General features: G+C 38.0%; 13 protein-coding genes across 26 annotated transcripts; 7 read left to right on the top strand and 6 right to left on the bottom strand.

Annotated features, from left to right (window-relative positions):
* Positions 1–4,267: 4,267 nt before the first annotated feature.
* LOC103709144 (TBC1 domain family member 8B-like) lies at positions 4,268–21,105 on the bottom strand. 5 transcript variants are annotated; one of them, XM_039124249.1, is made up of 19 exons: positions 20,592–21,103; positions 20,242–20,459; positions 20,034–20,103; positions 19,376–19,939; positions 19,112–19,291; positions 18,873–18,986; positions 15,447–15,505; positions 15,221–15,287; positions 15,003–15,054; positions 14,800–14,892; positions 14,531–14,614; positions 13,979–14,403; positions 11,895–11,956; positions 9,808–9,877; positions 7,198–7,278; positions 6,987–7,088; positions 5,712–5,842; positions 5,406–5,499; positions 4,268–4,696 (listed from the first exon to the last, which is right to left on the bottom strand). In XM_039124249.1, the coding sequence occupies exons 2-19, from the start codon at positions 20,256–20,258 to the stop codon at positions 4,586–4,588; spliced, it is 2,376 nt and encodes a 791-aa protein (XP_038980177.1). In that variant the 5' UTR covers positions 20,259–20,459; positions 20,592–21,103; the 3' UTR covers positions 4,268–4,585. The 5 variants fall into 5 exon arrangements, 4 of the variants coding, with proteins under 4 accessions (XP_038980177.1, XP_008792592.2, XP_038980176.1 ...); XM_008794370.4 differs by having other exon boundaries at positions 20,673–21,103; XM_039124248.1 differs by having other exon boundaries at positions 20,242–21,103.
* A 2,550-nt stretch (positions 21,106–23,655) lies between these two features.
* On the bottom strand, positions 23,656–26,896 carry LOC120110158. 3 transcript variants are annotated; one of them, XM_039124245.1, is made up of 7 exons: positions 26,685–26,896; positions 26,258–26,477; positions 25,856–26,016; positions 25,582–25,647; positions 24,836–25,012; positions 24,482–24,580; positions 23,656–23,938 (listed from the first exon to the last, which is right to left on the bottom strand). In XM_039124245.1, exons 2-7 carry the CDS (start codon positions 26,274–26,276, stop codon positions 23,675–23,677), a joined length of 786 nt encoding a protein of 261 aa, XP_038980173.1. In that variant the 5' UTR covers positions 26,277–26,477; positions 26,685–26,896; the 3' UTR covers positions 23,656–23,674. The 3 variants fall into 3 exon arrangements, with proteins under 3 accessions (XP_038980173.1, XP_038980174.1, XP_038980175.1); XM_039124246.1 differs by lacking the exons at positions 26,258–26,477; positions 26,685–26,896 and adding an exon at positions 25,296–25,332; XM_039124247.1 differs by lacking the exons at positions 25,856–26,016; positions 26,258–26,477; positions 26,685–26,896 and adding an exon at positions 25,296–25,332 and having other exon boundaries at positions 25,582–25,742.
* A 2,672-nt stretch (positions 26,897–29,568) lies between these two features.
* LOC103711075 (cardiolipin synthase (CMP-forming), mitochondrial-like) lies at positions 29,569–35,719 on the top strand. The gene is made up of 4 exons (XM_039124244.1): positions 29,569–32,319; positions 34,585–34,641; positions 34,734–34,819; positions 34,927–35,719. The coding sequence occupies exons 1-4, from the start codon at positions 32,287–32,289 to the stop codon at positions 35,045–35,047; spliced, it is 297 nt and encodes a 98-aa protein (XP_038980172.1). The 5' UTR covers positions 29,569–32,286; the 3' UTR covers positions 35,048–35,719.
* Positions 35,720–37,316: 1,597 nt separating this feature from the next.
* On the top strand, positions 37,317–42,124 carry LOC103709157. The gene is made up of 3 exons (XM_008794385.4): positions 37,317–37,751; positions 37,842–38,248; positions 41,662–42,124. Exons 1-3 carry the CDS (start codon positions 37,632–37,634, stop codon positions 41,894–41,896), a joined length of 762 nt encoding a protein of 253 aa, XP_008792607.2. The 5' UTR covers positions 37,317–37,631; the 3' UTR covers positions 41,897–42,124.
* Positions 42,125–43,493: 1,369 nt separating this feature from the next.
* On the bottom strand, positions 43,494–54,032 carry LOC103709165 (deaminated glutathione amidase, chloroplastic/cytosolic). Of its 2 annotated transcripts, XM_008794396.4 has the most exons (9): positions 53,784–54,026; positions 52,168–52,304; positions 51,708–51,836; positions 49,744–49,802; positions 48,463–48,575; positions 48,243–48,335; positions 44,532–44,634; positions 43,963–44,045; positions 43,494–43,844 (listed from the first exon to the last, which is right to left on the bottom strand). In XM_008794396.4, the coding sequence occupies exons 1-9, from the start codon at positions 53,961–53,963 to the stop codon at positions 43,803–43,805; spliced, it is 939 nt and encodes a 312-aa protein (XP_008792618.2). In that variant the 5' UTR covers positions 53,964–54,026; the 3' UTR covers positions 43,494–43,802. The 2 variants fall into 2 exon arrangements, with proteins under 2 accessions (XP_008792618.2, XP_026661725.2); XM_026805924.2 differs by lacking the exons at positions 43,494–43,844; positions 43,963–44,045 and adding an exon at positions 44,065–44,197 and having other exon boundaries at positions 53,784–54,032.
* A 1,302-nt stretch (positions 54,033–55,334) lies between these two features.
* Positions 55,335–61,484, top strand: LOC103709179 (probable protein phosphatase 2C 38). Its single transcript, XM_008794410.4, has 4 exons — positions 55,335–55,954; positions 56,477–56,844; positions 59,513–59,749; positions 60,603–61,484. The coding sequence occupies exons 1-4, from the start codon at positions 55,621–55,623 to the stop codon at positions 60,816–60,818; spliced, it is 1,155 nt and encodes a 384-aa protein (XP_008792632.1). The 5' UTR covers positions 55,335–55,620; the 3' UTR covers positions 60,819–61,484.
* A 1,168-nt stretch (positions 61,485–62,652) lies between these two features.
* Positions 62,653–68,459, bottom strand: LOC120110157 (protein MODIFIER OF SNC1 11-like). 2 transcript variants are annotated; one of them, XM_039124243.1, is made up of 5 exons: positions 67,890–68,456; positions 63,571–63,651; positions 63,320–63,445; positions 63,150–63,207; positions 62,653–63,047 (listed from the first exon to the last, which is right to left on the bottom strand). In XM_039124243.1, exons 1-5 carry the CDS (start codon positions 68,309–68,311, stop codon positions 63,018–63,020), a joined length of 717 nt encoding a protein of 238 aa, XP_038980171.1. In that variant the 5' UTR covers positions 68,312–68,456; the 3' UTR covers positions 62,653–63,017. The 2 variants fall into 2 exon arrangements, 1 of the variants encoding a protein (XP_038980171.1); XR_005510909.1 differs by lacking the exon at positions 63,150–63,207 and having other exon boundaries at positions 63,026–63,130; positions 63,237–63,445; positions 67,890–68,459.
* A 3,180-nt stretch (positions 68,460–71,639) lies between these two features.
* Positions 71,640–81,724, top strand: LOC103709910 (thylakoid membrane protein TERC, chloroplastic). The gene is made up of 14 exons (XM_008795444.4): positions 71,640–71,885; positions 71,985–72,065; positions 72,964–73,100; positions 73,235–73,311; positions 73,608–73,695; positions 73,795–73,875; positions 73,967–74,023; positions 75,780–75,861; positions 76,811–76,860; positions 77,074–77,130; positions 77,227–77,305; positions 78,428–78,486; positions 81,132–81,189; positions 81,332–81,724. Exons 1-14 carry the CDS (start codon positions 71,732–71,734, stop codon positions 81,421–81,423), a joined length of 1,152 nt encoding a protein of 383 aa, XP_008793666.2. The 5' UTR covers positions 71,640–71,731; the 3' UTR covers positions 81,424–81,724.
* Positions 81,725–84,330: 2,606 nt separating this feature from the next.
* LOC103709917 (protein IN2-1 homolog B-like) lies at positions 84,331–91,685 on the top strand. Its single transcript, XM_008795456.4, has 11 exons — positions 84,331–84,469; positions 84,716–84,790; positions 84,972–85,032; positions 85,315–85,401; positions 85,858–85,956; positions 86,040–86,148; positions 86,250–86,326; positions 88,118–88,225; positions 90,776–90,856; positions 90,972–91,001; positions 91,401–91,685. Exons 1-10 carry the CDS (start codon positions 84,462–84,464, stop codon positions 90,978–90,980), a joined length of 714 nt encoding a protein of 237 aa, XP_008793678.2. The 5' UTR covers positions 84,331–84,461; the 3' UTR covers positions 90,981–91,001; positions 91,401–91,685.
* Positions 91,686–93,025: 1,340 nt separating this feature from the next.
* LOC103709926 (protein IN2-1 homolog B-like) lies at positions 93,026–97,666 on the top strand. Of its 4 annotated transcripts, none has more exons than XM_008795488.4 (11): positions 93,026–93,183; positions 93,356–93,430; positions 93,565–93,625; positions 93,801–93,887; positions 94,217–94,315; positions 94,394–94,502; positions 94,602–94,678; positions 95,627–95,734; positions 96,812–96,892; positions 96,998–97,024; positions 97,428–97,666. In XM_008795488.4, the coding sequence occupies exons 1-10, from the start codon at positions 93,167–93,169 to the stop codon at positions 97,004–97,006; spliced, it is 723 nt and encodes a 240-aa protein (XP_008793710.2). In that variant the 5' UTR covers positions 93,026–93,166; the 3' UTR covers positions 97,007–97,024; positions 97,428–97,666. The 4 variants fall into 4 exon arrangements, with proteins under 4 accessions (XP_008793710.2, XP_008793700.2, XP_008793694.2 ...); XM_008795478.4 differs by having other exon boundaries at positions 96,995–97,024; XM_008795472.4 differs by having other exon boundaries at positions 94,593–94,678.
* A 1,950-nt stretch (positions 97,667–99,616) lies between these two features.
* On the bottom strand, positions 99,617–103,087 carry LOC103709946. The gene is made up of 4 exons (XM_008795499.4): positions 102,876–103,087; positions 101,843–101,975; positions 100,849–101,063; positions 99,617–100,167 (listed from the first exon to the last, which is right to left on the bottom strand). Exons 2-4 carry the CDS (start codon positions 101,933–101,935, stop codon positions 99,867–99,869), a joined length of 609 nt encoding a protein of 202 aa, XP_008793721.2. The 5' UTR covers positions 101,936–101,975; positions 102,876–103,087; the 3' UTR covers positions 99,617–99,866.
* An 8,224-nt stretch (positions 103,088–111,311) lies between these two features.
* LOC103709956 (kinesin-like protein KIN-5A) lies at positions 111,312–119,688 on the top strand. Of its 2 annotated transcripts, none has more exons than XM_008795510.4 (23): positions 111,312–111,548; positions 111,923–112,138; positions 112,243–112,372; positions 112,481–112,639; positions 112,723–113,196; positions 113,385–113,482; positions 113,569–113,725; positions 113,817–113,886; positions 115,064–115,140; positions 115,278–115,331; positions 115,417–115,497; positions 115,588–115,699; positions 116,178–116,264; positions 116,407–116,582; positions 116,725–116,886; positions 116,969–117,076; positions 117,176–117,334; positions 117,432–117,515; positions 118,195–118,400; positions 118,521–118,622; positions 118,738–118,847; positions 118,964–119,115; positions 119,210–119,688. In XM_008795510.4, the coding sequence occupies exons 2-23, from the start codon at positions 111,969–111,971 to the stop codon at positions 119,438–119,440; spliced, it is 3,159 nt and encodes a 1,052-aa protein (XP_008793732.2). In that variant the 5' UTR covers positions 111,312–111,548; positions 111,923–111,968; the 3' UTR covers positions 119,441–119,688. The 2 variants fall into 2 exon arrangements, with proteins under 2 accessions (XP_008793732.2, XP_008793740.2); XM_008795518.4 differs by having other exon boundaries at positions 111,313–111,544.
* A 1,423-nt stretch (positions 119,689–121,111) lies between these two features.
* On the bottom strand, positions 121,112–133,297 carry LOC103709973. Of its 2 annotated transcripts, none has more exons than XM_008795530.3 (3): positions 132,998–133,295; positions 128,656–132,899; positions 121,112–121,714 (listed from the first exon to the last, which is right to left on the bottom strand). In XM_008795530.3, exon 2 carries the CDS (start codon positions 132,822–132,824, stop codon positions 128,709–128,711), a length of 4,116 nt encoding a protein of 1,371 aa, XP_008793752.2. In that variant the 5' UTR covers positions 132,825–132,899; positions 132,998–133,295; the 3' UTR covers positions 121,112–121,714; positions 128,656–128,708. The 2 variants fall into 2 exon arrangements, with proteins under 2 accessions (XP_008793752.2, XP_038980170.1); XM_039124242.1 differs by lacking the exon at positions 121,112–121,714 and adding an exon at positions 121,721–122,282 and having other exon boundaries at positions 132,998–133,297.
* Positions 133,298–137,628: the final 4,331 nt, after the last annotated feature.

The raw sequence follows: 137,628 nt of genomic DNA, 5'->3' as shown, positions 1-137,628 counted from the left end.
TATCGTATGTCATTATTGATAGCCATCCATTTTTTTATGGCAGCCATCAAGTATTGCATAGCACTTTATGGTACAAACTGCACGCCATTGAAAATCTTGTCATACAAATAAATCTCAAGCTGCATAAATCGGGCTGCCAAACAACCATAAAAAACTTGACATAAGTGGAGAGTAGTTGTACCATTCAAAGGTGCATATAACTATTCCAAGAGAACCGGTCTAGACTATTGCTATTATGGATACTCCAATTTATGTGCAGGATTAGCTTTTCTTTGGCAAGATTGGTTGTCTATTATAGTTGTAACGTCGCTATTCTTCTTTTGTTTTGAGTTGTTGCATTTGGCTTCTAGTTAGACCACCGTTAGTTATCTGGGACTGTAGAAGATAATTGTGCTTCCTGGTTGGAGCATAAGCAATGATACTTTTCCTTGCAACAAAGTTACTTACCCATGTTATTTTTGAGAAAAAATGACTAATTTTATTTGGAATATAGTAAGGAAATCATCATTTCTTGGAATAAAATGCCTACAAAAATAAATAGGCTAGTGATTAATGATAAGGGTAAACATGTTGCACATCCATTTTATGCCAAAAAGCAACCTTATCCCAGAAATTACAACCAAACAACACAAGAAGCATAACTTTTACCAGGCTATTAGGTATAAGAATTTGTAGCAATAAAAAAAGGCAAAACTTGTAGGGTAATTATGCCAACAAGCATAATTTCTACTATTCTTATTTTTCTTATTCCGAAACCAAACACAAATCTAAGACAGGATAAGGTTTTCTACATAAAAATTGCAATAGCAGATATTTATGGAGATCATATGGCGCTTCTCCTGAGAGATTAGCTAATCAGATGATGAACATTGAGTATGCCATGATTGGATCTTTTATCTTTGCTTTCTTTGAAATTTTACTTAGAGCGTACTATATCTATAACTACAAATCATGTTGTGGATGATACAATAGAAAGGATAAAATAAGCCTTACGTGCAGCAACAAGCTTCTCATGGATTACATCCATATCCACAATATCAAAAACTTTGGATCACATTAACCTTTTCTTCTTCATTTAAATATTGGCCTGCAAGCAGGAAATAGGATACAGGTGCCACTTGCCAGATCTCATGGACTTCAAAAAGCATTTGATCCCTAACTATTTGAGTACCCCATAAAACAAACGTCTTTTCCGGAATAAACCAAAGGAGTTCACGTCCGATTGGCCATTCAGCTCGTGAGATTATGTGCAGGTTCCCTTACCTATTCTTTGAACCTCTTAAACAACCTCCATCCACGAAAGGGGCATTTGATTTGACTCTTGATTTGAAATGTGAGAGAGCGCCGTTTCACGACAGGGATTTGTATGACCGCAAGTTGCCGAGTCGTTTTTTCTTTTTTGGTACAAATCATTGTTCTTTTCAAAATGCATGATTCAGCTGGCTAGAGTTAAATAACGGGTACAAGCATCTTACCAACTGTCAATTATCAAAATTATTTATTAGACGAAACAGGGTAATGCTACTTCGCTGATGAAATTTATACTAGTATCGTTTTGTTACAGTAACAGAACATGCTTGTTATAAAATCAGTTCTACTGATCAAATATCCATATCCCTCTATATCATATACATAACATGATATATTCTATATTATTCTATTCGGTATGATATAGTGTATCTAGAATAAAAAGAAAGTTGGATGGGTATTAAAGTTTTTTTTTCTTTTTTTTCTGAAACGCGGCATTACAAGACCGGTTTTCTGCTGCTAATTATGAGGATCTTTGCTCTAATATCATGCTGAAATTATCACTTATTTTAAAAATTTAAGCTGATAAGATGAGATAGATTTATTTATTTTTATTTCTTTCATCTCGTAGGTGGTAGGACACCACTTGGAATCCCCCCAGACTTCTGGATGAGGCAGTGGCCCGTAAAAATAGCACCCCACTGCCATTTGTGGATGGAAATGTTCCAAGTTTTGTATTTGGCGATGGCTCCTGCCTGTTTGCATGGAGCAGAGCACTCGACCCCTAACTCTCGGATGGCCAAAATCTTGTGACCACCCTTCTTCAGCCAGCCAGCACAAGGAGGCCATCATTATGTAGATCTTTATACATTTAATAATTGTTCTTCGGGCCAAGAAGGGTGAAGTCTAACGCTCGCCAAAGAAAATCGTCGGCAGGGAAAAGCCTACCTCCATCCTGGCTGCGCAGGTGATGGTCCTTGTCGCGTGCCCGCACGACCCGCGGCACGCGGCAATATGGTCAAGCTACGGACATGGAAGAGACCGATCAATACGGAAACAACGCAAAATAATGGCTTCCATCTCGCTGACGTCCAGGCGTCTAGGAATCGGAGAGTAATAAAATAGGGGACACTCGATGAGAAGGTCGAGTTCATCAACGGAGAAAACTAAAGTCAGTCAAAATACGATTGATGCATGATTTTTTTATGTAGTATTTATGTCAGCATCTGACACGCTGAGACGCCAGAGCGCTGGAAAAAGAAGAGAAGTCTGGAAGGATGATTCAATCAACATTGGAGCAATCATATATTTGTCCCTCGAAGTTGGTGGAAAGGTGGGCCCTGCGAGGCACTGGTAGGTCATCTTGCGGTTGCAAAGAAGCATCCTACCATTCCAGTTGGGTGGAAAGGCGTCATGGGTCGCAGTGATCTTGCCGTCAGCCGAACAAGAAATCTAGAGTGGCAGGCTCCGCATAGCCAAGTAGATCCTTGTATGCGGTAGCAATGGCGACGACCCGGGTCTGCCGAGTCGGTTTCGTTGAATCGGCCTCTCTGATCAGGGTTGGGCAGTCAAAAATTTCCACCCTGAGAAGAAGTCCGGGCATATTTGGCATCCTTCGTATTTTTGTGTTTTGTTTTTTATATATTAGCAGAATATCTCACAAAAATTGGTATCGAAAATGGCATCTATTCGAAACTTATGCTGCTCCTCGATCGTCTTTATTTTTCACTCCTTTTCGAAAGCAATAGTTTACCAACTCCAAATGCTTTAAAAATTTTCCTTGACAATTTCAAAGAACTAAAGGGTTTCATTTTTTATTCCACATAAGTCATTTATCTTCTTGGGTTTTTAAAAATAAAAATAAAAAATAAAGGCAATACCAAACAAACTCTTGATCATTAGGTTTTCAGCTAATGTATCGCTTGATCATAACATGACTGTATTTTTATTTGTACAATAGTGACAGCAGTATAATTTTTGAAGCATGCGACTGAGTATAAGATTGACATTAATTTAGGTCTTGTGAAGCAAAGCAAGGATAGTTTGTATAACAAAACAAAATTTGATGATCCCTGTGATAATTCCAAACTTGTCCCACTCTGCATCAGGCTGGATTCTTGTTGTAAGAGTGCGGACTACAAGGGAAAATTCTCTGCTATTCTGGCATGCACTTTAATTATTTCTTCTAGCAGTTATGTTATCAAACTTATATCTGTTTATTTACCAAAGAAAACTATATTCAGCATATATTTTGTGTCTCTTGGATGAAAATGGTTTGGCCAGGCCACTCCGGTCGACCGGCCCCGATTATAAAACTCGACAGGTCAGCCTAAGGACCAACTGTTAAGTGTTACCATGGGATCAGGCTCGGCCCTGAACTTTCTTTTTTTCTTTTTCTTTTGTAGAAAAGGTGGTTTTATTACTATAAGCTTTCACGTACAGGACCACGAAATAGCTGCATAAAGTAGCTATATACTTAGCAGTAAAGCGCTCGACAGAAGAATAAACGCTAATATAACCATAAGGGACCGAGTCGGTACGAACAGAGACACGGAGAGAGGTTTACGTAAGCCTAGAAAACACCCAAAGCCATATTCATGCACGACGAGCGCATAGAGCACATGCACGTACTCCGCTTGGAGAGGGGAAACAGAAGGGCCACCGCAACGACAAGTGCTCCGCTCCGTCGAGGAAGAAGATGTTGGAGTTTTTAACTTGTTAAAAAAAGATTAAATTTCAAAAAATATATATATAACTAATCCTATTTCTTATTTGTTAAGTGTTTCAAAAATTTTTAAACTCAATTCTTTTTTAATCCTACATCGGATATATAGAAGCAATTTTTTTTACTTAAATAATAGATTTTTTTTCTACAAAGTCCAAATCTAGCATCTGCTCTGTTTTACCGTTTCCTCTCTCACTTGGATCCCTGGTCCCTCTCTCTCGGTTACTCTTGCAAGAAGCTTATTTCAGAGTGATCTCATGAAATATAGAACATTCTAAGATCAAACCGTGCTGATTGTGAGAAAATGCACTTGCTCCTGTAATAAACAATAATTTATTCTCTCTGTCTCTTGTGTCCGTACCAACTAATTACACTCCTGAAACAATGGCCGACCAACTTGAAGCCAGCATCTAAAAAATTACAGGGAAAATTGCCGAATTTACTGACACTCTCAATTGGATATTTTATACAATGGGGAAAGGAACTGATCATATCGAATGCTATTCTTATAATTTTATCGATCTTCTCTAATAGAAATACAATCATAGGGCATGACAACACAACCCGAAATTTGGAGGCATGCTGATGTGCTAGTCCCTTCCATCAGACATTCTAGTTATCCGAATCCTGGTGTCCTTTCAGATCTTTGTTCGGTGTTCTGGGGCTCTGTCCCATGCTAGAAGTTTTGCCTTCAAGGGACTCTTCAGTATTGCTTGGCTTACCCTGAAATTTGATGAATCGAAATAAGAATCAGTAGAATCAATACGTAGTAACATGCCTTATGGAGCAACAATATAGCCCAAGATAAAGGATGGGATTTATGATTTTTTTCTGACCTGAATATTACCTTTGCTGTTACAGAATGCATTATTTACATTATTTAACACAAAGTAAAAGCAAAGGATCAAAAAGAATGCATTTTCAATTACAGAAATGGCATGCAAAATAACGCCTTGTGTTATTATATGGCATGCAATATTTTACTCAACAATATCTTTTGGCAAATATGACCGGAGATGCGCACTGCTTTACTTACTCGGCCACACGTCATTTATTTGTCATAACAAATGAAAAGAACATCAAGAAATCCTCAGGAAACAAACAATGAAACTATGGTTTATTAAAAAAAATACTTCCAAATACATCATTTTAAGACCTCAAAACTACATATTGGTTGTCACATTCAACATTATTACAACTGCCAAAGACTTTTCCAGTGTGACTCAAATTTTACAGAGATTGTTTTGGTCATCATGTCGGTCAAGATCAAGAACAAACAGTTCAGCACTAATTAAACGTGGAAAACCTTTATCAACTACTTGTCAAGAAAAACACCATTTGCTGGACAAACATACGACTGATGTGGATAAGCATAGGAGGCAATTCAGGATTGCAAACATTGAAATTTTAATGCTGACTTTGAAATAACTACCTTGTTTTTGTCAAGCCAGCCAAAAGGTCTGGAGAGCAGGCCTATTTTCCTAGTGGGTGCATGCTGAGACAACTCTTGAATGGCCCGTGGAGTTCTGCAAATAAATCACCCAACACAAGTTCTGATATTTGACTAAAGAGGATGCATGCTATGCCTATATCCATATACTGAAAATGAGGATTTGGTGCAGTGAGAGAGTGAACCAGCATCAATTCAAGAGTACAGTTCATTTTATAGCAGTTACTTTACAATAACCATCTGCAAGATTAGATCTAATAGAATCAAATAAGATAAAGATGGAGATACCTTGGAGAATGAGGTTGTTGGGCTTTAACCTGGCCAGACTGGTACTGTAATGTAGCCTCCAGCATCGTTTCTGCCATCACAGCCCTTTTCTCCATTTGTGCAAGTGCAGACATAGCTTCTTCATATTTTTCCTGCATGTGTCAGGTAAGAGCAGGTAAAGACTTACAGCTCGTGAAGAATAACCCAAAAGGAGTACATACATATATTTTGATTCAGAACATGCCTAAGTTAAAAATATTGAGGGTGCAATCAGTCTCGTTAGCCTCCTAGGAAGTAGAAAAAATATATGCCAAGAAAGGAACATCATGATTTCACAATTTGGGAGCAGATATCACTTCAAGCACATTCTTAATTGAAAACAGAAGATTCACAGCTCTTCTGCAATTAACATTACAAACTGCAACTTTTCAGCAGAGCAAGAAATTACTGAATGTGATTTGAAAAGAACTTGGAATGAGCAAAAATAACAAATAGAAATTTTCAGTAGCTTCCCCACAGACATAAATAAAACACACTGCTCAAACACAGTAAATGATGCCTAGTCTCTGATCTTTAGTTTAACAGAATTATGGATCCCAACAAAGTTACTTCTCAAAAAAGAAAAAAAAAATCAACTAGAGGAGAAAACTCCTGAGATTGAACCATCAAGAGGAACAACCTTACATGTAATTCTGTGACAACAGACAGCTTGACCAGATAACAACATGCCAAAACTCAAAAGTGAAGTTAGTAAGAGGGTACAGATTTTCAGTTTACACATTCTCAATTCACTTATAGGCCTAATGCACATCCGTTTCCACGAAAGCAGGAAATCTGAAGGACATACAAGACACTGGGCCATCCATGTTTCTAGAACCATCTCTTACTACCAGAAGTAAATTGGTAATGTCACAGGTCAACAGTTTAAGAGAAAACTGGAACAAAATCTTTCTTGCTGTGGCTTCACTAAAGGTCAAAAGAAAAAAAAAATGAGCAGCATGCTTGTATAACATTCTGCCAAAGCAACCCCAGCTTAATGAAACAGTCTTAAAACCATTACAACTCCTGTGTACAGCAAATATGATTGTGAAGTACCTTGTAGTGATTGTAACACCTCAAACCCTAAGCTGAAGCACAAGTACATTTAATCACATGATTCAACTAGAATGAACCTTCTCCATCCAGGACTTCAGTTCGGGGTGGGGGGGGGGGGGGGGGGGGGTGTTATTTCTTAAGAAAAATGTAGAAAACCCACAATCACTAAAATGCACCACAAATTCATCAGTGGGAAAGCACCTGGAGCACATGAGCTGCGCATTTCTGAGCAGCAGCATCTTGCTCGGCAGATACGCGAGCTTCTTCTGTCACCTTCTGTTCCTGTTCCATCCTCATCAAGACCTACACTACATATAAAAGAGCTTCAATCATGTATTAAGACAGTCGTACTGCATATGAGATCAAGTGACCAGACCAGAGAAATGGAAAAGATATAAGAAGAAAGCAGCACCTGAAGAATGGCGCGCTCTTGTTCTTGCTTATCTGCAAGAGCCTGCCGAAGTTCAGATACCTCTTTCTCCAACTGCTCAACCTGTCAGACGAATCCCTTTTGTCGAAATAGGAATACAAAGCGTGGCAGAGAGAAATGCAAAATAATATTCATAGATTAAATAGAAGTTCAGATACAATCCAAGTATCAGCAACACCATTCCCCAGATTTTTGGTAAATTCACCACTAACTCATGCAAAAGAGGAAAAACTAGAAAAAATTTGAAGATTTTCAATGTGAAACAAAATTACGATATCATTCTCAAAAGTTATGGTCCAACCATTGGCAATATGGTGCACTCATTTCTCCCATGTTTCTGAAATGATTACAACATAAGGCCCTGGTCTTCTTTGCAGCTTTGAGGCAATTATAGGATAGGTTCTGAGGTAATTACACAGCAAAGAAAAATCAAGGAGTTTGCTAAAGTTACATTTCATGCTCAATCCACTCCCTGGTGTCTACTAGAATGTGCTCCCAGAGGCATCTTTGCAATGGATCTCGTTTTCGAGGATGGGGGAATGGGTAATAAGTTTTAAAGAGATTTTTGCATCAGCAGTAAGTATACCCATTATCAAGTTGACAAATGCAAATCAAACGGAATACTACAGACACAGATCTAAAACTTAAAAAAAATGTGAATATAGCAAAAGGTGATATGATATGTGCCGCTGGTTGTCAAACAGAAGAGATTTATCAATAATCCTTGGTGTGAGGATAATAGACATAAAAAGGAAATTGATGTTAGTTGACCTATATTTTATATTCCAGTTTTTACTGTTGTCAATAACAAAACATGTGATGCCACCAAGAAAAGGACGAACATTATAACCAATAGCAGCAGGGAGAATGTCTCAACTGAAGAAATGCCATGTAGAGGAGATGTTCTGTAAAGCAGTATCAAGATGAGATAAAATAGATGAAAATAAACTAAATAAGCGAACATAAAGCCTCTGCAAGATTGAGGTTAAAAAGATGCATGTGCAATGAAAAACCACCACACTAACATCTCATCAGTGGATGGGATTACCATAGGCTGGGACGGATGCAGAGTCAAACCACAAGCTCATAATCAAAAGCAGAGGGAAATGATGCAAACGACATAAGTAAAATGCCAAATAGCCCACTTTGGTCGCAGTGTTTTGTTTTTTTTTTTTTTGAGGGGGGGTGTTGGGGGGGTGGGGTGGCGGGGCACTTGAGGGTGTGGGGAGGGGGTGTTCCCATCCCTCAACATAAGATAGAGTTCAAGCTCCCTCTTCTCTGCATGGCATCCTCTCTCTTAATATAGATATAATTGGATAATTATCTCTTAGAAAACAAATTTCAACAATGCAATCAAGCCTAAGAAAAAGCTTGCAATCTTCCCTGACCAGTGTTCTTCTATGTTAACTCTGTTTTTTCCCTCTCTTGTACCTTCTCTTACAATCTCATATCCATTTTTTCTATGTACCATCCATTCCCCCTCTCCTTCTACCATCCCCCATCCTCGTGGATGCTCTTTTGCATGGACAATTGCACATGCAAGTGAGAAAAAGAAAACAGAAACTCAAATATCTTGGACTCTTTCTCCAGCCATAAAATTATCCATAAGGTCAAGTTGATAGCTCTTAAGTGCACACACACATAGAGAGAGATAGAGATCTAAATAGATAGATTGAGAGAGAGAGAGAAAGTGAGAGAGAGAGATTTCTGAAAGGGTTTAAGCCAAGAATTTAAGGACTGCTGGTCAGTTATAGGTTTAGAGGAAACAACTAATAAGACAACTACTACATGAATTTTAGATGGAGTAAAATCTTTGCATGCATTATTAAATTAGATCATCAATTACAGAGGCCTACAGGCTTTTGTGTTTTGATGAGAAAATGAAATGAAGAATAGTTCATGAAAAGAAACTAAAAGGAAAGAAAAGAAAGCTGTTGAGAATGTGGTTAGGATACAGTGTTATCCTGATCCACTTGCCTTTTGTTGTCTTCTTTTAATACCACCATGCAAATTGGAAGAAAAATTTTTAAGTATCTTAGAGAAAACCTCATTTCTTAATTTTCTGCTTGCATCTCTCCCTAAAATTAATTTTCTCCTTACATTTCTCTCCCTAAATTTATCTTTCATTACCCAACATTGGAAAAGAATACCATCCCCCTCCCCCCACCAAAAAAAAGGAAAAAAAAAGAACTTCTCTCACTCATTTTCTCAGCAACCAAGCAGAACATTAGTGTCATAGCTCAAACACATAGAATCCTTTGTTGATTATAATTAGAACTCTGCTGTTTCTAACACTCTTTTCTTCTACCAAACTACTAATAGTTTCATTCAGCATGCTTAACTGTAGACATGAACTCCAACACAGCCCATGAACCCAGCATAGATGGCATACATAAATTCAGAGAAGAAGACTCCAGAACTAAGCAAGTGTCATTTCAATTGGAGTAAAAAAATGCAATCTACTACAGATTAAATGCAGATAATAGTCAGAGTCATACAGGGAAAAGAATTTTTATTTATAGATGGCTAGAAATTTGAGCTGTATTGCTACTTAGCAACAGAAACTGTCCAATAAGCATCACAATAATCTACCTTGGCACTTAAAAGGCGTCTATTATCCTGCTTGACCATCTCCATGAATGCTGTCTCCAACTCCTCAGCTCTAGCATATAATAGGAACAGCAAATAAAATTTAAAATTTACTATGAGATTATTTGAAATTTGCTTTTGGGAAGATAAACCATTATAGTTGCAAAACTGTATGTTTTAGAATTGCAGAAACAAGAGATAAATGACCACACAATTGGATATCAGAACAAACAACAACTCAGAATGGCAAAAAAAATAAAAGTCTCCATGCATTTGGCAATGCCTAGCAGTTAAAAAAGTCATTGGTAATGCATATAGTTTAAAAAAAAATCAAAGTAAAATTGCACAAACTACATGTTCCATGCAAGCCAAACAAGTAGCGCAAAGAACCTCTCATTTTCCCTCTAAGCAAATGAGGAACATTCACTGAAACATGATCTTGCCCACAATATTCAGTGTCGTCGTCCCCTTTTAAAGAAGATATTTAAGCTAGCACATAAAATTGAGTGAACTTTGCATTCAATGAGAGCATAAATATCAGCCAAGTCCTAAGGAGATTTTGGTATTATATAATATATATAGAAATGTAAATAAGAATGCTTTTTTATTCCACTGTTACGTGGTTGGCTTTACAACTTCAACTTGGGTCACTCGAGTCAATTGGAAGAACAGGAACAGCAAGATCTTCAACAAGCAGAAAGATACTCCAAAATGACCCACTAAGCTTGTGGTTGCATTTGCAGTCGAGTATTTCAAATCAAAGGAAATCATATCAGGTTAATCAAGTTTGGAAACTGATCATCTGGAGTCTCGAATCCAGGACCCAGCAGATTTGAATTCAGTTAAGTGAATAGACCTAAGGGACAACTAAGTAAAAGAATCAATAAAGCAATAGCTAGAACGTTGGTTATAAATGAAGAAGGGAGCATGGTCAAACATCACATAGGGGTAGTGAAGGTTCCGGGCATGTTATACCTCAAAGCAAATTCAAGCAGATGGCTGAGTTAAGGGCCTTATGAGAGGGTCCCAGTGATCACTCACAGGCTTTGCAACATGACAAACATTTGCATGGAGGTGGCCTCTAGTAATCATTTCTTGGATTAAATGAAATTGTCAAGAACAAGATAAGAACCTAGCTGTTAGCAGTAGGAACTAGGAATTATTTGGGCCAAAGTAGGGACAAGTACATCTCACATACTTACAAGAGGGCTGCTTTTAACAGATTGGCTTGCTAGGTCCACCAAGCTCGGTAAGTTAGAGCAGAATTTGCCTAGAGATTTTGTTAAACCACAAAGTTACACCAAGTAAAGATCTCCGACTCTGAAGAAGTTGATGCAAATGTAAGGAATTATAGCATATAAAGTAGGTGAATGAAAAGTATATCATAGTATTTACCAATATATATATATATATATATATATATATAATAGTGATATAAGGACTCCATGAAAGAATCTGCCGACACCGCAAAAGATTCAGTAACGTTAAATTAGTTGGTGACACTACAGCAAGTCATGCAAATTTCTTGTTTCTTTTCATCAAATTTGTAGTGGCAAGTGTCAAGACTACACTGCTATTTAGCAAATCATCTAATATAATATCTTTTTCCCCCTTAAAACCTTTTTTCACCAATCCAAAAATATAAAATATGCAGATGTCAAAATTCAGAGACAAGCTTTACATGATAGCAGTTAAACTATGTAGCAGGCTGGCAGGCCTGCCTAAAGGCAACTCTGTGCCTCCTCCTCAACATCTTACATGAAGATACCATATCAGGCATAATAAACTAATTCTTCTCGACATGGACAAGAGGGATCAAAAGAATAACAAATTCTTCTGGACTTGGACAAGAGGGATCAAAAGAATAACAAATTCTTCTTGACATGGACAAGAGGGATCAAAACAATAACAAATTCTTCTTGACATGGACAAGAGGGATCAAAAGAATAATTATGTTCCGAACGCAAAAAGCAAATGAACTGATTTGGAGTAAAAAAATAGGGAAAGGTCTAAGACTCACTTTTCTTTTACCGAGACAATTCACAACATAAGACTCACATGGCCAACCTGGATATTACAAGGACACCAACCTGAGAACAGCTGATCTTTTCTCCTCCAGCAATTTACACAGCTCGACCTTCAACCATGTCACCTAGACAAAAATTGCATATCATCTAAATTTCAACAGAAGTATAATGAAAACAATGGAAGGGAGAACTATTCAAGCATTTAGACCTTTTTAAGAATGATTGACTAATAGATGTGTTTCATGTTTCCTCATCAGAAAACTATGTGTTCATGATATTCGAAGAAAATAGATCTACCTACATTATATTTCAGCATTAAATAAAGCAGTAGTTCAGTAATTCATATTGATGCTAACAGATCACTTTTCAAATTGGAAAGATGTGCCCTCATTCTTTAGATTTACAGAACATTGAACCAACTGCAAACAAGTTCATTACTAGCTAGCATCCATGAAGAAAGATATCTACATGACCATCTGAAAATTCATGGTCAGTATTGTCGATGTCCAATAACTGGGAGAAGGCTTGTTGATTAATGTTTACAGTGTATAGATTCAACTGCTGAACTGTTTGCAAGAATATGGAAGCAGGAATTCTTATATGCAACTTGATTATCTCCTCTTACTTGCAATAGCAATATCTGGCATGATTATCAACTCTTGCAATAATAATCGGCATGCTAGAGGCTTTCAATGTCTTGTCCTCCTCGAATATATCACAGATGCAACAGATTTTATTTTGGTAAGATGGCTATATTAAAACAGCCCTAGTGTAAGTACAACCACTTGAATCCAAAACCAAAAATGTCATGAAATTGCCCAGGAGCAGAGGAAACAGAATCCCGAAGCACAAGCCCCATATGATTGGCAATGTGAGAAGCTACCCAATCTACGGCACTGTTTGCCTCTCTGTAGTCATGATTGGCTTCAAAAGAAGTGAGGGAAGAAGTAAACCTCCAGATGTCCAAAAGAAATGGATGATCACCTTCAATCTGATTAACCTTATTTGTTATCCAAGCAATCAATGTTTACAAATCCCTTCAAAAACTACGTTAGTCGCCTTCAGCATTGAAGTATCATGTATTAGACCTTCCCATGCCCCACTCAGCCCAGCCAAAGGGACTCTGATATCATAAAGACAAGTTCCACCCGCAGCCACAAAGGACATAGAAAAGTTTCAAACCGCAAAACCAGCACCATCATTTCGATGTAAAATATACAGGAAACTTAAACAATTGTAACCAGGCAGCCATCAATGTTCCAAAAGACAAGCATGGTTCTTTCCTTCTTCAAAATCCAAGGATCCAAGGCTGTATTTTCAACTACTATATCCTAGTGCCAGCAGACTTACTATCCCCAGTACCACTCCCTACCCAGTAATACCTTTCTGCTTCTTCAATTGTTTTTGGCCCCTGCCACCTTAGCTTGAAGTCTGAACACATCACAATCTATTTTTCTCTAAGTGTTTCTTCCATTTTGCTGTTGAAGAAGAGTATTTGAGTATCACAGGAGCAATATTCTGTCAAATGGTTGAAGCATTTATCATATTTGAAACAATAGGGCACGTGCATGTCACCTTTAGGTGGTTCCTTACACAAATTTTGAGAGTATAGTTGCTAATTGAAAGCAATAATTGATTCATGCCAGACCCAGAGTCCAAATTCTGGATATTGATGAAAAGAAGAGAGGCATCAAGAATACAATATTTCTGCATCCAAGTAGGTTGAATGCAACCCAATAGTGATAGAGTGGTACAACATTTTGTGCACTAAGATCTTCCAGATATAACTCTCATAGCTCATTTTCTGTTAGATATAATTTATTCAGCTGTTTTGCTGATATATTCAAACCAACAAGTAACCACGGCAATAACTAGGAATGATGACCAGTTCTTTCTATACGTTATTCAGCATCAAGGCACTTCAGTATACTGAATAATTAAGATTTTAAGTATAGAATTGCTCCTCAACCATATCATACCAATTGTAGTTTAGAAAAATTAGACCACTAAATCAATTTTAGCTTTGAAAAGTTTTTGTTTTTTATGTTTTAATACATTTTACCTAATTGAGTTACATCCCACCAGTGATGCATCAGGCAGTTGAAGGAACTATAGAAATAACTTTGGTTTAAGAAATAAAAACTTACCTGTTCTTTAAGATCAGGTAAGGAATCTGGCTCTGAATCAACTGTTAGACTATTTGAATATCCTTCTATATCTGTCGATCCAGACTTCAAGGGATGCAAATCCCCATTGGTTTGCGTATCACGTAACACCTCTGCTGCGTTGGTTTCTGTAAGTGTTGATCCTGGGTCATGTTTGAAACTATATAACTTAGATGCTAGGCCCTTAGAGTCCTTCCATGAATTAAGTCCTCTGGATCTTTCCTCCATGGCAGCTATAACTGCAGGCCTATGTTTTTTCCTCAGCTCTTTCAATATTGTTTCATCTACAGCTTGATAACCCATGCAAGCTGTCAAGACAAGCTGGCTACTGTCAAAGGTAGAGCCAGCAAGGGACTGCAGTAATGTAACTGCATCTCCAGCATCTTTTGTAGTCACGACTGCAGGACCTACAGATTGACATGTGATTTTTTAAAGAAAATTATTATGCTACAGTACTAAAAAATGAACAAAATACAGAAATTAAAAGGAATTTTATTAAATGAGATAATAAACTAAAATAGGTTTGCCCCGTACCATATAATTCCATCAAAGCAAGTGCTGCTCGAAATAACATTACACGATTTCCATCAAAGAGAAGCACATCCCATATACGAAGAACTGAAATTATAAACACCACGAGATCTTTATCTATGGATACTATAGCATTTAATTTTGCAATGTATCAAGGTGCAAGTATCAATTGATGAGTTCCCAAAAGAAAAGGAACATATGATACCATTTAATTTAGTAAATGTAGTCAATGTCTTGATGGATATGGTAATAAGACATAAATAAAACCTGACCACTTTCCCATGGAAGCATATTCATGAAAATGGAAAGGAACCAAGGTCCAGTGACCCATGCCACCTGCACGCCCAGATAATCCAAATGATGAACTGCAAAACAGAAGCATACAAAATGTGGAGTTAAATAGGTTTGCCAAAGAGTGTGGGTGCATGCATATATATGTACAACAATACACATATACAGACAATGAAATACAGACCCAATTTTGGAAATTTCTCATGCACTAGCTCCTCAAAAACAAGCTGGTCCACCTGATGCAAAAAATAAAAAAAATAGAAACTAAGATGTGCAACATTAGTGATCAGCAATATTAATCCATAGATTGCTTCTCTTACAAGACCTCCTTAATTTCAGATAGATATGCACAGGAAAGAGTAAAAGTGGTTGCTAGAAAGATCCTACAAATAAATTGATTACCTGAGATTCAATCATTTCCTCAGAATAGTAGCCATCAAAGTAGTCATCGATGATACCTAACAAAGTCCTGTTGAATTTTGCAATGACTTAGAAAAGACAATGCAACTGACAATATATACTAGAATAGATATGTTTGCTTGATCAAAAAAGTCGAGTTTCATGATCAGCAATCATGAAACTTTTTTCTTTTGCCAACTCAGATTTGGAACTAATCATGCTAACCTACCAAAATGCATTTTCCTCAGGCATCAACAATAGTAACAGGCCCCCAAAGAAATTCATAGCCTACACAGACAATATTTAGCACAATTTCATCATATGGAGAATAGGGCATATAACTGGAAATTCAATCTAGGAACTAATAATAAAGAATAAAAATTCTTAACTCAAAACAAATAAAAATATGGAATACTAACAGGAAACTCAATATGTCAATTTACACAGAATAAGATAAATAAAGCTTTAGCTCGGAGGGGAAACATATAATAAATCGTAGGTAAAAATAAATCATAAATTTTCTTTGGTAAAAGCAGTCTCCTGACTTCCAGCATAACATAAAGTAACATCACTGCACATATAATTTACCAGAAATCTAGCAACCAAAGTGGGACTGCCTGTGTATTCTGGCGAAAAGAAAAAAAGAGGGGGGGGGGGGGAGTACATAATTGTCAAATTTCATAGGTAAAAATAAATCATAAATTTTCTTTGGTAAAAGCAGTCTCCTGACTTCCAGCATAACATAAAGTAACATCACTGCACATATAATTTACCAGAAATCTAGCAACCAAAGTGGGACTGCCTGTGTATTCTGGCGAAAAGAAAAAAAGAGGGGGGGGGGGGGGAGTACATAATTGTCAAATTTCATGGAAACCCAAAACCCATAAGGATTTTGATTGGTACACCGAAACCATGTAAAAAATGCTATTCCAAAATTAGCCAAAGCCTCAAATTTTTAGGTAGAGTGGTTAAAACATGATTTTTTTAAGCCCTTTCTTTGGCTGGAGGTCATTGATGCAGTCCATATACCAACTCACATGAAGATCTGAGTAATGATTCAAATCCTGTGGGCCGTCCTGGTTTTTTCACGGAACAGGACATGCTGCTGTCCCGCACTCTCCAGAAACTTGGGACATTGGATTTCCTGGGATGTGCCGAACAGGATGTTGGAACCACAACGGGACGGTCCCGTCCCAACGCTTGAGACGGTGCCCTGTCCCAACATCCCACAAAGACTTGAATACTTGCTGAGGAGTCCATGAAATATGTGAAAATAAAGTAAGATAAATAGTAGTGCAATAATTAAATTCTGAAAACCATCTCCCAAAATAAACAGTAATAAGAAATGCATGTTAATACACATTGTCTGATAATATCGATACTTAAAATACAACTTTATTGTATGGCTTCTGTTTAAAGTAAGCTCTAGACGAGCCTCAATAAAAGGCTCATCTTACAGAAATTAACAAAGCTGGACCTCATCTAAGTAGCCAGACCTCACCAACTATTATGCCACATATGTCACCCCAAGATCTGCTCTATAATTAGATATTTCACTTCGCATAGCTCAACTTCGAGTTTCTGCTAAGCTTTTGTACTCAATTTTTTTTCAGACCCATAAAGTCACAAGTTAAAAATTTTACAAGCATTCGATACTTATAAATAACAAGCAGCATCTTTGTAGAGATTAAACAGGAGAATAAGAAATTGACTGCTCATCTTGATCATAAGAGGAGAAAAAGAAAAGGAAGCTAGCTTGTGTTTAGTAACAGGACAATTGGAGGAAAGAAAACAAGATATTCAAATCCCCATTCTTATAGGAACTTACTTCCTATTAAGGGCAATTGGAGGAACTTACTTCCTCAAGTCTTTGTAATATTAGGGCGATTATCTTTTCAGATCAACTGAGAAATCAAATCCCCATTCTTATTGTGCTTTATTAAGGGCTGATAATTGGAAAAGGAGAAAGAGATGAGCAAAGAAGAGGACTCTTTTGATTTACTACCACAAAGAAAGCATACAAGGTGAAGGAGAATGTTGTTCCTGGAATAATATAATCATCTCACTGAATCCTAACCCTAGCAAGTCTACTAGGCTTCATTTCAAATCAAGAAAGAAAACACCACATAATAATTGTTTTGCATCTGATAATGAATGATGCAGTTCCCAATCCACATATATTATCACACATAATGTAATCAAGGAATGAACAAAATGAACCATGCTGGCCTCCTCACAGTTCTAACACACCTGAAGTCCCGTGAATCAGCCATTTCAACATTTTTTTCTTTTTTTTTTAGAGAAAGAGGGAGGTATAACCGCCCATATTATTAAAACTATAGCAGTCAAAGCCAGGTTACAAAGTAAATAAAAAGTTATAGGAAAAGCTAATAAGAAAGGAGGCCGAAGAGACCAAAAACCCCAACTAGAAGTGAGCTATTTAAGAGTGGATTCAGAACAACCGAAGCTGGGCTGAGTTTTATCATTGAAACAAAGTAACCAACATTTATTCCTTTTTGATTAGTCATTCAGCCATTACTGCTGGCCATGGCATTCAAAACCATGATCAGACACGAGAGTGGGTGCACAAACAAGGTTGAATGTGAGTAAGGATACTATTAAGATGGACACCATAACTGCCTAATTGATGCTTTATAGGTACAATGCCATGACCTCAAATTAGGTTACTTACATGCAAAACTTTTGCAGAGGCACCACACCTGAAGATACATTTAGAAGTCTTATGGTTACGTATAGTTATACCATTAGAAGCAGAATTATAGTGTAGTCACAAATGGGTATTTGATTAAATGTGACTCATGTAAATTTCCATATTATAGCCAGATGTCCAAATATTCCATGACATATGGGGGCTGAAGCCACACTGGACCACAAATTATGAGATGTCCGCTACTCCACACTCACATGCAGGTGAGCTCATCACCATCCTTCCCTATGCTCACATTTCTCTTTCCTTTGCCATCTGCATCCACTTCTATCTTCTTTTTTTTCAAACCAACCTAACCCTAGCCATGGTCCGAGTCTGAACAATTTCTCTTTCCTTATGTTTTTTCTGTTAAAACAATGGATTTAGAGCTCCACTTTCTATACCAGGTAATTTCTTTGCATTAATCAATGTATTGATTTGAAAAGTACTATAGCCTATGTTCATGGATACAAAACAATCTAGATTCCTAACAAAGACTAGTTATTCTTTTGCTCTTATAATCAATAAAATCTTGGCATCTGCACGTGCAAACTTGGAGGATAATTATTTTTCAGAATAACACACCATATCATTCTTGAAAGCTGCAAAGCTTTTGACAACACCTCACTGTACAGACATGGATTGTTCATGAGAGCACACCCTAGCAATGAAAAGTACTGACAAACGCACACAAAGAAGTGTGAGAATTGCTTCCTCAATTTTAACATGTCCAGCTGTTCGATAAAATTTTGAGGAAATATTTGTCCTTTTTCGATCACGTCATTCATGATCTTCTTCAACAGATGGCAGTTAACATCATAAAATGCATGAATATGGAGTATCAGATTCCATCAAATGAAAAAGCTTCATATCTTCACCAGATATAAAAAGTGACAACAATACATATAGAAGACAAGAAGAACTACTACAGAGTCCAGTCTTGAGTACCTGGCAGTAACCAACTGATGGATTATGGCGAGCATATGCTGTAAGCAAACGCCTCAGTGCATTTCTCCCATCGTCATCTAAAGCGGGATGCCCTGGAAATGTTCGAGGCAAATCCTGTAAAGAGAGCATACAAGCCATGCAGATGAGAATCATTCATTTTGTAGTAATTTCAACAGCCCAGGCTTCTATGAGATAACAAAGGATGGACTTTGGACTTCATAATCCTTTAATCTAATGACCTTCTCAATCTGTGTCTTGCATTTCTCAGGCACACATCCTCCCCGAGGTCTTTTTGGCATGCTAAGAGCGTCATTTGGAAGTGAGGCATCAGATTCAGTAGTGTCAGTGTGTGGAGCTAGCAAGTCATTATAGTACCCCTCCACCCTCCGTGCCGTCACACCCACAAAAGCTTGCCATAGCTGCGATTAGAGTGGAAGATAGATTGAGAAAAGACAAGCACCAGATTACTGATCATGAGTGCAATAGTACAGTAATGACTGCACCTCTGCTCTGAGAGCCATTGGCACTCCTCCGCGAACAAGGCACTCCAGCTCTTCTTTCCAAGGAGAGAAAGGCTCCTGCTTTGCTGCTGAATCAGCATTCCCACCGTCACCTGAAGCCGCCTCCTCCTGGACCGCATCCGATCTCTCCACATCATAGAACTCTTCCTCAGACTCTTCTTCTTTAGAATGTCTTGCCACCTCTTCAATTGGTGCGAGACAATTCCCAGTTCTCCCAGATTCCCGTTCACTGCAGGATAGGCTCCTCCTCTTCTTCACCCGATGACTCATCAACTGCTCGATGGCAGCGAGAGATGGTCTTATCTGACTCCATGTATGGGTTCTATGGATTTTTGCCTTTCCTTTCTCAATCGGCTCCTTCTGTGCACCAACTTCCTCGTGTCCATCACATTTGTCAAGTCCGCTCTGATCACAGTCATTTCCTGAGTCGTTTGGCGTGTCCGCACCAATATCTTCTGCCGATGAGTCGTTGGACAACACCGGAGCGGACTCGGCCAGGCTCTGGAGGAAGTTCTTCCATCGATCCGATCGCTCTTCTTCTTCCTCCTGGAACCATTATGAGATCAAGAATCTAAGCAATACCTTGATATATAATTTTTACGGAGTCAAAATATATATATATATATATTGGATGGATTGCCTTGTAGATTTTTGCATATTCCCGGTATCTCTGCAAGTGTTGAGGCCGCACGGCAAACCCATAGGCGTCCCTGCTCAGATATCATACCGTCAATTGGAAAAATTATATAGAAATCGGTCCCTTGAAACTGAAGAACTTAAGAATCAAGAATCAAGAAACCTAAAAGAAAAATATTGACAAATCGATAAAAAAAAAATCTAATCTTTACCTAGACTCAACGTCCATTAAAGAGAAATCAATCAAAACACCATAGCAGAACTCCAATTAGATCGTCCATCGCACTAGCTCTCGAAGGACGCATTTGCCACCACAGGTAAAACCGCCCTAGAATCCGTAAAGATCCCTAATTTAACCTACTGCCGCGACAGTCGAACTGAAACCTATCTCCTCGAACGCGTACACCACTAAATCTCGGGGGTACTGAGGCTGTATATATAATAAAGAAATGCAAGATCGCAGGCCGCATTTGCCCGAATTAGGATTACGCAATGCAAGGAAAAATGGGGAAAAAAAGAGCACTAAGAAGGAAAGAGAAGGGAAGAACAAGGAAAGAGATACAAGGTACGGGGAGAAAAGAAATCCGCTATCATCTCGGCGGGAGAACAAACGACACGTGGAGAGAAGGGGCCGATCAGTCACCGCTTCTGCTCTAAAGAGATGACGGGGAGGCTCTTCCCCCTCATCGCGCGCTCGCAATATTGCCGGCGGAGCCGTGATGATCTTGAGGAGGCGCTGCTCCTGCCGCTGGCCGCCGCCGCGTCTCGCTTTTAGATTTCTTTTATTACTCCGATTCAAGAACTGCCAGGTTCAGCGTGACAGTGAGTTGGAGAGGAGATTAGGGAGGATTCTTGGGATGAACAAATTTTTCTTGCACCAAAAAGAGGGGGCAGGCCAGAGGAGGACGCGGGTCGAGGAATTTTGGGAATGCTGAGAGACGGGAAAATTGTGTGCGAATTTCTAGTTGCTAACGCCAAACGTGAACCAGCGGGAGCTTGAAGCCTGGTTTCAGGGCTTTTGGGGGCAGGCAACTCTCTTTCGGAGCGCACCATTGGAGCTTGGTGCCCGTTTTGAGATGCTCTAACGGTTAAATGTCTTTGGCTGATGGCAATGGCAGGGGTTCGTCTCGATATGAAATTATCATCAATCACAGCCGCTGATTTCTATAACAGTACATCGAGATGCATGCTTGATAAATGGGATCCACGTAAATCAGCGGCTATTATTGGCTGTCTTCGTGGGGCCGAGCTGCATGCATTAGAGGCGATGATTTCTCCCTAAGGGCTCGTTTGGTTCGCGGGAAGCATTTTCCTTCCTAGGAATATGATTCCTGGGAAACAAATTCCTAGGAAGAGAATGCCTAGAAAAGTATTTTTGACATGTTTGGTTGACCATGGGAAAGTCACAAATTTCCAAGGTGCTTATGTTTGGTTGGCCATCCACTTTCCTAAGAAAGTTATATATAATTCCTATTATGCCCTTAATAAAAATTAAGTTTTTAATGCTTCTTTAATGCTGAAGGGACTTTTTGGAAAAAAGTAAAATGGAGTGATTCCCGCCTCATGGGAAAGTAACTTTCCCATGTTTCTCATGGAAAAGACTTTCCCATGTTTCTCATGGGAAAGACTTTCCCATGAAATGTGGGAATCACATTCCCATGGGAATATAACCTTCCCTTCTCTCTCCTTTGAAAACTCCAACCAAACAAGAGGTATCTCATTACTTTCCCGTTGACCACACTTTCCCCCCTTCTTTTCCCGCGAACCAAACGAGCCCTAAATGGAGGCATTCCGACATGAGCTGATTTAGAATCACGGCTTACATCGTTTATCAGACGGTGGAGGCTTGCTCACCTCAGAAACAATCTTATTGTGACCTTGTTATGGTACCATGCTCCTTTGCTAATATAGATGTTTTGAGAAGCGGATTGCTGCATCTTTTCTTTATGGTAGAAATTGAACATGAGTCATTCAATAAGTTTCCATGCATCATCGTGAGATTCAAATTAGCCGTTTTAGCTTAAAAGATTCCTTTCATGTAGATTTCTGACCATCGTTAAAATTTATTATTAATTATAGAATATATATCCAATTATATTGGTATTAGCTTGCTTGGTCATTATTAATATTTATTATTTAATATACAATGAAATTTAACTATTAAAATTTTTTATTTATCAAAATTTGCTATATTTGCCATATTGCATTTTAAAAATAATTTAAAAATGAGGAAAAATGCATCCTACAAAGTCAATAGTAATAATGTTGGTATTAATGATGAGACTTTTCAGGTAAGTTTTGTGCAAAAATTTTTATTCACCATGCACATACCGATATTAATAACATTGATATTAATGATAAAAGTTTTAATTTGGTCATAATTAAAATTTATTGCTTAATGTACAATAGAAATTTGGTAATTAAAGTCTTCTACTAGTATAAATTTTATATTACTATATTTTATTTCAAAAAAGTTGAAAAAGAGAAATATATATTTCGTTGTATGGTTTATTTGCTGGTATAATTTGAAAATGATGTCAGGATATAAAAAATATCTATAAGAAATTGAATTAGTATTGGCAAGAGGGAAAAAAAAAGAAGGAGATTTTAGATAAGTACACAAAAGCAAAAATAAAGATGTTTTAAGATATGCATATGAAAATATTGCTCAGCATCAAAGAGAGGCTTCAGAAGACAACGGAATCACGGCAGGCGGGAGGAAATTATAGCCCACTACCAGAAAACACGCGTATAGTGACGAAAATTCCCGTCACTATACCATGTTTCCGGTCACTAATACGGAATTTGTGACCGGAGCTCCCGTCACTGAATTGGTTACAAAAACACGCGTCACTAAATTCTCAGTGACGGCGGCGATTCCCGTCACTAAACTCCGTGACAGAATCACCGTCACTAAACCATTACAAATCCAAAAATTAAATATTTAAGAAATTATGTATTTCCCGTCACTAACCAGTCATTGAGTTAGTGACGAAGGTAACTTGGTCACTGATTTTGTCACAGAATTTGGTCACAAATTTGGTCACTGATCTGTCACAACCTTCAGTGACAAATTTAGTCGTCACAGACATGGTCACAAATTTTGTCACTAAATTTGTTATTAATTCCGTCACTGATCTAGTAACAAGATTACCGTCACTAATTTGTCACAACTCACTGAGCATAATCATTTTTTAGTAACCAAAACTCTGTCACTAAATTTATGGCTGCTCGTCACAATACTTGGTAAACAATTCAGTAACCAAATTTAGTCACTGATCACATTCCAATAACCTGGTACATTTGGTACATTGATTGGCTCATAATAATAATAACAATATCATTAATAGCAAAGGCATTCAACATTACGCAAAAGTTTTTTAACATGTCATTCAAAATAGGCATCAACATGTCCTAAATCCATCAAAATCAAAGTACAAAAAGTATGTCATAACAGAGATTTCATTCCTCCTAGAAATGCAAAGACCTATCATCTAAGGCAAAAGCAATTATAATGAAGCATGATCAGCAGAACCAGAATCACCATTACCCCCCGTTCTGCATGCCATGGTCCAAAGCCAATCTCTTCTCTCATCTTTTGAAGAACCTCCTCTTGCCATTTTTTCTTTTAGTGCTCAAAAATACCTAGAAGGTCTTCACGCGAGTACAGCTCTGGAGCTTGACTTGTAGAGGTAGAAGAGGATGATGATTGCCCAATAATTCCAGTGAGATCCTCCAGGGGACTAAAGCCATAGCTGAGGCGCCGGACATAAAATGGTGCCGTTCGTCAAAGGACCTGGCTCTCTTGAGGGCATCCTTGCTCAGGACAAAACCCTTGGCCAGCATGCTGCTCACCACATCCTCTGCCTTCCTCACTGCAGACTCAGTTGACGAGAGCTTCCCTTCCTTCTGCAGCACCAGAAAAAAAAGAAGATGGGAAGACAAAAACAGTGAAACCTTTTGAATTATTATAAGTAGGTTGAAATTACAAAACTGGAACTGGAAAAACAAAACAAAACAAAACAACAATTACAAGCCTGATAATCTCACTAAATGGTTCCCAATCCCTAAGACAGTAATATATAAAAGGTCGTTATCTCTGACATGTTCCTTCTTGTTGAAACATAACATGCGAGCAAGACCTATAATCCCAAAAATGAAAGACACAGGAAAAATTTTGGTCCACCAGTTCAGAACTTTTGTTTTTGAAAATTATCACCACAACCTACTGGTACAATTTTAAAGTAACACTCGAACGATGAAACGCTAATGACCGTGGCCCACACAGCTTTGTTTTTTCATTCATTCTTTTTTCAAGGAGAAAACCACCACGTATACAAAATTAAAAGCAAAAAGTCACAATATGGCTTTCATGTCATGCAGAAACCTGAGAGTCAGATGATGAAGAAATCTATTAAATATTCACAATTTTCTCTTATATTTCCCTCCCACCTGAAATCCAGGCCTCATAACAAGAACAGATCTTCCATATTTGTCAGAGTAATCAGCCCGGTAAATCTTTCCGGTAGCAGCTTCATGGGCAACATCTTCCTGGTAGTCAACAAGAAATTACATCAGGAAACAGAAAGCTACAAACAAACTTGTAATCATGTAGGCTTTACCAAAATATCAAGAATGAGTGGACTCTAAAAATTCTATGCAGTTGATAAATAGCAACTTATCTGCACTTTCTTTCAAAATAAGGGCTTTGGAGATATAAAAATTTGATGCAGAAATAATTTGATTGGTCAGTGACCAACTTGTGTTAAACTACAGTTTTTCAAGAACATAAAGAACTACCCATACCCAGCGAATGGCTTCTGGCTTGTATTTCAATCTCCATTTCACAGTCTCTTTCAGCATTTTACTTGCCTTTTCTGCATTCCAGTTTCTTGACCGGAGGTACCTTGATATTGAAGCATCTGAATAGAAGTCTGGCAGTGCTTCCGACAATGGACCATTCATCCTTCGAACTTCATTTATCTGCTTGGAAAAGGCATCAACATTACCTATATATGATAAGCATGATACAACAGGAACCCCTTAACAATGTTGTGAGACATAATATTCCATAAAGATCTTAACATGCTTTCTCAGAAAAAGGAAGGAGCTTAAGATGCTCTTCAAGTGAAAACTATAAGATGCTTTTCAAGTGAACACTATAAGATGCTTCAAGTGATAACCAAAATTCGGAATGAAGATGTCATGCATAAAACTTAAGAGGCATAAATAGAAGCATTTAGTTGGTTAAAATGAGTATGTTTACCTTTGCTTGCTGTTCTTCAGGAGCCGTTGAGGTTGAACTGAATTCTCAAGGAGAAAGAATCGAATAGCAATTTAACAAGGGATAGTACAAGGTCAATACAAAAGCAATGAACATTGAAAACAATATCAGCATAAAAGAAAATGATGCTCTTCATATAAAAAGTTTCTGAAGTAAATTCAGGACTAAGGGAAATGGAAATGCAGAGAGCAATCAAGCAATTTAACAAACAGCAATTGAAAATCAACAAAAGAAGAGATTGCACAATCCCTTGCTTAGAATCACTGACCTTAGTGAGTTGTTTTGTAGCATATGTTCTGAGTCGAACATCGAAAGATGATAAAATTTCATTTGCCTAACACAAAAAAGAAAGAGTTCAGATGATTTTTATCCACATATGTTCTTGACAAGATTGACTAGAAATAAATTTCTCAAGTAACTAAATTACGCGATGTTTTATGAGCTATAGCATAAAACACTCCATTAGAGGAATAAAAAAGAGATATAGAGGAAAAAATAATTCAAGTTCATAAAATCATGCTGGAGAGGTATGACAGGAAAACCTCAATTAGGGTCACACAGATATAGTCTTTAACATGGGAGTAACGTTGATGAACATCTCCAATGATGAAATCACTAATTTCACCACTGAACTCAACACCGGTTGGACCACCTCCAATAACAACACAGTGCAACAGTCTCCTCTTTTCTTCTTCTGATATGCCTATATTTGCCAAAAAAAAAATCAAGTATTAAATGCATTACACCAAATCACTGTATACTCTAATATTTGCTGTTCAAAGAATGCACAAATGCAGGATTTGGCAGTGCTTGAACTACATAACATTATTTGCAAAAAACAAATATCATAGCAGGCTGAAATCATTATAAGAAAACAAATTTACACAAGGTACTAATTAATGCAATAACATCCATGATGTTTCCTATCTTCTGAAATGGCATACCGGGCACATCAGACAGCATCAGATTGAGAAGGAGCTTCCTCCGAATCTCTTGGGCATGGTGAACCTCACGGAGAAAGACCGCATGCTCTCTTACACCACGTATACCAAAGGTCGAGGCCTCTGCTCCGGATGCAATGACCAACTTGTCATATGAAACCTTAAATTTCCATGGCTCCAGAGTGTCACTGGCACTCCCATCAGTAACGGTCTCACAATGCACCTTTCAAAGCAAAACAAAAAAACTTAACTTTATAGACAAAAAATACTTAATAAATTACCAAATTAAAATTTCTACATCAAATGGTATAAGGAACAAGTCCACTGATTCTAAGCAGGGGCGGCCCAATGCATTTGGGGGCCTAAGGCAAACTCACTAAGGAGGAGCCTTTTTTTTTTTTTTTTTTTGAAATGATGAAAGAATTTTTACCTTTCATGATCGAACTGCAACCACACATTTTTTGTATTCCATTTTCCACCATTCTCCTCCTTATCCTCTCTGCTTCTTCCCATTTTTCTGAAGCAGCATAAATATTCGATAGCACTACATATTGTGCATCATTAGTGGATCCAGCACTAGAATTCATGGTTCCAATCTCATTCCTCTCAAGCATTTCATCGAATAGCTTACGAGCAACAGCGGGCTGATGACATTTACAGTACACAGAGACAAATGTGGTAGTCATTGTGTTGATACCAATGAGCATAGACAGACAAATCAAAAAATATATTGTTGTATGCAGTTACAAGATTCATAATCATATGTTGTTACAAGACATACACAACCTAAAGACATATAGTTGCATATAGTGGGTGAATAGGTGTCAGATCAAATTTGTTGGAGTTGTGACAGGGGACTACCAAATGGGAAAGACTCAAAAATCATAGAATGAGGTCATCTGACAATCAAAGAAGTAAAAACAGTGCCATCTCGCCGATGCTCAAAATCCATTTGGAATCTAGAAAATGTCTGATTTTTGCAATTGGTTAAACAAAAGATTGAAAAACCCCAAATGTATGACCAGCCTTTAGAATGCTCGCATCGAGAGCAACCGGAAAGAACCATCGGAATCTAAACTGGGGCTCCAGAACGAAATCCCGCGATTGGCCTCGGACGTGAGCTCTCGAAGCGAGAATCCGTATTCGAGGAGACTCGAAGAAGATCAGGTAGCTCTCGTCGGCATAGGGAGGAGGAGAAGGGGTTAGGAAATCCGGACGGTCATCCCTGCCGTGGACAGCCTTCCGGTTAGGGATTTGTTGGATTTGGGTTGGGGGGTTAAGCGCGGCACTCTTAGTTCATTTTAGATTTCCTCCTTTTATCTTTTTTCTTTTTTTATTTATAATTACTCAAAAATATTATTTTTAATATTTTTAGAATTAGAAATTAAATTTGGTGACGAAAATTTCTGTCAATAATCCGTCACTATCAAAAATAATTTTTTAAAAATTTATAAACATTTGGGTTACGATTTTTGTGACGGATGAATTTGTCACTGTCTCGTTGCAATTTCAGTTACCAGTTTTGTGACAGATATCCCGTCACTACGGTGGTCACTAAGTTTTGGCGCCCACCCTACCCGCGTATTTTGTGACCGGTCGGTCACTAATCTGTCACTAAGTTCACGCCACGGTGACCAAATTTCTGTCTGTCACTAATCCGTCACAAATAGTGACTGATAATGGGCCGTCACTAATTTCCCGTCACTATACGCGTGTTTTCTGGTAGTGGCCATTAAACAAAAAATTATAGATTATACCAATTGTGTTACAATAAAAATAAAAAAAGGGTTACAAAAAATTTCAAAAGGATAAAACAATTATCCTTTTGAAGATATTTTATTAGAAAAATATATTTTAAAAATCATCTAAGTCATTGAAACAGTAGTGTTCTCAACAATATTGATAATAAATTTATTATATTATGATTATTATGTCCGACATCACCATTGCACCATTGAATCATTGGAATAGTAGTGTTCTTAATATTAAGATCTGCATATTTTAAGGCTACAAAAGCAGCACGAGCCGACTAAATAATATGATATGTCTATCTTCATCACCATTGCACCAATCAAATCATGTAATTTTGTATGTTTCATATTAAACAATACCATTGTTGTCTAACAAATAACAAAAAATACTTTGGCTAATCATAAAAATGAAGTCATGGGGGGATCTCTTGGCAAAAAACATTATAAGGGGTGCATAATTTATCATGATGCAAGTATGCTATAAAACCCTATCTCAACTAAATTTCATCTTTAGTAAACACTACCGTAAGATTCATCATCGATTGATCAAGTACTAATAACATTTTTACTTTTGGTGAGCACAAGATGTCACTGAGATTTGCAGCGAAGTACGCCCGAGTGCAGGCGGCGGAGATCAGTCACACTTTTTCTTCTTATGGACATTTGACAGCTCGGGATATCTAGGGTTCCCATTCTGCTCAGGCAGCTTCTCATATGGTATTCTTCACCTAAGAGCCCCCACTTTCGAGTTTCCTCAAGGTCAACTTCGACAGATCTGTTTTAGACAGAGGCATGAGGAAAGGTGCGGATTTTGTCATACGAGATTCATACTCCAGGGTGGTGGCAGCGGGCGGCTGCCAGTTATTTGACACTTCGATCCCTGAGACAGAGTTGAGAGCTACCAGGGCGGGTCTTCGACATGCGCGGTGAGTGCTACAGGCCAGCTCAGTTATCCTATAGGGTGACTCGACCACGGTGATCAGTTGGATATAGGAGGTCCGAGGGATGTGAGCTCGAACCACCCTTTGCTTTGGAACATCTGAATAATGACAAGGAGTGGTGGGGCTTTTCAGGCTAAGCATATTTATAGAGAACCACCCTTTGACTTTATGGGCAGGAGAGGGGGAGTTGCCTTGGATACTCTGTGAGTTTTTGTTTTCTAATTTTATTGAGTATATTGGTACACGTATTGTATAAAGAACCCACCAAAGCCAAAAGAAAAAAATACTAATAACACGGACCTAGTCCCGTTCTCCATAAGCACTGGTAAAATAATAAATAAATTTAAAGTAAATGTGAGCCATCTATTTTTTTTTTTTTTGCAGCATGCATCATGTGGTCATATACATTATCAATCATAATTATTTATTTTTATTAATTTTATTCATCAATCACCAAGGATGCATCTTGTTGCATTGCTATAGTGCGGCAGTGTAGAGTATAATTCGAAGGATTCACCTCTCTTGGCGCCAATCCACAGTCGGATCACTCACCGCACAGCTCTCAAAGCATTCCAATTCCAATCGCCATCATTCGTCCGCTTGCGTTTAGTTCTCAACGCGGCCAGCGGGTGATCCAACGGTGGATTCGAGCTAAGGAATGAATGCGAATCCTTCTGTCGCGCGAAAGATACAGCCCCGTCCGCGTCTCGTCTCAACTTCTTCTCGCTTCTCCAGAACGGAACCTCCACCCCTTCTCTCCCGCCGGCGTAGATGCAAGAAAGCCCAAGCGAGGCAAAGGATCACCATTCTAACCCTACTCATATCCCCAGATATAGACACCAGCCTCGAATGAAATCCAAATCCGAACCCCTCCTTTCCAAATCCATGCATCCATCACTCCCTGCCGCGAGACTCCTTAAAGGCCGTCGCCCCCCTTCCCTACCTTTCGCCATCACCCTCCCTCCTTTATTTGTCGAAAGCAGCAGCAGAAGAGGCCCACGCCCCCGGTCACCCGCCCCCACGGATTCGCGCGCCCAAACAAGAGGTCGAGCATCACGAGGAGGAGCGTCTTCGTCGCCCTAACGGGGAGAGGAGCGAAGGGCGTGGCTTCGCGGTCTGCGAGGGAGGGTGGCTGGTGGTGGATGAGGTCCGGATCCGGGCGCGGGCCGCTCGCCTCCGGGGAGGGCTCGCTGGGCGTGAGAAAGTGGGCGGCTGATGGTCCGGACCGAGGAAGCGGCGGTGAGGGCAAGGCGACCCAAGGCTACGTGATAGGTCCCGTTTATCAGTACTAGAATGGTGGAGGAGAGGTGGGGATTAACGGGGGTTATAGGTAGGAAGAGCAGCAAGGTTCGCCTAGATTGCTGACGCTGCCCACCGTTCTCACAATTGGTCGGGTTGCTTCCGTTCCTCTTCTCGTAAGCAGTACGTCTACTCTCTCTCTCTCTCTCTCTTCTTTCGTTTAATCTCTCTACATCTATTCACGTTTTTTTTCGATGTTTGGTCGTATGGTTGTTGTTCACAACAAAAGATTGGACCTTGATGTGCATTGTTTTTCATGTCTTATTGGTCCGGATTCACAAAAAAAGATGGGATTTTGACGTGTCATGATGTCTTTTTTTTTTCTCTTGCAGAATTCATTGCATTTAACTTAAGCTGGCTGGCAATGCTTGGTTTCTGATTTTCTTATAGGGGTCTTGGTTTAGGCTATGATTCATGTTTCTCTCCCCCGGTATTCTTTTTTTCATTCTGCAAACTCTGAACATTAAAACAAGGAGGCAATACTAATTTATTTATTTGTAAACTTAATACGTGATTCAGATATGCTTTCTTTCATAAAAAGGTAGGATTTTTCTTAACGTAAGACTAATATATTAGAAATCGCCTCCTTCAAGCATGGTTGTTGGCTTTGGAATTTTAAAAAGAAGTTTCTAATGATCATTGATCCTTTCTTTAGGGGAGAGGGGAAAGATGGGTTTTCATTGCAATTGGTCATTGCACACCAGAGTGAAAAAGAGATCTAGTCCTGGGATTTGAAGATATTATCTTAGCTAGAATTTAGGCACAACCATTTTATTTCACAAGTTTCTGCATCTCAACCTCTGTTTAGATAATGTAACCAATACAATACAGCCATCCATACTATTAGCTTAGCTAGAATTTAGGCACAACCATTTTATTTCACAAGTTTCTCCATCTCAACCTCTGTGTAGATAATGTAACCAACACAATACAACCATTCATAGTAATGCTTGCGACAAGGGTTCATATGAAGCATGAGATTAGAAATTTTGGCTTGGATGAGAAAGGAAAAAAATTGGCTTATGGGAGCTTATGTTTGCATCTTTAAATAAGAAGAGAATCAAGAGATATATAACTAGGATCCTCGATCTGCAAATGCTGAAAATCAAGACTGAAATCTGGTCTCAAAGCTGACTCTGACTATAGTTGAGTTTGAATCCTCCAATCCTTATCACCATGTAGTTTTTTTTCCCATCCTTGTCCAGTTTGGATGGTTGCACAGTTCCATGGCATTTAAAGTCTGCACATGTAAAATCTGGTTGAAACTTTGACATGTGATCCTCAAAGGTCAGGCTTATTGGTTGTAGTCCATTTATGGAGGGGTGAAATGGAACCTGACATGTTGATTCTAGGAGTATACTTTATTGGTCATGGACCAGGTATACATTCCAGAATGTGTAGTTCTGTTTTTATAAGTATCTGTTGTATGTATGCATGTACCCTTCTTTCTACTGCTATGATGCCTGGGAGATTTTCTTTCCAGTGTATGCAGGTATTGCATTTGAAGAGATTAATGTCTTCGTTTTCTCTCACTAGCCTTCTACATGAATGGTTGGTGGGCAACAACTGCTACAACAAGCATATTTATTGCTGCAGCTGTCACAGACTGGCTAGATGGTTATATTGCTCGAAAGATTTGTTTCCTGTATCACTTGAAGGATCCCACGTATAGGTTGTTAGCCCAGTTTATCTGCTTTATGCTTTGGCTTCCATAACAATTTTCTGTTCATCTGATGTGGTTAGGAACGACTTTTGGTGCATTTTTGGATCACGTAGCTGATAAGGTTTTACCTTTTCTTCTGTGCCTTCTTTTGCTTCTACTATCATAATTGAATCTTTGTGGTTTGCATTTTACAGGTCAATTAGGCAGATGATATTATATTTCTTTTTTTTTTATTTTATTTTTTCAGTGACAGTTTAGGATTCCTCTTTTTTTTGCTCGTTGAGTGCAGCTTATAGTTGCTTCTACACTAGTATTATACTATTATTATGTACCAGACCTTTGAAAGTTGCTGCATTTCGAGTCGTACCTTGGCTTCTCATGGTACCTTCAATTGCCATTATTTGTAGAGAGGTGATCATCAATTTATAAGTTCATTTCTTGTACTTTTCTGAATTCCAGGTTCATTGGTAACTTCATTTCTTCACCTTGATGTTGTACTATCTGTAAATAGTCCATGCTATTCTGCCAAATTCACCATGTTGTTATTCATAGTGGGATTGATATGGATACGTGATATTCAAATGACACCATATTGTTATTTGAAGTGGGATTGATATGGATTTCTGGTTTTAAAATGCTTACTGTTAATGACTTTATAGGTATGTTTTCCTACCTAATTGTAGCTGACTTATGGAATCTGATGGCTTAAGAACATTCGTTGAAAGAAATGCAATTATACAGTTGGGAATGTTAAGCAGTAAATTTTGAATATAAGTTCAACTCAACCAACACTTATCATAACAAATATGGGTTCTAAAAGTTCCATAAAAGAGTGTATTAGATTTTTGCTAATTTGTTTTTCTTATAGTTTGCACCAAAAAGAAAATCTATAATAAGATGTTCATAGGCCTACACTCATTAAGTTTATTTGTATCATCCCACTTGACACCCCACCCGGTATGCGTGCAAAATTGTGGAATTGTAGTACAAGTTTTGTGGGGAAAATAGCCTCTTTTAGCAAAGTACTGCTTTTTGAAAATGGATCTTTCTGCGCATCTGTTGAATGGAGCCCTGCCAAGGTAAATGTTTTTTTTATTGGATTGAGTACAGATGAGCCAATCATGTAATATAGAACTACTTTCTGATCCCATGACAATATCATCATCAAAAAGAGGAATAACAGCAACAAATCATGAATTCTATCATATATATACTCGACGAGTGGAATGAAGCTAAATATCCTTGTTTCAGTTCAATGAAATTTTTGCTTCAAAAAGCAATAATGTTGTTGTTAGAGTTCTCGCTGAAGCCAGACAGGCAGCTTGCTCTTCGAAAACTAAATAGGATTTTATTGAGTACCTGACATTACTCTAACTTATGCTTATAACATTTTTGTACGCACAGTCGATGAATATTTCTCCCCAATATGCACCATAAAACTATGTGGTATTGTGCCTCCTGCCTACTGTATATCAGTGAAAGATCTGCGCAGTCTCCTCTTTTTGGCTCTAGATGATTTCAACAACTGCCTGAGCAGGAAAAAAACTTTGGTGTCAGCTTTAACCTTTCTTCACCTTTTAAAATTCCAGAGCTTCATAGTCTATTTCTAGTTTTAATTCTCATCTGTGTGATAACCTGCATATTTTCTCCACTTACAGACTGTTACGGTTGTTACATTCTTCTGTTTGTATAATACTATGGTGATATCTAGGATTTCATTGAGGAGATGAGATGACCACATTGAACCAATACCTTCACAATTCTTCTGCTCAATATATTATTTCATTTGGGCTTATGGTCTTACCTCTTATCTTCCTACCCAAATCTCCCTCTACTGCCATAGCTTCTAATAGTTAGTCACACTTAAATTCTTCATGATAATTTCACAAAGAAGTAGACAAATTACCTCCACTTGTTCATGCATTTATGTGTGGTCATAGCTTCTACCTCATACAGACTGTGAGCAGCAACTGAATTTCTTCGCTCCCTTCATAGCCTCTATGGGCTTTGGTCAGTTTTCCAAGGTCTGTGCTGATTACTAAACCCTTTTGTGGGCTGAGATAATTGTATAGAAATCACATGCATGTGCATACATGGAGACTGAGACAGTAAACAAAGTTTAATCACTTGGACATCCTGTCTGTTGCTGAGCATCTAACTAGTGATAAAGTTATTGCTGATGTCATCAAATGCTTGGTAGCAAAAAGAATTTGATCATTTTATCTTTTATGCTGATTATAGTAAACTTAACATATATAAAATGTAGGGATGAACTGTTTTATTCTCCTTTTGGATTATAGAATTTAGATTACTACCATGCCCAGGATTACAAGGAGCTTGTTAACTATATTTAGGTCATAGCTAAACTGGAGATGACTAGTCGGAGAGGAAGTTCAGGCTGATATTTTGGAAGGGTTATAAGATATTTTCCTCTTTTTTTGGAACATAAAGCCGGAAGTTGGATTCTTTTGGTAGGCTTGCCATTTTATATTAAAGATTAATGCCAAATCAAATGATCAGAACTTTAACTTGTATGAAGGTTTTATATGAAAAATACAAAGCAATGCTGGATTGTTATGTGCTTATGATGTTGAGAGAAAGGATTTTGTATGTTATCTTCACATTAGCAAAGTATTATTTTGCACTAACTCAAGCATTTACCATCCTTTTCTGTAGATAAAAATGTCCACTGTTAGAGAGTGGGCTGCATCTCAGAATAGTAGAGTTCTCAAGGTTGCTTCTCTCACTTCAACTGCCTGTCCATTTTAACACATCAATCCATCATTTGTGAACTTTTGGTATTGACCTGTTTTGCCTAATGGCAGGCTGTAGCAGTAAACAATCGCGGGAAATGGAAAACAACAACACAAATGACTGCACTCACCATCCTCCTTGCCACCAGAGACTCCAGGTTGTCGCCCTATTCCTGCAAATCATTATCTATATTTTAAGATCTTTTTCCTTTTCTAGTTTTAATGTCGGAATACTTCACTGAACATAATTTTAGTAACTGTACAGTCTGACAGGGCTGGGTGTTCTAGTTGCTTCTGGTGTAGTTTTGCTTTACGTATCTGCTGGGCTTGCCATATGGTCATTTGCTGTCTACATGAGGAAGATATGGAGAGTTTTGCTTGAGTAGTTATGCAATACTTCAAGATGGGTACAAGCCTTAAATGCTGCGAGACTACATTCACAAACATTAAGGATATCCTTGTGGCATCAACTTATTGGCCAGGGCCCCCCTAATTTGGCAGCTTTCTCCAGGCCAAATGGGGACCTTTTCTTATTGATCCAAGCAAGGTAATTGGTTGGTGGACATGATACGATCTTTCTACAATCAGGAGCAGCTCAATATATTTGGGGGCCTAAGGCCGTTTTATCTTTGAGGCCTTCTCTGCAGTGGACCGGCCTAAGGCGAACTCACATGGAGGCCTTTTTTCTTTCCGTTTTGTCCCTGCGGTGGGTCTTCTTTGGGCCGAGGCCTTAGGCGACCGCCTCAGCCACCTAAAGATTGGACCGGCCTTGTGACTACAATGAAGAGGCTGGAACTGAAATGCATCATTCATTATATACCGCATGTCGTTGGTTTCATTAGCAATTTTCTCATCAGAATCAGGGGATACTTTACCTCTTGCCACAAGGACAGCTGTTTTGTCAAATTTCACTGGACAAAAACATTGCTGGGTTATGTGATACAATAGATAGCAACATTTTGTGGTTGCGTTGGAAAACAAAAGATTTTGATCATGGGATGTTTCTTACATGAATCAAACAGGTCCTGAGCAGGCGCCGATGCAGCATTTTTCTACCATTATAATTGAAGTGTATCGTTCCATGTTGGTATCTTTATCTGCTAATATTGTTAAGTATGGTTGTTCCTTTTTTTTCGTTTTTGATTTTTTTGCAAGCAGGCAAAGTATAGGTACTGAGCACAATCATAATGCTACATACATCCTACAGAGGTGAGTATGGTAAGTATAATTCTTGCAATTTGGGATTGTTCGGCTTGTTTGTAAGCTTACAGTCCATGATCGATGTTCTGGTCGGACTAATGGTAGATCTCTGTTTACTATGAAGTCCTACTGCAGGTTGGGCAAAAAAATTTCCCGTGTCTAATACTAATCAGGATTATGATGGCATCATGGAGGAGAATAAGGAGAAAAGCCTTCCTACTTTTCCATTTGATCTGAAATAAAGCCAAAAGCCTTTTGTAAAACTGCACTGAATAACCATGCAGCACTCGCAATCACGGGTGGCTTGGTATTACGTTTCCCCTGCCACAATTCTGATGAATGCGTAGTATATTTGGCTAGGTTCACATGCATTTCCTGTGTCGGCCCTTGGTCTTCGAACAAAAGGGAAAAACCCACGCCTTAAATGGCCACTTCTTGCTGTCACTTCCAAGCTCCTTTGTCCTATCTTTCTTCCTTGTCTCACAGTTTCAGGTCACATGATCACTTCGCTCGACTGATGCCATCATTCTGTGGTGACCACCATGAGACTTCAAATGTCTTATCGAGAACCTGAGGGTATAACAAGTGAACATTATTGCGTTGCTCTCCGATTGGTGGCCCCACGCTTCGAGTGCAAGCCAAGCGAACAAATCAGCACCTCATCCCACATTTCTCTCATCATGATCGACTGCTCGTGTCAGCCATCCAGGCTGCGAGGTAAAAAGAGTGGCATTTGGCGGGGATTGAAAGGGGAACGAGAGAATGAGAAGGATCGTGGTTGCTTTTGTTCAAGGAGAATCATGTTGTATTATTTTAATTTGAATGGGTTAATCAAACTATATAAGCCCTATAAATCATGGTTCCGCATTTTGGTACCGATTTAATGTTATAGTTGTTGGTACGTTGTTTATATCAAATATCGGTATCAAATCGATATGGTATAGTATATTTTATATCAGTTGAATTGGGCGATACAGTATATTTTATATTATATAAGGATACGGACGGATGCTGGGGAATCTCAAAGATAAATACCAGGTGCTGCATGTTACGACACGAAGGTAAAGACACGGGACACGAATGAATGCATATTAAGACACTAAACAACCGTGCCGCAAACACGTCACGAGCATTCTCCACTGTAAACGCTCCGAGAATATATATATATATATATCGTTCAAATCCCCACATGCCAAGATCCAGCCACTCGGCCACATCAAGTTCCGGTGTTCCTCCGGCACAACAAATAATAACCCTTTCCCCGTCCTTTCGAGCCCACGAGCCGGGTCCATTCCTTCTCCGTTGCCGGTCTAGACAACAGAGACCGAAGGGAAGACTCCAAGACCCGAGTTAATTCCGAAAGCTGGGTTCGTCCTGTTTTTTGGTTCACTTTTAAAGGGTTACAACCAGGACCTCCCAAGGTCACCCATTTTAATACTATCACTTAACTGCAGAGTTTTGATGGGATCCGCTGCATTAGTGTTGATGTGATCGCACCCTATTCGAGTCCTGTTCACTGCGAGCCTTTAGCCTCCCTCTTCTCACGGATGGAAACAGAAGCACAGAGCGAGAGTCCAGTTCAAATGCCTGAAACTGAGATGCAAGCCAAAGGAGAGTAGAGAACGGGGGTCTAAAGTTGATGTCCTTCCTCAATGTTTCGTGGTCTTATTATTGGCCATTGCTGTGATTCCATTGAGGGTGGTGCGCTTCGAAAGAAGATTTCAATGAGGGTGGTGCGTTGGTTTTAGCGGAGGAGGAGGAGGAGGTATTATGATGGGGAAAGGAGGGGATGATGGGTTCAGGACCGTGGAGCGCTTGAGGGGGAGGCTGCAGGCAGAGAGAGTGGCCTCCAAGGCTGCCAAGGAGCAAGCAGACAGCATGGCCAAAAGGGTACCCATCATCATTCTTAACAGGACTGTGGTTTTTTTTTTTTTTTTGTATTCTTTATTTTAATTCCTTTTCATGTTTATTTTTGAACAGTTGGAAGAGCTGGAAAGGAAGCTGGCTGAAGAGATGAAGTGCAGGAACAGGGCTGAAAAGAGGCTCGAGAATGCTTTGAAGAAGCTGGAATCTTTGAAGATTTTGGATTCCCCCGGAAGTTCGGCGAGTTCTTCGTCCTCGCATTGCTTCTCGGGCCATCTGAAGTTGGAAAGCTGGGGACTTGGTTCGCCGACCGTCGATTGGGGACAATGTGGTTGGCAGGAGGAGGCGCCACGGCTTCTTGGTGATGATGTCTCAGGGAGCTCACTGGTCGTTTCGACTCATCGTCGAGAGCGAAGCTGGAGTTCGGCTGGGACGGCACCATCGGATCTTCACAAAGGAGAGTCTCATGGGGATGAGAGCAGCAGAGGTGGCAGCCCCCGAGTGTCGATTGCTGATAATGCAAGGTTATGTTCATTCACAGTTGACATCGCACCGAATCTTCTGACAATTTCTATCATAAGTTTCTTATTGATACACTATAACCAGTAACACTAGATGCTGATGATCCTTGTCATTGTGGATAGAACCTAAAGTGCTTCAATCCTTATTAATTCTTTTCAAGTGTTTTTATCAAGGATGACATGATTCTAAAATTGGGCATACTTGGGGAGGTTTAAAAAGAACATGTTAACAAATAATGGCATAATGCTTGGTCATAGAGTCGAGTTAGATCGCCTTGGCCAAAATTATAGAACTTTGAGAACCCTGTACTGTCTGATTACATTAGAAATGATGGGGAACAGGGGAGTTTTAGCTACAGAACTGTAAGCAGGAGTATTCAGGGAGGGAAAAAACAAGATTATTCAGCATGTATATATGAGTTCCTGAAGTTTACCAGATAAAGGATGAGCAAAGGTAACAAAAGGCTGAAAAGTCACTTGACAGAAGCACTAGTGCTTCTACTTTTATTTTTAAGTGAACAAAAATAAAAATTGCCCTAGTGTTCCTGAAAACTTTGTCATACTATTGCCAAATCTACAATTTTATGTCTTTTATTGCAACTTGCCGCATTTTCTCCTATGTTTATTTTTGAGTTAACAGGGTTAACCTCCACCTTTATTCACTTGATTGCATTTGATGACTTTGATTTTATCATATAAGGTCATGGTCTCTCTACCCTTTTCACTGACTAAGTTGTTTTTCTCACCCCTCTCTTGCAATAGCAAAATGCCAAATTTCTTTATTAATATAAGTGCAGCATTTCATAATCTGAAAAAGGCAAGTTGATATTCATATGTATATATATAATATTTTGAGAAAAAATGGATATTGGAATGACATATTATAACCCTAATAAAGGAAATGCCTTGAACAACTAGATGTTCATCCAGGATTGTGCTCTGTGGTTGGTGATTCTTGATGCCAGAACCGTAATAAACCAAACTCATGGATATAGTAATAAATGTTTTTAAAGTTACATATGATTATTTAAGAGTGCTTATCTTTTGGTAGAAGCTTATATACATGGTCAAATTAAAATGTTTGTCCAGTAATAGTACGGAACTTTGGCAAACTGCCTTAGGCAGTCTTAGGCAGTGATACTCATAAAAGCTTCAGTGAGACACAGGTGGTGGGCAGGCATCTAGAGTTTAGATGACCTAACTATTTCATTACCTTTCTATTTAGATATTGTAACTTGTATCTCACACACAGAAACACTGATGTAGTTTATCGAAAACTTGTGAGAGAAACATCAACGTAAAACTATCAATACTTTTAACTATTTGTATATACCATAGTTATGGAATCTTTAAGCAATGGATCTATAGGGAACCCATCCATTGGAGTAGAAGAGTTTTTATAGTTTCTTTTGATTTGTTAGAAGAATATAATAATATTATAGCATATAATGGCATGACTTAGATTTAAGTATTCTACTTAATACTTACTAATCAAGCTACAGGTTATAGGTATCCATGTTAAGCCACTAGCCAGAGCATTACATGATCATTAGGCCTTTAGGTGCCTGCACAAGCAAACTGTTACTTTGCCTGGTACCAAAGCATGTGGTGGATGCAATGCAATGGTTGCCAGGTATGCAGGTGGGACTACCTTGACACTTCTGTGGCTGCCTGTGTTACAAGTGAAGCTTTGTTTCCTAAAAGGATAAAAAATCAACAGAGCTTTGGGTCACCCATTTGATTCTGCATTTATCTGCTAACTTTCCACTCATTCACAACTTGTAGTGATGATATATAGTTTCTGATGCATTGCTACGTAAACAATAGTTAAATAAATCTAAATATGCTAACATATCATGTATCATACACATTTAGTTGATAGTATTTTTCTTTATTATGCAAAGTCGAATTCTGTATTTTCTCCTTCATAACCTTGAAAATATTGCACAGTATCATTAAACTCATGTGTATAGGAGAGAAACACTAGAACTTTCTTCTTCACAAATTTCCTGAGAAATATATGATTAGCTGTAGGGAAAAGGAAACCTACTAAGAGAAAAAAAATCTGCACCTGTGTTCTTGATCATTGTCCAAGAATTGGATTATCGAAAGAGATATGATCAACAATATTGAAAGAAAGTACCGACTGAAAATATTTAGCATCCATGGATAATAGCTATTTACAAGCATCGAATCAAAATCTTGTATCTCCTCTTTGATCCTGGGTGGCTAAGAAAAGCACATTTCATAACTAAGGAATCTAATATTAACCTGTTGGATCCAGAATTTGAACAAATCAGACAGAGCCTCATCACTTTTTAGGAATGGGGCCATGGCAGTTTATAAAATGAGACTGAAACTAATGTGCAATGACATTTTCTAAAATAAAAGCAGTAAATGCAGCCTTAGTCCCACATGTATTAGGATTTCTCATGCTATGCATTAGTCCAAGAACAACCTCCAGAGAAGTATACTTTTATTCCTCTTGCACATTTTGCTTGTTCTGTACCTGGTCTCTCTTTTTTCTCCTCTCAGCCACACCATTCTGCATATGGAAAAGAACCTATAATAATTTATGACTACTTTGTCTTCATAATATGTTTGCCTGCAAGTTAACTGACTTTCCTGGTTGCATCTTGTCAAGCCCTCATACAGTTTATCATCCTTTGCTCTCATTAAGCTGATCCAGATGACATGTTAATACATTGATATACTGAGAAAAAGCAGATATAACTGAAGACCCCAACTATTACAATAAGCAATGCCCAAAAGAATCAGATTTCAATGGCAGTGGTTATGAATCAACTGGATATTGCTACCATAGGATCTCTGACTATACATGACATCTATGTCATGCACATGACATGTGAAGAACTTACACTTCACATATACAATCTCTTCCTATAAACCAAGTCATACAACACACATGCACATGTGTGTCGTGAACATTTGCGTTTGTCATTATGGACAAAGGCACCGAGTTCGCTTTTTAAGAATAAGCATTTGTTGTGCAATAGCCAACCCAAACTGATATCAAGGTCAGGTGTACCCTTCATGTCTATGTCTAGATCTATATTCTATAACAACTGAAAAATTCTGATGTAATAGTTAAGCAATGTAAATCCACTCTTTGGAGAGAGTAGCAAAGTGAAATAAATGAAGCTTGTCCAAGCAAGTCAGAATGAGTGCAGGAAACTTCCTTCTTTTTATAAAGAAAAATTGCAGTAGTTTATCATTGTAGAATTGAGAATGATTCGTGAACATGACCAAGATGTTGAAGCCAGAAACTTGAAATATAGGATTTATTGTACCTTTTTTTCTCCCAGCTAGTGTTAAACTCTCTCTCTCTCTCTCACTCTCTTCAAATGCTGCTTATCATAAATTCAATAAGCTTACATTTTTACATCTTGGACCAGAAAGTCTTCTGTCAGTGATAACAAGCTGGACGATGATGAGAATCAAACTGAAGAGGTCGACAATGCATTGGCTCTAGTTCCAGTAAGCTTGCGTTGCAATTTGGAGGGCTGCAAGCCAGAGATCAACAACAACGTGCAAAGTGTTCTTATTGCCCTAAGACATGTCAAAGACCAGTTGCAATATTCCATGAGGAGAACTGGTGTTTTCTCTCCCAAAGAGCTGTATGGCCGGTGAGGGAGATTGCCTGGAGGGCCTTTCCATCCCACATATCTCTTTTATTTCCAGTAAATATTGTGGTAAAATAGATGGAAGGTCAGTGAAGTAGCTTCATAGAGGGTTTTTGTTTTGGCTAGATGATATCATATGTTACTAATAATGCATCAATTTCAAGACTTATCCTTCTTGTAAAGTGCAGCTGGAGGTTTTTCCAATGCGTAAAAATGACGGAAGGTTTGATCATAAGCATTATAATCTGCAATTGCCCAGCTGATATCATGCCTTTTTTTTTTGGGGGGGGGGGGGGGGGGGGGGGGGGGAGATGCTGGAGAGACAAGGAGAAAGGGTTTCTGAACCAATTGGCATTTTATCGTCCCTTTCATTTCACCTTATTGTTGCCAGTTCCTTCCTTGCAAGGAAAATGAGGCAAGTTCAAGGCATTTTACTAACAAAACCTGTTGCTCTCTTGGTAGTTCTCAATCTGCCCTTAAGTAGCACAACAGGATAGTTCATTCATGTTCCATCCTTTCTTAAATTCTTGAGTGAATTCAAGTTGCTATAGAGAGACCTACCGCCCTATGCCTATCTAGGTCCTAATAATTACTAGGCCCAGTTCATTAAGTGAATTCAAGTTAAACACATGCCTTCAAACCCGTACTCAAAGATTGGATGCTCCCTTTGTTCATCCATGTCGGATTTACTCCATGAATATCTCTATGCCATTGTTTCAGAAAAGGCAGTTCAAGTTAGATTTAGTATTTACATATAAACCAACAACAAAAACATGGTCGCCAATGAAGAATTTCTAGATTATTGTCATTGTTGTAGAGCTGGGAGTCAAACGAATCCCATGGCCAATAACCAAACCAGACAGAATTTAATTAACAGAATTGCTGATTGATAACTTTATTATTACAATATTCTATGAATTATTGGAAGAATTTTTAAATTATTTTTTCTCTTGATCGAATGATTCTCCAAACTATTCATTAATAATGAATCAATCCAGAGCTATTCAATTATTTTTGAATTATTTATGAATTTTACAATTTATTCACAAAATTTTCATGACTAAATATTTCTATACGTTACAAATCAATGATACCATATTTCTTTGCTAGCAGGGCTGTTGTTTTGCTACTATTTGTTATTTTTATCTCCTATACTTATTTGTAAGTAACCAAACTTTTAAATATTTTAAAAAACAATATTTCTAAAAATTCTATTAGCTTTTAACTTTTTATTATCCATTTTTTTCCTCCGAACTCTTTCTAAACTTCTGATAATTTTTTCATACTTTTCCCCAATTCTGGGTCATTATATCCATCTGAATTATTCCCAAACACCAAGCATGTGATGATGTACACAATAAATCAGTCATATGCATCTATGTACTTTGAACATAAGCTATCTCAAAAGCTCTATAGAGTCAAACAGGTTTGGATTAAGCGGGTACGTGATCAAGATTAATTCAGCAAATTACATTTCTAAAGAAAGTTATGTATTTATTTCAGCCTGTCTATTTTCTAAAACCTTGAAAAATTAATTAATATTGATAGAAATAGAGTAATGAGCATTAGGAAAACAAACTATGATGCACCACAAGGTCCGACCATAAACAAGCTGCCATAAGAAACCTGTCATTTCCCATGCAATTTACTACAAGGTTTTAGTCAAGCGTGAGACTTGCAAACCAGCATCATTCTTTATTTATTTTATCACATTTATGATATGCGATAATGTTTGACCTCTTGTAAGAGTAACAAGAAGCTATAATGTATCACCTGTTTCCTCTTGTGAGTAGCATCCATAATAAGCATCTTTATTTTACTTCACCAATGAACACACACAAACAATATTTGCCACATATTCCACAGAATTTCAAAATGAATCAGCATCCAGAGCAGTAATGGTCTCAATCATTTCAAATACATGAGGACTTCCAGCAACTGCTGAACTTCCGATGCTGAAAAAAGAAAAGAATATATGCATCTTTAGGGCTCAGAAAGATGGTTTAAATTTTGTGTCATTTGAATTCTTTGAAAATAATCCAAACAAATTTTACAGCCAAAAGAGTAAGTTACCTCAGAGATCGGCATTCTAGTTCTCACAGAATCAATCCTTGAGAGATCAATGTCAGCTACAGCAATTCCAGTTGATAAACGATCTGTAACATGGAATCAAATTAGTGTCATGAACTACACAATCTTTAACATGTAGGCCTATCAACATGCTAAAGAAATGGCATACAGGTCATTTATCTCCGTGCATTGCGTGGCGTTGGGGATAGACTCCGCATCAGAGTAAAGGTTTCTTGTACTAAAAAAAAATGGCAGATCGATATATTACAGTCTTGATATTTCTATAACAAGAGCCCAGATCCTTTTCATAACACATTTTACCTTAAAAAAATACGATGCTGGAGCAATTATACGTTGAAGCAATTTATTTGAAACAATTATGAGAAGGCGAAGAAATGTTCTATTCTACATAGCTCTTGGCAATAACCATTTTTACAATGATCTTCTTAATTAAAATCCCCAAAAGCTTTGAACTATGAAATTTGTACAACTCAAGAGAGAGAGAGAGAGAGAGAGAGAGAGAGAGAGAGAGAGAGAGAGCCAAGGGAGGGGGGCAAGGATGATGTGTTTACCTGGAAGTCGAGCTATTATTGTTCCCCATGGATCAATAACCAGAGAATCGCCATAGCTCTCTCTTTTCTCATTGTGCCTTCCAGCTTGAGCCGCAGCTATAACCTGTAAAAAAGATATGAAAGACATTCAAACACTAATGAGATCATCCACATTAACTTTAAAATTATAAAACGATTTAGACACTAGTAATTTGCACGTGATGTATTTAAATCATCAGACTATATTAAAGATAAACAATAAAAACCAAAATGTGTTGTCAGCATCTAGTAGCTAACTTTTGTTAGCCTCCATATCAAGAATTAATTGCGAGATGTGAATTTGTTTAATGCTCGGTTGACTGTTACATAAATGAGGGTCGGCATCAGTGTGTCGTTTCTTACCAGCCCCCACCACTCCAACTTGACTAAAAGATTACTAATTATATTACAAAGCACCCATCAGAGCCAGCTGCTTCTCATTTTCCCATTTTCTTTTTTTATCCTTTTCTTGCCTATGATTTTACTCCGATCCCCCTCCATATCTTACCGAGTGGCGCATAAAAAAGGATTGGTAGAAAGTGTGACAGCTTTCCTCCTTTCTCCCTACTGTAAGTGATTTTCCTACTGTTCTCGTTTCTCTCATCTCCATGCTTGCTTGTGAATCTCTTTCTTTCCTACATTCCTCCCCTTGTTTACTTTAAATTTTTCTTCAGAGTCTCAATGTCAGCCCAAACCTTGACCAACTTTGTTTCCCTAACAAACTTTTAGCCTTGCTGTTCTATGGTTCTAACCCTTTGATTCCATCCAGCAGCCTTTGACACTTCATGCCCATATCAGAAAAACGCCTCCTTCCATACTATCAGTTGAACCCTCCAAAGGTTAGATTTCATGGATGTTTTATTTTATTCTGTCCTTCTCTTTTTCTTTGTTCCTTGGCAATTTTTTGAATGCCAAAATTGTTGATAGTGCATTACTTCATATTTAGGTCAGTTTTCTGGTTTTTTTTTTAATTTGTTTGACCAAAATTTGTTGCATCGTGGCATTGCCCCTCTCTGTTCCTTGTGTGTTCTCCAAAATTGAATGTCATGCAATATCAACCCTAGGTTGCATTAAGACTATGCTCTATTAGGTAAACAGTACAATCATAGCCGTCCAGATAGCAATCCCATGGCCTATTCAAGTTGAGTTTTATGGTGTTGACACTGTTCTCATTCATAGGCATGTCGTAAGAATATAATGGTGCTTCGAACCTTGGGCTATTGCAACACATGCAACGTAGATTATTATTGACCTCCATTATCTACTTACAATAAGATGATGGAGATGTAAATGTTGACTTCTGTAAGTTTGCATAATTGTCAATTTTGATTAATCATGGCACCGATAGCCGGCAAAATCTTTGACAATCAGTAAATTTTGGCTAGATTGGCATTCCATGTCAAAAAATGTTATGATATCAATTTATCAGGTGTCCTGACTTTGATAAGGAAGCTAGCACAAAAAGACTAGTAACTAGAGCAGTCCTACAAGAAGGTACTGCGAAAGCTCAGCAATAGAGTATCATGAGTAGGGATGCTGTGCTAGTGTGTGTCCCAAACATAAACGACCGTAGTGATTAAAGGATGGCATGCTTTCCCTGAAAGTCAAAGAGATCCAAAACTAAACAGCAGTTTTTTATAGCAACAACAAAAATCTAACAGATGATAAAAAAACCTTAAACCTGATCCGGACCATGGTCTGATGTGCTGTATTATGACAGGACATACCTGGAACCCAGCATTGGGTTGGATGGCATTCTTAAATCTTTTCTAAGTTTATTAATATAAAAAGGGCTCTAGAGGGGGCACAACATGGCTTGTGCCATCCAAGGTTAGTGAGTTCATTGTAAGCAACATTAATTCTATGCAAAGGAAAAGGAGGACGGATATAGCTCATAAAATTTGAGTTATCTATGATTGCCATATTAATATCAGTATATGATTTCTACAATAATATAAACATGGATATCAATGTTACAGCTCAACTAAAAATTGATCTAAAAATGTTGGAAATTAAATGATTAAGTGAAACTCTGTCAGTTTAACTGATTTATCTTATTATCTTTATAGCAAGTTTAATAAATTTTACAATTTTCCATCCAATGTTACATGTGATATGATTCAATCATCTTACAATCTATAAAATGCTTCTTATCTGACCTTCTTTTCAGACACTCAATTCATAACTGTTTCCTGACAAAAATCATCTTTCTATTCCTATCATTCTACAAAACCATACAATTTATGACTGCTTCAACACCTCAATAAAGTTTACTTACATATATAAATTTCATGCCTTGTTAATTCTGCCCCATCGTCTACTAGAATTCTCACCTCTAATACACTACCACACCTTCAACCTTTCATCAAGATGTCATCATACTTCTGTCTGAAAAAATATCTACTTAGTCATATATTCAGCAAACATGATCATGTAAGCATATCTTGATGTGTAAGCTCTGAGCCATCCAACAGTAGGAAAAGTCATTTTTGATTACATAATCCACTGGTCCCTAGCACTGGATAATTGTTAATTTGTTTCCAGAAAAGAAAAAGGTGCTGCACTCTAATTAGTAACATAAGATAATCAGTGAAAATTAAAGAGGATTGAAAGGGTGGTGAAAAACTTTCAATGGGGAACAGGAAAATTTACAGATGAAAAATGTTTAGCAGACAAAAAGGAATGTCTGGTGTTTCATAGAAAATGTCCTTTACTAACTTTTAAAGCAAAGCAGTTACTAAGAAAATCAAGTGTTTGGTAATATCATTTGTAAAGTACTTCTACAAAAGGAAGGCAAAGAACTGCTTTTAGGAGCAGCTAGAAAAACTAGCTTCTAGCTACATCTGTGAGATTGCTCCTTGTCTTTCAAATATGTAAGCTCATCCACAAAAAAGTAGTTCTTGATATGTTATTGTCAAACACCAAATATAACAAAAGGCACACTCTATATAAGAACTTACATGAATATGATTCTTGAGAATGACTTTTTAAAAAACCAGAAGCAAGATCAAACACACCCAAAAGCATCAGAAAATGTTAACCTGAAGTTCTGAACTCTCTATAGCATCAACTGAGCTAAAAACAATCATGATTCTCTGTCCAATACCATAATACATATCCGTGCAAAGTAGCTTCTATTATTTCTGATATGAGATTATCTTTTGCATCACTGATACAAGAAATTCATATTTGGTAAGATTGAAACCTACTTGTCATACAGGAATGAGGACTTACCTTTCCGTGAGACTTAGAAGAACATTTGTTTTTATTACTCATATGAATTTAGCGCACAAGAATCTAGGCTGTTAACTTACTGAAGCTTCTGAGTCAAATCTAAAACAACTGAGACGCCAATCTTAAATCAGATTGAACAAGTGAATGGTAGCTGATCATTTGAACTAAAGCCCAAATAATGACAAGAATTCAGATTCAATTTGACTAAGCCAAAAATATAACAAGAAATATACAACCCAAGAATATTCTGCATGTTTTTTTCATTGAAATATTAGTTAATAAATGAAAAAGGATCACTATGACCTGTTCTTTGTTCTAGCCAATTATTGTGAATATGTTTCTATCTTCAATTTGTTGTTTGAGACTGAGTGTAAAGGGTCTCCATTTAAAAGTCAACTCCATAAGACCGAGAAAGTAAATAACGTTGCATCAGGAAATAGAGGGGTGAAACTCATATACATAGCATTGAGTCTCAATCGCGCGAGCACGGAGAAGAATTTCCCAATGTGCTTCCCCTGTAACTTTTGTGAAAGCTGATGGTACCAGAAAAACCTGCACATACATATTCCCAAAAATAAGAGTGAGAAATATTATAGGTACTTTCAGGTAAATGGAAATAAATGAAATCTGTAAACAAAGAAACTAAATCTGCATCCAAGTATAGCATGATGATAAACACCTGTGCCTGGTGTTGAAACCGCAACAGCTGATAAAGCTCTGGAAATCTCAAATCATAACAGACTGTAAGACCCAATCTTCCAATAGGGCTATCCTCCACAACAATTTTATCACCTGATAATCACAATATCTTCAAGTATTGTCGCTAGAATTGAAATTACACCACCCTCAGATTAAAATAAAGGAAGCTCAAGCTTAGAGTCGCCTATTTTGTGCCGAGGCATTTCAATGAAAAAAGATTTAAAGAAAAAATCTCAAACAATTTGCTGATTCTGACTGCACTTATCTATTGCAGCTAACGAGTTTAAACCAATATCCTGCAAGTTTTCATTTTTCTGACTCTCGCATGACATCCGCAAGTTGCATCAAGTACTAGGAAATATATTTTTCATCTGAATCTTATCTCATGATGTGCTTGCCCTAAGTCAAAAACAGAGTTCTGCAAACAAACATCCTAGGCCTAGCACCAAGTTTTTCAAGAGGTATCAGGATTAAACCACACAAGTTAGTGAGAGACAAAAAATGCAGACAGGTGTAGTACAAACAAAAAATATTAGAAGTACTTGTTGTCAGCTTAATAGATGAATTGCACTGGCATCTAATATCACCTATTCATTTCAGTATTTCAACAGATGTTTTCATACAGTGAAAATCTAAATCATTGCAAAAGAAAATTCATAGAAAAGTCATAGAAGACCCAAAAACTTCCATGACTTCTAAGAATACATCCCCCTTCGTGACTTCCCTTTGATAGCTTTACTCAAAAGAACACGCATACATATTTTATGTCACAAAGTGGAACACATTTAGCACTGTCAATGCCTAATCAAAGCTTAAACAGGAAAAATAAGAAAAACCTTTGGTTGGTAGGGAATTATTAAGCAGCCATTAGTTTTGGAAGAATCCTGATCCAATACATTCTGGAACAAAATGAGTCCAGGGGAAAAAATATAAAGAAGAGGAAAGTCCCATGGGCAAGCAACTTAAGCAATAAATCCAAAAAAGAAAGAGAAACCTGCCCAGATTCTTCAAAAAATTTTGGTTTTATAAATTAGAGTAAATGTATTTAGTTACATGCCATACGAAGAGATAGCGCGATCTAAATGGCACACCCCCCCCACCCCCCAACATCCACAAAAAAAAAAGCAAATGATTGAAAGATTACATGCGTAAACAAATGTATTCTGAATCAAGCTAAGAAGAGTAATTAAGCTACAACTTCGTAGTTCAAAGTTCACTAAAGTTGTATAAATATTATAAGAGGCACACGAGGTGTCTATACCTGCGGCTGTAAAATTGCTTTCCTTGTATACCATGTTCCCAGGAACATCTACATCAAACCTTCAGACGGTAGAAAGTAAGTCACTATTTAGACTCTAAATACCTGAAACCTGAAAACTTAAGAACTCACTGTAAAGGTGTCTAGATGTAATAATTGGACATAAAAGTATTCATGCCAAATAATATTAAACAGATTTATTCAAAGTGGCCTTCATTGGTGCCTTGCATGGTTATTTCATGCTAACAATCACACAAGCCACAACGAATATTTTAGGGATACAAAAGAGAAACGATTAAACCATAAATCTATTGCAAACCAGAAGTTCTTTCCCGTTTATAGACTTGGTTGTTACATGAATACACAACATGTTGTTGCGCAACTGCCTTAGCATATACTTAATGGCACCTATGGTTACAACTCTTTCAAGGTGTCCAACATTCTCCAAGTCCTCTGCACTACTTATATGTGTCAGACCCAGGACCCTAGATTTCCAGAATGCCCTGGATTAATCGAGTAATCTGTGAACTGACTTGGGCCTCTAAAAGTCGTTCCTTAGATCCATGTATGGAAGATCTCACGAAATTCAAGTTTCATGTTTTATATATGTATATGTAAAGTGCAGGTGCAGCAGGAGTGTCGCTCATGAGCACATGTGCATCATACATGTAGGAATACCAAAAAATCTAGAATTCTAGATACTTTTGCAACACAAAAGAATGCAGAATTTTCTCTTCTAGAGCAACACTTGAAGCTTTTGCAGGATATAGGACTGCTGGTATGTAACATACAATAGATGCTTCTCCTTCAAAAGAAATAGAGGTTGTGTATCACCAGATTGTCAGAATTCCTTTCAGCCCTTGGCTTTACATTAAAAATTTTAAAACAGAAGGAGCAATGGAAGGAAACTTTTCATAGAGGACAAATTTTCTCCGAAATCTGAAGGCTGCTACCAAAACAGTATATTTTAACAAGTGAATGCAGCATCTATTATGGATCTTGCATGATGCAATAAAATTCAGCTCTTTAAAGAAAATTATAGACAACATTTATCTGTATTAATTGAGTATGAATAAATGAACTTGTCAACAAGCCTCCAGTTCGGTCGGTCTCAATATTGTGACAGGGACATTCTGATTGAGATATGGGAGACTCAGTCTTTCTTTGGGAACTAGGATGTCCTTCTATTCTTAAAAGGAAGAAATAAAATACTCACTCTTCATAGCGGCATTAAAGGTGAATTACCCTATGCTATAGAGATGAATAGGTCATCTTTACTGATTGTATGTTTTTCTAACTTTTAGATTCAAGCTATAAAATTTACAGAAAATCTAATTAAGAAAGTATTCCCTCGTAGCAACAGCTTATTGCTTGCTATATGCTGATTTTATTTGATTAACACTGATCCAAGCATATATAACATAAATAAGGTGCCTGCCAAATAAGAAAATTATGTATTACAGACTATATAAGGAAAGGACAGAAAGTTACTCGGGTAATCATACATTGCCCAAAATTTATTCTGCATATTTTCAAACTTACAGGGGTTTTGTACCAAGCAAGGCCCTATAACCAAAAGCAGGCACACTTTTACATGTATACACCAAAGTTTATAATAAACCACTGTCCAAAAGGTTGACACTTGATACCAAATTCATAAATGTAATCAAGAATTTTCTCAGCATTGATGAATTATATTTTGATCCATGAAGCCAACTCAAAAAGGTGTGATGGTATTTCCAGAAAAATGTTCTACTCTGCTAGGTGAACCATCACACACCAAATAACAACAATAAAAAAACTGTAGATTTTGATAAAATGCACTGCTACGTGCAAAGATAAAAACTTTCAGATATTGCAACCATGCACATAATTTTTCACTATTTATTGAAAATAGAGTCAAGTGTTGATGCCAGTTTCAACATGGATTAGAACTACAAGTAAAATGTAGAAACTGGATGTCTTACAAATGTATCTTTTGGTATTTGTTTCTGATCTTGCCAGAATCATCAATTAAAACATGGGTATTACACAAGTGCACTTCATCAGGTCCTTTCTCTTGAAATCCTCCAAGTGACAACCACATATTTGATTCTCTGTCATTGGTAACTGAAGAAAATTCAGTGGGACTAGCATAGGCTATTGTCAGGCACTAAAATTCAAGAAAACAGGAAAATATAGCATGATCCAGAAAAGAGCTGTATCTAATCCAGAACAAGCTGATTAACAAAATATGCACTGAAAGAGAGTTGACAAACACGAGAAACAACATCAGAGCAGAAACAAAATGTCATAGTAAAGATAGTTCAATAGAAACTGTAGTGTTGCTGTCCGCTCTGATCATTATATTTACAAGAAACGGGATGCCCTTATGAGGCAGTAAATTACAATAAAAAAAAACTCAGAGAGCATTGGCATTTCCTTTACCTTGCAAGTGAACAATATCTTTGCATTATTGGTCCATCCAGAGGTTCAGCTATCTTACGAGATTCTCCTTCTTTGGCACTTACAAAGGAGAAGTTCTCCGGAAAACAAAGCAATTTCACACCAGCAGCAGATGCCTCCTAGAAAACCAAGTCGTAAAATTCAGAGGTTAGCATTAAAAGGGACCATGCAAATAATCTTTCTGAATGAAATATGAAAAAAAGGAAGAACATATTAACCCCAAGATATACAAAGAGATTTAAGCATAGCAACAACCTGATAGAAACCTAGAAATGAGATATACTGAAATGTTGTAGTTTAGAAATTATTTTCAAGAAAATCAATTTAAAAGATATCATGTGGCAGCAAGACTCGAACATGCCCAGCATGACTTTCCATTGAGTTTATTAGCTGCCCAAGGCTCAAAACCAGTCAGAATGCAATAATGAGTCAGCAGAATCCACAACCTGTTGAGGCCTAAAAGCAAGGTTCAATCAGAGAATAATCAATTTTTAAGATAACAACAGTTTGTTCAAATAGATTATGCTTATGTAACTTTATGTCAAAAAAAGAAAAAAAGAAAAAGAAAATTAAAAAAAAAGAGAAAAATTAAGAAGATTATTCTTATGCAGCTTTATGTCAAAAAAGAAAAATAAAAGGGAAAAGAAAAACAAATAAAAAATAAATAAAATGCGTACAAAAGAGATGACAAGGCTTCATATGAGTGCAGGAACACAAACAAAATTAGTGGATATCACATAAAAAAAAAGACAGCTGTATCAATTAATTAACTTCATTTCTTTTTATCAAGCTTAAGTTATATCCAGAATCCAAGAGAACGCCGTAACAGCAGCTTATCTGATTGCGCACAATGTAATGCCATATCAGGCAAAGCAACTAGTTCTAAAATGTATGTAAACCTTGTACAAGAATATATTCCTGATAAACATTAAAAACTCATTCCAGATAGTATCCTCTCCATCTGTTAGCAAGTGAAACAATATCAAAAGAGAAGAAGGCAACTCTATCTTTTACAGACTTCTATCCTGAATTCGTTCATTGAGATATTAAAGAAAGACTTCCGTTGATCATTCCAGCTACGAACAAGACAGGTGAAAAACTAAATCATCGTCAAAATCCTATTGGGCAAGCTCATTATACAACAAGAGAACAAGATATACAACATTAACCAAACAAACAAGTTTCTTGGAAATAAAATTTAAACATTCTTCATGCGCTACCACTTAGAAATGAAACTAAACTAGGGTTCTTGGGATCTAGAGATGGATGACTATTCCATGGACAGTAAACAGATCGCCCAAATTCAGTCAAGAAGAATTCCCAATATCAACCAAGAAACATCTTTCTTGGAACTAAAACTCGAAACCTCTTCATATACTACACGCTTTTAACGTGAAATTAAACTAGTTGTCTGGATTTCTAGCGATGGCTAACAGTTCCATATGATCAGCGATTAGTTCTTGCCTAAATTAATTCCAAGAAAACGTCAAAAGATTTCATAGAAAACGTCACTACACTGACATCTAACATCAAATCACTCAAGATCGCTTGAATTCGAGATATCATAATAGAACAAAGAAAGAGAGAAGGCGGCCTGCCTTGACGAGACGAGAGCAGGTGCTGTAGTTGGCGTCGAGATCATTGGTGGACGTCATCTGGACGACGCCGACTCTCGCCGTGGTGGTGGCCATGGAGCAGGAGAAGGCGGCGCGATGGCGCGAGGCGTAGCGGAGGATGGGAGCTCTGATGAGACTTCTTGGGCCGAGGCGGAGCGACATGGCCTGCCGGAATGGCGAGAAGGCATACGTTAGGGTTTGGCGGGGGTTCGATTCTCGTGCTCCGGCGGTGCGCTCTTCTTAACGAGAACCGATGCATTCTTAGCACGAAACCAAAATCGGCACAAATTCACCGACACTACTCTCGGCAATTCTTCCGCCGAACTCCAGTTATTCAATGATTTAGCGGAAATTGTGCTTTGAAATCTAAATACGTTTCCACCTTTTGCTTTATATTCTTGAGTCCATCTTTTTAATCCCACTTTTTCATGACAGAGAAATCTAAATACGTTTCACTAGTTGCCTGTGTTTCTTCTTTGGTTCTGAGCAAAATTTGTCTTTCTTTTCTTCTTATAAGTAGATCATAGTCGTACTTTTGTAATCTACCAGAACACTGTATATATTAAAGTTATCAAGTCCTTTAATATTAAAAACTGTTTTTTGAAGAAGTCATTTCACCCATATTCTTGCTAGTTCTAAATCAGAATAACTAAGAAAACATGCATCCAACTTGCAAAACCAACATAATAGTCCTAATACTATTTACTCAGAGTAAAGTTTCATATATTGACCGAAAGGAGTTGCTCAAAAATAGCTATTGAAGATCACAAAACACAACTATTTTAACAAGTAACATAACTATCATTAGAATTTTTGCCGCATGGATGCATATGCAGATAAAACCACCAAAACCTCGTAAGTTGTCTTAGTAGACATTATCCCAAAGCATTCTCTAAATAAGTTCGAGTTTCTTAACAGAATCGACCACTCTATCTCTCTTTTTTCTCTTTTCTCCATCATCAGCATAAATTCTAATTAACATATAGTAACCAATAGCTTTTTGCCTTGACTTTAATTAACATGATAAGAATGATTATTCCATCAACTATTAATATCTCAAGGCATATCTTTCAAACATATGATGGTCAATCAAATCCATGGAAATTAAGCTCATGGAGCTAATCAAATCCTTCCGTATGCCTATCAAACTTCTCTCCTTCTTCTTGTCCAAATCCGCTGGATTTAGTGTGGCCCACACCTGGAATACGAGTTCAAATTTGACTGGGCCATATAACGCAACCAACCCTCTAAATTGAGGACCGCTGTTCTTATCTATAGCCGCGTCCACTTATCACCTAGTCTTTATAGAGGGGAACAAAGAGAGGGGAGCGAAATTAGGCTAAAAAGTGGGTGGGGTTAGTTGCTCACCCCGCCATCCCCGGTCAAACCTTCAGCCTTCAATTCAGACCAAACCCACCACCCCATGAAACCATCTATTTTATTTTTAAAATAATTAAAGAAAAAAAAGGAAACCGCAAGGAAAGTAAAGAAAAATAATAAAAAGAGAAAAGAGAGCTGAAGAAGAGAAGAAAAAAAAGCCCTCCTTTTCTTGTCGAACCCATTTCTCCTTCTCTCTCTCTTTCTTTTTTCTCTCCACATGGGCTTGCGGAGATCCCACGGCCGCATCCAACGAGCGCTCGCGGAAACCCCCTCAACCCTTCGCTGAAGCCAGGGGAAAGCCCGTGTTTTATGCGTGAGCCCGTCGTCGGCCTCCCAGATCCGATAGATTTCGTCGCTTCGTCGGGGATCAGGAGAAAGCTGGAACCGAGATCCGGCCTGGTGGCGGCCGCTACGATCGCAGGGCGGTTCGGATGAGGGGATGGTCAGATCCTCTACGCTGATGAAGATCGTTAGCCCTTGTTGGAAGCCGTCGCAGGAGAGCCGAGGCGACGACAGCTCCGGCCGCTTCGGCGGCGGCCGCGCCGATGGGCTCCTCTGGTACAAGGACCTCGGCCGCCACGCCGGCGGGGAGTTCTCCATGGCGGTGGTGCAGGCCAATAACTTGCTGGAGGATGGCAGCCAGATTGAGTCGGGGCCGTTGAGCTTGTACGAATCGAGCCCGCCTCACGGGACGTTCGTCGGGGTCTATGATGGGCACGGCGGCCCCGAAACCGCGAAATACATTACTAGCAATCTCTTTTGGAACCTAAAGAGTATGTCTTTTTGGATTTTTGCTGTAATTCGATGAATCTCTTCTGTGGCTGTCATGTGTTTTGCTTTGGATATTGTTTCGGCAAGTTTCTTCTACAAGGAGATATGAATTGCAAATATCTATGAAGGAATTGACTATTATTAACCAGGAAAATGAGGAATTGAATCTTTTTATTCATGTTTTGGCTTATCGGATTGGTCAGATTTTAGGTACCCATCACAAATTCGCAGAATTCTCTGCAAAATGTGATTTTTATTTGAAATTGGTGTCTTTGCATTTATTCGTGATGGCTAAACCTTTATCTTTTTATGTAAGTGTCTCTTCTTCTAACTAGGATCACATTCTTGCGTGGGCATCGATTCTCTTAATATTTTAGATGTGGATAATTGCACAAATTTGGTCACATGATGTATTCAACTTTAATTTCCTTTTTAGATTCTTTTGATTATATGTATACCGTGCTCTGAATTATATTTTCTGTGTAGCTAGTGCCTTTCATAACTATAGGGCATATGTTGTGCAGAGTATGCTTCGGAGCACCAAGGCATGTCGGCAGATGTAATACGAAAAGCATTTTCTGCTACAGAAGAAGGCTTTATCTCTCTTGTAAGAAAGCAATGGCTCACTAAGCCCCAGCTCGCATCAGTTGGTTCGTGCTGTCTTGTCGGTGTTATATGTAGTGGGATGCTTTATGTTGCGAATCTTGGAGATTCTCGAGCAGTTTTAGGGAGATTGGAGAGTGGTATTAGAGAGGTGAAAGCTGTGCAGCTGTCAACAGAGCACAACGCAAGCTCTGAATCTATCAGAGAGGAATTGCGTTCAATGCATCCAGATGATTCACAGATTGTGGTATTAAAGCGTGACGTCTGGCGTGTGAAGGGCCTTATCCAGGTAATTCTTTTCACTAATTGTGCAGCTTATCAGACTCGTCAAGTAGAATCTTTCTGAGTTCTATTTCCAGTCTGGAATAACAAATGGCTGCAGTAAATTATACCTACCGATTACATTATCATTGTTATTCTTGTTACTTTACCCACAAAGAAAGGTATGCAGAGTACATATCTGGTAGGATTCTATCTGGTATGCTACACTGTCAGTTAAACATGCTTATAATATTCGTTATTATTTAGACACCAAACAATACCATGGCTAGTATTTAGAAACAAGAAAGAGAAAGAAAAGAGAAGAACTAAGCCTCTTACTTTAATACCTGTTTGTTTGAATCAGAAACAAAAGTACAGTTGACCTTTTTCGTAGAGCCTCATGTCTACCCAAATCTGGTAAAGTACTATTGTATCTCTGATATAAGCATTTTTGCTTGATAAACAAGTGAAGACAAGGTAAACTTATTTATTCAAGAAAGTATAATTATTTCCACAATGAGTAGGGATGTACTTTAATTTAATCTAATATCCAATGGACCAGGTGTTACGGGACTATCATTTTAGATGATCCATGAAAAATATAATTGGAATATGAAAATGCGAATATGCAAAGGAACGTATGCATGGGACTGCTCATATAGAAACATATATGCAGAAATCAGATGCCCATATTGCTGGAATATTCTGACTGAAATTAAATCATAATAGTAATTTTCTCCCTGATTTACTTAAGATATTGTAAAAACATCCTTGATTGTCCATTAGTTCTTTGCTAATCTAGTCTTAAGTTTTGTTGGAGTGCTAGTTGGCCTTGCTCATGATAGCTGTGGTATATCCAAATATCACTCTGATCCCTCCATGGGTATGTCCATTGTGTGAAGGTTCTAGCTTGAATCTTATCTGTGCAAAATAAAACTCAGGGCATCTAAATTGAAGATCTGCGTCAATAATGATATGAAATATTTAGAATGCTTTGAAACAGAAATATTTAGTATGCTTTGAAACAGAAATATTTTATGGCACTTGGTTTAAACCCACTCTGACTGGAAAATACTTGTCTCTTTGCAAGAAATTCCTATTACTTGCTTATGCCCCGTCATACATGTCTGTAACAATTTCAGCTTAACATTTATGCACACCTTTCTTCCTAAATGTGTAGCAAATTATCTCTTTCAGTACTTTATCATGTGCTTTCTCCTAGTAGATAAAACTTGTCTATAGATTTGTGTCTAAGTCATTCCATCAACTGCTTAATGAAGACGAGGGTTCCAACCATGGGAGGATCTTCATGTTGTAGGGCAAAATAGTTTTCACTAGAATGATATCCCCTTTTTTGTTTTTGCCTACAAATTTTATATGATCACTCTAGATCCTCTGACTATTTTTAACCCTATATATTTTGAATTGAAATATTATAGTTATTGAAACTTTTCCATTGGCCATGCTCTGATCATCATTGTTTTATTAGGTCTGCGACATAAACTCTGATATGCAAGCACAGCTATCCAAATCAAACAGCAATGCTTATATTAAATGAGTTTGAATCCTTTTTTTCGAAAGATAGGAGTATATAGAAGACAGCTCCTTGGCATAATTTAACAAGTATTTTTATTAGTTGGGTCGATTGACTAATTAGGCTTGGTGCTAGTCTGATGAACTGTTCCTTTATGGAGGAAAGATTTTGCTAAAGCATCTCCATCTACATCATGTCCATAATCCACACAATATCTATTATTGAAATTTTTCATAAATTAAGCTACCAAACATGTCATAAATAGGGATGTTGATTACCATATTATATCTTTGTTTCTTTAGATTGGTGGAATCCTACAAATGTATGTTGTGACACCATTTTTCAAGAGATATATTTCCCTAATAATGTACAAAGAGATGCTAATCCTTTCCCCATCATCTCGACATAGTGTATGCTGAGAATCCTTAATATAAGAGAGTTATGAAGGCGGGTCAAGCATGGGAATCTAAGTGTACCATATCATGCTTTTAAATCTTGATCTTCTATCATGCTTTCAGTGTACCATATAGCTTTGTGCATAAGGACAATTTAAGTGGCTTGCGCTAAAATGCACTTGCTTCTTATCATCTTGTGTCAATCCCTGAATAAATGCTTGCAAGATGGATAAGCAATTTCACAGATAGGTCAAGCACCAAGTAGTAGCAAGTTGAAAGCTTGTAAAGTTAGCGATTCACAAAACATACATGCTGCTTGAAACCTGCAAACATATTTTCATTTCCATGAACATGTAGATCTGGCTTTTGTTATACGTTATATTTTATATCAACCAACCTCCCTGTTCCATGTACCTTTCACTGTCTTGACTCACCATGATGCATGATGCATGATGAACATTATCATCTCGTAGGTTTAGTCATTTCCTGTGCCTTCATCAAAAGTTTTTAGCGGTTGTATTGAAAACAAAGATCCTGGCACTCATTAGCAGTTTGTGTTAGTACTGCAGATTCTGGCACTTGCTTCTTGAACATATTCTATGACTGATGTGCAGCATGGGCTACTAAAAATATTCTTCATATGATCATTTGTATCATTTACAGTATTTTCCATCAATTACTTTATTCAATAAAAGAAAGGTTGTAGAAAATATTGCACTGCAGATGTGTATTAATTATCTGTTTTCTTTCTACATGATTTTCTGCAGATTTCAAGATCTATTGGGGATGCTTATTTGAAGGATGCAGAGTTCAACCGTGAACCTCTACTATCAAGGTTCCGGTTGCCTGGGCCCTTCCGCAAATCAATCCTCAGTGCTGAGCCAACAATAGTAACACATAAACTCTGTCCAGAAGATCAATTTTTAATATTTGCATCAGATGGTTTATGGGAACACTTGAGCAATCAAGAAGCTGTTGACTTGGTTCACAACTCACCTCGTAACGTAAGCTATCTTTCTATGTTCTAGGTTCACTCTTTTGTATTATACGGTATTTATACCTTTATGCTTCTTTACATAAAGCGTTTCCATATTTCTGACCATTGCTTGAACTACTCATATAGGATGAGCACTCATTTAGAAAATACCCTAACAAAAGTGCCCTACTGCCAGATCTTTGAACTCTAATGATACTAAGAAGGCATTATCTGCTTTTATTTTCTTTCTTCTTGTTAATATGAAATTTATTAATTAATTGGGTGGATTTATAGGAGATTCAAAGCTGTTTCAGTCATAGGACTGATGGTTGTCATAAGACAATGTTGATGCGAGGTGTAATTTTCCTCTGATTTGTGAAGATTACAGTAGTTTGTAGCAAGGGTTTGTGTGAGCAGATGATGCTTCTGTAATAGAAAAACTTCTTGTTACAGAATTTACTCAAAACAAATCATGTTTGCAATTCCTGTCACAGAGTGTAAGGTCCTGCATGCTTTATGTTGAATTTTTGGCTGCCAGCTGTATGCTTGGGCATCACCTGCATAGATGCAAGGGTAGATGATTGTGGTTATGGTTACTGCTACTTTTTGTTCCGTTCAGGATACTTGCTTGTTGAATTCTGCTTGTAATCTATCCTGTTTGGTTGTCGTATCAATGATATTGATTTAAGTAGTATTCTTTGTTACTAGTAATATTTTTAATTCATTACTATTACTGAATTTAAATCATTAATTCTCGACAGTTGCTAACATGACATTCCGCATTTATTATTCCAAGGTTACATTATTTCATGCTCGATATTCTGCCCTGCCCATTAGATAGCATCTGACAGGATATTGCTGAAAGATCCATTACTGTGCAGGGAATCGCGAGGAAACTTATAAAAGCTGCCATGCAGGAGGCAGCAAAAAAAAGAGAAATGAGGTACTCAGACCTGAAGAAGATTGATCGTGGGGTCAGAAGACATTTTCATGACGATATCACTGTTATAGTTCTATTTCTAGACCCTACTCTGATAAGCAAGAACTTCTATCATGGCCCTGCAGTTTCCCTGAGAGGTGGTGGGAATCCAGTCTAAGCAGATCCCCCAATCACAAGGTTCCAGATGCTTGTTCTGAAATCTATGTTCATACATGAAGCTGAATATTTTCTGATATCTACTAGCCTGGAAACAGACATTCTTTCTTCAGGCTATCACCAGACAGCTGGTGATTAAGATGGAGAAGTTAAGCATTATCAGAAGAAAATCTACTACACTTAAGTTGACTGAAGATTCACATTTTTGACTGGAAAATAGATGCTGTTAGCAGTCACACATTTGCGCGACCTTAACAGTGGAGGCCTGGGTTCAATTCTTACACTGAAGGTAGCGGCCTCTTGATGCAGGTATCGAGGATCTGAGCAGTCGATAAATGCATCTCATTTTATTAGCAATTATCCTTCTATTTTAAGAGTGCAGCTGCAGGAAAATTGATGGGTCTTATGGTGCTCTTTGATTTGTGGCTATGTTCTATGTTCAGCGTCTCCATATTCATGTGGAAAATGTTAGGTTCGAGGCGGCACCAAGATTCTGGGTGCAGTTGCTTTGATGAGTTTCTTTTTTAAGGATAAAGACTCTACAACAGTATCATTGACATAATTTTTTTTGCCTCCTTTTCTCTGGTGCCATGTAATTTCAGCAAGAACATTGTAGAGAAATTCCCAATTTTGAGATAAACTAAAGTAACACCAGCTTCCCATATTATTTTCTCAATCGTTCTGCTTGTAACCTACTCCCAGAAACAGGTACCCGCATGACGCATCCCCCCCGCTTCTCTCTCTCTGTCTCTCTTTTTTTTTCCCCAAGAAATATGGTCAAAATGCAGCCTTCTGGGGTTGGAACCAGGAAACCCTCCCCGGCATGTGCCTGAGGCCTCGAGAGGAGGGGAGGGGTTTCAATTCCAATTTGATATCTAACATCAATTTTTTTGTCACCACCTGGAATGACTGCTTTGAAACGGTGAAACTACATAGAAAGTTGTTGCCGTTGTTGGGTCACGAGTCTGCGGATGGTTCTTAGTTTTCTTCATTTTCTTGATCTAATCTTTACGTTTTATCCTTTTTGTTTTTGTAACTAAAAAACTAATCTTCTTCTGTTCTTAAATCGGGTGGATTTCCCCTTCTATTTCCCTGAAAAAGGAAGCTATACGGAAGAGTTAAGTTCGGATGAAAGGGAGACAAGAGCTTAAGTTTGTGATAATTACACGTCGCTCATCTAAATTGGGTTGCAATTAGTATCTGATAGGTCCTACTAGTTTGGTTGGGGTGCCTAAACAGTTGGGCCTTGTTAGGCAGTCAATTTTTTGGGGTCGGGCTGGCGATTATCCATCATGATAAGTTGGGTCCGAACTTAGTGTCCAACTCTAACCAATCAGCTGTCACTTGTCAGTGCTTGGTATTTCAAGGTTGCAGTTTGGCTGCTTGTCAGGTCGGTTTGAACTAAAGAACATCTGACTAGAGAAGAATTTGAAGTAATTGAACCTCCCCAAGGGAGGCCTTATCACGAGCTCCATGCTTTAAGGATCCTCTGTTGACCAACTTTTCATAATGAGATGGATGACATGAACTCCCAAAGCAAACAACCGAGGACAGAACCTCTTTGAGATTAGAAAGTAACCAAATCAACAATCCCACTCTCAAAGCAGGCTCAGTCCAGGGAGTCAATTGTTCCCTTGCCCATTGATTTAGAAGAGAAACCATGTAAAACATGCCCAAAGTTCTATCATCAGAGAACCACCAACCACAAGCAAAAATAAGCTTAACACTGCCTACCAGATCAAGATGGTTAATTTAACACTTCATTGGAATAAAAGGCATGTTAAAATGGCCTTCTCTGCAATTAGAGTTAGTTTAAGAACTATTCTGCAACCATGTCAACCAATGGCTCTTTATAATCCTACGGGTCACCATTTCCACATTAATACAGTCTTCAATGGCACACAGAAGAAAAGAAAGTATCTCCATTGCCACAAGTCATGTTTTCCACTTTCTACAATGATACCTCCATATGATGTACTCCATGGGTGAAAACAGCAACCAGGAGCTTAGGAAGGCAGCAGCATACAAAGCACATAAAGAGTCCGGCCAAAGAAGAGATTTATATGTTTAAAAAGGATCGGTAAGAAAAGCTAGGCGATAGAATAACTCTCGAGGTGCGCAGCAAGTATGACCCTCTGAGTGGGTATGGTGGGGGAGCCACGTTGTCTTAACCAAAAAGAGCCCTCAATCCTCTGCCCCCTCATGAGGTGTTAGCTACAGATGCTGTCTTCTGGTTGAAGTCATGATAGGAGAAGAATGTGAAAATAATGTTCGAAACCTGAAGAAGAGTATCATCACATTTTCTCCATAAACCTGAACGATAAAAACCTACCAGTTCAGAGTTGGCCTTGCCATTGGCTTGAGATGAGGTGCCAGATGTTTGTGAAAACCTGAAAATAATGCAATGAGAAAGAATCACCTGAAGTGCCAGTGTGAAAATAGCAGCACAATTCTTTATAGCACCGCAACACTAGAAGATGGCTGCATAAACTGGTCGCTCACCTGATTGCTCTTGCCTTTTTTTTTCCTTCTTCAGCAGTTCCAGTTTTGGAATTTTGAGCAAATCTTTCTAGCCGAGCCTTCTTCTTTGCCTGCTCATCAACTGGGGAGTGTACTTTAAACCCAAACCTGAGAAAATAACATTAAGAAAAGGAGGGTGCAAAGCAAATCTAGAATGTTATCAATGATCTGAGAATAAGCAGAAGTATGCAGTTAAAACATTGATGCTGTTGTAAGAAAGTGCAAGTTGGTACCTCTCTGCCCGGGCCTTTTTTTTCTGCTCTTCCAGTTGTCCTGCATTCTTTGTTCCATGCAAGGGAGATCCAGTCCCAAACCTGCCAATGACATGGGTTGACTCAAAACAATTAAAATACAAGGTTTAAAAAAGGGATCTAGGCTTTGACATTGCACAAAAAGTTATTTCGAGCTTAATGAACAAAGGAAGAGAACCATGAGCACAAAAAAAAATATCTAAAGGACTGTACCTACCCTACACACTAAAAAATACAAGGCACCAATTTTTTGCAGCAAGGTCTAAATCATATAAAGTGAACAAGAAATATTTAAGTGTCATCCATTAGGTGAGCCAGCAAAAACTACGAAATAATGATATAATGGTTAAAAACCAAGAGTTACCTAGAAATGTTACAGTAGACAGTGGCACCCTTCTCCCTCTTCCAAACTCATGGTGAATCAATTACCAAAGCACTAAAGGGATTTGGTTTCTGACTCACCGGGCAGGACAACAGACAAAATGCTTTTGTTCCAATATGATACACCATGTGTGAACAGCTTGAATTGAAATCTAGCCGTCATAAAGAGGTGTAGGTCCACATCACAGACAATGTCAAGGCCTTCCATCATAACCACAACCATATTGAATGTAAGCAATGTTCGGCCTAGATTTAGGTTTGCCGAAGCTATGAATGAATTGATATATAGTTGACATAAAGTAATTCTCTCTGCACGCCCCCCCCCCCCCAAAAAAAAAAAAGAAAAAAGAAAGAGAAAACAGAAAGAGAGAAAAAAATGCCACCTTCAACATTAAGATTTTGCTGATCGCTATCTCAAATACATGTGGCAGTCAAATGAACAGACTTACATGAAACAAAGCAAATCACAAGTTTCACCGCCAAAACCAACATTCAGAAAACAAGAAGCAAACAGAGGTTGGTTGTTTTAAACTGAAGGAGATCCTCCAGGAAATAAATCTGAGCAACTGCATCTTCGGTCACAAGATGAAGAGACCAGTGGAGGGTGAATTGAAGAACTGATATCATTATGCAAATAGCATCCTATTCTTGAAACACTGCTTAAAATCTAAAAGAAACCTTCAGAAATAACAATCTTAGCACTGATGACAGTTCTCTGAAACAAGAACACAGGAGCATCACTTTATCCAAACCTAGTGAAAGTTTGGCTGCGCCTTCAGTCACAAGGTGCAATGATCAACTGGGGAAGCCAACTGATGAACCGACGTCAGCTCAAACACCCCCATAATCTGCAATGAAATCTCAAGAAACATTTCAGCGGTAATGTGAGTCCAAACATAAGCACTTCCTTTTAGTTAATCTTGTATGTCCTCCAACAGATGACCCAAACCACTATGGTGGGGAATGAAGCATGAAAAAATTCAGCAGTTACCTTTTTCCACACTTTATACTGTTCCAAATATTCGTGTGAGCATCCCAAGAAATAGAATTTGATGACATGCTGACCCCCAACCAAATGATACCTCTTTCAAAATAGCTTAAAGCAAAGTCACTGTACCATCAGCACAATCCCCCCTTTCCCTTCAAGATGCTCCCCCATATATCACCATTTTTGTCTACAAGTTGCCACTGACACCATTAACAGGTGCTCCTGTCAGTTTCAATATGCTGCTCCATTTAAAAGGTTATTTCCATATGAAAATTGTCTGTGCAGCTTTTGACTTTGCATATAACACCAAAATCATGTTGATGAGAGAGAACATACAACACCCCACAACCCCGAAAATTAAAAATTACCAAATACTTGTTTTTGAGTTGTGTCACCACGATCTACAAATTTCCTGACCATGATGTTGATTAAGCTAGCTGGGCAAGTGAAATTTTTTTTTTTTTTTACATTAAGAAAGACATAAGAAACCTGATTAATCCCAATCATTGCCTTTTCTTCCTGTGGGTAGAACTGTAGGGCTGCACTCCTGTTTCTTCTCTCTGTTTTTTCCTAGGTAGTGCTTGGACCCTTCCTGGCTGAAGCAAGAATCCAGTGTCAACAATCAAAAGCTAGATTACCGGTGAATAAAAAATTTTCTCTCTTTTTCCATTCTCCTCTCCTTGTTTCAGCCTATAGTTGATATAACAGAATTGTTCTCAAAGCCTAGCTGACCAAAAGGTAGCTGCATGCAGGTGATAAATCCATTTATTTTTCACCATCCGTTGATTTTTCTCCTTTGGTTTATTATTTCTTTCTAGCTAATACAGTCGACAATACTGATGTGTAATCTACATCTATCCCCTAAAAGAGTTTTATAAATAATTTGATGCATTGTTATGGCATAATGACAATTGGCACCTATATTGAACATTACTAGCAAGAAACATTTTTCTAGGGTGCCGCATCTACTTCTGAATCTCACCAAAAACTGCCCCAAATCCACTCGTGCACCCACTCCTATTTTAGGCAACTAACTGACAAATTTAGATTTTGTCTAGAACCATCAAAAATTTGATTTCAGCTAAAATATTAATCAACAAAAGCAAATGCTAGAGCATACAAAGATCAAGACTGCTTATGCCAACTACAGCGAAGTCATTGGGTAACAGCTAACCACCGCAAAAAGATAGTATGGCCAAGATAATTCAATTACCATGAGATTACTTTTTCCAGCCATGCAAACAAATTCACTTGTTAGGAAGGAAAATCAACAACCAAATACATGGATCCTCAAACATTATATGCAAATTCTTTTGGGCACATCTTTTTTTTTTTCTCTAATTACCTTTGCCTTAATGTTCCTGAAATAAAACTGTCCAGCTACAAATATTAACACTGAAAACCAAATCACCATGATCTAGCATCAAATAATTTCAACATAACTGATTTTAGGGTCTAGGGTCTTTCATGTCATGGGTGGTGATGGAAATTTTGCTTAAATTCAAATACAATAAGAAGCCTTTACATGGAGAATTCAACAATCATCTTCGACATTGAAACTCAAAAAACACAACCAACATGTAGAGGAGAGGACACAAATTTGACATTCAAAATTCAGACCACTCATTCATTTATGTCTTGCATGGCCATTTATAATTTCCTCAGAAATAACCAACGCCTAGATGGCACGTTTGCCCTCAATCCATTAATTTTAAGTACTCAACAATGTACATAAATGTATATATACACGATGATATCGCCATGTCAGTGACCTCCAAAAGCCCAAGCACCAACTGTAATCGCCCAAGCACCAACTGTAATCGCCCAAGCACCAACTGTAATTGCCCAAAAGTTCTGCTAACTTTGAATGTATAGCCAAAGAATTAGGGATCCATCTTCTTACCTTAAATCATCTCTATTTGGTTGAACCATTGAAACCCCAACAGGTATTTCCATTGTAAATTTTATCATCCTTGGGCCCTTTGAACACTCTAGCACTTTTCACTACCAGCCAAACTGCTTCACATCCCAATACAATGAAGCTCATTTCTTATTCAAGCAATTTCCAAGTTTCTGCTTGTCAAACATGATTGTCAGGACCTTTCATCTGCTCATAAAGTCCTTGATATGTATCTTTCAGGTGAGAAATTAATATATTTCCTTGCATATGTGTAATCTTCACCGAGCCTGCTAGAACAACACCAATACCATTCTCTTAGGTAGAAGGTTTACAAAATATTTATGCAAAACAGCATTACGGATTGCTACATCTTGAGATTTGACAAATTTTATGGTCTGCAAGTTGAATCTCCCAAACGAGGCACCTCTGGAAAGGGGAAAAAAGCCTATATCACCTCCGAGATTTTCCTTGATGTGTTTGCATCTCCGATCCAGCAGCATCATATCCTTTAATCCAAACCACCCAAATCATTGTCTGATGCTTCTAAATCCTAATATGATCAATGCCGCAAACTGAGATGGACCATATCAATCTCAAAGCACTCATAAACATTCTCTTGACATGATCCATATTTCAATCGCCAATGTCCCCTAAACCCCCCATACCTAAAAATTTGATGGACAATCCGTTCATCTTAGACCCCATTATGCTATCAAACCGAAAGCTTCCTCATCTTACAGCAAGAATACAGCATCAATGCTCCGCCTTCCTTTCACATACATCACCTAACATCCAAACAGCACTTGATTTTTCCTAAAGTTCTCGATATGCACTGACTCGAGAGATCGGATAAACGACACGGAATACAGGAACCATTGGAATGCTTCGATTTCCGTTCCATCTGAGGTGAAGGAAGAGATTAAAGAACAGCGCAAACCCTAGAATCCTCGCAAACCGACGAAAAACATAAAAACGACAGGGCAAAAGAAAAATTTATGTTTCGACTTCCATTCTATTGCATCGAGAACCTACCTCTCGGCGCGAGAGTTGCGCTTCTCCTCCTCGGTCAGCAGCACGGGCATCCCGAAACGTTCCGCTCGGCGGAGCTTCTTCTGGAGATCGGTGGCGGCGCCGGCCGCCGCAGCAACTGCCGTCGCCGAGGAGGGTCCCACCGCGGTCGTCCCGGTGGCCGGGGGCTTGGGTCCCTTTTGCTCTGCCCCTTCCCCTCCTCCTTCCTTGCGCGTCTCCCCGGTGTTCCCCTGGTCGGTGGTCTGCTCCGCGACGGAGCTCGAGGTGGGGGGAGGCGTAGGGTTTTGGAGGCGCGCCGTGTGAGGAGGAGGAGGGGGCTTGTTGGAGGACGCCGCCGCCGTCGCCGGAGCAAGCGGAGGCGTATCTGGGGTCTTCTTGCGGGGATCTTCCTGGGATTCCTTGCCCATCAGTAGTTGTGGCTCCATGGAAGAGAAAGGAAGCGTAAGCGGCCTGTTGATTTTGGAGGTTCTAGGAAGTTGAGCAAAAATGAGTTCTTTTTCCGAGCAGACCTGGATTCCAGCTCTCCGCTTTTCCGATCCAAAATCTCAAATGCGCTACAAGTCCTGGCCCTTGGATCGAGAAATTAAGACTAACATAGTGATGTATGTTAAACTAGTCTCAACCCTCTGAGATTGTGTTTGGGTACTGGTTATCTTTCTGATTAAGATGTGATTATCAATTTAATTAGTCAAATAAAAGCTCAAAATGGTCCCAAAATGCTTAAAATGGTGTATTTTTTAACTAATGAATTGAAAACTATCCTGACCAGGTTAAGTTTTTTATTTGATTGGAATGGTGAAATAAAGTAAACTAAGAAAGAGCTCAATGCATCATTTGTCTTTTAGAAAAATGAAATAAAGCATAAGAATTTATTTCAATGTTATAACAATAACAATATTGTTAATTGTTTCTTTTCGCATATGATATATTTTTTGTTTTCCAATTTTTCACTATTTGTCCGATAATGAAATGAATGCACAATCCGTTTCACCATTGCAATGCCAGAAGCGCAAATTACTCCATTCTCTCTCCCATAAATAAATCCCTCCATTTTTAGTTGTTTTCTTAACCTCACTACCTCCAAAGACTTTTTCTCTTCTATCTTCCCTCTCTATTGTCCTTCTTTTCTTCCTCTTACCTCCAATTTCACCTCTAACTCATGGCTCGAAGTTAGAAGAAAAACTTGCAAACCTTTTCAACCTAAAAAAGTGAATGGTTGAACTAGACCAACAATCTCAACCTCTTACTTAGTGCGTCCTCTCCACCACACTGTCCTCTTCGAACAAGTTACTGCTTCCTTCCATTTTTATGCAAGCTTTTGCATAAGCAAATGTACTGCCTCGATAGAATGTATACGATGGAAGAACCCCACTAAAGAGATTCGAAAAAAGTAATGTAATCTATATTTTAAGCAAAAAAGATAAATAATTTGAAGTGTGGGTAAGTTATTGTTGCTCGGGCCAATGGATACTGCTTTGCAACTCAATAACAGTAGTGTGGCACTCTAATTATGCAAATTTCCTTTGGACATGTGGCTAAATGAACTTTGAGTGCACTTAACAGGCTCCTCATATATATATATATATATATATATATATATATATGAATGGTGGCTCTCCATGTAATTCAATTCCTGATGTCAAAAATCTGTCAGCTCTTAGCTTATTATCAGTAAAAATAAAAAGAATAAGGCCCTGTTTGGGGGAGCTTTTGGAGGGCCAGAAAGCACTTTCTGGCCCTCCAAAAGTACTTTTAGATGAAAAACTGTGTTTGGTAAATTTTTCAAAAAGCTATTTCAGCTTTTGCGGGAAGCTGAAAACAGCTTTTGGGAGGAAGCTCCAATTTGGAGCTTTTGGGAGGAAGCTGTTTCAGCTTTTTCGGAAAGCTGTATTTTTGACAAAAATGCCCATATTAAAATAACATAATTACACAGTTTGTCCCTTTATAAACCTAAAAATCTGCTGGAGCCAAGAACCCTAGCCGTCAGACTCCCTTCCATAAGAAAAGGTATTTTTCTTTTCAATTTTTGTATGCATCTCTTGAACCACATTTTAGAAGAAAAAAATTTTAATCCTTTTCCATACCTTCCAAAATCAATCTATTATTTTTTTTTTATCATCAACCTCGCGGCCCACGCTAAGGTCCTCCTCGAGCGTGGACCACGAAGAAGAGCCCCTGGATCACGGAAAATTATTTTATGGGAAATTATGAGAAATTATTATGAAAAATTATTTTATACTAATAATTATAATATTTTATAACTTTATTTTTGTGTTATACTATAAATATAATATCATATTATATTATATCATAATACATTAATATGTTATGTTAAATAATTTAATATTATGTTATATTATGGAAAATTATTTTATACTAATAATTATAATATTTTATACCTTTATTTTTGTGTTATACTATAAATATAATATCATATTATATTATATCATAATACATTAATATGTTAAGTTAAATAATTAAATATTATGTTATATTATGAAAAATTAATTTATACTAATAATTATAATATTTTATACCTTTATTTTTGTATTATACTATAAATATAATATCATATTATATTATATCATAATACATTAATATGTTATTTTAAATAATTTAATATTATTTTATATTATGAAAAATTAATTTATAATAATAATTATAATATTTTATACCTTTATTATTGTATTATACTATAAATATTGTATTATATTACATTACATTATAATACATTAATATGTTATTTTAAATAATTTAATATTATGTTATATTATGAGAAATTAATTTATACTAATAATTATAATATTTTATACCTTTATTTTTGTATTATACTATAAATATAATATCATATTATATTATATCATAATACATTAATATGTTATTTTAAATAATTTAATATTATTTTATATTATGAAAAATTAATTTATAATAATAATTATAATATTTTATACCTTTATTATTGTATTATACTTTAAATATTATATTATATTACATTACATTATAATACATTAATATGTTATTTTAAATAATTTAATATTATGTTATATTATGAGAAATTAATTTATACTAATAATTATAATATTTTATACTTTTATTATTGTATTGTACTATAAATATAATATATATTACATTATATCATAATATATTAATATATTATGTTAAATAATTTAATATTATGTTATATTACCAAATATTAATTTACTCTAATAATTATATTACTATTATGATATATCAACATAATATTATTTTATATTACAATAATATTATACTATATCGTATATTTATGTATTAATTTATGTTATGTTTTATTATGTTCTGTTGTATAATACTATGCAATGTCCTTTATGGTAATTTTGTCATACAAAAGTACTTTCTCAGTTTGTTTACCAAACACAAAACAAAGTAGCACAGTACTTTACGAATATAGTTACCAAACAGCAAACGGCTTTTTATAACAGTTCTACTTCAGACAGCTCTACTTCCAACCGCTCTACTTCTAACAGTTCTACTGCCAACAGCTCCCCAAACAGGGCCTAAGAAATTAGAAGCACGGAGATCTTCATGGCATTCTTAATCTCCGTTCAGGTGTACCCTACTCTAGTCTAAGCCTAGCCGCTCCGTGGCTTCCCACTCCCATCAGCGCGAGACCCAACAGAAAGTCCACCAAAGCTGCCCGTTAGATTCGATCGAGCTACATTAGATTCGGGCTGATATTTTCCGCTGCTGCCCGTCACGCGACCTATAGTATATCGCTCGCTTCTCGAACGAAAGGGGGAGACAAAGGGGAGGCAAGGATAAACGCGAGAACAGATCCCTCTCCCCTCTTCCCATTGTCTCGCTTCGAGATGGGGTTCGCTCCGCCTATCCACCACTCCTGCCTTCAAATAACTCCCCGCTTCGGTCCCGAGCTCTTTAGGGCTCGGCCTCGCTCCACCTTATCGTTCTCCTTCGCTTCCTCTCTTCGCCATGCCTCCGCATCCTCCTGCTTTATTTCTTCCGGTAGGTATATCGCCTATATCCCAAGTAAAGGTTGTTTCTTGCCATATGGTCTCTCTCCAGATCCGTAGTCTCTCACTCTATGCGCGATTGGGATTTCAGTCGGAAGCCGCCGCTATGGCACGCGTCTGCTTCGGATGCGTCACGCAAAAGAGACCGAGCAAGAAGGCCTCTCAATCAGTGGTAAATTAAATCGAGACCATTCTTTATTTTCGTTTTAATTCGGAAAAAAGGATCCTTTTTAGGTTTTATTGGATTTTATTCTTTTCGCGTTATTTTTAATCCTTTCAATGCATCACGTATAGAGCCTCGAGGACAGGAGTGTCTTTTTGTTGGCTTTGCTTACAAAAAAAAGACCTTTTTACGACTTGTTGGTTTTCTCTTTTAAACCCTTTCAGTTTATAGCGTCTCATAATCAGATGAAATAGTAGGGTAGGAGTGCATGCATTAACGGGGATTTGTCTTCATTTCCATTGTTTTATGGATAATTTTTGAATCATTGTTGATTGTGTGTCCATGACATGCAATAAAATTGTGATAGTATCAAATCTCATCGAGGACATGCAGCTTTCGCCACCTTGCGTATGGCGCGCCAGGTCAGCCCCCACTGACCAGAGACCACCGGTGTTGCCTGATTTAGCAAAATTTATTGGTAACAATAGTATAAATTTCATCTGATCATGAAGAATGACACAAACTACAAAGCCTTTCTCGTCCAATCTGGACCCATGAGTAATCCGGCAATGACAAAAGGCAGAGAATATAATGTTAATTCATAAATTTGACTGTGCACAAAGATTTGATTGCTGCTATTTACGCAAAATTTCAACTGCTACTATCAGATGACTCATGTTTCAATTGCCAGCTTGTTTCAATCTCCTACGAACTGATTATTATTTTTCTGCAATTGATTGAACTTGCAAAACTGTCTTTCACTGTAATGCGTAAAATTTATGCATTCTGCTTTTTCTAAAGATTTATTTATTCTGATGTTAGCTACCTTATATTTGTCAGAGCAATCATCAGAATTCTGCTGCCTTAGTCTGTTTGAAAATAATAAGATGGTGAAATGGATCTGCAGAAGAAGTGGCGAAGACCAGTTCTCAGTCACATGATGGATTAAATATTGATGGAAAGGCTGCTTCAGATCCCCCTTCAGGTGGCAAACAAGATTCAGTGACTCGTAAAGCTTCTTCAGCTAGAACTGTTGCATTTTGGGTGAGGACCTTGTATTATTGATTGCCAAATTGTTGTTATGCTGAAGCATGACGCTAATGGTTTCCTGATCCCTTTCTATTCGCCTGATCAATAACCAGGCATTATCGCTGAGACTACACTTTCTCCTATTTTAGGTTTTTGCTGCTGTGACTTTTGGAGTTGCATTGGGCATAAAGGACGGCATTGAAAAGGCATCTGAATTTTTTGCAGGGTATGTAGCAAGAGTCATTCTTAGATAATATGCTCGTTATCCGAATTTATCTTAATTTGGAGAAATTTTGTTCTGGGTAGGCTTATTGCTGCATTAGGTGCTGGATTGTCAAGTGTTACTTAACTAATTGGCACCATTTCCCACCTACTATTCTCATTTAAGTCTGCGATGTCAGACAAGCATCATAAACCATTAACTGAGTAGATATTCTTCTGTGCCCTTTTTCACTAAGCATTACTGATACTAGTTATAACAGGTATTTCATGTGATTTTAATGAGGATGTACTGTCTTGCAGCTATCTATTGGAACAGAGTTTATCAGTGGACAATCTTTTTGTTTTTGTTTTGATTTTCAGATATTTTAAAGTACCAAAGATGTATCAGGTATGATTGCTCAACTCAACTAATTGTTTTTTTCCCTTATGAATTGTTCTTGTGCTAACGTTTTCATATTAATGGAATCTTTATTGCACTGGAATCTAGGGGCGGGTTCTTACATATGGTATTGCTGGTGCAATTATATTTCGCGCTACAATGATCCTGCTTGGGGCTGCGACGCTTCAGGTTAATATACAGACCCACCTTTCATCTTACTGTAGTTTTCACTCTCATCTTTTATGCCGTTATATGTCATACTGATGCTATGCATTTATAGAGGTTTGAGGCAGTGAACTTGTTACTGGCCTTGATTCTTCTCTTCTCATCATACAAGGTGAATTTTCTAGTCCAAGCTAATTGTCAGTTAATTCTTGTGCTAAGGAGTGTTTTCAATTTTTAGATGACAGGAATGTCTCAAGACAATCTTCGAGCTTCTAATTTGTCAGCTGATTTTTGTATGAGGATTTAGGAGGAACTACAAGAATTTGAATTTTTAATTTCTTATATCTGCTTGTTATTCATTAAACTCACTATATTTTAGGTCCTTCCCTGTGGAGTTTTTCGCTCATGCTTTCAGATGACTTCGAATTCTGAATTTCTTACTACTTTATAACTTTACACAACAGGACTCTATGTACTTCGGGCAGATGCATAACTGCGCATGAAAACACATAGAAGGAGCAAGTGCGACCATTTGGATCACAGATGGGGTGCTGGGCTTTATAAGGACAATAGGCATACGCCCCCCCCACTTTTGACACTACTTACTGAAGCATTGAATGCTGGCATATACTGTTTTGGGATTATATGTGTTAGTGCCTTGGTGGATGCTATGTAGAGATGATAAAGAGCTGGTTGGTAATAGATGGAGTGGATGTCAATGGAATTGCAGGAGGACATTATGGCAGGTAAAAAGGCGGCCAAGTGCACGCTCCTACCATTGTGGGGTCTAGGGAGGGTTAGATGTATGCAACCTTACTCCGGCGTGTGGAGAGGTTGTCTCCGTGTTTCGAATATATGACCTTCAGGTTACAATAGAGCAACCTTACCATGCAAGGGTCACCATTGGATGGGATAGCATATAAAGGTTTGAAAATTAATCCACGTATGGAGTGCAAGTCTAATGATGCAACTACATGAATCAGTAGTTATATTTCAAAATGGTAGAAAGGTGAGGACATCTTGTGGAAAATTAAAGCTAAATGGTTGAAATGGTGATGCACTTGTAAAATGCTCTATGATCATCAAATATCATTTGGACAAAAATATCTAAAAGACAAGTACAAAATCAATGAAGATATTAGGTATTAAAGAAGACACATGATCATTCCACTAACATACTAATATGTTGATTTTTTTTTTTTTACTGCAGAGGATGTTTATTGTCGAATCAGATCCTGAGCTAGTGATATAGAGGAAGAAATGAGCATATCAGGGGCAGCTAGCACCTAGAAAGGATAAAATAGAAGAAACTATATAGCAGTTATTCAGTAATGGGCATCATAATCCATATATGACCTTTGAGGTTTGGTTTGCATACAAGTTGAGGGGTTTAAAAAAAAATGAGCCAAAAGAATTGCTGGATAAAATTAGTGAGGGGAAGGCCAAACAAATGCATTCCAGTATTTTTTTCCTCATAGAAGGGAAACAAATGAAGCAATTCTGAGTATGATCTGTCAATTTCTACAGGATAAGCTTCTTTCTTATGCTTCTTGTGCTATATCACATGAGGCTCATGTGAGGCTTCACGTTAGACTATGACACGAATCTTCAGGTTATGCTGCTAGTGTTGTGTTATTCCTTCAAAATCTTCATATTATTCATATTCAAGTGTCACTGAAAGTGCTTCAGTATTTTCTCACGTAGGTTTTTAAAACTTTTATGACCTGTTCTAATCAATTATTTTCTTAAGCTCCAACATTCTGGTAAATGCATGTAATTCTCTTTTCTTTTAAATATTAAAAGATCTATGTCTCATTCTGCTGCATAATTCTCTCATTTTGTTTATCAATGGTTGCTCGTGAAAATACATAGAATAAAACTTGATGTCTCAAAGCACACAGTAATCTCCATTTGTTGATTTCGAACAGCTGTTTTCTGCTGAAGAGGAAGAGACTGACCTGGCTGATAATTTTATTGTGAAAACATGCCAGAAGTTTATCCCCATTACCGGTGATTTACTGATCCCAATATTTTATTGACAAATCTCTTTTCAACATAAATGTTAGGACTTTCTCATATTTGCTTATGATTGAACAGGTGGTTGGTAAAGTTCCTTGATTACATCTTTGATAATTTCAAAAGTTTTACATATTATTTTATATATAAATGCTAGCTTGTACCTACAAATTTGTTACGTGGGGGCTTCAATTTTTTTTTATGGTCCATGTTTGTGATGATCTTCGTGTCCTTTCATAAATACTAATTGCTGATCACATGGATGAGCATTTGGTTAGAGAAACCTCCAGTTTAATATGTCTGATGCTTACCTAAAATCTTCGTTAACATCTCTATGTCCAGCTGTTGGCCGTGCTAGATCGTGGTTGAGCTTTTGCTATATACTTTCAACTTGAGTTGTTAGCTAAGATTTGTATCTCCCGAGTGTTCTTTCCACCTGATTTGTTGATTACACTTAATTACCATTTCTACACAATTCTTCTTGCATGCAAAAAGGGTTAAATTTGTTCTAATGTAAAATTGGTGTGATAAGCTGTTTAACTAGTTTGAGTAGTAGTTGAAAATTAAAAATCATTTTCACACTATTTGCCCATGGAAAAACCAATATGAAGCTGATGGATGTGTACCAACTTGCATTTCAGCAACTCAACTAGTTGAGAAGTGCATCACAACTGAAGTAACTTATCCATTATCTAATGACAAAAAGTTAGTTTACTAGTTGAGAATCTGGATACCAACCTTGGCCAAAATACTCAGACCATGAAACCTTTTCAATAACAACGTAATCTGCTACAAAATCATTTTCTATGAGTATATTAAAGTGCAATACATTTTCTTTATTGCATAAAGACTAAAGAGGCTGAATACACTTTTCTGTATTTTCTGATTCTTACATGGTGATGCTTTTTTCAAGTATAAATACCAGTATTCTTTCATTTTACAGCTTATTATGATGGTGATCGATTTTTAACGCTCCAAGCTGGTGTATGGAAGGCAAGTATTTGTCAGGGTCATGACAAGAATCTCGCTGCAGTTTATCTTATTTTTCCGCATTTTGATTTTATGGGCAATATATGGTACCTTGCGGTTATTCATGGACTAGATTGATATGGGAATTTGTTTCCTACTAAATGTCGCAAATTGCGAGATATCATTTTGCTTCAGATATTCTGTTAGCTTGATTGGTGATTCAAAATATGTACTCAGGCTACACCTTTACTTCTCACTGTTGCAGTCATCGAACTCAGTGATATTGCATTTGCTGTAGGTTTTCCTGTTTGCCCTCCCATACATCATCACAGCTTTTCTTGCTTAATTGCTTTATGTGATAACTGATGCCATTTTTTTTCATGTTTACAGGTTGATTCAATACCAGCAGTTTTTGGTGTCACACGAGATCCTTTCATAGTTTTCTCTTCAAATCTTTTTGCTATTTCAGGTAGTTTTATATTTGCTTTGCTGGTTATATATATAAAACACTGATCTTGATGTTTATCCAGACATTATAGGTTCATGCTTATATAATACACCCTTATGATATGGTGCTCATCTCAGTTTATTCCCTATTGCCTTCTAAGGAGTATTTCATAGTGAAAACTAAGTGATGTTAAATACTAGAAAACCATAACCATAAACATCTAGTCTTTTCCTGACTATTTGAGTCGGCTTTATAAATACCAGAAAGGATGAAATAAAAAACCAAGTGATCATCCAAGAATGGATTGAGTTTAGCATGTCCTCAATAAAACTTATCCTTAATTAAACTCACTTTGAGGTAGAATTTAAACTGGCATGGTGTTCTTCACAATGAGCTCCCTATATGAGACTGCATTTTAAGCAGGTTGGCCTCAAAGTTATTAGGCCACCACCTTTCCAAAATATGTTAAAAGGTGATATGGTATCCAATACGGTGCTAGAGATGCATTCAACACTATCTGTCTAGCATATTTTACCTTATTGAATGCCCATCTTTTAACATTGCTGGAGCTACCCTTAACATTCAAACAAGTGGATGAGAACCTTGACTGAGTGCCCCTGGTTAAGCCTTGATTGGGTCCACAATCATGATCAAATTGAAAAAAATCTTTTCTATCTCTAGCAAAATCATGATACACCCTTTCAACCACAAGATTTGCATTGCCTAATAAGATACCCATCACATTTTTCTAGTAACTTGCTTTAGGCTGCTCTCAAAAGAGCTTCTACTTGTCCACTTACTCCTCTCTTTAAAATAATATATCTAATAAATATGATGACATATGTTGGAACCTTTCATGCATTAAAACTTTAATTAGCAGTATCTATTCATTTTGTATGATAAGACAAATAGGGGAAATGGGTTCTGGAGGGTGGAGGGGGGGATGCTGAAGATTTAGTCATAAAATCATGTTTAGAGTAAAACATCTCATTTCTAAAAGCCATATGGAGGGGTTTATGCATGGGATTCATAATTTTTATCTTCAGAAGAATGATATAGATTGAAATATTACTTGGTAAGACTGTACTTGCTTTTAGAACAAGCCTTTGGTTGACTGTGATTACATAATAATTGCTTATGTAGGTTTAAGGTCACTGTATATACTCGTTTCTGAAAGCATGTCGGAGTTAGAGTATTTACAGGTAAGGCGTTGACTTGCTCTCATCATTTTCCTGTTCATTCATTTCTAGAATTACTATTGTTATTCAACAGCAATTTCTGGTTCAGCAAAATATGACATGCTTTAATTGACCCTCATTTAAGGTTTTAAGAAAATTGACCTTCACTTTTTGTATCACGAATGTGGATGATAAGATTGCAGCTTAATGTGATGGAACCTTCATAGTGGATTATCTTTTAACCAAATTACTTATACCAACTACCTGCAGTTCTTTAGTAAACCTCATCAATGGATCATGGTGCATTGATCGGAAGGGAGTTATCAAATGTTATGATGAGAATCTTCTACCATAAATTTGGCTGTTTTAAATAAACAATAACACCATCTTTTCTTCAAAAATGATGTCCTCCTTTTGCGAAGAAGAGGGAAAGCTTACTAAATCTTAGATATCATAGACCAGGAGGCCTTATCCCATCAAGATATATATGAGAAGCAAGCGACTAGGCATTGAAATTGAAGTTTCTCCTTTTGCTGCTGATACCTATTTTCCAAAAATAATCTTAAAAGTAGCAATGATATGTATCATTTTTACCCACGTTCGCCGTACTGTCCCGAACCGCCGATTTGGGGTGGATTGAACGGTACTGAGGGTGAACTGGCATGGTTTTGCCCCTCAATTCGAGAAATCGGACGTGGGAGGGAGAGGGGGAGAAGGTGAGACAGGAAAAGAGAGGGAGGGAGGGGGAGGGGGAGGGGGAGGGGGAGAGAGAGGGATAGAGGTTGCTCGTAAAGAGGGAGAAGGTTCGGTAGCCCCTCGTTTTGTTTCGAAACAAGGAATGGTATTTACTTTTTTGGCATTTTTAACTGAAGTCAGCAAATGGTTTGCCGGTTTGCTACAGTGAAATCGGCAAATCATTTGCCGACTTCAGTTCAAAAAATTAAAAAAATAGCGGTTCGTTCTGGAGTGGTATTGTATGGATCCGTACCGTACTATTCTGGTCTTTGATTGGTAGGTTTGGTGAACCTTGATCTTTACTATATGCAACACAACCCTATTAAGGTGTTAGCTGACTAGTTGGTTATTACTGATATATCCACTTTGTTTTCCATGCGCGTTTCCTTTAATTCTTGGAACAATCAGAAATTCAGTATGTTGGAACAATTTGGATATAGGTTCAGATTTCAGAAATGGAAGTGAAGAGAGAATAAGAAAGACAATTGCAAAAATATTGATATGTATGGGAGAGACTAGAATAACAAGCAATGACTCCACAACCAACAGCAAGGCTAGACATTAATTTGTATCCACACCATTCTTGAATAATTTGTGAAGAATTGTACAAATCTTAAGTAGTCTGACTAATCATGAATAATCCCAAGAACCATGAGGTGAATATAAGAAAATCATGAATGATTTGTGAACTTTTTGATAATTGGGAGGATATTCTTACCATGTTTTCAAAGGAGGGAGGCCTGTTGGAGTGCATCTTTCGAATAATGAATTTCACATATCAGCCTCTCACCCCAAAAAAACAAAAATCTTACTGTACCTCCGAGAAACAACAATTTAATATCAAAATTTTAGCTTTGCCCTTATGTTTAAATCAACATGTTTGTGTGCAGTCATGGAGCTTGCATTTATAAATTCTCTTTCTTTAGTTGTTATCCCCCTCTTATTCTTTCTCTCTCTTTCTCATCTATTGTTTTTTTACAAAGTGAAACAAGAGATTTGCATCACCTCAAAAGTGGGTTTCTTTTATATATATATATATATATATCAAGACCTTGATAAAGAAGAATCTTATGTTAAAAATCTAAGTCTGTATACCATGGACTTATGGGATCACAGTTTACGATCATCAATCAAATACTCCATTTTAGTTGTGCAACACACGTTGAATGCTAGATAACATAAGTTGAATGGGTGCCTGAGAATTTTGTTATTCATACAATTTCAAGTTCGGGGAAAACCTACCTAGACAGGAGTGAGCTAAAGCTTTATCAGGGAATCCTCGCGCAGCATTAGTTCAGTAGGTGATTGGCACATATTTCACTTGTTTATTGGATCCTGGGGTTCAGTCTCCCAATTAGTTGTATTCCAATAGGTTATGCACAACTTAGAAATGCATTTGCTACTCTTTTTTCCTCTTTTCTTTTTTCAAATTGAAGCCTACAAGCAGGGCAATATACTCATTTAGCAATAATCTAGGTTGAGAGGAGCTTGATACCAAGGTTTAATTCCTCGGAATATTCATTTGGTCCTTGTGAAAATTTCACTGCATCCTTAACTATTTTTTACTTTTTTCCTTCTTTTTTTGGGAAGTATTACTATTTTTCTTATTTAATGAATGAAGTGCTTTGTACTGTTATTTATACAGTCATTGTTTTTTTTTCTCTAAAATATGCGGTGGATTTTGAATGCTCCTAATTCTAGAGTAACCAAGATATTTTGATATTGCTATGAGCCAGAGTACGTCTTTGTCGGAATCCTTTCATCGAATAAGCATAAATATATATATATATATATATATATATATATATATAGCACTTGTTTGAGGATTGTTAGATGTGATTCTGTTGCTATGTTGGTTAAAATTATATGCCATTCGGTGGTCTTGGTTTACGATAACTAAATGCTGATTGTTGTAAAAAACTCCTCTTTTGCAGCCTGCCATAGGTATTGTTTTGGGCTTCCTAGGGACAAAGATGATATTTGATTTCTTTGGTGAGCTGGACATGCCCCATTTCTCACTCTCTTTCTGATTCTCCCCACAAACATTTGATTTTTCTTTTCTTCGTATATCATTTTGTTTGTACATGTTTCCTTGCTTTCCTTTGTATGACAAGCTTGGAATCACTTACAACAGGTTACCATGTACCAATTGAGGTTTCCCTGGGGTTTGTTGCCACAAGTCTTAGTGCCGGAGTGCTGTTGAGCCTAATAAAAAACTCTGATTGATGGATCTAAAGGAAGAAAAGGAAAATTCAATAAAGAAAGGATCTGAAGGAGCAAACACTATAGTAATGCAATTGGGGAACTCATGTAGCTTATGAATCTGCCCTTAGGCATTCAGTATTATTCCTTCGTCGGACGACAATGGCTGATGTAGTTTTGTACATTTTTTAAGTTCTTGCATTATATCTTGTGACAATGCGCTAATTTATGAACTAGCAAGCACAATTCCATTCAGCAAACAGAGTTCTGTGGTGAAAGTGGTGTAATTTCAAGAGTTAATAGGCATGATATGTTTTTTTTTTAATTCAAGAAAAGGTTCACTGCCTCTGAACTTCAGCTTTTTATGGCCTTTCTGAAGGCTTGAAAGAGCTTTCTCTTCGTCCACTTATTGTCTCGCTGGGGCCAAGTATACCTATTAGATTATCATGAAGCTACGTCGGATCCTATTTCTACTATGCATCCTTTTCCACCTGAACTAACCCTACCTGTGCTCGGCAGAGCAGAGGAAGTATTACATTTTTGCAATTAGAATTGCACCTCATCAGCATGACATCCTATGGAAACTAGGGTAATTTATCCATTAATTAGTGGTTCCCGGGTATGCCATTTCGACATTAATGTTGAACTTTTAGGTAATTTATCCCGGAAATCATGTGTTCTTCTCCTGGAAGTGTGGATTGGCCAAGTTAAACTCTCACAGGTTTAATCATGCAATATCACAGGTAATTTATAGAAGACTCGATCCAAATCAAGCATGATTTGCTTGTTCTAGTGATTTAAGTGAAAAAAAAAGAAATTAAATTCTGTTTTCGGGGAAAGTGATGAGCTACTAATACTATTTTTGGTAAGGTCTGGATTTGTTGTTGGAGAAGGAATATCAATCTCTGCATGGTCTTCAAATATCAAATTTACTTATAAACAATATGGACAACACGAGCCTATCGTGATAAATTAAGGCGGAAAACGGTTCAGATATGGATTTAATATTTGATATATTCATATTTATATCCATATTTTTTAACGAATATAGATATAAGATATTAAATAGATATCAAAATTAATATCCATATTAATTCTAAACAGATATGGATACAAATTGGATATTAAACGTGATGGAAGGCAAAATGGATCGTCCTACTCTAGTGTGGAACCACCCAATTCCTGTCGAGCGGGTCAGGCCTTGGCCTCGCTAAGAGTTGAGCCAACCTCAGGCCTTGCCGAAGGCCGAGCCGACCTTGGCTAGATGTCAGGCCGACCTTGGATCCCGCCGAAGGCTAAGCCGACCTTGGCTCGAGGCTAAGCCGACATCGGCCTTGTCAACCTTGATCCTGTCAAAGATCTTGTGCATCCTCATAACAAATCTAGAAAGATATCTCCCGAATCCTCCGCCCGTAGGATTGATCTCCATGATTCACGCCGCCTCTAGCTAATGGCTAGCTGATCACAGCTCAGCTCAAGACTTCAGGTAACGGTCGAGACCCTCACCCTATAAAAAGAGGATAAGGAAAGACCTTCGGTAAGCTATTAGAAGTCATTAAAAGCAATTCAAAACATTTAGAAATCTTTTCAAAAACTCTGCTAATTTAGCCATCAGAAGGCCTTCGCCGGAATTCCCAGCTAAGGTTTTGTGCAGGTGCACCGGTGCGCGGGAGGTTGGCTCTCTTTCTCCATCCCGGCGGGCATCTTCTTGGCTTTCTCCGGCGTGGTCACCCTCAAGTCAAATTTCAACCACAACAAAACATATCCATATTTGTTACAACAGATACAAATTAGATATTAAATATATTCATATTTTTTTTACCTGAATACAAATATAAATTGGATATTAATCAAATTTTGAGCAAAATTTAACGATGAAAACTAGCAATAAGACGTGATCATAAAGAAAAAATTTAATTAAAAAATATAATTTTAATAAGCATCCATCAATAATAAAAACTAACAATAATGATAAAGGATATATTCATGGAAAAATTATAATTTCAGCAAACATACATCAAAAGCAAGAAACGAAATTTTAATAGAAACAAGAATTCAAAAAATAAAAACCATAGTGATATATTCATAAAGAATAGATTTAATTAAAAAGTTATAATTTCGGTAACTATTAATTATATGCAAGAAAGATAATCATAATTCAATGCCCTATTTAAAGTACGAAGTAGATCATAAAACTTCAAGATATTCAGAAGAAAAAAATAAAAAGCACCTTATATTAAGAATCCAAATAATTACGAATATTCTCCCTAATATGACTATATGCTCATCTATACTCGTAATAGAAATATCTAAATATAAAAAATAAGAAAATAAAAAAATTAATTAAGATATATGATATTTCTAAACTATAATCATTCAAAAAATAAATAAATTATTACTTTCCCACTAGAGCTCTTTGGCTTCATCGTAACGACAAAGATAATGTTATAGCAAATCCATAGCATCCAATATTAAAAGAGTGCAAATTTAAATGATAAATGATTTAAATAAGCAGCATAATATCCATAAAATAAATGACATAAGAAACACAACTACCATCCGTCATAATTAATCTCATTCAAAGATAGCCTTCAAATATATCCCAACACAAATATTTTTAGCAAAATTTCATAATCTAATAAAATAGTTCAATTTAATGAAATGATATCACATGGCAATCATCGGCATTCTAAAAAGTATGCGCTCAATTAAATATAAACTATGGAATGTATCATTTTGTTTTTGTTTTTTTTATGGTGAGCCAAAACTCGTACCTAGAAATCAGTTTACTAAAAAAAATATTTAATAGTATATGGTTTTCGAACCTGGACGCGAAATCGGCATTCAAGCGAACCTTCTAGTTCCCATAAGCGGTAAACTTTTATTAATTTTCTAAATTTAATAGAAGAGTCCGGAACGGTTTGCGCTCTTTCATCGTCAGTGATGACGCCTCCGTGACTCGCCGCTCACTCCGCGCAGACTGTAGCTCCACTTCCCTCTCTATAAAAGCGCAATGGCGCTCGGCCAACAACCAAACGCACGGCGTCTCGGAGAGATTAACCATGGCAGCGTAATTCCTGGAACCCCGTCTCACGAAATCTCCATTTCTTGATCCGATCCCGTTTGATTTTTCTCTAATTTTTTATTTGGGGGATTTTGTCGACCAATTTTTCCGCATTCTTTGATTTTATTTCAAGAAATATTCTAACGCATGGCTTTGATACCTGAGACGTTTATTCTTTTTAATGTTGGCAGAGTGTTTTTTTTTAAAAATTATTGTAGTTTTTGCTGATAATTTAATCTCTGGTTCGTGAAGTTGCGCGAAGGAGGTCCTCCCACCGTCTCTTGATTCTACTTCCGAACCACCTGCTCTCTTTGATGGGACCACAAGGTGACTTCATTCTTCAACTCCTCCTCTCTCGTTTTTTTTTAATTTCTATTTGGAATTTTATTAATTTTAGACTCTGCGGATTCTTATTAAGGTAGATTTTGGTTTATTTTTTATTTCCAACAGCTGTAGTTCTTCTGATGTATATATATCTAATCATCTTTTATTTATGTTGGGTCTGAAGGCTGTATACATCTTATATTTGCCCATTTGCGCAACGCACCTGGATTGCTCGAAACTATAAGGTATTTCCCTTTTTTTTAATTTTTCTTTGGTCAGCTTCTCTTTTTTGATGAAATATGCGGTGAAGTTACTGAATTGTTTCAAGATTTATCGTAGCTTTGTTTTACTTAGCCAAAAGAAGGTTGAATTCTCTGCCTGTGAAGTTTAGTGATTTCTGAAAATCATTGAAGGCGGGTTTTATATGACTTATTTAAATGGGATGTTTGGAATTTCGTAAGTTTTATCGTTTGGAAAGAATTATTCTTTCTAACAAATATTTTTTTTTATGTGTTTTTGGAAAGCAGGGGTTGCAGGATAAGATCAAATTGGTTCCTATTGATCTGAGTAATAGGCCAGCTTGGTACAAAGAAAAGGTTTACCCGTTAAATAAGGTACGTGATAAGTTTTTCGTACCATGTTCTTTATCCTTATAGTGCATGGTTGTACTAGGTGTATTTCCTTTGGTTGCCTTTGTTGCGAGGATGGAAACCAATTTCTGTACTTTTAATCTGGATAAAACATACGTTCTAGTTTTGATTGCTCAAGTTGTTGGGCTTATGCCCAACAAATTTTAAAGGCTAATTCTTTTGCATTGGATTTATTTATTTATGTTTTCATATGGTAGGATCTTGTAAGCATTCATATATGCTGAACATTTAGTTTGAAGTGATTTATTCCTCGTCTTTATCCCTCCTTCTCTTCCTTTCCCATGTTTCACCCTATTGTTTATGTCCAGCCAATATTATTCTTCAAAATAGGTCTTCCTTGACACACAAAAAAAAAAAAGCAAAAAATGCACTATGTGAATATGTTTCAGTCAATACTTATCTCGTAAAATTGTGTGACAGGTGCCTGCATTGGAGCATAATAATGAGGTCAAAGGAGAGAGTCTGGATTTGCTTAAATATATTGATAGTCACTTTGAAGGCCCTTCATTGCTTCCAAGTGTAAGAAATAAGCAGCCTTTTACCTCTACAAAATCCATGCTTTAGTCTTAAGTTATTTTGGCTTTTATTATGGAAATTTGTAGGATCCTGTGAAGCAGCAATTTGCAGAGGAGATGCTGGCTTACAGCGATGAATTCAACAAAATTATGTACACAGCATTACGTTCCAAGGGAGGTGTGGGTGATGAAGCTGGTGAGAGGTTACTCTTATGAACTTTTGTGCATGTACTCCTCAAACAAGAAATCAAAGACCTGCATTAAGACATACTAATTTGCTTAAGTGTTCTGCATCAGTTGCTGCTTTTGACAAGATAGAAGGCGCCCTTTCAAAATTTGATGATGGACCATTTTTCCTTGGCCAATTTAGTCTGGTAAGCATACACTGTTTTCTTTCTAGATCTTTGAATGGTTTTTATCAGCATTTTCTTTTTCTTGTGTCACCATGAAGATTCACGTTTGATTATGAATATAATATAATATGTTATTGCAACTTGATAGAGGCGTAGCTATCTATAATTTTGTATTATTTTGGACACTCTGCGGCATAGCATCCTTTAGATTATCTTATTGAATTGCTTCCTGCATTATCAATAATGGCCTACACATTATCTGTAATTTTTGCCTTGGTGTGTGTTAAAAGTTGTAGTGTCTGTCACTCGTGAGGTTTTAAGTCGTGGCAAGACGAGGGGCGCCTTAACTGTCCCATCCGGTTCCTATGAGAAAATGGGACAAGGACGGAGGCAGGACTCATCCATGTGGTGAAAAAAGAAAATGAAAGAAAGGAACAAAAGAAGGAGAAAAGGAAAGAATGAAATGAAAGAAGTAAAAGGAATGAAAGAAAGGAATGGAGAAGAAAAGGAAAGAAAAGAAGGAAAGAAGGCAGAAAAGAAATAGAAAGAAGAAAAAGGAAAGAAAGGAAGGAAGGAAGGAAGGGATAAGAAAAAGAAAGGAAGGAAGGAAAGAAGGAAGAAGGTAAAGAAAGAAGAGAAATAAATAAACAGAGAAAGAAAAGAAGGAAGGAAGAGTAGACAGATGTAGGGTATGTACTAAGATGGCCGCTGGACAGCATGGGACAGCAGGTCATCTTGTTCCATAGAGAAACCGGGACACCACCATCCCATGGGACTTAAAACCTTGGTCACTCTCATTAGCAAAAAGCAAAAGTAATAAATGCATTTGCTCTACATGTTTCTAGCCATTCATCATTGTTAATGCCTGATTATGTATTGACTATAAAACTTTCTTGTTACAAGTATGCAAAAGGTCTCCTTAATATTTAGTTCATTTTAATATGCTTTACCTTGTCAAACTCTATTTCTACATTAACTTTAACTCATTCATTTACACATCAATCTCTGTAAATGAGGAAGCATGATTGCCTTTGAGTGCAATATATGGGGCATATTTCACTTGGGAAGTAGTATTTTACCATGTTTTTCTTTGTTCGTTCGTTTGTTCCATCATGAGTGTTCCTGTGAAAGGATAATGCTTTTTACTGTATCAGTATGTATTACTCAGATAAAATAATTCCACACATCCTTCTGTTAAACATAACTGAGACGATATTTCACCAATTAACTCCCATCATTGTTCTTGGATGCAGATATATAGCCAGACCATTTTCTGACGTTAGGAACTTCCATGTACACAATTTCTGCCTGATGGAACTTGAGAGAAATCGTGAATATTCTGTTTAGTCATATACAGAGTCCTCTTGTTATATCTGCCCCACTTCTGTTGCCCATAGTAGTATAAAGTAATGTTTAGATGAATGTAGTTGTACAAAGAATGCTTGTTATACCTTGCTTCGTAAGGCAGGTCTTATTGTTCTACAACTAATATCATAGAACAGGTCTACCACTTTAGAAAAGTGTTGTTTTTCTTTATTTCTTTTTTTTTATTAAAAAAAAATTGGGTGTCTGTTTGGGCTATAGAACATTTTTCACTGTGATAATGTCACATTTTGTTTGTTACTAAAACTATGATATGTTTACCAAAACTATGTTATATTTACCTGACAAGCAATATACTCAGATGGATATTTAGTTATTTGTTCCTTTGATGATTAATTAATAAATTTTGTTATTTTTAAAGATGTGCGAAACTATGTTTTTTTTCATTTTTAATCTGGTCTAATACTTTGGTTAAAATGCAATTCCTAGGTGGATATTGCATACATCACCTTTATTGAAAGGTTTCAGACTGCATTTTTGGATATTAAAAACTATGACATCACCAAAGGCAGGCCCAAGCTGGCACAATGGATTGAGGTATTGTCAAATTCATATTTAGAAATATCATGCCTGTATATTTGCTTTTTTTTTTATTGGACGACAATACTGTATTAGACTTGACCATCTGATGGTTGCATGCAGCTATTTTTGTAATGAAGCACACATTCATTTGAAGCATCAGTTACTTCTGATGGGTTATCTTGCAATTTAAAATGCTTATAACATCAAACACAATTCGTGAAAGATTGTGCTGTGCAAACTTTTTCATTTTGGATTTGCATGTCTTTGTTTGTAGATTTAACATTGTGAGCCTAAATTATACCAGTTTCCTCCTGCCTTACTCTCCTGGGTTTGCTTTTATGTGGCGACTGTTTATGGGCAAGAATACTTGAATGTACCTATAAATATGCCTTTATTTTTGATAAGTAATGATTTTTTTATTCAGTGCACTCACTAGGTTAGCTTATTGTCAGTCTTAGCAGAGTTAATGAAAGGATCGCTAATTTAGTTGCTGTACAGGTATCATAGTGCAGCCATCCCTCAAGAGATTGAAAATAATTGAAAAAAAAAAGTTATAATGTAGCTACATATTTTAGGTCACCAATATTTTATATGCTTGTGGTGGGAAATATTAACCGATCTGCTAACTCAACATAGAGATGCTTTGTTGCAAACTGAGGATGATTAGGGTTCTATAGATGGGTGGATGATCATGGTTTGAGTTACTGTAACAAACTTCTACACATGTCAAGTTCATGGTATTGCTAGGCCATTATATTTTTTGATATATATATATAGTCGTGCCCTGGATTAAGTCGTTCAAAAGGTGGGCCACAAATAAAGCAACATAATGAAAATTAGGGTACTAAAGTGAGAGATCATGTATTGTTGGCTGAATTTTGCCAAGTGAATTTTGATTCAAAGGAGCTTGTGAAAGTTAATGGATTTCTGACTTAAGGTCACATGCTTCTGCCTTACCTATTTTTTTCTCTCCCTCCCGCCCTAAACCATCTAACCTCTTCCCATGCGTCCTCATTGAGAAGTCCCTTCATAAGCATGTTGGCTTATGGTTGGTTCCTAATTATGTTTTGTTACTAATCCAAATAATATGACCATCCTGATACCCTTTTAAGAGGGTTGGTTCTGTGTGAGGCACCAAGTTAACCTGGTTGTGTTTATGGTTAAGTCAACGCTACCTCTTGTGAAGTTGGATTGGTTACAGGACAAACTCTTGCTTGGTTGTTAATGGCTGACTTAATGCAGGACTAGTGGCTTTGATTTAGAGACCTAAAGTTGATAATCTATGATGGGTTTGTCAAGCGTGATGAGAATGTGAACATAGATGAGCTTAAGGAACCTAACTGTTTGGATGGCATTAGCATGTGGGCCAGAAACAAAACTGCTCAATCCTTTATGGAGCTACTTAACTGCGAAAGTGCAGAAGTAAAGACTCTCTGCTGAATAAAAGTTGGGCATATCTTTTTCTTTAGGTATAATTTACCCCTGTTCAAAAAGTTTCTTTTTTCAAATCTATTTGTTAAGACAAATGATCATGTAGAATGCAACTTGAGTGATTTACTTTGAAGAGTATGCTATTTTGGTCTAGTAGATAGCTATTACAATAGTATTTGTTATGCTGCCGTTACTCTAATTAATTGGAGAGGGTGAAATCAAATTCCATCAACCAACGAAGTGATATGAAGTTAAATTTACCTTATCGTGCAGTATAGTGCATGCTAGAAATTATTTTGCTTCAAACTAATGTCGAACGAATATTTTTAAACTCAGATGGGTTTTTATTTTTGTAAAAAAATTATGTCTGTATTTGACTTTATACTTTCTCTGTACTAAGATTTATTAACTTTGTATGAAGTATTATTATTAGTTTGCAGCTATCATTTTATCTCCATATGCTGTACTTGTAATATAGTCCATAGTTTTTATCATATTACTCTTAAAACATTATTTCTTAGTAAGGCACATGATTGATATCTGAGAGCCTGAGACCACTTAAGTTGCTTCACCTTTGTAAGAAATCAAGAGGAAGACCAAAGCTCTGTTCTTCCGGAAAACAACATACATCCCCCCTTTTTTCTCTCCTGCCACCAACACCCGGTAGGGGATATTTCTAATGTTCAACTGTTCTGGAATCTAGATGCTTTAGTTTTTCTGCCCCTTGGGGACTTGCGGTTATATGCTGTGGTGCAAATGACCCGATGGAGTATTACAACTGCTACTAAATTTCTTATTATTGGTTAGATATGCCTGTGAAAGAAAAACTAATCATGCATGAATGTATATATTTCATGTCTAATTCTTTTTGCAAGCAACCTCAATATTTGGTGTTTTTTCCTAAATAACTTTCTTTTGTTAAGTAAGCATGATTCTTAACTCTTGTTATTGAGAAGTGTGGTTTTTTATAGGAGATGAGTAAGATCGGTACATGTTTTAAGTTTGATTCTTTTTGCAAGGGACCTCGATATTGGGCATTTTTCCCTAAATATTTTTCTTTTGTTAAGTATGTCTGATGTTCAACTCTTGTTATTGAAAAGTGTGGTATGACTTTATTATTAAACATTTTTGTAGGAGATCAATAAGATAGATGCCTACTCGCAAACCCGGGTTGATCCTCAGTTGCTACTGTCTGGCCTAAAGACGCGTCTTGGGGTAAATTTTCCTTCTAGAATATCTCACCCTTAATTTTATATCGATAATGGGGAAAATTAGGAAATGGCTCATTGTCTGTAAGCTAGCTGACTCCTTTTCTTTTTCCACCTCCCAGATTGCATGAAGAATTCTTGGTCTTCTGCAGGTAAGGTTCCAAGCTTTTCTCGTGCTCTGCATGTTTACTGTGTCCCTAGTTTTCTTATATATCTTAGCAGAAATGCAAATAAATAAAAACTGTTGGTTTGGATTTGTCTAAATCTTTCCAATAACAATCAAACTATTGTTTTTGGTGAAAGAAAAGATGGGAGTGGACAAGAGCCTGTGGCAAAATCTCCATCTGGATGCCAAATATAGAAATCACAAACTTTTAACCCTGTATCTTGCAAAATAGGAGCCGTCCATTGTGGTCAGTTATAGCCATAACCAGCAGTTTTGTCCATCTTGCTGTCAAATGGATTTGCCTCCTTCAGCCATGTCATTTCTGTTCTCAGAATTGTTTATATGTTTCGTGGTTGATGCTGATGTGATGATGTTGACGATGCAGGTAGCAGCAGAATCCGAGTTGAATCCGATGGTAATATAGTATAGTTTGTGGTAGCTACTTCAGACATATAAATGATCTCAATGAATAATGTTGGTAATTGCAATCTAGGCATTAGCATACTAGTTGTAGCAGCACCTGTTTGCAGCCTTTGCAGCTGAAGCTTGGGTCCACTGTATCGGGTTATCTTTCCTATGTTGAATGGTTCTTGCTGATGTAATATGAGTACTTGCTGGGAGTCACGTACTATGATGATGCACTAATAATTGCTTTCTATGGTTATTGCCATCGTGTGGATGCCCTCTTCATTGTTTATTGTCTACGAACGTTTGACAGGTTGCTTGATAAGTAAATAAATAGATGAAACATGCAGCCAATAGGTTTAATAAAATTGGACGCGAGTGCAGGCAGCTCTATTCTACCAACAGAACGCACATTTCTAATGGGAAAGCATGTGGTTCGTAAAGTAGTTTCTGAATCATTTGCACTAATATTCTTATCATGTTTTGACGAAGCCTTTCGAAATATTGCCTGGTTGCATCAGGGCTCATAATTCAGCTAGTACTCGCGAGGGAGATTCATCCACAATCTTCACCTGGGTCCATACAAGATTTTAAAATCTCGTATATTTGTTGCGAGCCGCGCCCCACCCCTTCCTCTTCCCCGCTATCGACACGAAAAAAAAAAAGAACCTTTTATTTTCTCCCAAAGGTGCCAGCCGCATGAGATGAACCATCACCGTATCAGCATTTATTATTATTATTTTTTTGTTACAGGCACACATCTTACGGGTATGGATACGGTTAATAAAATTCGAAAACAACAAAACAGGAAAGGAATCTGGCATTGTGTCGTGCTTTCTTCAAACTAAACTTACAGAATGGTGAGCTGCATAGAAAGCAATTCAATCAGCTGCACTGTTTACTTCTCTATAAACGTGTATAGCCTGATAGATAAGCACTACACTTTTGCAGTAGGCCGCGAATGTCAAGTAGCAACGACCTACCCTCGCCTGCATTGTATCAGCATTTATTCATTGCCACGTCATACGCGGGCAATGGAAAGCGGTCTTTAACAAATTTTTGATTTTTATAATTGGCATTAACATATTCTAATGGACGAATGGTCTTTCAAAAATATTTCAATTATTAGTAATAGAAAAATCATTCAAAAAGGTCGTCCAACATTTTAGGCCGGTCATTTTGCTTTGTCGGATGACATATTACACGGTACCAACTATAAGAGAGCGATGAGAGTGCACTGAAATAGGTTTGGTGCAACTTTTGCATCATGGAACATGATAACATATTATCTATTTTAAAACATATAACTCTCTCCCAACTCTCCAAAATATTGTACATTGCACTGAAAATATGCAAACATCTTTCGGGATAAATAAGAGTTGCTGCGATTAAATGCGTGGTGCAAAAGTCGCACCATGGAGGATCCAAACTTGAATGCACCAGCCGAGCGGACTTCTGGATGATACTCTCTTAAGCATCCATTTTTTTTAAAAAAAAAAAGAAAAGAAAAAGAGAGTCCGGTCCGGTCCGCGTGCGCCGCAGGTGTCTCGAGCGAACCAACCGGTCCGCATAACTCCCGCGGTCCTACCTACCTACCTCGCAGCCTCAACGTTGCCGCGCATCTCTGGCTTTTAACGATCGATCCAATATCCGGCAGGCTTGGTGGTTCTTCTTTACCTTTCTTCCCTGGTCCACCGCACAAACCCCCGTCTAGAGCTTGCGGTTGAGCTTTTGTTTGCCAAGGCCATGGCAGCGCCGAGCAGGTGAGTAACTTCCCGAAGCCCCTTAACGATTCTGTGTTCGGACAGGATTGTTTCTTTGAAGTTTCTCCGGGTTTCTCAGTTCTGATTGAGTTCAGTTGCCTCTAGCCTTTCCTTCTCTCCCGAGTCTTTTGGGCTTCTCCTAAAAATGTTTTGATCGTGCTATCTGTCCTAGTTTTATGAAGGAGATGCTTCCTCCTGCTCTGGATTCTACTTCCCAACCACCAACTCTCTTTGATGGGACCCCCAGGTAACATATTCTTGTCCACCACACTGTTAATCCTTATCAAATTTATTGGGAATTCTAAGCATTTTTATCTGGATTTAGTACTATTTATCGTTTCACTTTATGATTTTCTTTTTTTTTCCCCCCATTTTTGGAAGGCTCTATATATGTTACACGTGCCCATTTGCGCAACGCACCTGGATTACTAGAAATTGCAAGGTATATCCTTGGTTTATGCTCTGAATGGGATAGAATTGAGTTGAACTGGGTTCTTCTTCACGATCACTGTGGATAGGTTTTCCAAGATTGTTTTTGAATCGGGTGAATTTTTTTATAGGAGTTTGTCTGTTTTATGCTCTTTTTTTTAAAGAAAATCTGGTGTTGTGGGAAGCAGGGACAGCAGGAGAAGATTAAGTTGGTTCCAATTGATCTGCAAAATAGGCCAGCGTGGTACAAGGAGAAGGTTTACCCCCCAAATAAGGTTCAGTGCTTCAATATCATATGCTTTAAGACTATAATTTTTAGTGACACTTATCTCTAGTAAATGCCTTATGCCTCTGATGTAAAGCATAATTTGTGTGTCAAAATTCTTGAGCTTAGCCTTTTGCAATTCCCCATCTCCATAAATAAAATTTCATTCATCATTGGTACAATGATGCGAATAATTTCATTGATAATTGTTTCCTTTTCAAGGTTAATAACTCAACCGAATGCAATTTCCAAGCTCTGTAAAGGTTAATTGGGTTACATCAAAGTCGACCTGGAAATATGTTTACGTACGCTAATCAAAATGTAAACATTGCCACACAGGTACCTGCTTTGGAGCATAATAATGAAGTCAAAGGAGAGAGTTTGGATTTGATAAAATATATTGATACTCATTTTGATGGCCCTGCATTGCTTCCTGATGTAAGTGATAACCAATACTGATCTTGGCAGCAGCCAATTTAGTGACAAGTTTGCTGATATGTGATCTGAAATTTGTAGGATCCTGCAAAGCAGCAGTTTGCTGAGGAGCTATTCTCTTACACCGATTCTTTTAACAAAGCTATGTTCTCAGCATTACCATCCAAAGAAGATGTGGGTGATGAATTTGGTGAGATAGAACTCTTGTGAACTTTTATACATATATTCCTGGAACGAGAGTTCAAATGCTTATTACTACATGTTGATTTGCTTAAGCCTGTGTTGTTAGGTGCTGCCCTCGATAAAATAGAAGATGCCCTTTCCAAATTTGATGATGGTCCTTTCTTCCTTGGCCAATTTAGTCTGGTAGGTAACAAATCCTTCGTTTGATTTTTCCCTTTTAGCTCCTGGTTGGTGGCATTCTCTTCGTATTTATTAAAAAAAAGCATAAAAGGTTGTAATGTTTTCTAGTAAATATCCTTAAACTATATAAAAGTTTCTTAATTTCCCAAATTTTCAATTCTAAAAATAACCCTAATCAGATAACTGTAATTAGATTTCTTAAAAGGTTCAAAATATACTAGACTCCTACAAAAGAATGGATTCTAATATTATTGAACTTTGAGAATGATAATAACGCCAATGAGATTTCTTTCTTAAAAGATTTAAAACATGTTAGACTTCTATAAACAAAGGGATTCTGACATTGCTTGACTTTTGAGAATAAGAAAAGGAAAATTAGAGACAGTTTGCAAGAAAAGACCATTCATGCTGACTTCTGAACCAATAGGTGAGAGAAAACGTGAACCAATAGATGAAGGTAAGATATAATACAATGGAAGGGGAAAAAATTATGAATTAATCATTTTCAGATATTTTTAAAATTTAGATTTTAACTAAATTATCCTAAATATAAAACCTTGAGCAACCACATGCATCTGCACTTGCATTACAAGCAGTCTTTAAATAAAAGAAATGGTCATATGGCTCATTCTCCATTAGAGGCGACCAGAAAGGTCTAGAAAAGTCCAGCAAATTTACGGTTTGGATATTGTTGACTAGATAATCTTTTCCGTGCTATAATATCATAATTAGTGATTTATTGACCACTTCTGATTGATCAGCCGTTGCTGCAACTAAGATATGCCACTTGACACCAAGTCTGGTGATCATTTGTTTATTTGTCTGTTTTTTCATTTTATAATCCAGTGATCATATTGTAACCTTTGGATATACAAGACTATCTTCACTTGTTTTACCTTTTCCTGTTGATGTATTCTAAAATTTGATTTTTGGCTAAAATGTAATTTTTAGGTCGATATTGCATATGCTCCTTTTATGGAAAGGTTTCAGATTCTCTTTTCGGATGTAAAAAACTATGACATCACCAAAGGAAGGCCCAAGCTGGCATTATGGATTGAGGTATCGCAAATTCATGCCAAGTATAATGTTTATGTATGGTGCTATTTTTAGGTCTCTCTTGTCATGTTAAAATTTGTGATGATGGTATGATATTACAATGTAACCAACTGCGACATGCAACAAGGCATGAGTTTCTATGTGGCAATTAGTTGCCTCTAGTGGAGTTCAACATGAAAACATGAATGCAATATTTAATAGGGTTCATGAAAATTCAAGCACCGAATGTCCTTTCACTTGTATACCCTCTCATTCACTTTCTATGTTTTCCCATTGAAGTCATCATATTGGGACGTTTTCCATGTTAAAGACTTATGTCAATCTACCCAACTTATCCCAAACTAATTTCTGCTAATCCAGAGGCTTTAATTATGGTGGTCTTTTTATATAAATATAGTGTTTTGAAAATCGATGCTTATTTAAATGATGGTCATGGAGTTGTGCCATTATCTTTCAGCCTGGCAGTGCCCTTATCTAGTGCACATGAGACTGATGTCATAGTACATCGCTAACATTTGCCTATGATTATGCTACGTTGTTAGAGAAATTGAATGGTACATGAAATCCATGGGAATATTAAGTAGTGTTCTTCCAACATTTTTTTGAGCAATGTGTTCTTCTAACAATTAGCACAGAATATCTCTGTCCAGCTGATTTGTTAGAGAATACTGATGTTGACAGATATCCAATCTATGTAGGGGAACAGAAGGCATGTAGAAAGAAATATGGTATAATTTAAGCTATTTTATGAGTGAGCATACAGACTATCTTATGGACTTTTATCATGTTATTCTTATTTTAGGTTGGTGGAGTGTTATTGATATCAAGATTTTTTACTATCCTAGACAGTTTATTCGGAAATATTTGGTTTATGTTTCAATTTTCTTCCAATTTTGTTTTAATCAACCTTACCCTTTCAACACTCAAGAGTATATTATTTGGTGAATGAGGGTTCATAAGGCCGACCCCGAATTGTTGGAAGAAGCTGGATGGTTATGATTATGGTTTTTTACTGATTATGTTGCTCAATCATTGTTACGGTTGACATTCATTGTTAACTTCAACTAAGAATTATTTTAGGAGTTGAACAAGATTGATGCCTACTTACAAACCCGGCATGATCCTCAGGACCTACTTGCTAGAACTAAGAAGCGGCTTGGGGTAAAACCTCTCTACAATATCTCATTTTTAGTTTAAATTCATGTATTCATGAAATTAGGCTTGTTGTTTCGAAAAGTTGGGTAATTCTTTTTTTTCTTCCAGCAGATTCCATGAAGAATTCCTCTTCTGCAGGTAATGAGCTAAACTTCAGCTTCCATTCTATCTTCATGGAATTTGTGTATGTTATGTTAAGACTCTTTCTTATGTATGACTGTATATATGCAGACAACATGGACCTGGATATGTTTCAATTTTCCAAGAAAATGTAACATTCTTTAGTGCAAAAAAAAAAAAGAATAGAAAAAATTTCACCAACCATCTTCATGTGGAAGCCAAAATATAGAACAATGATACAAATGTACAAATAGGTGCCATGTTTAAATTTATCATGATTAATATCGGTTAATTGTCATAACCAGCTCCTTATCTCTGTAACTATATTGCCAGTCTTCGGCATTCAAATTGTTACTTACTTTTTCTTATGGTTGACTTTACAGTCCTTGCTTGACATTGATGGTAACCTTGATGCTTGTAGGTAGCACGCATTTAACTTTATGTATGGTTCATGGGAGGTGATTGCAGACGCAGCAGTGTTATCTTATATTTCAGCCTATGCTTGCTATAAGGTGTAGCCCTAAGTATTGCTTGATATGGATGAGACTTTGGTTTGTGCAAAAAGTTTGTTGCCTATGATGCAATCAGTGATCAGTGTAACAGATGTGTATTTTTACTGTGAAAAAGATTGTGCTTTCTACTAGTTTAGATTTTGTTTCATGTGCATGTTTTCTGCTGGGCTGAGTTATTTCCCTCATTCTGCCAGTTAGCTGAAAAATGAAGTTAATTTTCACAATGCATGATAGAGGATTGCTATGAAAATAAATACACTAGGCATGTTACACTGCTTTGTACATTAATAGTATTTCTGTTAATCAGGTCTCGGTAAAAAACCTCCAAAACATTAATACTGACATGTTGTCTTTATATTGATTAGTCAAGCTCTCAAGCTTATATTAGTGTCCCAGATTAACAATAGATTGTGGAGTATAAAAGCACATCAAGCAGTTTTCGGTGCCAATGTGATATGTTAGATGTTGCCAGGCATTTCCGGCAATCACAGCATCGGTTGCACATCTTGCATGCAGAGGAAACTGTAGGCAGGATGCATGGCAGAAAGCTTGACCTAAGCTAACCCAAAATGTTGTTAACTACGAGCAAGATTCGTCATATCATACCAAACCACATGGTACAGAGCGTACTATACCGTATTGGTTTGGTATTAGTATACAGTATAGAGAGCATACGATATTTGATATGCCGAACTAGTTTCATACCATACCGATATAGTGATAATGCGGCATCAATACAAAGTTCAGACTCGAGATGGCGTACCTTAACTTTGAGTATTCGATCTAGCCCGCTACCCATCCGCTACTTTGGACATCGTCAAATATATCTTGTCCTCACTTTAGTAAGAGATCCTCTACCAATTTTAAGCAACTATATACCAAAGCACAATCAAACGTCCATCTTTAAGGCATGCAAGGGAGATGCATGAAGAGCAGATGTACGTACCTGCCTCCATTGGCAGGGTCAATAGGACTACTGCTATCACTTTACGTATTGTAGATCTGTAGCATGGTAAGTATTCTCGAAGGTATTTCCAAGCTTAAAAAAAAACAGACCATGCAAGCCAAATGTCGAAGTAGAAATGTTAGGCGACTTGTAGCTGACCTTATAATTGACTAGAATTTTCCTATATTATTAGATTGACTCCCACAGATTCCGCAATTGTCGGACGCCCAACTAAGCTTACATCACATAGCAATTGCAGTCTTGATCGCCGCCTACCTCGTTAGCTGCCCAACTAATTCCGTCAATGAAGGAATTAAAAAAAAGGAGAGAGAATTGTAGAATAATAGTCACGAATATCCTGAACTGTAGAATAATAGTAAGAGAATTGTATAAATTTTTTGTGGCTTAGTACCTGATTGAATTATTGGATTGTAGCACAACCAGAAGTTTTGTTTTTACCAACCTAATGAATGTTTTTTAAGTATAAAGACTCTGAAGAAAATCATTCTGGCATAACGAGGCACGTAGTTTTATCACGAAAATTACTGCTTGCAGTCTCATGTCCAAAATTAATTAATTAATTAATTAATTGAGCCGTTTGAATTGTTATAGTACATGCCTGCCTGCGTTCACGATATGAAATTTGGAAATATGCACGACCAGACATTGAATTCATCTGCAAACGAATAGTAGTCATGTTTCATACCCCACACCTCTGTTGCTGTAGGAAGATGCTGCCACTTCCCCTGATGCAATCATTTTAGAGGAATTCACTTCCAAGTAATTTTGAAGGGGAGAATTCCTATCTCTTCCCCGCAGGGGAATGAAAAGCTTCATGTTACATTTTGCAAAAAAAACTATAGGCCGTCCAGAAATACTTACTGCATGCACACTTGCAGGGATATAACCCAACTATATTGGGACTGCAGGTCTACAGGCTCTTAATCTCTATCTCTCTCTCTCTCTCTCTCCCTTTAGACAAAAGTTGTTTCCCATATCTCAAATTCTTTTAGCCGAATGGAAGAATTTGTCACATTTCCCATCAATGTGTAGGATATATCAATGGAATAAATTAAGTATTCATGGATAAGGAACAAAAGGCACCTGAACATCTCCAAGATGGAGAATTTAGTCTGACCTAAACTTTCTCGCTTAAAAAGAGAAATTTGTCATCTTCCAAACTTTTTAAAACCTACTGGTATAGCAAACATGCAAATCCAGCACAAACGCATTGCAAACCAGGATCTTAGGAGCAAGATAGCACCTTACAACTAGTCGTGACACTGATACAGGATGAAGAACATAGTTACATACGTGAACTATCAAATCTATGCCCTGATGTAAACAGTAAAGGAGTTGCTAGCCAATGCAAGTGCTTGTTCTCCTATGCAATATTAAGTTCTCACGCCATGGAATGCGGAGGGTCAGCCCCACTAGAATTGTAATCGGCGCCATAAACCTGTCCATATTCGCCTTTAGGATCATTCTCGTCCAGGTAATCAGCTCTGGCATTGAGGGTCAGCATCTGGCAGACAAGCCAAAGGAGGACTGCATCAAGTGAAAGGAAGGCAGCACCACCAAAGAGGCCAGTCTTGGCAGTGGGGCACTTTGTTTCAAGATCATGGTGAATGTTGTGTACACGGTTAAGGCCTTCAGTGATGGTTGCCCACATCATCAACCCCATTGCTAGAGCTGACAAGATTCTGATTGCACAATACTTCCAGATCAGAAAGAATCATAACTATAGCTATTAGCTACCATATCAGACAGGTAAAAATAAAGGTAAAAGAATAACAATAGAATATCATGATAACATCCGCATTTCTAGGAAAGAATGTGAAACGAAAACACCAGAGGCCAAAATGTACACTTACGACAACGAGGATAATCTTGAAAAAAATCTTCTCATAAATCATTGATGCTTACTCAGCTTTGAGACCACCAGATTCAGCACAACGACTTCAGGATGCTAGTTAAGCAGTCTTATAAGAAAATAACAACACAGCAACTAAGAAAATAAAACAGACAAACACCATTACAGTCTCTCATATGTAGGAGCTAAAATTGTCCAACAAGACAAAAAAGGAGGTATTGGCATTTGGTACATGTAATTGGCATATAAAATGCATGAGATAAATTTAAGACATGTATAGAACTGACACAAGAAAATGCAGACAATTAATATGAAAACTGACACAAGAATTAATTGGTTAAAACGCTCAAACAGTTAGAACTTCACGCTTCCATCAGTGGTACCACTAATATCTGTATGGCTGGATAAGGAATTATGTTTAAATTTGAATGGATATTCAGATTCTATGTTTCTTGCATTTTGTGTAAGAATAGACCAGCAGTTGCACCAAAAGCTGAAGAAGAAAACTTACTCTGCAATAGCAAAGAATACAACCAATGTACTGCTGCGGAACAAAGACTGTTGTGGAACAGACTTCCCTTCGTATGGAAAATAGACAGCTACATGACCAATGATAACTGTCAAAAAGAGCATGACGACAGATAAACTTCCCAACCCAATTGTTGGATCACTAGGGAACTTGCAGATGACTACACCCTTTCCGTTAATTGGGGTTCCATATGGAGGCTGTATCAACAAGGAAACAACAGTATAACAATCCATTAAAACTTGATAACAGACAAAAAGCCAATGAATAGATACACGCTTGTAAAACAGTGAACTGACAAGTCTTTTGAAAGAAATTTTTTTCTACAGTAATTATCCATAACACTGGAAAAGCTCAACAGGACAGTTAGCAGAGCATAAAAGGAGAGAATAGAAAGACACTAGTTTAAAACAAAAGGAAAAATGACCAGATGAAAGATATTAGAAGCTCCAAACTGAGTGGAAGTAAAGTGTTTAGTGCAGATGCATATTTATCAACCTGGAATATCAACCATGAGATACCTGTAGTCAGTCCCTATTAAAGTGTCAGACCAAGATTTTCAATCCCCAAAGTAGGCAAAAGCTCAGAACAGACCGACCACATCATACCATACAAGAGACTTTGAAGTTGTGGAGTAGCTTAGTAAATTACAATGTTTCTTAGGACTCTATTAACCAGAAAGACAACAGTTACAGCAAGAAACATAACTTCATGACACTGTGCAATTGTTTGACTCAGCAGCAGAGCTTGTACATGTTAAATTACATCTCCAACATTTTAAGGGCAACTGTTCATTTGTATGTATATGTAAAGAAATTTTAGATTTTTGTACATACTTGGGTAACTCTGTAACAAGCATAATTAATTTTTATCAAAAATCACAGCTCGAGTAGTTATAATGTCAATGTCTACAAGCAGTCATATTTCACCCTTGAGGAATTCACTGGAGTTAGTCAAGTAAGGTAGAAGAATGATAAACCTTTTTATTTTCAGCAACTACACCAAATATGAAGGAGAGGGCCCCGAAGAAGGACAAAGTAAGAGCAATTTTCAGGGTTTGGTTTAAAGCCATTGCTCCAGCACGATAACAAAACAATACTCAAATAGACCCCCTGAAACAAAAACATTACAGAATTGTCAAGAATAGAATATTATAATTCAATCAATAGGGAAGAAAATCAGTGACATCATAGTATCAAACAAAATTACCAATAATTTTTTCCTGAAAAAATGCACCTAATAACACACATTAGTTATCTATCATCACACTATCAAAATCATACAGTAGCAATCTTTTCCAGCAATATGAAGACATCCGGGGATTATATGCATTTCTTTCCAATGGTTTTGTCATAGGGAATTTTTAAATGGGTGTAGAGTTTGTTTGAATAAGTTACGATAAATGTGTAGTTTATTCCAAACGGCATTCACAACGGCGGGAGAACATAAAATGTTCAAGTCCAACAATTTTATCCGGTCACAGCCGGATTCTGTCATAACCTCATACAATCCAATATAAAAGTTTAATCTTTTGCCCCCTGGGGGGCAGAAAAGGGCAAAAAAAATGTTTTTTTTCTTCTTCCCAACTTTAGCTGAAGTTATGAGAGCCTTCTTTATCAATACAAAATGGAAAAAAGAAAACGCTTGTCGGATTAATCAAGGGAGCACAAGTATCGAAGCTGATTCAAAGAGATCGATGATATAATACAATAGAAGACTTACCAAACCTATCCAAAACTCCATGAAGTCAATTTCTTGATCTAAACCTAAAAAACAAGAAAAGATAATCTGCTACTTTGGGGGAAAAAAGTAAATGCTCATCAGCAGAAAACCATGAATTCTAGGAAAATAACTGACAAAGAAACCTTAAAAAAAAAAAAGATCGATCCCGAAAACAGAGAAACCCCGAATTCCTCCAATCAAAAGAAAAGGGTACATTACCACCACGAGCACGAGCCAAAGCCTAGTAATACATGATGAAACAAAGCAGATGGAAATTTCTAAGCTCTTACCTCTCGGATTTCTTCACCCAAGAATTGCAGTAACGGAGGAGCTTTGGACTCTTCTTCTCCCAGTAGACCACACAGTGCCGGATAATTTCGAAGAGAAAGCGAAATTGATGGGTATTGCAGCTTAATGGCGGGCGGATGGCTGGAAGGAATCGCTGGAAAGGCGACGAAGCAATCCTCGTCGACGCCGGATCTGGATTCCCTTCGCCATTGACTTCCAACGTTCCGCTTATCGTTTGCCTGCATCGGGCACGTGAAATGCACGTGACCTGGAAGAGTCCAAAATACTAAAATTAAAAATAAAACAGAATATCCATTTCTACATAATGGATCGGGATGCTCAACTATCCAGAATATTCGGTAGTTACTGAAAAAGTGTGATGCTACCAGATTGTGCATGTGTATCGAGAGATGAATAAAGCTGGCGATTTGGTCGCCTTTTTTACAGTTCATCATTCTGGATATATTATATGGATCTACTCTGTATCTATTTTTCTATCTCTGTATAGTATTTTGTTCTTTAATTTAGATGGTAGTGCTCATGCGAGACTAATGTGAGCCGCCGATGTACCAAAAACAAATTCTCCAACATCATAAAAATATTAAAATAGCAAAATAGAAATTAAGATCGAACCCAAACAGGATTTTGTCTGAATTGGAAGGTCTTTGATACGAGGAGAATATTAAAACAGTGGAGTCCAAACTGGGTTTAGAGTTGATAAGAAAAAGATTAATTCCATTATATTAACGAGAAGCTAAATTGCAATAAAAAGATCCGTAGCACCGATTTAAAAGCCCTTCCTCCAATCGCGTACATGTTCTTGACCGTTGGATTGATAGACTTATTTTTCTAATCTAATGTTGTACATATTATATTACTTGGTGATTAGAGTTGGTGTACACTGGATGAACGGCAAACTGAAATGAATTTTTACTTTATTATTATTATTATTATTATTATTATTGGCACAAACCGAGTAGTGATCATTAACGGTCATTGGAGGAAGTTAATGGATGGGCACTTTTTAAATTCTGAACTTTCTCATATTATTTCTCACTAAATCTGCAAAAAAAAAAAGTACAAAAGTTAAATTATTCTTTAATATCCCTTATTCTTCATCTTAATTTATTTTTTCACTCAGTAGGAAAAAGCTCTCTGTCCTCTTATTAAATCAAAGAGAGAAATTATCGATTAGTGGGACCCTACTCCGAACAAAGGGCAATGATTAAACTTAATTAACAAAAAAAATAATATATATATATATATATATATATATATATATTTGGTACAATAGCTGTCCATATATTTCTAATATGAGTACAACCAACAGAATCAAGAAAGAAAATATGACAAAAAGATGGAGTGGTGACACGATATATACCCCTTTTGAGTATTGGACAGAAAAAGAAGCGATCCAATCTATGATTCTGTTCGTCTTTTGATATATATACACGAACGATCTGAAAAATAAAAAAGTACTACAATCTCTCACCATCTAATGAATGTCGTAGGGCAGTGGGTTATTTTTCATGGCAACCTAATATTTATTAGAGCTGTGTACAGATAAGAAAGCAGAGGTAGAGATGAAATAAGGTGGTTGGACGGTTATGGAGCGCGGCAAACCTTTCTCTGTCACAAACCTTACCATCGCCTTCAGCTCCTCCGCGAAATAGAAATCCATTCACCATCTGCAAGTAGTGAATAAGACAATGAATCAGAGCACAAGGAAGTTGACTCCGCCGGAGGACCAGACAATGGGATTCTTGGAATCAGCAGCTTGTGTTAGATTTGAATGGTTCACCACCTTTGATGGATGGGGATGTGGTATGTACCTTCCTTAGGCTGTGAAGCAAGCTTGCAAATTGGCCTATTCTGGCTGATGAAAGAATGGTTTTGATCGGTCCAATTAAAATTCTAGCCGGTAGGGGCTGAAATCGAATTGAAATATGGAACTGATTCGGTTTCGCACCGAATCTACTTGAAACTATCAGAATCGGACGATTCGACCTGGTTTCGTAGACTCAGCTGCAAATAGTATTTGTTGTCTTTTTTTTCAGTACGGATAGAGTCATAGAGATCTTGTGATCAGCAGCATCAAAGAGGATAAGATTGGAAAATAAAAATTAATTCACTGCAGTTGTTTGGGAGGTTGGTTTAAAGATTTTCCGAGCAGTGACTGTCCGTTATAAAGATATCTTCGGGAGATGGGTTACTATAATGCCTATCGACGTCTTAGCATGCAGCCATTCACTTCTTATCCATTTCTTCTCTGAGATGGCCTCTCCTTTGGATGTAGCCGAGCTCCTCCAAGTTGTTTTTTATTTTTAAAATTCTGTTATAAAAAAAACAAAACACAACCTCTATGTTTTATAGTGGAAATATAACTTGATCTGGGATAGGGACAATGAGCAAATGTGTCAAGAGCATAGTTTAGGGTGACAAAGGCTTAAAATAAAATTCATCTAGTTGTTCATGCCCTTTTTCTTTTTTTTTTTGTTTCCCTAATACTCCATGGAGGTCATGATGTTGAATTGGTGCAGCCATGTTGCTTATGAGCAGGTGCAATGTTGTTTCCAGTGTAACCTCTGATGCGATGCTTCTGGCTTGTTTAGAAATGAAACCAGCATAGATTAGCTCATCAACTTAGTAGTCTGATTAAGAAACTTACTTTGGGTTGATCAATTTTTGGGCTAAACAGATGATTGCATTATGGTCATCTCATCATAGATGGAAATTAAAGAGCAGGTTGCTTGGTCTTTTTCTATAAAATAGAAAGCATCCTTTTGTTAGGTAGATCGTAAATGAGCAAAGGACACAGCAAATCACCCATATAATTTTTTCTTTCCCTCAGTGTCTTCAGAACCATGGAGATAATTGATGCATGGGCGCTTAAACATAATAATACAGATGCACAAGTTATAACTATTATGGACATGTTACATAGATATATACAAATAAAATGTTAAAAAAACCCATCATTTATGTAGCCTAATGAGCCTATATCTGAATAATTGTTAGTTGGTTGAACCAAGGACCGCCTTTTAATTAACACAAAACTTGGATGGCTCAATTTGTCTGGATTCCTATTTTCTAAGTGGTACTACATGATGCACCAAAGTTGCTAATCAACTTCCATGATATATGGGTGATTGGATGACCTGCCAATAACCTTAATGTGTTGTCTAATTATACAAAAGAACTACAATCTTGGTATCCTAATCAGCTAGACTACAGCGATTTAGCTACCGACTGCAAGCAATATATACTTCCAAAATATGCTTCCAAATATCGCTCCATAAATAGGGCCGGCTGTCTAAGGCTCCGGCCTAAAGACTCTTAGCTATAAATACATTGACCCTCTCTAAAAGACTCTTGGCTATAAATGTATCTATAAATACAGCAGTGAGACCCTCAAGCCTAAAAACTCTTAGCTATAAATGCATTGAGACCCTCCAATAATTTCTATAACATTTATTATTATTATTAGTGAGTTCGTCTTAGGCTCTCAAATTTATTGAGCGGCTCCTGTCCATAAATATGTAACAATATGATATGCCAAGGGCCTAGATGTTATAGATTAGAGCTTCCTTCAATTTTGATTCCTATGGATATGCTTGGAGTCTACATGAGGTTCCTCCCTTGTCTGAATATTTCTAATCCCATAAGCATACATTAGCCACCCAAAACCAACCCACTCAAAAGGGAGAAAGAGGGCGAAACAAACGCATTACTCGGTAAGCCCAAGGACGACCACTTTGGGAAGCAGTGGAAGTGAAACACAAGCAGCATCGCCACTCTAAACCCCCAATTTTATAGCAGTACTCCTTTGGTCCTGTTCGCCATATTGACCTTGCTGTTTAGGCGTCACCTGCGACGTCGTCACTCGTAAGGGTGGGAGGAGGCATTAATGACAGGCTCGCTTCCACTGCAGTTTAGCCTTTCTTCCGGGGATCCACGAGTGATTTGCCTCTGATTGGGTGCCAATGCAGTCGGCACAGAAGCATAATGATGACCGATATTGATTTGTTGCTTTTATTGAGACATCATGATGGTTACACTATAGAAAAATTTTATAAATCCCATAATACTAGAAAGGTATTCGTTGATTTATCCAATTTGCCAAATTTTGTTGTGTCGTTTATTAGTGTATGCTTTAAAGCATGGTAAGATAGGACGAATTTTTCTGACATTTTTTTTATTAAACATGATTATGTTATGACACTCGAAAGATATTAAGCATGATTTGCATGCCTCTCTACCGGTTTCCATCTCTTATCTCCGACTTTCTTCTCGACTCTCTTCCATAGCCTTGACCTCCCTCGCAGCCAGCCCCTCAGCCCTAACCTACCCGTTGCTAGAACTCGTCCGCGAATCCTCAGTATAACCTCATCTCATCATTTTTGGTATACTGCCTTCTCCGTTGTTTTCCGCCTTTTTTTCTTTTTTTTCTCGTGCAATGAATAATGCATCTTCATCTACTATAGAGACATTTTGCATCTATATGCCCTACACTCTTAAAATTAATATAATCACTATCATTTTGAAATTTAGAGTTTGAATCAATTTAATAGCAAGAACACTACTAAAATTTCGAAATCCAAAGGTCATACAATTGTTAAATAATATAATCTCTATCATGCATGCAACCAGGTTATGTGAACGTTGTTGGAGAGTTAAATCAATTTACCATGGGAAACTTCTGATAGCAGGAAGCAAGTTTCGTCATGGGCTTCCATTATTGTGTTCTGCAATAATCTAAGCCCTGAAGACCTAAACCACACATACCACAGTAGTTATAAAAAAAAAAAAAAAAAAAAAAAAAAAAAAAAAAAAAAAAAAAAAAAAAAACTTTCCCTTAAACTTGCTTGCGTTTAATTAGACAGCTATAACTAGGTCTTTGTTCTAGACCTTTCATACCATGCGTTCCTCAAACGTCCATTGCTTTTAACTCGTGATTGGGTTGGCTGTCAACAAGAAACTTAAATCAAGGGGGAGAAAAGAAGTCAAAAGTGGACAAAGCGGCGAGGACTGGGCTCGTGATCGCTGGATGGCCGCGGGACCCATTGGGAGCCGCTTTGAGCTCGTAAAGCGATGGTTCCCCAAGAGCAAGTGCTCGGGGCCCAGCCCCTTCCTCATCCTATCTTCACGTGAAGTCACTTTGAGGCCACACAAAAGCTCTTCCCTCCTGCTCTCCGTCCCCCCAGCCAGCTATATTTCTCCCCACTCTATTGGACTAGGGTTCAAGAGGTTTTGGACGGCTTTAAGTTGCATCCTTCTCGCACGAAAAAAAATAATTGATCTTCTTTCACAATATTAACTATTGGATCATATTTTATATAGATCTCAAAATAATTCAAACTCATCTATTTATCCATCTTTATAAATCTTGAAACGACTATTGCGCAATCCAACGATGAATTCGTTCGAAGAAAGATAAATCTTTATTTCGTGCCGAAAAAACAACCCCATCCATTTTGGACACTCTCCATAATGATAAAAACCAGAATTTGTTGTCTAATTTGTATAGCCAATAGTTAAATATAAGAAAAAAAATTATTTTTAGCATACTTATTATGCCTGATCAGAACAAAATAATTAATTTAACTAATTTCAAATATTTTACTTTTTTTTATTATTATTAACCACTAGTGTTTGACAAAGATGATATAGGTAAAAATATATATATGGGTGGCTGCAATTTTAACTGAAGAGAACACATAAAATGGAGTGTGATCTTCTAAGACTTGCTTCATATCAGGAGTGGTCATGTAGCTATATCAAAGTTTGCATTATATATAAAGAAAAATATTTTTATTATAATAATTAATAATGATACGATGAGAGCAATTTTTATTTTCAAATGTCACCATGCTTGGCCATATATATATATATATATATATATATATATGAAGCAATCCTAAAGAGGTCCAATATTGTTCAGTAATAACAGTGCAACTAGTAGCTTGCAACGAAGTAGGTAAAGGCTGTTTACAACAACAACGACAGCGAGTTCTTGTCTTCCAACTCAAGCGAGCGAGCACCGGCTGTCTCTTGCTCTATTACTTGGCTAGACTTTCTGAAGTTTTGCAACCTTTGGTCCTCCATAAGCTTCTACCTTCCCCTGTGGGGACAAATGCTACCATAACCACCGAACGGGGAAACGTTTGGTGCGTGTGGAGGGGACGTATGGGCTGCTCCTAAAGCTGACCACAAAGCGTCCATGGCATGACAAGATTGGGGCATCAGGCTGGCTCAGAAGATGGATGACTTACAGGCAGCACATGTGTTTTGGGAGGCGAACAAAGCAACAGATTGGGTCGCCTCCTTCGTCGCCCGGCACTTCAGAAATTTTCTATGGACATCTACAGGAGAGATTTCATCTCCTTCATACTCTTTATTTTATCGCGATTTGGCAGGATGCAGTCAAGTTAGAGCTATATAAATTGCCGCATTTATCAAAAAAAAAAAAAAAAAGAGTGGGGACGTCCCTGATCGAGAAATATTTGTTCCGAAGCTAAGTGTGTGGAGACATGTTTAAGTTAATTACTTTCCGTGTTGCTCATTTGCTCTCCCACGGTTGTTTGGGACGGAAGCCAAGGGACTTGGAAGCTCTGGTGTTCGTCTCCCAAGCAGCAGTGGGTATCTTTTGTAGCATGGGGTAATCCTCAAGCGAACTAGCTGTCTTCCATGTTAGCTCCCTTCCCATCTAACCAATTTGCTGGTTGATTACACCAAGGAAGTGGGGCTCGCATCCTATAATATTATCATCTCTTTTGACAAACATGGTATTAAGTGTATGGGGTTTACATGCTAATGAGTGGAAGAAAATATTGAGTTTATTATGTTGCCAAAGCAAATTCAAATGCAACTTGGATTAAATATTGTAGGTGCTATTGATGAAATGGACTTCATCCAATATATATACTCTTAAAAAAATGATTTGTACAATGGAATTCTTAAAAAAATGTTGGTAGAGTTAGACATTAAGAAAAAAAATTACTATATAATTTTAGGATTTGATATGCACAAGGATGGAATAAGTCACCCTACCTTTATTAGAAAAAGGAAGTTTACAAAAACTATTTATAAAAAGAATTTGTAAGACAAAAGATAATTGTCTGTAAATAGACCTGTTAAACTATTCAACAAGCTCAACAATTTTATAAGTGATTTGAAGGATTTCTGTATTTTCAATATACAACTATATAAGCTTTGTATCATGATGTGATGGAGTACTCATAATAATCTATTTTGATATTTGAAAGAACATTTTGAAAGTGAGCATGGAAGGGTAGAGATGAGAACAAATAACTAAGATGGAATTATGGAAATTCAGGCTTGCGGAAGATGATGCATGGGACAAATTCTATACTATTGGGAGAGTGTGATTCTTTTGAATTCAACATACCCATTTATGTTTGATTATGTCACTCCTTATAGGTGAAAAAGTTGATGTATGAGAGAGCAACTTTCCATGGAGAGGAGATATCTTTAGCAACTTTCCGTTATTTTATGTCATCAAATAGCGGTTGGTTACGGGGCTTTTTTCATGTGTTCAAGTATGCTCACTTTGGTACTTCTCCTAAGAATTAATTTGATATACCAGGATGGTTGATGGTGTTGTTGCCAGGCTAACACTGTAGACCCAAGTTATAATTTGTGTAAGAAAGAGTATATTTCTTATGTAATTTATCATATAGTATTAAAAGATTGGCCAACATTGCGGTGGCATTGTCCAAGTAGAAAGGTAAGCTGGCTTCCAAAAACCAAGTAGAAAATTGAAGGGCTAACCTTTGCAGAAATCATTGATGCCTTTGAGGGTGGATTCTTTATGATTCATATAATGTTGTTTACCCACTTGAAAGATTAAAATCTCTGGAATCTGTTTGTTAATTTAACAGCAAGCCTCTCCAAATCAACATGTCCCTTGGAAATTTGAAACAAAAAGATCTTCTTATGAATATTTAAGAACACAATGATATCACTTTTCAAAGCTCAAATCATAATCCACCACCCCCTCTTCGATACTTTCTCCTTTCAACTTCTTTGCTTAAATTAAGCTTTAATTAATACAAAGAAGTAGGAAAAAGGATTTGGATTTTGGCCATACAGTGGTCCTTCTTCTGAATATTTAAAAACACAATGATATCACTTTACAAAGTTCTAATCATAATCCACCAACCCCTCTTCTATACTTTCTCCTTTCAACTTCTTTGCTTAAATTCATCTTTAATTAATACAAAGAAGTAGGAAAAAGGATTTGGATTTTGGCCCCACTGTTCTTCTTCTACGGTTATGGCCGGATTTTCCACAAAAGCTCCAACGGTCAGATACGGGTAACTGACACCGTCAAGTTTTTGAACCCCACCTCCTTGAATTCTAACGGCACGGTACTGTTTAAAGTAGTAGCTCCCTCCTCTCCTCTCGACAATGTATCTCCAGTCCCTCTCCCCACTCTCTTCTTCTCTTTTTCTCCATCCCAAATAAATTTTATTATTAATTAATAATCTTTATAATGATCGGAAGCGCCATTAAGATAACTCTATAAAGTAACCAGGAAACGGGCTTCTTCTACCAGAAGTCACCGCGGGATCCCAGGAAGAACGGGATTTGGATCTTTCTTCTGGATCCGTAGCGCGGCGCCGATCGCCGACCGCCGGCTGTCGATTCGGTCGGTACGCTCGCCTTCCTTGCCTCCCGGTCTTCCTCTCTTCCGCATTCTTTTATCCCTTCGTTTTGGCCACTCTTGACCTTCGTCTATCTCTCTTATGGTTTCTTGATTTCTTGATTTGATTTTTCTGTTTCATGAAGAAGGATCTCTCTTTTTGTTTACATGGCTCGCCTCTTGGGTTTTCTTGTTTTTGTTTTTTTTTTGTTAGATTTGAGCTGGTGATTAGGGATCTTGGTGTTTGAAATGCATCTCGATTGCTAGATCGGAGTCAGGGTTTCTTGGTTGGGTGGTTTGAAGTTCGGGGTTCAAGAATTGTGGGGTTCTAGTTTGGAGATTGGATGGAGTTTTGACTGTGATTTTGTGTGTTGGGTATTGCAGGTAGTTTTGGGTTTTCTTGTTTGGTTATTCTTTGAGTTCTGTGGGAATGGATAGCTCGCAGAGGAGAGGTGGGATGATCCCATTGTCCCCCTCTCAAACGCCGAGGTCAAGTGAAAAGTTGGGAAGGGATTTCCGATCCGTCGATGGAAATGGGAATTCCAACAGCAAGTGTGATAAGGACAAGGGGGTCAATGTTCAAGTCATTCTCCGATGCAGGTACATAGAACTGATATGAGAATGGAAAAAAAAACAAGACGATACTTTTTGTCTTATCTCTTAATTCTTCGCTCTTTATTCATGTGTGATTTTGGTTGTTCCAGACCTTTGAGCGATGATGAGATGAGGGTGAACACGCCGGTGGTGATATCTTGCAATGAACATCGACGAGAAGTGACTGCTGTTCAGAATATTGCCAACAAGCAGATTGATAAAACCTTTGTCTTTGACAAGGTCTAAGATTTTTACTTTTCATTTATTTCTTCAATGTACCCTTTTTGCTTCTTCTTGTTTGAAATGGAAATTAGGTCAAAGGATCAAGTAACTTTTAACTCTTTATAGGTCTTTGGCCCATCATCCAAGCAAAAGGATTTATTTCATCAAGCTATCTCTCCCATAGTAAATGAGGTTCTTGAGGGTTATAACTGCACCATTTTTGCCTATGGTCAGACGGGCACTGGGAAAACTTACACAATGGAAGGAGGAGGAAGAAAGACTAAGGTAAATTACAAGGATAAATATAGATTAGTTGAAGCCAGTGATTTTTCTTCTAGGTTCTAAATTAACTAGAATTTGTTTTGTAGAATGAAGAATTTTCAAGTGATGCTGGAGTTATTCCAAGGGCCGTCCGACAAATCTTTGGCATACTCGAGGCGCAGTGTGCCGAGTACAGTATGAAAGTCACATTTCTTGAATTGTACAATGAGGAAATCACAGATCTTTTGGCTCCGGATGAGTCAAAATTTTCAGAGGACAAGTCCAAAAAGCCTATAGCTCTCATGGAAGATGGGAAGGGGGGTGTTTTTGTGAGAGGACTGGAAGAGGAGATCGTCTATACTGCTGGTGAAATTTACAAAATCTTGGATAAAGGGTCTGCAAAACGGCGTACTGCAGAGACTTTACTTAACAAGCAGAGCAGCCGATCTCATTCCATATTTTCTATCACAATTCACATCAAGGAGTGTACTCCTGAGGGAGAAGAGATGATCAAATGTGGAAAGCTTAATCTTGTGGATCTTGCTGGGTCAGAAAACATTTCACGATCAGGTGCTAGAGAGGTGTGTAAATTTTTCATCTTCTGCAAGTAGGAATTTCATTGTATGCAGATATGAGTATCATCTTCTGAACTTGTTTCTCGCATATCCTAGAAAGTAGTAATGGAAGCTCAGGTTTGATAGAGTAATTCCTTGAAATTTGACCGGTATGATATTATGGGGAATGACAATGACGATATTTGTTATTACAGGGAAGAGCAAGGGAAGCTGGAGAGATCAATAAAAGTTTGCTTACTCTTGGTCGTGTTATTAATTCTCTTGTTGAACACTCTGGCCATGTTCCATACAGGTAATCCCAATTAAAGTACTCTGGTTTCCTCTTTCTTTCTGAAATATGTTAATGGAATGTTGGCTGAGCATTTTTTTTCCATTCAGAGATAGCAAGTTGACAAGATTGCTTAGGGATTCCTTGGGAGGGAAAACAAAGACTTGCATTATTGCCACCATAACACCATCCATCCACTGTCTGGAAGAGACACTGAGCACCTTAGACTATGCACACCGTGCGAAAAATATCAAGAATAAGCCTGAGGTCATTTTAATTTTGACTTTTTGTGTGCTATATGAAATTTATCTCCTCATTCAACAATGATTAGCGCCAACATGCTTTCACTGTTTTCCAGGTCAATCAGAAGATGTTAAAGTCTGCAATGATCAAGGATTTATACTCTGAAATTGACCGCCTTAAACAAGGTCGGATACTAGATTTTAATTTTGTAGATAACCATTTGTTAATTCTTTCCATGTCAAAGTCTTATGTCAGCATTGTGAGCAACTGATTGTTATTTATCTCCATGTCTTATTTAAGCTAAACATTTGACTCTAAATTCTGAATATCATTTAGTCAGCTTGGCCAAAACAATGTGTTCCTCGGTAATTTGTAAACTTCTTTATTCTTGTATTGGTTTTCATTAAGAAAAGCTTGGGAAACGAGCTAGCATGGTAGCTGGGCAGCTCAGCTGGGGGCTGTCAATCTCCAGATCACTCTTGATGCCATATGTTCCAATGCAACTGGTTGAATGCACAGTTGATTTGATAGTTTGAAGGGTGGTTGTTTTAAGCGAGCAGTCTGCAGATACCCTGGCACTTAGGCTAAGGATAGCTGCTTCAGTAAAAAGCCTGGAAGATTGCAAAATAATTAATTAGATATCCATAAATTGACAAAAGTAACTATAAAATCATAAAAACAAGGAAGACATCAGAAAAAATATAAATTAATGAAAACTTTTCACATTAATTTCAGGACATATTTTAGTTCAACATGTTCACTAGTAAGTTAACAAATTTTCCCCTACAAAATATGCAATAAATTGTGTGAACATAAAAAAAAGTGAATAATTCAAGTGAGTTAACACAAAAAGCCAATGATGCTTCACCAATGCAAAACTAAAAGTGAACAAAAATCAAGAATCAAGAAAGCTTGTAAATATTAACTGAGGCATTTGAGCATCAATGAGGACAATAGGAGATCATGTTCTTACGGTCTAACATGCATAGATCCCTGAGACATCCAAAAATATAGTCTAAACACAGCTGATTTGGAGTGCCTAGGCCTAAGTAAGCTGCTTACGTACTTTCTTCTCGATCAGCTTGCTTAGTCCGCCTAGGTGGCTAGGCTCTAAGTAGAGCAGTTAAAGGATTGCCTATGGCACTGCAGCCACACAAGTGATGCAGCGACTTTTTTCAGAACAATGATGGTGGAATGTACCTGTCTGTTGAGCCATCCACTTGAGACTCAAGTTCCAAACCAAATTAGCTTCCAAAATGTTGCTTTTACAAATATCTTTTTCATCATTTTAGAGTACTGCCTATGTTGCTTTTTCATCATTTTAGTGATGGATGAAATTCCTGATTTCTTGTCTCTGACCAGAGGTATATGCTGCAAGGGAGAAGAATGGGATATACATTCCACGGGATCGCTACCTTCATGAAGAAGCTGAGAAGAAGGTTTGTATTTGATTGTTCAAATGACTCTCTCTCTTATAATTCTATGCGTCGTATTTTAGCTATGAAATTTCTCTTTTGAACCCTACCATCTGACTATTTTGATAAAATGCCCAAATTATTCTCATGTCTTTATTCAGGCGATGACAGAGAAAATGGAGCGCCTGGAACTTGAGTTGGACTCAAAGGATAAGGTATGTTCTCTAACTTGACCTTGTATTGCCCTATAACAAAATTTTGATGGTTGTTTGACTCTGTTAATCTATGCTCTGTATGCAGCAATTAATTGGTCTCCAAGACCTTTACAATTCTCAACAACTATTGAGTGCAGAATTAAGTGACAAACTTGAGAAGAGCCAGGTAAGGACCAAGAGATCTTCCAACTTTTGCGACAGCCACCTACCACTCCTGGAGATTGATCAACTGTATATATTTGTGTTTTCACAACAGAAAAGGCTGGAGGACACTGAACATGCATTACTGGACCTGGAAGAAAGATATAGGCAGGCAAACACCACAATAAAAGAAAAAGAATATTTGATATCTAATCTTCTCAAATCAGGTGAGGAATGTTCCATGACATTCTCTCCTGCAGCCTATGCCACAGATGTACTCTGCATCTTTTAATTAAAAGAGGATTCTGTATTTTTTTTGGGCAAAAAATGAAAGCATGTTTATGCATCTTCAATGCCAGCAAAGTGCTAAAATTATATGGTGCTGTTGCTCTCTAAAGTATTACTTATAACAATTTATACACACACTCAGCTTTCTGTTCTGCATGCTCCCATGGTTTTCTCCATATCACGCCAGATATTTGTAGGCATATTTCTTTTTCTGATGAAGCATGTAGTTGTAGGTCCTTATATGAGGAGGCCTATGCAACATCAACAATGAATTGCATTCTTCTGGATTTAGCCATATTTCAGACAAGTCCATGCACATCTTACTTGGCTGGATACCATATTGCATTGAAAACGTCTCTTCTTTTTCCAGTGCAAGCACTTAATAAGTGGTGCATTTGACTGCCTATTTTCTTCCAGAGAGAGAACTTGTAGAGCGTGCGTACGAGCTTCGTTCAGAACTAGAGAATGCAGCTGCAGATGTTTCTGGCTTGTTTTCTAAGATTGGTTGGTGCCTCCTTTCTTCTCTTTTTCTGAAAAAAGTTTCAGGAGTTCTGTTTGTCCTGATTGCTTTAACTGCATGATAATGAATGAAAGCTGAGACTTTCATTACTAACTTTACCTTACCATCTCCACAATTGGCTTACAGAACGTAAAGATATGATAGAGGATGGAAACAGAATTCTTGTGCAGAATTTCCTATCTCAAATAACTCAGCAGCTCGATATCTTGCATAAAACCGTATCAGCTTCTGTGATGCAGCAGGAGAACCAACTAAAAGAAATGGGAGAAGATATGCAATCATTTGTTTCCACAAAGACCGAGGTAGCTACATGCTTGATACAAGCTATTACAATTTATCAGTGCTATAAAATTCGCATTGTTTACACCTATGTTCGAAACTAATTGATGCAAGCATACAAATGCAACACTCAGATGTTCCTCTGTTTTTTTTTTTAATCCATAGGCCACTGAAGGACTTAGAACTCAGGTTGAAAAATTAAAATTCATGTATCGATCTGGAATCAGAGCATTAAATGATCTGGCAGGAGAACTTGACAAGAATTCTCAGTCAACCTTTGGAAAATTAAACTCACAAGTACTGGTTCACTCTTCTGCTATTGAAGATGTAAGTATATTTTTACTTTCTAAGTTGGCCTTTTTATCCAATTATTGTCTCCTGTAAGTTTTCGTATTTTTCCTTTATTCAGTGTTTCAAGGGAATTGCGTTGGAGGCTGATCGGTTGCTTAATGAACTTCAGAGCAGTCTTTCTATACAAGAGGATAAATTAGCTGCATTTGCACAGCAGCAGCGTGAGGTTAATATCTATGAGGCCTGTAATATTATTCTCCATGTTGTGCTCTTTTCTTGAAGTATCCTTTTATAGTCTAATATTTTTATTTTTGACCTACAACAGGGACATCTCAGAGCTGTGGAATCTACACGTTCTATTTCAGTTATTACTTCTAATTTCTTCTGCACTCTGAATGTTCATTCATCAAAGTTGAGTAGGATTCTGGAGGAAACACAAACTGTCCAAGACCACCAGCTTCGTGAGCTTGAGAAAAAGTTTGAGGTAATGATTTGGCTTCATGATCAATTCTTATATCGGTTATAATTACTAATGTGTCTTTTATATCATCTTTTCTAACTAATTCCTGTTGCACCTCCAGGAATGTGCTGCTAATGAAGAGAAGCAACTGCTAGAAAAGGTGGCAGAAATGCTAGCAAGTTCAAGTGCCAGGAAGAAAAAGCTGGTATACGCTCCTTTCTTCTGAATATCAAATACATTTTATCCTTATTTTTCTTATGTTGCTCGGGTTCTGTAACTAAGTGTTCCAAAGTTCAGAACCACACTTTAAATTGGTCCATCGACCTACAGTTTATGATGCCAACAATGTGATAATTTCTTTTCCCCATAATAGATGTGTTTAATAGAAGTTTAATCAACAAAACATTACGGCATAACAGATCTGCACAGTCGAAAAGTGAAAGCTTTACACAAACATAGAAAACATAAAGATGAGTTTCCATATCGTAGCAAATTAGTATTACACGGTTCTTGTTTGAGATAATGCAATACAGTATCTTGAAGTCATTCTTGAGTGGGGTAAAGACTCCATTTCCTGAATTGTTGGATGTGTCTTTTCACTAGAATAGAATTTTGACTATTTGATTTTGGCAACTCCTCAACTGTGTTGGCACAGAGGTTTTTCCTCATTGATCTTGTTGGAAAACAATTGCATTTCTTACATCACCTCAGGTGTTATCTCTAATTTCTCTTGATTTCCTTTTAGATCACCTAATAGTTTCTAGAATCTGGACTACCAAATTTAATTTTCATAGCAGCAACTTGGTCACTAAAACTCCAAGAAAGATGCGCCATCTAAAGTTTGAGATGTATTATCTAAAGTTTGACACGTACTTGCTGTTTAGGTTCAAACAGCAGTTGATAATCTCCGGGCAAGTGCTGCTGATAGAACCAGTAATCTGCAGAAGGAAATGTCAACTGCTCGTGATTTCACCTCTTCAGTTAAAGAACAATGGAATGTTTACATGGAAGAAACTGAAAACCACTATGTTGAGGATACTGCTGCAGTTGAAAGTGGTAGATGTTGCTTGCAAGAAGGTTTTCAACAATGGTAAGAGTGACTGCACAACTGCTCTTGCATCTTTGTTACACCACCAACTGATGTCTCTGTGCAACTCTGGCAAGCCTGATCATATTTTTATTTCTGACAATATACCTATAAAATGTGCAGCATGGAGAATGCGAAAATGGGTTCACAACAGTGGAAAATTGCTCAAAATTCACTGCTAAGCCTTGGAAAAGTAAATGTAGCATCAGTAGATTCAATTGTCCGGTAATCCGAGTTCCTGGTTATTTGAACTTTGTCAGGACATAGACCTAGCTGTAGATTCTGGTAATTGAATGTTAATCATCAATATCTGAGTGCATTCATTGATCTGTCCATATAGGAGCGGAATGGAAGCCAATCAGCTCTTACGTGCCAAGTTGTCCTCTGCTGCCTCAACTACTCTTGAAGATGCCGATATTGCAAATAAGAGTCTGCTTTCCTCCATTGACTGTAAGTTTTTATTGTTTTTGTTTATTTGCTTCTTGTCTTTTTATTTGATGAAATACTTAATACAAAGAATTTACCATATTTTGGGTGAATAATTCATGAGAATATTCAAATTTCAGGTTCTTTAAAACTCGACCATGATGCATGTGCAAACATTGATTCTATGCTCATTCCTTGCCGTGGGGAGCTTAGGGATTTGAGAAGTGGACACTATCACAGGATTGTTGAGATCACAGAGAATGCAGGCAAGTGTCTAGAAGAAGAATATGCGGTAAGTTACAGCAATATAGTCCATTTGACTTTGTTAACTGAGATATTTAATTCCGCTGGATGTTAGTCAGTCACAATCCATCATATCTGACTAGGTGGATGAACCATCATGTTCGACGCCAAGGAGACGATCAATTAATCTGCCTAGCATGGCATCCATTGAGGAGCTGAGAACTCCAGATTTTGAAGAGCTTCTGAAGTCATTCTGGGAGGCCAGGTCTGCTTCCAAGCAGGCAAATGGGGATGTAAAACATTATTCTGGGGCATATCAGTCTCAACCACAAGCCTTGAGAGACGCAAGAGTTCCTCTCACTGCAATAAATTAAGAGTATGCTAGTTCCACTTGATGTGATACTAGTGCCAGATGTTAAAGCATGTACAGAAGTTAAACTTTCTAGTCTTTAGGTGTACGTAAGCATTTTTATTTCATTGATTATCCTATTTGTTGAGGGATTTGTGCTCCCAGACTGAATTGTTTGTAAAAATCAGGAAAGAAGATCTGTTGCATGATTACATACATGTAATGTATCTATCCCTCCACAGATCCAGTTTGAGTTGTTCTTTTTATTTTTTATTTTATTCATTTGAGATTCATAAGTATCTGGGAACTGTAAATAAGAATTGGAGTGAATCAGATTGCTGAATCGTTTAGCAGCATTATGGTTTTTCTTTACAGAAGTAGCCATGTTACATAGTCATAGGGTTACAGACTTGCATTCTCTGATATTAAGGTGTCCACATGGAGCTCCAACAAGGGGAGTCTTGGAAGTTCAATTCTGCCATTCAGACTCCTCTGCTTCGTGCTCTTCACGGGAAAGGCTCGGACAGCATTAATGTCTGAAATCACAATTGTCTACCAAAACCATCCTCCATCTCCGTGGCGTAAAGCTAACTTGGAAAGGTGTAATGTGCCTGAATAACTCACAGTTTTCCAAAAATTATATGCGTAGGTTGTGTTCCGTGGTCTTCTGGGATTTGAGTGACCATCTCCACACTGCTTAAAAGAATGGGAGTGAAAATCTATACATGCTCCCTATGTTTTCCTTTTAATCGATGTCCAGAGGTATTGAATGGTGTATGTTACAAGCATTCAAAAAAAAAAAAAAAAATGAACGTATTTCCAATTCTTATATACTATTCTATATATGACCCTCAAACTTCAAAGATCCAAAAATCTAATGTTGATCATTCATAAACTCAATAAAAACATGTTAACTACCACCTAGAGCCATTTGGGTTTCCCGATGGCTAATCTTGTATAGGAGCCTTATTTGATTTCATGATTTTCAAAATTATTTCCATGATAGCATAATAACGTTCACTCTCTCCCCAACTTCGTAATCAAGCTATTATATTGTGTGAAAAATAGCTTTTCAATTTCTAGTCAAAAAAAAAAACAATGCACTGTAGCCATCACAACGCCCCTAAAACCGTACCGAGAAGTAGCTCAAACATTCGCCCGACAGCTTTCCGGCAAGCGACGGAAAACAATTTTGCCATAAGACTCTTTGACGACAGCTATTTTGTCAAAGCATTTCCCACTCTTCTTCCATTTCAAGCGCACAAATATTGAGCATCCATGCAAACGTAAGCACATAAAACTTCCCCGAATACCATCATGACAAGCCTTGAAACATATAAAAAGCCGGGATCCCGGACAAAAAGAGTCCAAGCATTATCCCAGGGAGGTACAAGTTTTGGATACAAGAATGATGATTCAGCCTAAGCGCCTTCTCTGAATTAAGCTATTGCCAAGGCCTTACTCCCAACATGGGAACATTTTCTCCAAAAGATAGAACAAAGCATTAGCAATAAGCTTAGTGTCACTACACTAGTTTTCCAGTTATATGGAAGAACAGGATGCATATCAGAGCCCCCAGAACCTGCTGATCCCACAATACTGAAAGAAATTAGATAATGCTGCACAGAATCAAATCTTTGGGTTTCCTGGGGGTGTGCTAGACAAATATGACAAATCCAAGAAATAGTGATACGACTTGGAACAATATCTCAGAAGCATTTATAATCTTTAATAGCTAATACCTGTCAAACGGTGCCATTCAAGGCAACCACTTAAAATCTGTGATCAGATCGAAGCAGTCAGAGCTCAATTGCTTTCACATATATAAACCATGGAACATAATGCTGCTTCATCATATACCACTGAAAAGTGAGAATTTTGACAAAAAATATAAGAAGGGGCAAAAAAAAAATAAAAAAAATCTGTAGATGCCCATGGTTTTTCACTCTACCCATTTGGGACCCTCTTGAGGGCTTGACGAAGTTCATAACTTTTTGCTCCATCGGAGGCTATATCATTCCTCTCTAAGTAGAAAGAATGGAAGTGTTTACAGCTGGGATAAATATTTTTTTCGAATCATGAAGGATTCATCGAGACGTAGAAAACCTCCAAGCCTCAACAATTGCACTACATATGTTACAGTGCCGTAAGGGAATATACATGTAGAGGGCCACACCTTGAATATGCATGACTCCCAATGGGCCAAATAGTGAAAATGTATACTTTGAGACCATATTCACCCCACATGCGAAACTTGAAGCAAGCCAGTAGTGCAAAGTACACTTGATGACCTCCTCACCTGCGAAAAATGAACGCATTATCCACATTGTTAGTAGTTGCATGGAAAATGTAAAGAAGCATAAACAGGATAAACCCTACCAGTGAACAGAGAGGAAAAAGGATGGGAAAAAAACAAAGAGCTAAGAGCAACAGGAAAAAAATGAATTAAAAGAAAGAGAAAGGAGAACTTTATCTTTTTCTGTAAGAGATCAACACTATATTAAGGATGGACGCTGCACTTTTCTAAATAAAACTAGACTATTTTTTTGAAGCAACAAACTGTATTCTGACTTTGATGGCCATATTTTTACTCTTCATGGATACAGCTAGAGTGTCAGCTCCTCTTCTGACCATAATTTTTGCTGAACATCATCAACCTGGGAACTAACAAAAATTATAAAAGCCAGCAAATGCACTTCACTATGTAGCCATAGCCAATGAGCCTTTATCCCTTTCTGGGTCTGAGCTGTAAAATTTTGGTCACTTGGAGTACTATAATCATCACAGATTGTTCAAAATAATGTGGCACATGAATATGGACATACATGCTGCTCTTAGCTTAGCTACATCTCCCGAACCACAATGAGCTGGACACAATACAGGGAAACTATGTTACTCAACAAACAACTCAGCTGAGGAACATTGGCCTGAGATCCTAAAAGAAAAAAAAAACATTTAAAAGGGTATATCATTTTAAACAAACCAAACTATTAAACATTTATCTAACAACCTTTAATTTAATTTTCCATGACAATCTCCAAATGTTGCAGGTTAAAAAAGTTAAAATATTATATATCTGCGTTATCCTCCTCTATACACGGCCAATCTCAACTGAAACTACCAATCACAAGTTCAGAAACATCTACTGTAGTTCTGTTCTCCATTTTATGATTCCAAATCTAGCCATGCATGAGAATAGTCAATGGATTTGTTCCTACCAGAGTTCAGCCAATCATTCGGTACTTAGAGCATTTCCAAGCTCTTAGTTTGTGACCAAGAAACATGCGCGGATTCATTGCATACTTATTTGGCTTCATTAATGAATACAAGTATGCTGACATATGCAATGCATGTCAGAGGAAGGGATTTCAAAAGCACCACTTTTAAGATAGAAAACCAAAGGCATAAAAATTACTGAATGTAAACATAAAAATAATATATTTAAAAAAAAAATGATATTAAGTACACTGAGAAATAGATAAAAAACAAAAATGAGAAAGTAAAATAAAATAAAATAAAACAAAAAGACAACATATGGCAGCTGGATGTGATCTGGTCAAGCAATTGTATATTAGCAATTATTCATTTACTTATTTGCGCACAAAAATAATACGCCCCTATTGACTTATAATAAAACAAAAATGAGACAACATACGACCTCTGCATGTAATCCAGTCAAGCAATTGTATATTTGTAATTATTCATTTACCTATTTGTGCATGTAAATAATACACCCCTGTTTAGAAAAAGGAAATATTATGTGATCTTAATGGGTGGCCATGATTCTAATTTGAACATAATAAAGGCCAGGCATTTATATTAGGGTATGATTAGATATTATTATATCAATGGAATCTCGATTAAACATCGATATTTAGGCACCTTATTTTTTTGCATTCTTCTAATTTTGAATCAGTGATATGAAGAGAAAGAAACTTGAAAGAGTTTTTTTCCCTTTTTTCCTTTGTGCGTGGGGGGTGTATTTTAGCAAAAATTGAAAATAAATTTTGCTAGAGTATTTCAAAATTCAAAAGTCTAATTTTCCTAATGAAGTATAGAAACACAAATACTATGTTCCGTTTAGCTATTTATCTAATTAATTCTTGCCTTAGAATTTAGTCCCCTATGTCAAATTGTATCTCCTTCTCTCCACCCATAGATCCTTACCGGACTTAGGACTTGAGGGCTGCACTTCCTTGGCATGAACTCAAATTTGGTAAGCAGAGGTATGTCACCCAAACTTGAAACTACCCTTCCCAATTTCCCGTCAGGCCCTTCTCTCTCCAGTGTTCTCTTGGCCAAAAATTTAACAGCATAGGTTTGCGTAAGTTAAGAAATGAATGATAAAGCATTATAACTTCCAAGAACCATATATTCATAGGTAGAGCTGACAATATATGGAAGAAATGAGTCATGTTGCCTATGACTAAGTTTTCACCAACAGGCTATGGAGATCCTAGACATTCTATGACTGAGTTGCCTATGAATGATTATGCTAGTTAAAAGAGGGCTATGGACATCCTAGATGACATGGTTAACATAACTTCATGAAGAGTTCATGCAGTGTTAAAGGATATTCCAGGCATCCTTGTGTATATTCTTGTAATATCTATCCTAATTATGGGCTCTCCCTTCCAAAATGTAACTCAGATTTATTGAAGATAAAACTAGGTGACGCAAAAGCAAAGGGAATGAAGAACTTATAATTAGAAGGCTCTCCAATGTCTCTGATGATAGAATCCACCAATCAAAATTACTCTCCACTGCTGCAATTTCCATCAGCTTGTAAAAGAAACCAACTTGAAAACAATATCTTGTAGCCTCATTTTGCCCGAGTCTGATTATGGCATAAATAGAGGAACATAGTAAGGGGTACACTCAATGCACAGACCGTTCACTTTCCTTTTTTTGTAGATTGCAGAATAATCAAATGATTTCGACTGCATTGAGGGCATCTGACAGAGATTGTCATCTCCCAGAGAACCTCTCCTTGTTGATCAGGTAACTATGAGGTCCCCGAAAAATCTACTTTAACTATAAGCCACACTCCTTGAATCACAAGGCAAAACAATAAGACATGCCTGACGGTTTACTGTTTTAGAGAATCATAATCTGCGTATAGATATTTGCGCATTAACCCATTTTTTTGCTTCTCATCATCAAGCTTGGATTTATGTACTTGCCAACCACATATTTTGGCTTTGATTGACTATATCAGCTAAAGACCTATATACTTGCTATAGTTATAAAAATATCGTATGATATTATTTTTCCAAGTCAATAAGTATCACATTTCTATAATTTTAAGCATACTGTCTCAAAGATTCCCACAAATAAACCTGATAAAAAACAACTAAACCACCAGCCATGAAGTTGCTCACTGGATCCAGTATTAATTTTCTATCAAAAGTTCATGCACGCAATTCAAGATTACCTCACTAGACTGCAGAAAACAACATCACTATTGGAACATCCAATTAACAGACTACTAGCTTAGTAATATACATATGTGAGCACATAAGAATACTTGTGGGGAGTTGAAGCTAACCAAGTCAACATTATCAGCATGATTAGCCTGATATAAATTACTGTGAAGAAAAGAAAACACTGAAAAAGAATATCACGAAAAAAAAGGAGGAAGATGAAGAGAAAAGAGTAGAAATACTAGTAGAAGCAAGGGAAGAAACACAAGCATACATTCAAAAGTCGTCGGACATGACATGAAATTGCCAGGCATGCCAGTGTTGGAAGCTTAGATGATGACATTACCCAAAAAAACAAGGGAAAATTCGAACAAGTAGTGCTTTATGTAATTGAGATAGAAAAACTATCTGGTCTCATAGTTGCTAATAAGTTAACCTCATAGATAACACAAAGATGAAAGAAGCTTCTCAGATGAAGAGTTAGGTCAACATTAATACCATAAGTGCTGTCTACTTCATGGTAGATTGGGGATTGTATTTCTCATAATCCAGTGACAAAACTAGATTGGGAATCCCTAAAGGAAGCAGGAGGAAAAAACAAAACTTGAGTTCATCCATTTCAACATTTCCTAATCCCCCCATACAGATTCAAAAGTTTAATGAGGTGAATGACAAGGGAATTACCTTTTATTATAATGGACATTTTAGAGGTAATTATCTCATTTAGCATATATCAGATTATTGATTGAAATCAGTATATGCAAGGTAGTTATGCAAAATCAGATATCTGTATATATGCAATTACAGAAGGATAGAAAAAAAAAAAGCATGATCAATGTTGCCAACCCTCATAATAATAATAATCTCTCTGGCTACTTCTGAAGGAAGCAGCAAACTAAAGAATTCATGGAGGGAGTTTGCTTTGTTCATGGATGTGTCAAGGAGATCAAGTAAGAAGTTCAGACAAGTTAGTTACATGCCTTTGTTTCCTAAACAAAAAGGTAAATAAAGAAAATGAAGCATGGAGTCCAATTATGGGAATTCTCCTCTATTAGTCCTACAAGTCCACAAAATTTTCTGCAAGGGTGATCAAAGCGGATTTTGAAATGTGTTATCGACCTAAGAAAAGAAAGGCATAAATTTTATTATCTCGATATCTAATTTTGATTTCACCAGACGACATCCAATAGAAAGGGAAACACTAATATACAAACTGCAAGCATTTTTTATCACATGGACCATCTTACACAGGTCCAGATTAGCCTCTAAATGAACAACACTTTGACAGTCTCTCAACTCATCAAATAATATTCCACCCACTCTCACCCCATCGTCTTTTTGTAATGAATTTATCTGAAAGTAGAACTAAAATCTGGAAGAAACATGAACTTAAATATTAAGTGTCATATTCTATGGATTATAAGAAAGAAAAGGCAAAAGGAAAACCAAGGAAATATGCTTTGTCTTATACACTGAAATCTGAATCCTTGCTTTTCATAATATATTTATGTAGATTGGAACTTCAAAGCATGCATTAAATTTGGACGAAACAAATCCTTGATAAATAGGCATGTTCATGCAAGGTTTCAGGATTAATATGGCATACTCAAGAAATCTAAATTCATTTTCAAATCAAAAGAAACTAACACCAAATTTGAACATGTAAAACAGATTACAGCAACAGAGAAAAATAAGATGATGATATTTAATAATGTGTGATAAGATATATCCCATTATTTTATAGGACCGAAATGTAGCAAGGTAAGCCCTTTCCTGATATTGCAGAAAAGTTACACTACAATCGGAATACAAATTTTCAAAAACAGTATATGGTTTCCAGTCATCTATAAAAGAACGGAAGAAAAAATGATTTCTGATCTGTGAAAGAGTTTGACAGTGTTAAGTTACTGAACACCCTGCTTCTAGACAAATAAATAATTATTAGAAACTTCAAAAAAGAAAAAATCAACAAAATCACATGCACTGACACAGAAAAAAAAGTGTATGCTACAACCCTCACGAAAACCTAAGACCGCAATGATAAGTCAAATAAAAGATGAAATGAGTTGCATAAGAAAAAAGCTGGAGAATTAGGTTTTGATCCTCAGAAGCATATATGAAGAGATTGGCATTTGGAGAAAGCAAAGAACCATAATGAGAATGCAGTCATAGCATGTAGTGAAGATCCATTATGAATGTGAAATTCTAACAGGTTGATAAAATTGCTTATGTGGATCGGCATCTCTCTACTTTGTTTAACTTTTAAAAAAAAAAAACTTGAACATTAACTTTGATGATACCAAAAAGAAAGTGGTAACCAAATCCATTTTTCTGCTAGCATTTGGCATGTCAGTTTACGTTTTGCAGTCATAGTTGTGTATGTCAAGGTGAAGATGTGAGAGATTTCAGCAACTTCAGAATCACTATCGAGTCGCAGGTGTTAAGACCACAGGGTGTAGATGTCAACATTAGGTAATCTAAGGAAAATGAGTGCCTCTAATAGTTACCTAAGCTTATCTTTAATGACTCCTAAGAAGTTCAGCAATGAACTTCTCAAAATACTAGAAGGCTGCTCAAGGCAGCAGATAGTACAATAGGATTGAGACCTAAGAGATGATGTAGTTTGCAGCTTTTGTCCTGCACCACACTGACTTAACTGCCTTTGTATCCTGAGAGGATTGTTGTCCCCATTTATACCCTCCCTAGTCAATTATCACCTTTGCATAGGGGCTTGGAAGCCAGATCTTACCTTTGCCTACAGTACTAGCAGAATACACATGAGATCATAGGCCCAGGATCAGCAAGTTAACCAGGGAAGGAAGATATTGGCAAAGTGACCTTGATTAATTTTCAATTTCCTCTATATGGTGGGGATTATGTAATGGCATTTAAATGCTCTAGTTCATGATATTTTTTACTACATCTTCAATTGGGAAAATGTTGGACTGAGTAGCGAAATGCGTAGGACTTCCCAAATATCTATACATTATGGAACAACATACGAGATCAGGGATATCTTCTCTTTATCTCAGATCTTTATATTCCCTCATTACCATCTCCACGTTTCCAACTCCATCCAATCATGGCAACCAAATGATATTCAGTCGTAGAAGATCTGATATGGTAATACTGGACAGGAATTGAGAATTTAAATATCCCCTTAAATTTAATGATGCCATATGTTTCACGAGTTTTTTGTTATATATACATGTCTAGTTCCTTGCAATGAAGAACTAAATCAGATGCTCATGTATTACTTGTAAATGTCTCAGCATAAGTCCATAACAAGTTGCATATGCAAGCATTAAAATAAAATATTCAAATTAGACGAGTTTAACTTCAGCATGCAGAGTATCAAGCAGGAAAATGATGTTGAGTAGCATTATGTTTATTTAAAACTAATTTCCTCGACAATTGCTGCTGCCTTTTCTATCTTTTAGTAAAGGTCCAGTGCATTTTTTTCCTTTCTTATTTCCTGAACTTGATTTAAATATATAAAACATAGCAGACATCATAATCTTAGCCATCATAATCTTTTATGTCCAAATATCAGAAAAAAGAATTTGAAAGATAGATTGCCAGCTGTAAATTAACTATATTAGGGTCAGTGAAGTCTTTTAGATGACACAGACAGGTCCACAAATGCAGTGACAAAGAAGAAAACCACAAGAACAGGCATCCAAATCAGTAACCACTGGTCTTTTTCACAAAATCTTAGTATAAAAAAGTTATAGAAAAATAACCAGGTGACGCAATTATTAACAAGCAGTATGCAGAAGTACTAACTAACCAGCACATGTAGATTCACGGACTTTACCTGGATCTGTTCTGCAATGAACATACAGTTATTGATTATGGATCATCCATTCTTCACAACAACCCTGTACTCAGGAGCCCAACTGGCTTTTCTCTGCTAAAAGCTTCATCATCAAAATCTTCATTTGTGGAGTTCTCTTGACATACCATTTTGTCTTCCCGCAGGGGATTCAACCCAAGAGCCTCCCAACTCCGTGAACCGCTTTGGTTCCTGCTACTGGGTTTAGAATCAACAAAAGACTGGATGTTCTCCATATCGGGCCTCGAATCATTATAAACAAGTTCAGATTTCTCCCCTACTTTGATGGATGATGACTCAATATTAGGATCAGGATCATAATCATATCCGGCAGTAGAACCACCTACAGTTGGATCTCCAGTTGCATGATAGCTGCCATCGTTAACTGCTCCCATATCTGATTGATCTGTAGCATCTTTTCTTTGCCTTTTCCATTTCTTAGTGGAAGAGGTACCATCATCCTCAAAATCTTCCTCCTCCCTGTCTCTATGCAGATAAACCCACAATTTTCTCTCACCATCAAACTGTACACAAGGATCACGTTCATAATGCAACCGGTCTAGGGCCCCACTGACAACTTGGTTAACTTGTGCATCAGAGACATCTTCAACAATATATTGTGAGTCCCTAATAAGAGTACAAACATCTGCTCTAGTTCCAATACTCCCAGGCAATCTGGCAGCTGCATCACGTACAAGACAAAGAATAGTAACATGAGGTGGGCGATCAGGCTTCAGCATAAAATGATCCCGAGCTTTTGATGTTGGCTTTCCACCACCTCTTCTTAGCGGAGCAACAATAGATTTTTTCCCATCAGCAGCAGTGTAGGAAAAGGCCCGATCTGGAATAGAATATCTTAAAAGTTCTTCTTTACGGAAATATGCCCTCATTTCATCAGAGCTTGGGCTAATAGTACTTAGACTCTTCTGGGCTCTTAAATCTTTGAACCTCTCCTTCTCATCCAAGTTTGACAACATTGATATTGGAGGTGCTGGAAGGCTTCCTATTTGCTGAAGGGTCTCCTGACCAGATTTTAGCCAATTAGCAAATGCATCGACCAACTTCACCAGCATCTTATGGGGAATACCCCAAGCTTCAGCAGAAGTCTCCTCTTCAACAGTATCATTATCAGATGAACTAGTAATAACGGGACCAACCCACATCCAACTTTTGTTTGATTTCTCATAGAACACAAGCGCCTTCCAACCTTTTGCTCCTAAAGGTGCCGTCTTAGATGAAAATATTTTCAGCACTCCACGGACTAAATCCTGAAGTGGCTCCTGTGTTTCAAGAATGCACGGATCTCCTGGATTCGATCTAACTCGATTGACAATCTCTTGAACAGTAAGAAAAGGTAAATTATTCTGACCAGCGTGCTCTGAAGTATGTCCATCCATTTTCTCATGAGAATGGCGCATCCATGGGCCATTGACCACTTGAAGCAAACTGCTCTGCTCTCCTCTCATTAGTTTTGGTCTACCATCATTCTTTTCACGATGCTTCCCCATCACTGCGGAATCTTCTGTAGTAGGAGTAATCATTGCTTTCCGGATAGCTGAAAGAAGATGTATGATGGAAAATGAAAAGCCGGTGTGAATTGTAGGTGTGATCAGGGTAAATGGTTTCTTTTGCAACTTTCCCTCTAGATCTACATCTGCTGTTCTTTTTTGTAGAATGCTTGGCTCAGGAGTTGCCACAGTCAAAGAATCAGAAGCAGCATCTGCTTTTCTTTTTCCCTTCTTCTTCATGACACTCTGGTCATCGATCTGCTGCTTTGGACTTGACTGTTGGTAACGAGGTTCATCTGGCTTGTCAACATACATACCTTCAGGCTTCACTTTTGGCCTCTTCTTCACAGTGTTGCACCCTAACAAGGACATGTTTAGTTTTTCATGACAATCAGCTTCAATAGTACGAGCATCAGAAGGTTGATTTCTGTTCCCCGACTTGTTAACTCGCATCTGGCTACCCAGTAACTTGGAACTTCCATCCAAATTCTCCTCCTGCTCATCCAACATGCCACTGCCATAATCACGCGAATAAATTGGCTGCCGTGAAGAATTGTCCAGATCAACCATTCCTATATGCTTTTTCCCTGTATTATAAGTCTTCAGTAATGGCGGTTGTAACTTCTCTTTAGACTGTGGCACTTGGCCCTTCTTCATAAATTTCACATCGTTCAAGTAATTGGGCTCATTTGTTTTACCTTTTTGCTTCCTTTTTGTAGAGTAAGGTTCTTCTTCTCGTGTATAAATGTTTGTGGCTCCATCAGGAAAACGGGAATACGCTTTTTTGTCCATCTTTGCAAGCTTGTTGGCCTTTTTAGAATCATACAATGATTTGACGAGTCCTGGGTGACGGACCTCTATGTCCCCACTTAAATGCCCCAACTTCCTCGCTGATGGATCAATACCTCCGTCTTCCTCAACCTGGTCTGATGAATCAGATTCTGTCTCCTCGCTTTGAGCATACATAGTAGTGCCCCTTGCATAGCCCATACTCATTTCCTCATACTGAGCAGACTTAATTTTTATCTTCCCTTGTAATGTTTTGGCTCTAAAATCAGAGTGGAAGTATGAATCATCCATCTGTGCTGGAATAGTTTTATAAGACTTGATTTTTGAGTCATGCCCAACTTTACTTTTGCCAATTTTGTAATCATCCCCAACCTTCCATTTCTTGCCTCTATCCATGGAAATGGCTTCTTCAAGCTTTTTGTTATGCCGAAAGGGCTGAGTGCCAGCTGACTGGTCAACCTGATTTCCTTTCAGAGCTTGATAATTAGGCTGCTCTCTGGCAGGATATGCCCACTCCTCGGTATACATAGCTTGCTTCATGGTTTCAAGAGACTGATGATCATAAGAAGCTACAGTGACAGCCTGATCAGAATTCCTGCTCCTACCTTGATAATAAGACAACCCATCATAACCATCAGGGCCATCATCACCAAATATACCTCTGCCATATCTTTTTAGTAATTCCTGCTTCTTTCCCGGTTTCAGCAAATTAGTCCTGGCTGCTGCATTTCCACGAACTGCATTCCAGTCTCCCTGCAAGCCCATCTCATAACCTTGCTCCTCCAAATCATCCTCATCACCACTCATCTGATGTCTGGCCCTTTGGGAATTACCCAAATCATACCCTGCAACCTGATCCTGCCGGTGAAGAGCTAAGAGAGACATTGGTGGTCTAGTCTTTGCCTCCCCACTATGCTTAGCAGCAGAAGGATACTGACCTGCCGCTCCAAAGTACTCCTTTTGGGCAGAGACTTTGGGAGCGGCAACCTTCAACACCCCCTTCGAGTTCTCTTTCCCAAACTTCATCTGCTCCATTGGCATGCCACTCCCATGAGACAATATATCAAAGGAAGGCCTCGATGACAGCACTGCCTGCCGATCCATCTTAAACCTTTTAGTCCAGTGATGATCACCAGAATCCCCACTCTCTGAATCTGTCTCAGACCCCACTTCTCCATCCCTCTCATAATGCAAAGGCCTCTGGCTCCTGAGGATATTCAACAGCCGAAGCCTTTCTTCGATACCATACCCTGCACAGTTCTGCCAAGCATCCCTTATCCGAATAAGGCTTCCTACCATAGCATTCTGATACTTGCGCAGGTGATGGTAGTGATCCCGCCTCTGTAAGAAGTTCAGTCCCCGGTGGTAAAGAACAATTCTTGGGTCGCAAAGCCCACCCTTCAGCCGATTGAAGAGTTCAACGAGCGGGCTCCCAAAGTGGAAGTTTTGCCCCGAGAACAGCTCCTTGAGAGTCCGGCAAAACGTCTCCTGGTCCACATCAGGGAGGTACTCAGCCAAGCCGAACCGCTCCTCCTCCGAGAGGCACTCATTCCAGGTCTCCAGCGAGAGGACCGCCCCCAAGTCGGGAAGTTCATAGAGCTCCAGCGGGATGCTACAGCTCTGGTTCCCGACTTGGCAGAACTCGGTCCCAGCCTCCCCGAGCTCGGAGAGATCAAACTCGTCGGATCCCATCCCAGAGTCCACATCCGAGACATCGGAGACATCAATGTCCGACGCCGAGCTCCGAGTCCGGACCTCGTCCTCCTCCTCCTCACTCGACACACTGCCCCGACTCCCCGGCGAGGAATCGCCGTCCAGCCTCGAAACCCTAAAGCTATTCTTCACAATCGCCATGGCGCCCCAAGAAAACACAAACCCACCACGGACTCCTCAATATTTGCCACCACCAACAACACCAAAAAAAAACACCTAAAACGGCGAAAAAAATAACCGTAAAAAAAATCAAACAAAGAAACCCTAGCTTCGATCGAGAGCAAAAACAAGAAAGCGGGAAGGAAGAGACGTACCAGTAGAGGAAGAACGCGAGGGATACCGCCGTCCAAATCGAAGAATTCGACCAGGTCTCTCGGTATTCGTGGAAACCCTAAAAAGCCAGAGCGGAGAAGGAGAGAAGGGTGGGGGCGGTTATTTATATGGATGGGGGTGAGAAGGGGAGGGGAGGGGGAAGGGGGGCGAAGAAGACGACGAGGACGTGGACGCGTGTGGGTCGTCGGATGAAAGATAGGAGAAGGTTCCCGGTTAGATAAAAAGGGTGAGGAGGGGAGAGAGAGAGAAGAGGGGTAGGGTTGGGAAATAAATAAAATGAGAGGGGGGAAGGGCAATTTGAGAAGGAGAGGAAGAGAAGGGGGGAAGAGAGAGAAAGAGACGGGGGAAGGCGTGTTCGCAGGGGAAGAGAAAGCAGAGAAGTGTGGAATGGGACGGCGACCCAGCACCGAAACCGAGACGGGTTAGCGATATAACGTTTCGGGTTCGGTAACGGGGTGAGTTTGGTTATAGCCGTTGAATTTGGAGACTGGGTGATTTTAATAACGCGACTAATTTAGATCTGGACCGTTGGTCGTTGTGAGCTCACGTGGAAAATTCGTATCTGCCGGGAAATACGAATAGGTTTTCAGTTAAAATAGTATTCAAGCACACGTGCATGCCACGACGTGCTTAGTTGAATAAAGATTTCTTTTATTCCGGTTATTTGATAAATACACCCCTCTTATTGGTGGAATTGGTTTTATTTTTTTCATTATTTTTTTTTTTTTGCTTAAACGGGCATTTCATACATCACGGGTACGAATACACCCTAAAGAGTCAGAATACAAAATGTCCCGAAGTGCTCCGGGCATCTCTCTCTCCCCAGCCCATAGGGTGCCTCCAGAGTGGCTCGCAACAAACGCGGCCACCCAATCGGCCGCCCCATTGGCCTCACGATATACATGCATAGCCTGTAGCATAACACCCTCTCTCACCATCATCCAAATGTCACGAAGCAGAGGATGGGCATCTCCGTGACCAACCGGGCCCCTGCGAATCCAGCTAATCACCGTAGCCGAGTCGCCCTCCAGAAGAACCGAACTCGCTCGAAGTACACGCCGCACATAGGACAAGCCCATCCAGGCCGCTCGCAACTCTGCCCCTGGGACCGAAGTATCAAAAATCTGACGACCCCCTGCTGCCACCACATCCGACGTCGGGCCCCTAACAACAAAACCGGCCCCTCCCCTCCTACCACCGTCCAAGACAGAGCCATCAAAATTGACCTTGAGGAAACTCGGGGGTGGGGGCTCCCAGGTAAAGAATACCCTATGTGGAGCTGCCGAAGCACTGTGGGATCCCCAGATGTCCCGAGCTATCAAAGGTCTATGAGCTGGCTCTGCCTGGATCATCTCTGTCGCCTGAGAACAGGCCCGCTCCATCACGAACCGTAGGGACAGCCGATGCTCACCAAACACCCGGGCGTTCCTGGCTAACCATATCTGATACGCTGTGCAGGACGCCCTAATAGCCAATCCCCGCATCCGAGCAGAACCGGCCCAAAGCCGAACCTCCTCCAAATAAACCTCCCTACTCCTCCAGGTATCCTCCGGGATCCCAGTCAGGCTCCAAACACCTCTCGCCCATACGCAGTGGAATAGAACATGATCCACCGACTCATCCACCCCACAGTCCAGGCATGAGGGGGAAAGGCCCATACCACGTCTACACAGCTCTGTGCATGTCGGCAATCGCGCCCAGGCCACCTTCCAGAGGAAGAGAGCAACCCTCTGGGGTAGCCCAAACCTCCACACCCAGCCACAGTCTAGCCCCAGCTGTGTATCTGGCTGAACAATCCGGGCAACATCACCGACCCCAAAACTCGCTCTACTGGTGGTGCTCCAGACTCTGACATCTGGACCTCCAGACCCCGGAAAGGGAATCGACCAAACCCACTCTACTAGATGCTCTCCAAACAGCTCGCCCAGCCTGTCGCTATCCCACTCGGCCCCTCCTGGTCGGAGCAGATCGGAAACTCGGAGACCCTCCCCCGCCTCAGTGCTGAGAGTCGTCGGCCATAGTCTCAAGGGAAGTGCATCCACCCATGGGTCCGCCATCACATCAATACTCCGTCCGTCACCGATCAGCCACCTCGAATGCGCCAGGGCCATAGGCACATGCCTCTCAATCTCTCGCCACATGAAGGATCTCCTCCGCCGGGCTGTCCCCTGGCCCTCGAGGCCCGCTCGGCCGTACCTGGCTATCATAACCTAGCTCCAGTAACCATGCGGCTCCAAGACAAACTGTGCCGCCCTCCGTGCCAAGAGGGCCTCACGTCGCACCAGGGGTGACTGCACCCCCAGCCCACCCTCCCGCAGTGGTAGACACACCCTCTCCCAGGCCACCAAATGTATCCCATGCCCCCCCCCCCCATAGGAGCCCCAAAGAAAGCTCCGCATGAGTCGCTCAATCCCCATCAGCACAGTCTTCGGCACTACTGTATGAGCCATCAGATAAAGAGGCATGGAACATAGAACTGACCTGATCAACGTCAATCTCTCCATCATGGAAAGTGAAGATGCCCTCCATCCCTGTAATCTGCTCCGCACCCTCTCCAGTAGGGTAGAGCACTCTGCCACCCGTAATCTCCTCCCTGTAATGGGAACCCCAAGATACACCAGAGCCCCTATCTGCTCCTGTATCCCCAATGTCGCCCTGATCTCCCGGCGCACCCTCCCCACAGTGCTAGGGCTGAAGAAGATGGTGGACTTTTGTAGGTTGACCCTCTGCCCAGACATCACACAATACTCTGCTAGCACGCCCTGGAGGGCTCTGGCGTCCGACACCCTCGCCCTAGCAAGTAGAAGGCAGTCATCTGCAAATAGTAAGTGAGAGATAGGTTGGGAACCCGGGGCTGGACAGTAGGGTACCAGCTCCCGATTCCCACAAGCAGCATGCAAAGCTCGGGAGAGCACATCAGAGCAAATAATAAATAAAAACGGGGACAGAGGACATCCCTGACGTAGCCCCATGGTGGCACGAAAGAAGGGCGATGGTGTGCCGTTGACCAAAATGGAGAAGCTAGGCCCATGCACACATCCTAAAATCCAATCAATCCAAACCTGGTGGAACCCAAAACTCTCTAGTGCCCGCCGTAGGAAGTCCCACCGGATCCGGTCATAGGCACGCTCCATATCTAATTTCACTGCCATCAAGCATTGCCTCCTCGAGGCTCGCTGTAGATCCCCCATCATCTCCTGGGCCAGCAAAATATTGTCTGAGATGCTCCTCCCTCCCACAAAGGCTCCCTGCTCCTGACTAATGATACGTGGCATAAGGTACCTCATCCTCCCCACCATGATCCTCGCCACCACCTTATACAAAGTGGTGCATAAACTAATGGGTCTGTAATGACTCGGTTCCGAAGCATCGGGACGCTTCGGTATCAAAGTGATGAAGGTGGCCTTCCAATTATCTGTCATGCCAGCTCGGCTGAAGTAAAGCTGTACTGCCGCCACCACTGCCTCCCGAATAATGCACCAATATCTACGGAAAAAGAATGGAGGGAAACCATCCGGTCCAGGGGCCTTATCCTCTGCAAGACCCCAAACTGCCTCCTGCACCTCCAACTCCGTCACTGGCTGAATCAATGCTGTATTCTCTGACTCCTCCACTCTGAACTCCGACCGCGGGAGAACTCCAGTCTCAAGTATCCCCCCATCCTCAGTCCATCTCGACCTAAAGAACTCAAATAAGCACTGCCTAACAGCCGAGTCCTCCTCCACACGGTGGCCCACCCCAACCCTCAAGGAGCGGATCATATTCCTCTGCCTTCTGATAACTGTCGATCGGTGAAAAAAGCTAGTGTTCCGGTCACCATCCTTCACCCACTGAATTCTGGACTTCTGTCTCCAAAAAATCTCCTGCTGACGCAATAAGGAATGATGAGAGGCTAATGATCGCCGCAGGTCTGCCAGATCGGCCTCCGTAAGCACCTCACCTCGATCCTCCCGTACCTGGGCATCCGATATCGCTGCCTCCACCTCCTCTAACCTCCGAAAGACATTGCCAACGGTCTCCCGGTTCCAACGCCGAAGACGGCGTTTAGTGAGCTCCAACCTGCGTGACACCCTCTGCATGGCGTCACCTCGTACTGGCACCCTCCACGCCTCCCTAACTATTTTCCAAGACTGGGGATATGACAACCACAGCTTTTCAAAGCGGAAGGGGCTATGATGCACAGATCCCGACACTGTCGATATCAGAAGAGGACAATGGTCAGAAGCAATCCGAGCTAGATGACTGACCTGGTAGGCTGGAAAACGCTGGATCCAGTCTGGGGATGCAATGCCCCTGTCTATCCGCTCCCACACTCTAGCTTGCCCAGATTGATTGTTGCACCAAGTAAATCGAGGTCCAGAGAAGCCCAGGTCCACCAGCCCATTCCTCCCCAGAAACTCCCGGAACTCCCTCCTATCCATCGAATCAGAGTATGGTCGGCCTCCTCTCTTTTCAGCTGGGCCTAAGATGCAGTTAAAATCACCTACCACCATGGTCGGTACTCCCTGTGTCAACAAACTAGTCAAATCTTTCCACAGGGTTCTCCTTACCCGATAGTCGGTGCTAGCATAAACCCCGCATAACACCCACGGGGGTTCATTTGGTTCTGAAA

This window comes from Phoenix dactylifera, chromosome 3 (genome assembly GCF_009389715.1).
Source record: "Phoenix dactylifera cultivar Barhee BC4 chromosome 3, palm_55x_up_171113_PBpolish2nd_filt_p, whole genome shotgun sequence".
Taxonomy (NCBI): Eukaryota; Viridiplantae; Streptophyta; class Magnoliopsida; order Arecales; family Arecaceae; genus Phoenix; species Phoenix dactylifera.
The sequence above is the reverse complement of the archived record's forward strand: the minus strand, read 5'-3'. Positions and strand labels throughout refer to the sequence as shown.

What these genes read in the sequence shown, in the direction of transcription:
- LOC103709144 (XM_008794360.3), bottom strand. Translation starts at nt 20,716, where the DNA reads ATGAGGGGGAAGAGCCTCCCCGTCATCTCTTTAGAGCAGAAGCG. An exon ending in TACCTGATCTTAAAGAACAG is followed by an intron (nt 11,957 to 13,978) that starts GTAAGTTTTTAT and finishes ATTTTTGTCTAG; the next exon opens with GTGACATGGTTGAAGGTCGA. An exon ending in GCGCAGCTCATGTGCTCCAG is followed by an intron (nt 5,843 to 6,986) that starts GTGCTTTCCCAC and finishes TGACACATGCAG; the next exon opens with GAAAAATATGAAGAAGCTAT.
- LOC120110158 (XM_039124245.1), bottom strand. An exon ending in TCTGTGTGACCCTAATTGAG is followed by an intron (nt 25,648 to 25,855) that starts GTTTTCCTGTCA and finishes TTTTTGTGTTAG; the next exon opens with GCAAATGAAATTTTATCATC. An exon ending in TTATGAGGCCTGGATTTCAG is followed by an intron (nt 23,939 to 24,481) that starts GTGGGAGGGAAA and finishes CTGGTGCTGCAG; the next exon opens with AAGGAAGGGAAGCTCTCGTC.
- LOC103711075 (XM_039124244.1), top strand. Translation starts at nt 32,287, where the DNA reads ATGGTACCTTCAATTGCCATTATTTGTAGAGAG. An exon ending in TTGCCATTATTTGTAGAGAG is followed by an intron (nt 32,320 to 34,584) that starts GTGATCATCAAT and finishes CCTTTTCTGTAG; the next exon opens with ATAAAAATGTCCACTGTTAG. An exon ending in AGAATAGTAGAGTTCTCAAG is followed by an intron (nt 34,642 to 34,733) that starts GTTGCTTCTCTC and finishes GCCTAATGGCAG; the next exon opens with GCTGTAGCAGTAAACAATCG.
- LOC103709157 (XM_008794385.4), top strand. Translation starts at nt 37,632, where the DNA reads ATGATGGGGAAAGGAGGGGATGATGGGTTCAGGACCGTGGAGCGCTTG. An exon ending in CAGACAGCATGGCCAAAAGG is followed by an intron (nt 37,752 to 37,841) that starts GTACCCATCATC and finishes ATTTTTGAACAG; the next exon opens with TTGGAAGAGCTGGAAAGGAA. An exon ending in TCGATTGCTGATAATGCAAG is followed by an intron (nt 38,249 to 41,661) that starts GTTATGTTCATT and finishes ATCTTGGACCAG; the next exon opens with AAAGTCTTCTGTCAGTGATA.
- LOC103709165 (XM_008794396.4), bottom strand. Translation starts at nt 53,963, where the DNA reads ATGTCGCTCCGCCTCGGCCCAAGAAGTCTCATCAGAGCTCCCATCCTC. An exon ending in AGATATTGTTCACTTGCAAG is followed by an intron (nt 51,837 to 52,167) that starts GTAAAGGAAATG and finishes TACCAATGACAG; the next exon opens with AGAATCAAATATGTGGTTGT. An exon ending in AATAATAGCTCGACTTCCAG is followed by an intron (nt 44,046 to 44,531) that starts GTAAACACATCA and finishes TCCATGTTACAG; the next exon opens with ATCGTTTATCAACTGGAATT.
- LOC103709179 (XM_008794410.4), top strand. Translation starts at nt 55,621, where the DNA reads ATGGTCAGATCCTCTACGCTGATGAAGATCGTTAGCCCTTGTTGGAAG. An exon ending in TCTCTTTTGGAACCTAAAGA is followed by an intron (nt 55,955 to 56,476) that starts GTATGTCTTTTT and finishes TATGTTGTGCAG; the next exon opens with AGTATGCTTCGGAGCACCAA. An exon ending in TTCACAACTCACCTCGTAAC is followed by an intron (nt 59,750 to 60,602) that starts GTAAGCTATCTT and finishes ATTACTGTGCAG; the next exon opens with GGAATCGCGAGGAAACTTAT.
- LOC120110157 (XM_039124243.1), bottom strand. Translation starts at nt 68,311, where the DNA reads ATGGAGCCACAACTACTGATGGGCAAGGAATCCCAGGAAGATCCCCGC. An exon ending in AAAAAGGCCCGGGCAGAGAG is followed by an intron (nt 63,446 to 63,570) that starts GTACCAACTTGC and finishes TTATTTTCTCAG; the next exon opens with GTTTGGGTTTAAAGTACACT. An exon ending in AAAAAGGCAAGAGCAATCAG is followed by an intron (nt 63,208 to 63,319) that starts GTGAGCGACCAG and finishes CATTATTTTCAG; the next exon opens with GTTTTCACAAACATCTGGCA.
- LOC103709910 (XM_008795444.4), top strand. Translation starts at nt 71,732, where the DNA reads ATGGGGTTCGCTCCGCCTATCCACCACTCCTGCCTTCAAATAACTCCC. An exon ending in TTGGGGCTGCGACGCTTCAG is followed by an intron (nt 73,876 to 73,966) that starts GTTAATATACAG and finishes ATGCATTTATAG; the next exon opens with AGGTTTGAGGCAGTGAACTT. An exon ending in CGGAGTTAGAGTATTTACAG is followed by an intron (nt 78,487 to 81,131) that starts GTAAGGCGTTGA and finishes CCTCTTTTGCAG; the next exon opens with CCTGCCATAGGTATTGTTTT.
- LOC103709917 (XM_008795456.4), top strand. An exon ending in CTCTTTGATGGGACCACAAG is followed by an intron (nt 84,791 to 84,971) that starts GTGACTTCATTC and finishes TTGGGTCTGAAG; the next exon opens with GCTGTATACATCTTATATTT. An exon ending in AGGTGTGGGTGATGAAGCTG is followed by an intron (nt 86,149 to 86,249) that starts GTGAGAGGTTAC and finishes GTTCTGCATCAG; the next exon opens with TTGCTGCTTTTGACAAGATA.
- LOC103709926 (XM_008795464.4), top strand. An exon ending in GCCCTGCATTGCTTCCTGAT is followed by an intron (nt 94,316 to 94,393) that starts GTAAGTGATAAC and finishes TGAAATTTGTAG; the next exon opens with GATCCTGCAAAGCAGCAGTT. An exon ending in TCCTTGGCCAATTTAGTCTG is followed by an intron (nt 94,679 to 95,626) that starts GTAGGTAACAAA and finishes TGTAATTTTTAG; the next exon opens with GTCGATATTGCATATGCTCC.
- LOC103709946 (XM_008795499.4), bottom strand. Translation starts at nt 101,935, where the DNA reads ATGGCTTTAAACCAAACCCTGAAAATTGCTCTTACTTTGTCCTTCTTC. An exon ending in TAGTTGCTGAAAATAAAAAG is followed by an intron (nt 101,064 to 101,842) that starts GTTTATCATTCT and finishes TTGTTGATACAG; the next exon opens with CCTCCATATGGAACCCCAAT. An exon ending in GTATTCTTTGCTATTGCAGA is followed by an intron (nt 100,168 to 100,848) that starts GTAAGTTTTCTT and finishes TTGTGCAATCAG; the next exon opens with AATCTTGTCAGCTCTAGCAA.
- LOC103709956 (XM_008795510.4), top strand. Translation starts at nt 111,969, where the DNA reads ATGGATAGCTCGCAGAGGAGAGGTGGGATGATCCCATTGTCCCCCTCT. An exon ending in AATTGACCGCCTTAAACAAG is followed by an intron (nt 113,887 to 115,063) that starts GTCGGATACTAG and finishes GTCTCTGACCAG; the next exon opens with AGGTATATGCTGCAAGGGAG. An exon ending in TCTGCTTTCCTCCATTGACT is followed by an intron (nt 118,848 to 118,963) that starts GTAAGTTTTTAT and finishes TTCAAATTTCAG; the next exon opens with GTTCTTTAAAACTCGACCAT.
- LOC103709973 (XM_039124242.1), bottom strand. Translation starts at nt 132,824, where the DNA reads ATGGCGATTGTGAAGAATAGCTTTAGGGTTTCGAGGCTGGACGGCGAT.